The sequence below is a fragment of the Manacus vitellinus genome, unplaced genomic scaffold (genome assembly GCF_001715985.3).
Source record: "Manacus vitellinus isolate BGI_N305 unplaced genomic scaffold, ASM171598v3 scaffold_11_pilon, whole genome shotgun sequence".
Lineage (NCBI taxonomy): Eukaryota > Metazoa > Chordata > Aves > Passeriformes > Pipridae > Manacus > Manacus vitellinus.
Window position 1 is genome coordinate 1,275,736 of NW_021938895.1, and position 107,451 is coordinate 1,383,186.

The 107,451-nt window shown below is 39.8% G+C and overlaps 4 protein-coding genes across 4 annotated transcripts in view; 3 read left to right on the forward strand and 1 right to left on the reverse strand.

Moving 5' to 3' along the window:
• The first annotated feature begins 27,791 nt into the window (after window positions 1–27,791).
• Window positions 27,792–62,817, forward strand: CRISP2 (cysteine rich secretory protein 2). The gene is made up of 8 exons (XM_029965812.1): window positions 27,792–27,851; window positions 28,219–28,277; window positions 29,201–29,312; window positions 29,783–29,870; window positions 30,955–31,100; window positions 31,821–31,915; window positions 33,512–33,600; window positions 62,565–62,817. The coding sequence occupies exons 1-8, from the start codon at window positions 27,792–27,794 to the stop codon at window positions 62,690–62,692; spliced, it is 777 nt and encodes a 258-aa protein (XP_029821672.1). The 3' UTR covers window positions 62,693–62,817.
• A 12,422-nt stretch (window positions 62,818–75,239) lies between these two features.
• Window positions 75,240–93,402, forward strand: RHAG (Rh associated glycoprotein). Its single transcript, XM_008921518.4, has 10 exons — window positions 75,240–75,448; window positions 80,322–80,505; window positions 82,207–82,357; window positions 82,554–82,701; window positions 83,458–83,621; window positions 85,312–85,449; window positions 85,710–85,831; window positions 86,534–86,619; window positions 87,477–87,550; window positions 88,745–93,402. The coding sequence occupies exons 1-10, from the start codon at window positions 75,313–75,315 to the stop codon at window positions 88,820–88,822; spliced, it is 1,281 nt and encodes a 426-aa protein (XP_008919766.1). The 5' UTR covers window positions 75,240–75,312; the 3' UTR covers window positions 88,823–93,402.
• Window positions 93,403–93,535: 133 nt separating this feature from the next.
• LOC103755563 (cytochrome P450 2K6) lies at window positions 93,536–101,732 on the forward strand. The gene is made up of 9 exons (XM_008921516.3): window positions 93,536–93,950; window positions 95,532–95,694; window positions 96,745–96,894; window positions 97,358–97,518; window positions 98,164–98,337; window positions 98,949–99,090; window positions 99,803–99,987; window positions 100,070–100,211; window positions 101,420–101,732. Exons 1-9 carry the CDS (start codon window positions 93,765–93,767, stop codon window positions 101,605–101,607), a joined length of 1,491 nt encoding a protein of 496 aa, XP_008919764.1. The 5' UTR covers window positions 93,536–93,764; the 3' UTR covers window positions 101,608–101,732.
• A 2,736-nt stretch (window positions 101,733–104,468) lies between these two features.
• Window positions 104,469–107,451, reverse strand: part of GLYATL3 (glycine-N-acyltransferase like 3) — a 6,206-nt gene continuing 3,223 nt past the window's right edge. The window contains exons 4-6 of the mRNA XM_008921539.4: window positions 106,712–106,838; window positions 106,158–106,284; window positions 104,469–105,407 (exon numbers count right to left, since the gene is read on the reverse strand). Of these exons, the coding sequence (XP_008919787.4) occupies window positions 104,981–105,407; window positions 106,158–106,284; window positions 106,712–106,838 (681 nt within the window). The 3' untranslated portion in view covers window positions 104,469–104,980. The remainder of the gene's footprint in view (window positions 105,408–106,157; window positions 106,285–106,711; window positions 106,839–107,451) is intronic.

Here is a 107,451-nt window from a genome sequence, read left to right on the forward strand (position 1 = left end):
CTTGCACAGTAGCCCATTGAAATAAGTCCTGAAGGTGCAGTACCTGCAGTTCTGGCAAACAACAAAGGGAAAATCCCTTTGGAAGCCCAGTAGTCTCCCTGTTGTTGTCAAGAGGGAAAATGGGCATTTCCAGATTTCAGTTCAACTCATCCTGCATGAAATACTAATATTTTCAATAGGAATCACATCATTAAACATCATCTTTTCCCCAATCACTTCCAAGAGAAATCAAGCAGCTGCTTGATACAGAACATCTATATTTACAGGAATGCTGTAATAATACTTCAATAACAAGTTCTGTTGCTTTGTCCTGCTCCACTCCAAGTGGTTTTATCCTGCTACTTTTATTTGTGGTGATGTTGATGCTTTTCATGAGCTCTACATTATTTGCCCAGATAAATCTGAAGCCAGACAAGGCCCAGAAAGCAAGTAGAATCAAAATATAGGTATAGAATATAAGTATAGGTCAAAATATAGGTATAAACAAAAGCACGAAGAACCTTGCCAATACTTAGCTAGGATGCACTGCCAGAACTTAGAGATAGAGATTAAGTGGTACCGTACACTAGAAAAATGCACACACACCCAACCTAAGTAAGATAAGGGGGCAAAGTGGGGCCTGAGTCCAAGAATCTTGCAAAATTCACCATGAAGTCTGCCAAAATCAAGAAAGTTGAAAAGTTCATGAAGATGATGGAGCCTGGGCCAGGGGCTGATAAGGATGAAGAACAGGAATGACCCTCCTAGATTCTCCCCAAATTGAAGACCATGCCCCTGACTCTGCCTAGACTCCGCCTATTATGAATGTTATAATCAGATGTTGCAATCATATGAATATTTATGTAAACATGTTGCAATCACCTGTAGAAATGGTATAAAAACCTGTAAATTCACTGGAGAGACAGAGCAGTTTTGTCCAGCGCGAGCTGGCTGCTCTCCAACGTTGCTCAATAAATATACCTCACTGCTTAAAGACTAAAAATTGTCTCTGAGTGGTTTTCTGTGCCTTCTTGTGGGCATTTATTGGCATCAAATCACAGAATTGCAGAATGAGCAGGTTGGAAGGGACCATGGGATGTCACCTGGCCCAACCTCCCTGCTCAGGCAGGTCCTCAGACTAGGCTGCTCAGCATGGTGTCCAGACAACTTTTTAATATCTCCAGAGTAGAAGATTCCACAGTCTCTCTGGGCACCTTTTCCAGTGCTCAGTCACCCTCATGATAACAAAGTTCTTCCTCATAAAACAGGACTGTTTTTTGATCTGAGTCTGTAGTATCAAAATCAACCCCAAAAACATATATAGTCAGAGCTGAGTCCACAAAAAAAATTGTGGAGGTCATGTCTATTTAAGTCTATTGTATATAAGTGTATATATTTTTAATATTTATATATATTGATATATGTATATCTATTAATAGATATACATATTAAGTATATCACATCTATTTAAGTAACATTTTTGACAAGAGAAAATTTTAAGGTGATTTAATATTCTTTTCATGGTGATATTGTAAAGTAAAGGACTATTATTTCTGGATGGCAAACCTGAGACTGTTTATATGATAAGTAATAGGATAAAAGAAAAGCAAAGTATGATTAGGACACATAAAAAATAGACTGTCTTGCAAGTAAATTAAATTGAAAACTTTCATTGATTTTTCTCTTCATCACCATCAGCATATTGAAAAGTAAAAATTACTCTTCCTGAGTATAAAGCACCTTAGTAGTTAATTTTCTCTATAAATCTTCTTTGTATAACATTTCTGAAGGAAAATAAAAATTGAAAGACATTTTTATTATAATAATAGTTCTTTGAAAGTCTCTTGATTTGAAAGATAATAATTGACTGACAAGCTTCTCCTGCTTCTTGATTTTTGTGAAAGTATAAGGTGTTTATTACCTTAGTTACCATAACAAGAAATACAACTTCCCAATAATTTAAATTTATTTTATCCAAATAAATCTAATTTTAAATTTAAGCACTGAGAGAAGATGGATTTGTTGTTGAGTGAGACCAGAGTTCACAGCAGAACAAACACATTACAGTAATTTTTATTCATCTAATGGCCAGTTAGTATTTCTCCTCTACACATACATCAACATTTTTAGAAGTTAAGGAGAGATCATTACCATCTGACCGAAGGTCTAGTTCCTGTTTACAAACTTAATAAAATCTTTTTAAAATTATTTGAAGCTTTCCATAAATCTGATAATTTACAATCCAGTCATTTAATGTAATTCTCTTAGATCATACCCAGAAATCATTTGGGAGAGCACAAACTGTTCCAGGCCACCAGCAGGCCATGCAAACACAGGTGCCAGTGCTCAGGATTATTTCCTAATGTTGCTTTACTTCGTGGCATCAAATTCTCTTTAGGTTCTATAGAAAGGCTGAGAGAGTTGGGACTGTTCAGCCTGGAGAACAGAAGGCTCCAGAGAGACCTTAGGGCACCTTCCGCTACCTAAAGGGGATACAAGAGAGCTGGAGAAGGAATTTTGACGTAGGCATGCAGTGACAGGACAAGGAGGAATGGCTTTATACTAAAGCAGGAAGGTTTAGATTGGATATCAGGAAGAAATTCTTCCCTGTGAGGTGGTGAGAACACCACCTCTGGAACAGGTTGCTCAGAAAAGCTCTGGATTCCCCACCCCTGGAAATGTTCAAGGCCAGGTTGGATGGGTCTTGGAGTAACCTGGTCTAGTGAAAGATGTCTGTGATCATTGTTGGGGGCTTGGACTAGATGAACTTTCAAGGTTGCTTCCAACTCAAACTCTTCTGTGATTGAGTGTATGATTCTAAATGACAATCTAAATTCTATTCTAAAATGACATGAAAATTAATGACTCAATAGAGAACAGAAATGGAAATCTGTGTCCCTAACAGCAGAGAGCTGATGATAACCTTGGAGCTATTCAGACACTTGGTCAGCTGAACCACCGTAGGTTTCCCTGAGCTCTGTTGGCTGCATAGTGATTTGAACACCTATTGATAGTGATTTGAACACCTATTGCACACCTCCTGTAGCCACCTAAATGTTGATGTCTTAATCTGCCAGCTAAATCCCATCTGCAGCTTCAGTAGTTCCAATGCTCCCAAAATTATTGTTTAGTAGTGAAAGTGCTAAAAGATAAAGTTGTGAACTAGCACAATATCACTCTCACTTTTCAGAGATATTACAAAGGTGACAAAAAATCTCTTCAGTTGTCAATGATTACAGTGTTTCCCTGTCCAACCACACAGTCTCCATGCCAAACACAAACTACAAAAATCTAGCTGTACTATTACTTCATTCAGCATTAAAGTTGCAATTAATAGGTTTAATTTTATATTTGGGATGCTTTTGCAATATTAATCATAGTAAACTGGGATTATAATTAACACATTCAGTTTTGCAGGATTCAGGAGCTGTTGGTTAATGAAGTTCAATGTGATACTGTTAGTAACAAATATGATATAATTGGTAACAGGGAAAAGGCAATTTCAACAAATGCTCCTCATGCAGGTGGCTGGGAAAAATTACTTTCACTCAGTTATGCCTTCAGTTATTTTGGATGAATGAGACAGGATCCTTTAGCTCATTAGAAGCCTAAATCCACAATAAGTAAGTAAATATTTTGACACAGTGTTGAAACTTCTGTAAAAGCATCTATAATATTTATAAGCATTGGAAAGGTCACATATTGTATTATCATCATTCAGTGCCAACTAAAGGAAACTAATTATTTCCTTAGCCACTCAATATCACTGGAGTAATATTTTAATACTGTGAGTAGTCAGTAGTTTTCTGAAATATTGTCAGAAATGACATGCCTTATAAATACCCATGTCTTGCATTATGTCTAAAAATGAAGTTAAGCAACAGGAAATATATTCCTTGGTTATGGGATAAACTATCTACCAACAAATACTGTATTTGAAAAGGTTTTCTAACAATTTTGCAGTAGAATTTTATAACAATTTACATCAGAGACCAGGCTACATAAATAACAAATTATCTAATATCTGAAGATTCATTTGACATGGCTGAGGTTTAAACTTTCTCATCCTTGCTTCATCTCCTTGTTCATCCAGAAGGTGCAAATAGGATATTACCACCAATATCTTCCAGGAGAACTGGTTGTAAATCATCACTGAGATGTCATGGAAGAGACTTTTTTAGGTGAACAAACTGGCAAATGGCAGTCTGCAGATCATGTATGTAGAGCAATTGCTTTAAAGGTTTAGAGCATCCTGTGAAACATCCAATTATTTTGATTTCAATGAAAGATTTTTCCTCAAATCTTTATTTCCTGGAATCAGGAAATGTGGCGTGAAATCCCATAGGATCTGTTGAGTAAGGAAAGAGACCAGAAATGGGCTCACCTGAATGTCCCAGTCTCTGTGAAAGGAGGTCTCTTGATTTTAAACTGTGGGAATAATCACTGTGTCTCAAAAAATACCCCGAAACAGATCATGTGAATACCAATGGATGTGGTTATTATAAAAACATGTGAAGTCTATGGCAATTTAAGCACATTCTATTTTTAAAGTATAATTCTCCAATGGCAAGTGAAGGATTAAACTAGAATTTTTGACTTCTTTCTAGGGATTTAATTGAAGCAAATGAAATTGAAGCAAATGAAGCAAAACAGGGTATCTCCTTTTTCTCAGTACAGACCAGCTAACGAGTTGCTTTGCAATTATGGTTCATTATGCTTTATATATCACCCCTCTCATCAGGGCCAGGGCAAATAAGCAGACAGAATATCATCCTTCACCATTACTGTTATGAACATACCGGACCATGAACTTAATGCAGAGTTTCTATCTTTATGGTTACTCCAAATATTAAATATTAGTAACTCTTTATGAATGCAATTATTTGCAATATTCCTTTCTTCTCTTAAATTGCAGCATTGAAACTACAAAGCATGTCATTAAAATGCAAGATGTAAATGCTGAATTCTGGTGATTGAACAAACTGACCTTCTGTTTAGACTCTGGACACATGATCTCAGCCTCATAGAATCATAGAAGTTAGAAAAGACCTCAAGGATCATCAAGGCATGATCTCATCATTTCTATAGCATTTGCTGTGAATTATTATTTCCAAGGTGGTACCTTGTGCCCATTCAAGACACGAAGTGTATAAAGGGTGCTGTTCTTTTGAACTGAACAAGCAGAAAAAGTGACCCATCCACAAACCTCCCTGACTAAGCTTTGAAATTATTGATTTTTGGCTAAGATACTGCTGCCTTATCTAACGTGCTTTTCTACTTGTGATCCATGGCACCACAAGCTCTTTGAAATACTTCTACTGGTTAAGAAAAAAAAAAAAAGTGATTAAACATGCAGTGGCTTAAAAGAGAATAATAGACCATGATTTGATCTTTTCTTTATATATATATATTTAAAATTTTTCTATTCTCCTTCGTACTTTCCCTTGTTTCAGGAGCACACTTAGGAGAGGTCTTTCTGTTTTTAGACTCTCAGTGCTCGTATGATGTAAATTGCAGTAAGGAATCCTTGTCTGTACTCAGAGAAAAAGATAATACTGATTTTCTGTGTGAAAGATAATTCGTGGTTGGCAAGAAATATAAGCTGGTTTTAAGAGAACATTTTATGAATTGAAAAGGAGAAACTGTCAAATGTCAGTGGGACCAGACTTAGCAGCTCAGAAAGTCCTTTTTAGTCTTCCTTCTTAGACTAAACTAGGGGAGGTTTAGCTTTGATATTAGGAAAAAGTTCCTCCCCCAGAGGATGGTCGGGCACTGGAACAGGGTCCCTGGGGCAGTGGTCACAGCACCAAGATTGACAGAGTTCAAGATGTGTTTGGACAACGCTCTCAGGTGCATGGTGGGATTCTAGGGGTGTACTGGTAGGGCCAGGATTTGGACTCACTGATCCTTGCAGGTCTCTTCCAACTCAGGATGTTCTGTGACTCTGTGATTCTACGACGACTCCTGATATGGAGCCATAAGAATTTTAGCAAACATCTGTCCTACATTAAGTTTGGAGAACAGGATTTGCTGTCCAGGCTAAAATCTTTAAATGATCTAATTGTTTATTCCCACCATTTGTCTAACCTGCTTTTCAGGTGGTACCTGTGAGTGCTTAAACCTCTGTCAGCTGATATTTGCAAAACTGTATTAGCTGTTACTGAGCCCCAGTATAGCACAAATTGCCTGAAACCCTTGCTGAGACTTAAACTCTGCAGAAAGCAACTGGATTCCTCAAAACTATCTGGAACAACCATATTACAAGGAAGTCCTTAGCTGGTAATCCATCAAGATTGCCAAAAACTGTCTACTCCATAATATCCACATAGTATTAGAAAAAACACAAAGAAAGCTGCTGTGGTTCCCAGCTGGCAGAGCAGCTTTCAGTGTTAAAAGCCATTTTCTACACTTCCATGTATACAAAAGCTGTGCAAATCTGGCATGATTTGAGCCAAGCACCAGCACAGGACACCAGCATCAAGAACTGGACCATTTCTCTTTGTCCTGCAACCCTCATATCAGTACTGTATGGTGGAATTTGTTTCTCAAGGGCAACATAAAACTTCATTTAGTTTTCATCCTATAAAAATAAGGGTAAAGCTACTAAATCCATTTTTGTTTGTTCATTAAAATAGACATCAAATATCAGGAGTCTTCAAATATGGCACTCCCTTGGGAGTTGCTGGGACTCATTCTGTGTTAAGCCATGTTGAAGTGATTGTGAAATGATTGTAAGAATGGATTTGATTTTAAATTATAGATATTGCCTAAGTAAATGTCAGGGATAACTGAAATGTCAACAGGTGTGATACAATTAAATGGTCAAAGGATGCCTATTACAAAGATGCTCAAGAGATCCAGAAACCTGTGTTGCCAGAAGTGCTGTACTAATTTAATGCAAATCAACAGGTAAATTAACCCAGAGACAATTTCCCATTCTGACTGCACTGCTCACATCACATGTTTAATGATGTCTACAGTAACAGACAGGTAAAAAACTAAATTTTCCTTATACGCCTCAGAAACATGAGTGACAAAGACAGAAAAAGCTTCTCAGTTTGGATGTGGAACTGGTTGGATGGTGGCAACCATACGATAGTGGACAGTGACTCAATGTCCTGATGGACATCAGTGACAAGAGGTGCCCCCCAGGGGTCTGCACAAGGACCAGTGCTGTCTAATGTCTTCATCAATGACACAGAGGGTGGGATCAAGTGCACCCTCAGCGAGTTTGCCAATGACACCAAGCTAAGGGACAGTGCTGGCACACCTGAAGGACTGGATGCCACCCAGAGGGACCTGGAGCAGCTCAAGGAGTAGAAACATGGAAACCTCACGAGGCTCGACAAGGCCAAGAGCAAAGTGCTGCACGTTGGTCGGGGCAAACCCCAGCACCAGGAGAGGCTTGGGGATGGAGGGAATTGAGAGCAGCCCTGCTGGGAAGGTCCTGGGGGTACTGGTGGATGGAAAGCAGGACATGAACCAGCAATGTGTGCTTGCTGCCCAACTGTAGCATCTGACCAGATCATTTCAGCATGAATATCCACAGTCAACAATTACTGCCAAGACTGAGGTAATCCCTTCCTGTATTTGCATATGTTTTGTTATTACTCATTCCATAAAGTCACACTCTTTGATGCATTAATTATATGCCTTTGTGACATGGTTTTACGGGAACTTTCCGGGTGATTAAACTTGCAACAGTTTGGGGAATTCAGAAATATTTTTTTCTGTTCAGAGATGAGTTTACCAACTGTGCTCATCTAGCCAATTGCCAGACCTCATCTACGTCACACAGGTATGAACTTGAAATTTGAGGATACCCGCTAGGCAGGTGCATTCTTAGAAATCCTTCTGGAAGACCCAACACATGGCCACCAGACACAATCCTTGCAGCCATGGAAGATTTCAAGTACTGCTGGCAAACATCTCTCCCACACTGGCACCTAAAGTAATGTAGTGAAAGATCCGAAAATGCAAATAAATATGTATTTAAATAAATGTTTTCCCTTAAATCTTAAATTGCATTTTAAGACTGTGCTGCAGTTTATGCTGTGTCTTCTTAACGTTCCAGAGACACAAGATAAGGTCACCGGCCTACTAGGATGAATAATTCCAAAGTCTAGTAGGGTGCTGATGATGCTATTTCTGGAAAAGATGTTAGTCCTGAAAATATTTTTCTTCAATGTGTATTGCACATGCATACAAGGCAGAGGCTCAGTTTGTACTTAGATGCTCATGTAACAAAAGCGAGATCCTTGCAAAAAGACTTGGGAAAACCTGTGCATAAAACCAGTTTCTAAGGTAAATTGTACTTTATCTTGCTAAATGTTATTTCTCTGCCATGAGCTACCTTGAAGCATTGTCTTCATCATGTAGAAAGGAAATCTTATCTGATATTTGTGACCAACTTTGAATTGTCCACAGTCAACCTGACTGCTTCTCCTCCATTCCCAAGGACTATAAACCATCTATCTGGAGCTTCATATTACCTGACTAAATGCTAAGGTGAATCACAGTTTCCCTTACAGCAAATGAAATTGAGCCTTTTTAATAGTTGATTATGGATTGCCTGTGTTTTCCTGAGATTGTCTGTACTTATGGGAGACAAAAAGAAAAGAAAGGATTTGCAGGAACTGCAAGAAGTCAAAAATTAAGAGTTGAGGGATTGCAGCAGATCGATTTATAGTGCTTACAGATTGTGTGCCCAGATAATTTCAAAGCACATGGTATGAAGGGGTCAGATCAGCCTCATGCCAACATTTTTTGCAGCATCAGGCAAGACTGTCACTTAAGACCCAGCCAAGAGATTTACAATGTAAATGGTTAGTGCATATGGGCATGAGATTGCCTAAAGTCCCCAGCTGCCAGCTTAGACAAAGCCTTAATTAGCCAATAATGCTGGAAATTTGTGCTACTATGGAAGTTTTCTTTATTCAATAAGCAGTTCCTCAAATAGTACTGCACTGAAAACAACAACCAGTTTGACAAGAAACCAAGGAATGTGGCTTTAGGTCAGTATATATTAACTAAAAATTCAATCAGTTAGCTGAAGGTAAAAGTTTATCACTCTATCTCATGAGACATTTGGTACACTACGCGAATGAGAACATGTTTCTTTTTAAAGATTAGATATCTATATTTGGGGATCTCATTCCTTAGGGAGAAACTTGATTACGTGACCCGTTTTTATAGATCCAGAGAAATACAGTTTCCATGAGAGACACAAGAAATTTTAAGCCCCTGTTCTGCAGATAGATGAACTGCCTGTGCACACGGGGCTACGAAATTCAAGTTCAAGGCATTTGGACTCAGTTCTCAGTAAGGTATTGAAATAAGCTTCTACACTCAACCTTAGGTATAGCCATCAACTGAGACAAAATCCCTTCAGTGCTTTCTTCTATTGCTTGAATTAATAGTGTTTGTTACCCCTTATTTACTTAATGTGTGAAATGATGCTGCAGAAAAGAATGCTAAACCTTAGACAGAGAAGTGCAATTTATTTTATAATTTTAAATATGTAAGATGATACAAAAGTAAATTTGTCTGTTTGTTTGTTTTCCTCAATATTCCCTTGACTGGCCTCAGCTTCTTGGCATTCTTTTGTATATAAGGAAAAGAGGAGCAGAAGTATAGGAACATTATTTCCAAAAGCATAACTATTCTGAATTATCAACTATACTGCAGCAGAGAATGTAAAACAGCACATAGCTCACTGAGCTGGTAATATCTACACTGGGAGAGTGGAAATCTGAACTTGATGGTTCTGGCCAGTTCTGTAGGATAATAGTCTATATAAACTGCCAGCAATGATTTTTACTCTCTTCAGCTAAGACAGAAAAGGGCCAGCGAGGCAAAACAAGAATCAGAAAAGTCTGAAGAGAAAGCCTCTCTGCAAGGATGAAGTCAACCCAATGAGACTCTGGGCATTGATAAGGAGACTCAGGAAGGGTCAAGGTTTAAACTTTTTCATACTAAAAAAATGAAAGATGAATCAGATAGAAGCATAAGGTCATACACTCATATACACAAAGTGTTTATGTGTATGAGTGTTATTTTGGCACAGTAAATAGGCAAGAGAGGATAGCAGCAATACATCTGCTCTTATTTGGAGTTCCCTTTGGGCTGTCAGAGCAGAACAAAGAAACATTGGCATAAATGAAAATGAGGTCAAAGTGTGTAAGGGACATATAGGCATGCCAGAATGATCAGCTTAAGGCTGACAAGAATAATTGAGGTGTGTCCAAAGGGGTACTTTTAAACACTTACTCTGTCTTATTTGTGTGCCATGCTCTTTAATTCTGGAGGTGTTTGAACAGTTTAATAAATTTTCCTTGACAAAAGCAATCAAACTCTCATATTGTGCGTCATCTACAATTTTCCTGTGGTTAAAAATCCCCACGTGCAAGCTGACACATGTCATGATCATCTTCAATCCAGGACTAGTTTGGTGAAACCCAACCTTTGTGTTGACATCCAGGACAGTCATGGGAAATCAATCTCATGGGAAATCAATCCCAGGTATTCTTTGAACTACAAAAATTATCCTGCACTGGAGGAAAAAACCTTTTGCTGTGCCAGACTTTCATTACTTTGCAATAGCTACATACTGCTAAGTGCTACAAATAGTATGTACACTCAGTTTCAGAACCCAGTGAGTTGTGCTATGGTTAAGTTCTCCCTACAACAGAAAAGGCTATGGAAATGAGTGAGACCAGCATTTTTCTGCCAGTCCTAGCACCTTATGGAAGTTGGAATTCAGCTGTCTGGAAATCAGATAGAAAACAGATATTAGTTTCTTCCTTTGGGTAGCAGCTGCTGCTACCCAAAGGTAGGAAGGTTCTTTTTTTTCTTTGGAACAGACATGAAGAAAAGATCTTGTTCCATTCTACATCACTTCAAAATTTCAGAGGGTATCTCATGAACTCTACTTACACACTTTACCCCCGAAAGAACTCCCGGTAGAAACTGTCCTCATGTTTGCAACTACAGACTAAGCAGTAGGTGAAGAGGTGACAGTGATCCTTGTGGAGATTTGATGTGGTTTTAGTAATGTTAAGTTGGCTGATCCATTCCAGGTCCAGTCATGGGGGTTTGACTTGCCTGTTTGCCTTAAACAGCACATGTTTGTATTACCAAATGTGCTCGTATCCAGTACATAAAGAACTACCTGACATGTCAACCAAGACGGGATTAACTGTTATGGCCTTTTAAATTAAGAAAACATATGAGTTTATATCTCTTTAAAGAATAAAAGTGGTAAGTGGTAAACAACATGCCTGGGAGTGCAATGGCTTCCCAATGCCCAAATGTGATGGCTCCTGTGGACTCACACGCCTGTCACAAAAGGGTGGCAAATGAGTTGATATCAGTGGAGTGGGTGCAGCCATTTGACTTGTTATCTTCATAGATCAGAACTTTGTGAATTAAATGAGCAGTTAGTAAAGCCTGAAGAAGGAAGAGGGGGGAAACCAGGCCCTTGGATGGTTGATGTGGTTTAATCAGAGCTGGAAATGAAAAATTGCTTCTTTGCCTTTTTCCTTTGGTGTTCTCTTATACTGCCCTTTTTTCCATCCTACACAGAAGCACCATCTCAAGTCAACTTGTTGTTAGCAAGCTGAATGCCATCTATTTACAATTCCCCCACTAAATGAGACACGTTGGAACAGTAGTCATGTTCCTCAAGGACCTGTTCCCCTAACATAGACATAACCCCAAACCCTGAGATGCTAAATTAATACTCTTTCTGTTTTGCACATCAAAACAGTTGAAGCTGACTATGAAACACTTATCCTACTGATCTAGAGCAGCTGAGTTCAGAGAACACTCTCTAGTCTCACCAAGTCAAACTAAAGAGGAAAATCACCCCAGGTGTTCCTGCCCAGTCTGTCACCACAGCTCTTGGTTTCGGGAAAGACACAGCTCTAGAGACTCAAAGAACACACTTATGAGTGTGATGAGGTCTTGGCACATGTTGCCAAGAGAAGCTGTGACTGCCCCATCCCTGGAAGTGTTCAAGGCCAGGCTGGAAAGGGCTTGGAGGAACTGGATAGTGGAAGGTGTCCCTGGCCGTGACAGGGGGTTTGGAATGAGATGATCTTTGAAGTCACTTCCAATCCAAACCTTTCTATGATTCTATGATTCTAGGAACACAGCTAAGACTAATTGCAGAATAATCCATATTATCTCCATGTCCCCTTTCCTTTCAGCTATTTTTTTGCAAGTAGGAAGATACTTGGTCACGAAAGAAACCATGTGTATGTCTGAGAACACTCTACTGGGTCCTATGAATGTATCACTGAGACAGAAAAACACTTGATTTAAGAATGTTATGTAATTTACATAGAAAAGATTAGTTCTTGTGGTACAACACAAACCCTCTGTATTAAGAATACATTTCCAAATTTAAAAGAAACTAACTATGCCTCCTATATTCTATAATTACAGTATGGCTGTATTGATCTTCTAGTTAGCCTTTATTTTTTATTAAGTCTTGCTGCCCATTAACTAGAAATATTGCCCCTTTTAATCTCCTTGTATGCCAATCAAATTCTTTACTAAAATATAGACCTTCATAATCTTATTTTTTCTCACTATTATTTGCTTTGACACCCCTTGAGAGAACTCAGGAAAGATGTTACTGTTACAAAGTTCCTTCCAGCTTTTCATCACAGTGGAATTCCCAGAGAATCTGCAATGTCGTTTTCCATGTATCTAAACTCCTAAAGAAAATTCAAGATATCTTGCCTAACTGCAGATTTCTTAATGTGAAGGATCTGATCCAATGTAGCCTTTTACATTTTCCTTGGATAAAATGAATTTCTTGTAGAGAATGTTTTATCCTACTTTTCAGAGACATCTGCAAAGTGATGTACAGCCCTCTCACAGTTGTCCATCTCTCTTTATCTGCTGCATAGGAAGCTTAAACAACCTTTTAGATTGGAGACTTAATATGAGAAGATTAATTTAGGTCAGATGAATTCTACCTACTGTTGAACTACTACGTAGTTGTATTTCAGTGGAGTAATTATGAATCAGGCGAAAACCAGAACAAAGGAATGAGATCCAATTTCTGCAACTATTTATTTATTTATTTATTTATTATTTATTTATTTATTTAGATAGATAGATAGATAAATAGATAGATAGATAGATAGTATAAAATATCCCCTTTTTAATTCTAGAAGAGTCAAATTAAGGAATTCTCTTGTAGGCACATGTTAGGAACACACTCCTAACTTTTGCTCAGCCTGAAATTCAAGAATTTGAAGAACACAAAAAAAAGGAAGCCTGGCATTTAAGCAAACTGACATCTGTTTCATTAACAGACAACCTGGATAACTTGGTTTTGTGAGTAAGAAGGTTTGATTTGTCGTAACTCTGCAAACGGAAGGAACTGTTTAATCAGCTTCAGCAGAGCACAATCCCTGAGCTTTGATACTTTCCCCTCACAGCACTTAGCAATGCAAACAGTATTATGGATACCCAGAAGCATTGCAGCAGATTCACAATAGCAACCTGTCATAGTCTGCCCAGGTGAAATTGTTCCTGAGAAAACAACAAAAAAGAAGGAAATTACCAAGAGAAAATGAATGTCATTTGGGAAATTCATATTAATTGCCTACAGTCATAGTCAATGTGAACCTACTCAGCAAGGAATATTTAACATCAAGGTTTGAGTAGTCCCCAGAAAATCAACCTCTGTTTTAAGTCAGCTGCACACTTGAACAACTGGCAGAAGAGGATTTTCAGTAAGCCAGTTACTCCATTGATCTGGAAATGACAAGATTTAGGGCACACATTTGTGCAGAACAGAGGTGGGGACAGCTTGAACAGTTAGCAGGGTATGGAAATTTTCAGGAACGTAAACCTGAGGTTCCCATCATGGGCCATATGTGTGCCCCCAAGAGGCACCACCAAATAGGTTATCATGGGTGACTAAAGCTGTTTCAGACTGGCAGTGAGCAAGTCAGAAACATGGAGAGCACAAAGTGTTGACAAATGCAGGAATTATTCAAGCAGATAAAGTTTAAAACAAACAAACAAAAAAACTCAAAGCAAAACAAAAGAAAAAAACCACGAAAGCAGAAGCTCTCATTCATCCTCTGTGAACATCCCTAGACTGCAAGAGAATCAAGATAATCCATCCCTCCTCAAGATAGTTGGGGGAAAGAAGGGGGAAGGAAAAGAGGCAGAATGACAAAAATCATCCATATTAATCCCTGAGATCTCTATGATTGTCATGGTGGTCTGGTTCCTTCAGGACACATGATAATATAGTTCTGTTTATCATCCTTTATCGGTATGGAAACCACTGTCTTCCACAATGTTAGTGCTGATGAAGGTCTCATTTTCCTTTCTCATAGGCTTCACACAATATATAAACCACTATATGGGACCTTTTTTTTTCACCACACCTCTTTCTCCCACCTTGATTTAGCACCCATACCCCTCCCCTTGTGCATTTTTTCTGTATGTCTCTGAGAAGAATCTGTATCTGTGTTCTCTGCAGTCCCTGCTGGAATATAAATTACATATCCCTTGCTGATCTTCTCTTTTCCAAGCTGAACAAATGCAGCTCCCTCACCATCTTTTCTTATGTCATTAACTCCTGCCCCCAGACATCTTCATGGAATATTTGGCAGCATTTAGGTTCATATTTGTGTTCTTACCCTTTACATGTGCTCTGCTTTTCTTCTGGGCTTAGTGTGCAAATTCAAAAGACGAAAACTGCAGTTCATTTTAACATTAGGAAAAATCTATAATTCTAAATCCAAATTAGCTACTTGAGAAGTGAAAAGTACCGCAAATGGAGTTAGCATATAGCTCACAAAAACACCAAATAAATTATTGATGCTTTCTCCAGACTCTTCTTTCCAGGCTCTGTTTGTTGTGCCAGCAGGATCTTCTATGAGGAACCCAGATACCTGCAAGATTCCCAGGTGCTGTTGGAATCAATGCAGAATCAACAGCAATTGCTGAGATTTTGCTGGGTGTTTAAGAAATCAGTCATCTGGAAGAGTTGTAACACCAAATGAATTCCTCTTGACATATCAAAGCTCATGGAGATTTATCTCACTGAAACAATAAACTATTTCTCAGCAGAGCCATTGCTTCCTAAAATGTCACATTGCAGCTGAATGACACAAGGTTGTGCAACTACTAAAGTGCAGAAGAAAGTGTCAAGAAGCTCAGAAGAAAATAGGATATTTATCAGTCCTTCCAGGACTGGCACAGAAATGGGTACAAACAGTGATTAGTAAAATGGTGAAAGTGTTTCATTCCACCTGTAAATAATTATAAAATAGTTGGTGTGACTATTTAATATGAGGGTGAGATGATTTATTTCTTTGTTTACAGATTCTTACATAACCTTGTTTAAAAGCTTTAATTAATTACTCAGGATTTTTTTTTTAAGTAGCAAAGTTACTTCTGTCTTTACCAAAACAAAAACAAACAAACAAACAAAAACAAAAAACAAACAAAAATAAAACAAGCAAACAATCAAACAAACAAAAACTTAAGTAGAAAGAAAAATCTTCATTCAGAAGTCCAAATTTTGAGTGTTTAGAAGAAAGTAAGATCTTTTATTTCAGTGATTTGTAAGACAGACATCTGTGCCCAATATCTCTGCAATCAAGGGAGCAGTGCAAGCATTTCCAGAATGTAATGGTCTTTAGTTATCCAAGTGGGTTAAATCCTGCTCCTGCTGTCTTTTTCAGTCCAATCACTACAGGACATCTATATGATTATCTTAGATCAGACATCAGACTTTAACATATGAAGATTTTGTTGAAAAATTGCCTCACCATTCATACCTGAATATGGTTATGTTATTCTTTGATATAAAAAAAGAAAAATACCAGTTTTGCATAACTCTGATCAATAATAAGCCCTTGTTCTTTTATAAATTGAGTGAAAACTAATTTCTTCTATGAAGAAACATTTTCAATGCATCTGTAGCTTATTTAGATTAATGCAATTTTGGGCTGCGTGTGCAGATCCGGCGAATACAAAGAAGCTACTGAATGGTGAGACAATGGCAACTGCTTGAGATTACAAAAAATTAATAGAGAAAGAGCCCACCTTTGTCTATAATTTAATTCCCAGATATACTGTTATATAGCAACATTAGGGCATAATGAATGTGCTCTGTTATTTGCTGCACGGTGGGCTTGGAGCCAGGGCGTCATTCTGCCCGAGAGACAAAAGACGCTCTGTCTCTGCAGAGATCCCTGAATCTTCCCAACACATTTCCTCATGCATTTTGTGAACTGTCTTTCCCCTCCCCTCTCCCTCTGTTATGTGAGCTGTGAACTGCAGTGAAAATCTGTCTGTGGCAGACACTTTCGGTACTTGGTCAGCTGTCAGACAAGCACGAGGTGAAAGACTTCAAATATGGCATTGTGCTCACAAACACACACACACACACACACATACAGAGAGAAACAGCATCACTGGCTACTGCTCATGTCCAAGCATGAAAACAACAACAAAACACCAAAAAAAACCCAACGCCCCCCACCCAAAAAAAAAAACCACCACAAGGGAGAAAGTGCTTCTATATAAGTCTGAGATCTTGCAAACAAAGAAGGAATATTTTACAGTTTTCACAGGATCACAGAATCATAGAATGGGTCAAGTTGAAAAGGACCACAATGGGTCATCTGGTCCAACCTACCTGCTCAAGCAGGGTCATCCCAGAGCACATTTTTTTGTTTGTTTTATTAAAATCAAACACATAAGACCTAAACTGCAAGAGCATCTTCATTCTGTAATCAGAACTCATCCGTGACAGTATTTTCTGGAGGAGATTTTCACTTTGAAAGTTGTTTCCGTGAATCATTGAATATAGAATGGTTTGGGTTGGAAGGGACCTTAAAGCTTATTAGTTCCAAGCCTTTGCCATGGCCAAAGACACCTTCCACTAGACCAGGTTGCCCCAAGACCCATCCAGCCTTGTTCATGCTCTCAGGATGGTGTAATCACACCACATAAGTCTAAGGTTCATTGCATTGAAGTCAGTGTTTATCCAACGTGCTCCAAGTGAAATATCCTCTCTGGATCCTGTGCCATAGCAAAAGACTGTTGTCTCCTCCTACAGCATCAGCTAAATTCTGCCTATAAACACAATTCATTATTCAGGGAAAGCAAAGGAAGCATTCCAGCTGGATCCAGTTTGAGATCAGGTCCTGAAAAGCCTTCTTTGTTCAAGATCTCACCAAACTGTGCACCTGGGCTGGAGTACTCAAATGACACAAGAAACATCTTGATTTATTTTTGGTTCTGAGAGGGATATTTTAGATCCACTAGGCTGCAGATGTCTTTTAGTGTAACTTTTAAATCTAAACAAACCACGTGGCCCACATGAGTATCTCTAATATTCAAAGGTATTCCTAAAGTCTCTGGATGCCTGTAGATAACTCAGTTTTACTGCCAGAGTTTACAAGAGTCAGGACATCCTGGTCAAGCACAGACACCTACAGTTAGGTGTGTGAACTTGAATCTTGTCATAAGCTCATTCCTAGTCACTGGAGAAATATAGGCACCCAAAGTGGATGGTTCACCCTTTTCTAAGGTCGGATAAAGACATGTCAAGTATAAATTTGACAGAAGTGTCTGAAATTTCTCTTCATTGAGTCCTCAGCTGGACTAAATGGCTACCCTTTAGAGAGCTGAGTGTCCATTTCTCTCCCTGAGCTATTTTTGGCTGCCTAAAATGCCCTGACATACCTGAGACATCCCCCCAGGCTGTCAGACATGACAAAACATCAATGGGAAGCTCAAACTTCCTGAAGCAGTAGCTAATATTAAGGCATAACATTTTACAGAATCTCAAGATGGTCCCAGGCTCTGAAGCTGAGTAAATTAAATTATCGTTTGAAGGAAAGTGGCTGAATCAGAGAGAGGACTCTACTCATCTGCCCAGACTTTGGGATTTAGCATCCTGTATCCCAACAAAGAGGAAGTCAGGCAAAAACACCAGAACAGGTTGTTACTGGACATACTCAAACACAGAAAGGAAGCAGCTGACAGATAATTTCTGGTAAATCCTCAGAGTTTGGAAGCATAGCTAGGGCCAGGCAAGTTGACTCATTATGTGTGAAGCAATAAGGATGTGATTCATTTGCCTAAATATAGACATTTAGTGCTATTTTAAGTGCTGCAGGATGTCCTACCTAGGCTCCATCTGACACTCCAGAAGGGGAGTCTCTGACAAGGGCTGTGTGATACCTGTTAGTCCCGTGCATATGTCTCAAATATGCTGCAGCAAAATTGGCATCAGACGTCCCTGTTTCAGCAACAAAATCCTCCCCTACATGTCTGCACTTCCAACTTCCCTGAGCATTTGGAAAACCCACCTTGCAAGTTGTCACCCAAATATCACAGAGCAGCAAGTGTCAGCCAGTGATGGCACAGAGCAGCACAGTGCAGTCTGGTGTGTGATCCAAGGCACATAACCCTCATTCCCAGGCAGTGCACATGGCTCTGGGAATGGAGACATTTGTTCCTTCCTTTCCAGCCAGCTGGGAGTTGGTCTCTTAACCCAAGCAACAAGCAACAGGACAAAACCACATGGTCTCAACATGTGCCAGGGGAGGTTTATATTGGATATTAGGAAAAAACTTCTTCAGTGAAAGGGTGGTCAGGCATTGGAACTGGCTTTTGTAGGGATTTAAAAGATGTGTAGATGTGTCACCTGGGGACATGGTTTAGTGGTGGGCTTGGCAGTGCTGGGATAATGGTTGGACTCGATGATCTTTATCATCAGGTCTTTTTCAACCTTAACAAATCTGTGATTCTATAATTTTGGCAAATAATCTAAGCTTGTTCAGCTTTCCCTGCACTTAATATTGATGGCATACCCAGAGAAGATGCTCAGACCCTTCTGGTGGATGAACAGCACATGGGTTAAGATCTGCATCATAAACATTTCTCTAATGACATTTGTTTTAATAGCAGAAGAAAGGAAGGGCTGGCCTTGTGTACAGAAGTTGAGTTCCGTTTTTGACTGAGCCACAACCTTCCTGCATTTGACAAGCAGGTCTTTTCGTCTTGTATCCTCTTATTTCATCCTCCAATTAACACTACTTCCCATTTTCTGAGATAACTAAGGTGGACACATTCATTGATGGTTATCAAATATGTCCAGAAATATCTTTACCACTGAAACTTTTAAAATCCTTGGGGATTCTCACCACAGGGATAATAATCCGAGTTTCCTCCCGACAGTCCTGAACTTTTTCACTTACCTTCCACTCCTCTTGTCCTTCTTATTTCCTTTCTGATGAGCACCAAAAAGCCCCTGTTAAGCTCCACAAAGTTAGCCTTCATCTAAAAACAGAGTTCACTTTCTTTTCCACAGCTTAGCTGTTGGTATTCTCTTCCATTTGCTCTGACTCTGACTGATTTCTACCTTTTTTTGGTCTATCTTCACAAGTGTGTCATACCCCAACCCTCTGAGAAACCAGAGGAAATTGCACACAAACCAGAGAGAAGCTACAGAGTTTCTCCAGGAAAAGAAGAACAGAAAAGACTAACTTTCCAGGGATGTGCATCAGCTCTGAATAGGCTATTCCCTTCCTTCAACGAATTCCCTCACCTTCTGTTACACATGTTTAGCCTAATAAGGTAAACTTTTACTATCCCTTTCATTAGTTAGTTAAATAAAAATAATGGAAATAAAAAGGTAGAATTAAGAATATACAAAACTTTAATATGGCCATTCAAGAATCATAAAATAAACAGGTACTTCTAGGTCACCACATGATTTTGTTTTGATGTCAAGTTCAGGATGAAATGAAACATGAAAGGTGCCTGTTAATTTCTGAAGTCTGTGAAAGGACTCTTTCTCAAATACAGATGCTTTTGGTTATGTAAATTAATTCCATTTCAGGTACATAAATGACTTGTAGAATGTGGTCTTAATGATCTTCACAGTATTCCTTTCTCCAGAAATTTTTATCATCTTTCTTGGTGAATCTTGTTTTTAAGTGAATTCAAAGGGGATGTGACTACATAGACTACTAATGCAGGAGATAGCCACAGCTATAATGTTGTGTAAACTGCATACACGTAGTTCTTAAAAATAATCAAAATGCACAACTTGGTAGAATTATCTATATTTGTATCTTCTACTGTTTTGACACAGCAGTTCTTCAGATGTGTAGGTTGACAGATAAAGTTTCTTGTATTGTGTATGTCTATTAACATAAAACACCTGACAAAAAAAGATTCAACTTTTATTTTCTTTATACACATAGGGTTTAGTGTGATGATGGAGACAACACTACTTCCGAAGCCATTAGGGATCATGGCCTGGTACTTGATAGCAGGATATGTTTTAAACTATGGAAGAAATGGAAATTACTCCTAAATATTTTGGGGTTTCCCAATAAAACTGGAAATAAATAATTATTAAGCTTTCTGACTCTGGAAAATTTGTGCTTGAACATTTCCTGTGCATGGTATTAAACCAAGGCCTTTTTGTGCGAGCCAGTTCAAAAGAATTTGGGTTTTTTTCCTTTCTGTGGCAGGTCACAAGTTGTAATCCTGCACTACCATGAAAGAGGACCTAAGTGCGTTCATAGACATGTTAAAAAGGTTCACAGGGGCTCTTCTGGTTTTTGGAGGCCTTTCTTTCTCCTATATATTCATGAAGGATATACTAAAGAGTACACAAGATATTGGGATTCATGTTTGATTGGACATCCTGGCTTTGGCCATAAGAGATGTGACATTTCAGCTCTCAGGTCCTTTCACGTGATAACACGTGCACCAAAACAGACAGTGAAATAATGACTGAATGTCCTACCAAATTGTCCTGTGTCAGCCTCACAGACTTGAAGATTTGTTCTGATGTGCAGTGCCTGGGGAACTACAGATGTTGGAACAAAATGAATTTGCACTGTGAACACAACTCTCCTTGACCAGAGGATTTCAGTCTCTATTCTGAGTCACTGAGAGATAAATAAACACATACAGAGACATGGAAAAAAGGGAAATATATTTTGGCAAAAAAATTTTCCTTAACGGAGTAAATTTTTAAATCCAATTCTACTTTCTTTATAAAGTACACTGATAGTCTTAAACACACTGCTGTTTCTGTAAAGGACTCTTGCTTTAGACAACCTCAGAGTCTGATCAGGCTAAAAACCAGGCTGTTCCTTAAAAATCCCATTGGGAAGAAGAGAAACGAATGCTCCACTAGTCCAGTGTGGAAACCAATGATGAAACTGAATTTTGGAACTTTGCCATGGACGTACTCTTTCCTTCAATGATCCATGTGCAACAAAGGGTATGAAATTTATATAAGTTATTTATAAAAACCCACAGAATGCTTGTGCTCTATCATTTTTTTTCCAGGCACAAAATGCTTATCACAAACGTTCCCTTCGATGACATCTAACATTTTCTTCCTGACCTTTTAAAATCAGCATTGATAACAGAAGGCATGCTGGGAATTAACTCTACCAAAGATAAGGCCTTATAGGAAAGCTTGCTATGGAATAAGGATGTTGTTATACAACCTTGCTATACTGCTAAAATAGTGGCAAACAACATCTCACCCTAAACACAAAAACACTTCTTTCAGATAAATTATGCAAATTTAATTTCATTTTTAGCTACATTTCTCTTGTGACTGCCTGGTCAAGTAGATCCTTGAAACAGAATCCTTCTAAATAAACACACTGTTGCTAAATGCATTTGCCATGGCAGAAGTCTGAAATTACAAAAAATTAATCTTCAAGGTCATGCTTGCTTGGAGTTACTGGCTGTGGGAAGAGCTACAGAAGGGCCTGGGTTTTGTGCCCTCAGTAGAAGTTGGGGATGATGGAGAGGGAAGAAAGAGCCATTAACTTCTGAAAGAACCAGCATCATCTTTAAGATGGAAGCACTGTGCTCCAGTGGTTGACTTTGCAATCAGTCTGTTCCTAGTGACACACAGTGGAGGCTCCAGGCTGCTGTTTTCCAAAGGTTTTGCTTAATGTCACAACGTTTCCACCAGTTTACTTGTAAAATTAAAGCCCCTGGGAAACATAAAAGCGAGGTAGAAATAAAAACCAAGGCATTATGTTTCTCTTGGGATTATTAATATAGTTTGGAATCTCTGTAATGGACTCAAAGTACTTACCAAGCATGTTATCTGAGGTTTCACTGTTCACAAAGGAATTACCTCCCTGAGATAAATGCAGATACATTGGAAAGAGCACATTTTTGTTCAGGCTAGTAAAAAAATTGTATGCTCGAATAAATGAGAAAATTTTCATCATATGGAACATGAGAAGAGAATGTGGCTGATTATACCTCAAATACCAGTGGGAAAACTGCCAAGAAGGCCTTTAAGAACAATACATTTATTGACTGTTCCATTTGTGTAACAGTCATGAAACTCCAGATGAGCATTTGGGTTTTCAGTTTGCAGTGGACAGAAAATGAGACAACTCTCCCCATTTATAATGCAGGGCTGATGAACAGAAAAGGATTGTGTGGTTTTGAAGATGAAATATCTCTCTCAAATGTTTTGACATCTCTAATTCAGGTGTCTGCTTTATTCGGTGAACAGCGATGTCACCCAAGGTTGGCATCTAAGTAAGATGAACCTGAAGGTTACCCACCACTGAAAGACTAAACTTGAGAAAAAACTTCTTTACAGTGAGGATGATCAAGCACTGGAACAGTTTACCTGGAGAGATTGTGGAGTCTCCATCTTTGGAGATGTTCAAAACCCAGGCTGTCCTAAGTGACAGTGTTTTGAGCAGGAAGACTAAATTAGGTAATGATCCCATTCCTGTGGAAGGCTGGACCAGGTGATTTTTCGAGGTCCCTTCCAACCTGAGATGTTCTATGATTCTGGGAAAATAAATTATAGGAACAATTTTTGAAGAGTCATGACAGAACCTCAATTCACAGAAATGTTATTACTGGGCAGGATGTTGTTCTGAATCATTCACTTGGGTTTACAAACAGCTCTTACACTTGAATGGGGAGTTGATTCACAAGGTTTCAGTGTATATTAGGCAGAGAGATGAATGACAAACATAATAGGATATAGTCTTTACCTCATTGTTCACTGATCACCTGCATATAATCTTTTCATTAGTAATGGTTATAACAATTATGCTACTAACACTTGTTTTCTCATATAACAATTAGAGCTTCCCATTGTAATTAATTCAACTGTCATATCTGTCAACAAGTAAAATAATACAAATCTCATTTTGTGCCTTTCCAATGTAACCAATATTAAAATCACACAAGCTTAGAATAGTTGTGCAGGATCTCTGAAGCCCATCTGGTCCATGTTCAACCTCGTGTCTGTGTTGTAAAAGAGTCAGTCTCTGCCTTTCCCCTTTCAAACATAGTGGCTGTTTGCTGGCCTTACTCCTGTTTGTTAAAGTCTTTCCTGCACTGGGGACTCCAAAACTCAACACAGTAGTCCCGACACAGTTTCTAAGTTGCTGAAAAAGTGGGTACAATCACTATTTTCAGTACTCGCACTACTTGGTGACTAAAGCAGTGCCCTCACGGTTGCAAGGGAGCACTGATGACTCATATGCAACTTGTCCTGGAGTCATAGAATCATTTACGTTGGAAAAGACCTCTAAGATCATCCTACTCATGGCAGGAGGTTTGGAACTGGATGATCTTGAAGATCCCTCACAAGCTAAACCATCTTATGACCCACAAGTCCAATCCCTCAGTGTTTTTACTACAGCTGCTCCCTAGACACCTGGTCTCTCCCCATTATTTTCAGATCTTTTCCATCAAATCACTTCTTCAGGTTTTTGAGATTCATCTGAATGACAGCCTTGTTATCCAGCATAGAAACTGCTCCCTGCAATTTGGTGTCAACCCCAAACTTGCTGATAGAGTGTTTCTTTCTCTGTAATTACAAATCAACAAATCACACCTTTACCATTTCATCTGACAGATGTTTTCAGGTTTCCCAGGTACTGAAAAGCAAAGGCCTGTTCTGAAATCTTCACAAGGGACTGGGGTAGGAGTTGTGTGACTACAAAGAGGGAAGACCTGAATTTAAATAGAAAAATAACAATATTTGATATAAAAGCAAGCAATGACAACTGATCTGGTTAGCAATTACTTGTGACTGAATGTGGACAGTCAATGTGCACACAAATCCCTTCTGACCTGGTAATATCTCCACCCATGGCAATGTTTCTCACCACATGTACCCAGAAATGCCAAAACAAATATGTGTTTTAATGTTAGTGCACACAGTAATCTTTTAATCTTTATCCAATATTGGGTGAAAGTATAAACTACAGAAATATCCTTGTCTCCTTTTTTGACTTTTACACTATAGGATGGATGTAAAGAAGCCACAGCTTGAACAGGAACTTGGCCCAAGACTTTTTAAATCCCCATGGAAAAATCAACAGGCAAGATTCCATCTTGGTTAGAACAATGTCAGTCTGGAGACAGCTCAGTAGCCACCTGAGGTTATTGGCATTGCTGGAGATTAGGATCAAGTGCTGCTACAACTGGACATGTCAATCATTAGCAGAGAGCTTTGTACCACGTTCCCTCTGACTGCAAATTTCACATATAAGGAGTAATACACCCAAAACTCATTTCAGAGTATTCCATCTCTTCCAGTACAAGAAGAGGAAATTAAAATGGAACAAAAGCAAACAACCTCGTTTTTGGGTGAATTTGCACTTGAAAAATACATTGTTCTCTCTGGTCAGTACTTGAATTTTGTAATACCTGTGACGTTGAGTCACCTTGTCCTATCAGGAAGCAGAGGAACTATAAATCACCCTCCAGGGAAGAAGTCTGGTCACTGCCACAACTACCTGAAGAAATACAGAAGAAATTTCTGATCTTCTTGGAAACAAAAGGTAGGATTTACATTGATTTGTTGGCTTTGAGTACTGTAATTTTTTTCATGTATTAAAGTACAACTTATTGTGAGAAGGCTTCTTGAACAACTTAGGGCAGCCTCAGAAAGAGGATTTTATTTAGCGAAAAATAAGGATTACATAGGCAACCTTGTAACAAAGCTGGGAAAAAAAAGGGGAGAAAATTGATGAACAATCAGAAATGACAGATGAAAAGACACCTGTGTGCAAGAAAGAGCATCTTAGCAGAGAGAAAGGGACAGAGAGACAGTCAAACATATTGAATGGGATATACATTGAGCTCGGTATATTTTATTGGTATATGTTACTATCATCACCTATTTTCAGAGTGATGAAATTACCACCCTGTTTAATTTACTCCTCTTGTGCAAGGTGGCTGCTAAGTAAGACTTTGTGCAATAATGCTGTACAAGTGGAATGCCAGAGACTATATTCCAGGTCTTCTTCAAGAATAATAAAAAAATAATAGGGATGTTCTTTTGTAATGGATATTCAATTCAATGAATAATTTAGGATACACTTTTTTTTTTTTTTAGAAGGAGAGATGGAAAAACATATTCACACAAGTTTGCCAAATTGATACAAACTAGGGATGCTAAAGCACCATCTTTCAGTGGCAGATACTGGTATACAGATGGATTTGCAGGAAAGTCAGTAAGACTTGGCACATGTCCTGATTTATGTTTGATTGAGGGGGAACAGGGGAGGGGGAGAGAGAGACTGATTTTAGGACCAATGCCTAGAAATTAATGCAGAGCAATTAAATTTACATCTCATAAACTGTAAGCATTTGGTTGAAATCAGTGGGATTGCCAAAAGTATGTTAATATCTTGGAGTGGGAAACCCACTGGGTCTTAAAAAGCATTCCAATGGCATTTTGAAACTTGTATCATGTATTAAATTACCAATTATATTTAATTGTAAGTTAATTCATAGAAAATATTACAGTGAATGAATACTTTGCCTATGTCTCTAAGTTAGCTTTACTAAATAGAAAGCTTCAGAATTTCAGCGGAGTTATTTTTCCTTTAAAATGTGTTTTACATGCAAAAAGGATTGTTTGTATTTGCATATCATCATATTTTGCACTCAAAGGACATATTTTTGCTTGTAACTTGAGTACAGCTAAAAATAACCCTCAACTCTACTTAATTTCTAGCTAAAAATTAGGTGAAAAGAATCTTTTTTTCATGATATTGGGAGTATAATCTTTTGTTGCTAAACACCTAGATCAGATACATTGCAAAGTTTTGGAATGGCTCTGGGAAATAAGTGTTCGAAAATTTAATAAGAAAAAAATTCTGTTATCATAAAGCATTTAAAGGAGGCACAGGTGATGGCAGAGCTCAAAGCAAGTGACATAAAGCAGTACCAAGAACAGGAAATCAATTACTTTTACTGTTAAATATCAGTATGTTTTCCCCTGGATCAACCAGATTTTTTTCTCAAGTACAGGTGTTTGGAATAAGTCACTTTATTTTGAAGGCTGTGAGAGATTAATTGGACAGATGTGACCAGTCTGTCCAGTTTTTTAGCCTCTGAGCTGCAGCTGCCCGTAGTCACAGTCCACTTCAAAGGGCTTTGCTGTTTAGCAGAGCTGGAGCAGCATCTCTGCCTACAGGTTGGGAACTGTGGGTCTCTTCCAGTGCCAGGTAATGAAGCTGGTGAGGAGCAGGGACCTTGCTGTATCAGTTGGAAAAGGGTAGTTTTTCTTTTCCACATGTTCTCCACAAATACAAATAGTGTTCTCCAGAGCACCTTGTGTTTTATATAAACTGGTTGCCTCAAGGGAAATGTTCCTTTGCTGAACATGAAAAGATCAGCAAACCCTATTGGCCTTCCCCCAAGAATAACTTAAAACCAAAACCAGCAGCCCCTCAAGACCAAATAAGTTAAGCTAATAATATATCTCTGTGGTAACATGCCCATAAATTCCCTTGGGTGGGAGGCTGGGAAAAATGCCAAAATGAGTAAATTCCACTCTAGTCACCTGCTTGCCTGTCCAACGTAACAGAAACAAGCTGCATGTAATTCGTATGACTAATTGTAGATACCTGAACTTTGCAGTGACCTCCTGGGTCACTGGAGTGGGGTGATGTGGTGCTTTGAGCCTCTAAAGTAAATGGAGACTTAGAGTCCAGATTCTGGTGGATGCTTCTTCAGTTAGAATCATATACATGTAGAATATCCTGAGTTGAAAGGGACCCACAAGGGTCATCAAAGTCCAGCTCCTGGACCTGCAGAGCACATCCCCAAGAATCACACAGTTAGAGAAGGCTCTGGTTTCTGTTGACATTCCACACTACCTGTAATATAATCAAGAGTTGTCTTAGACAAAAACAAATAAAGCTTTCTGAAACGGGTCTTTCCCTGGTCCATTTTTGGCCCAGCCAGTTCTGCCCCAGCTCACATGCAAGGCTTCACAATGCTGCTCATTGACTTTTAGGGTTTGAATCCTGACTCCTGGGTCTGCACAAGGATCAGTGTCTAATTCCCATTTCAAACTATGCACTCCAGTCAAAGTAGGCAAATAGGAGTAGGGAAATTTTCAGGCTAACCTAGACATAGAAACAAGCTAAAAGTAGCATCCTATCCCATTCCAGTTTGGCAATGGGCATAAGGCTTCTTACAGAAAGGGAAGCACAAACACCTCTGAATTCAGGTGGAGATATTCAGCCAGGATGACAGTAGGAAGTATGAGATATACAAAGCAATTCATTCATAGAAATTTGGAAGTGTGGGGGAATTAATTTTATTATTTTACTTGTAAAATGGGGGGAGGTGAGGAGGAAACAAAGAAAAAACCATATTACATTGCTACTTGGGCAAAAGTCAGGAAATGCACTGGAAAAAGATGCATTAATTATCAGAGAAATGAAAGCTATATAAAAAATAAATCAAATCCTCATTCTCCCTTTTCAGAGATGATTCTGCCAGTGGTGTTCCTGTGTCTCACGGCTGCACTGCCTCCATCCAGTGCACAGGTAGGATCCACACTTTGTACTCAGAAAATTTGGGTGGGCCCTGAGGCACTTGTGTTCTGACTGAATATGGCTTTTCCTGTACACACCAACCTCATGCATAAAGAGTCTGATTAGATATCTAGGATCTGGAAAACTTTCATCTTTGACATCTGCTTCCATTTGAAGCAGTCAACTGGATGCACACTTGCACAATAAACCATCTAAAGATTCACTGTTACTTATGAATTGGACCAGAGAGAACTATATTTTCCAGAAGTTTCCATACACAGATCCAGGAATCAGGTTCTCCCAAAGATCCAGCCCTCTTCCCATTAGTTTCCCACAGGTTTACAGACAGCACTTACCTAATTCCTTCCTCATCCTACAGACCCTGAGCTATGTGCCTCTCCCTTTGCTCAAACGTCCATCCTCTCATCGTGTCCCTGATTTCCTTAAAACAGCTAAATTAAGATACTGAATGCACACACATAGTGATTCCTCCCAACCCATACTTAGACTGAAGTCTGTAGTTTGCTACTTCTGCTTCAGAATCATTATGATTCTGAAGCCCTGAATCACTGAAGCCCTGATTACTTTTTTTTAAATTATTTTCCCTCTAACTCTTCAATTTCTGCTCTCCAAGCTGCAGTCTAGAAGACTAGTTGAGAATTAATATACAGAAGAGACTGAGTTCTTCACATGACTCTTTTTTAATTAGAGAACACATGAAAAGTTTGAGAAATGCTATCAGTTATGGCAGAATTGTAACAAAATCTATGGCATGAAAGTATAGGCATTCATTTTCTGCTCAGTGGGATGTGCTGGTGAAGTACCACAAGAGGTCTGTGATGATCCTGTGATTAAACAACAGTTTCCCTCAATTTAAAAAAAAAATGATAGACATGGTATAAGATACAGAAGAAGGGAACTACATTATAACAACATTCATGTCTTCAGCTGATTTTTAGATCCTGTTTCCTCACAACCTCATGTAGGAAATTATAATAATAGTAAACAAGCCTGATTTTGTTGCCTAAATTTAAGAGTCTACAGGCACAAGAGGCATTCCAGAATACCTCAGTCCTCCACAGAGGATTGGAAGATACAATACAGGAATCAGTGTTGTTATTGCTAAGCTCCATGCCATGGAATCACTGTCATGCTGCTCCACATGGAAGTTCTCCTAGAGATACTTGGGAGATAAAACAGTAATCACAGAACCTCCTCCATCCCAAGGATCATCTCTTTGATCAATATAATTGATCAATACAATTATTTTGGTATTTTAGTATTTCTTAGAAAGGATACAGGATTTAGTTACATTCAAATAAAACAGAAATATAACATGTTCTTCCCTTTTAGGAGGCTGGAGGTGTCGATGCTCTGTCAACCAGCAGAGCAGATCAGCAAAAGCTGATTGTTGACAGACATAATGCCCTCAGGAGAGGAGTAAAACCAACTGCCAGCAACATGATGAAGATGGTAAGTTGTGTGCTGTAAATCTACTTTTAATGAGTAATGGACTCTATGAGAGGCACAAGACTGTGTGCAGCTTACATTATTTTGTTTAGCTACAAATTCATTCTTCAGACCTTTCTCAAGGCCAGCACCAAGAGAAACATAAAGCTGGACAGATGAAAAAACTTCTGAAAAATTTTGTGTTGTATGAAAAATAATGCCTCTTTCTTTTGGAGGAAAATGAAAAAGAGAAGAAGGATCCATGGCATTATTAATTTCTTTTTGATACATTCTTCATCATTCTCCACAGTTTCTATTCCCTGGATGCATAGTAACTTTTTGCCTACCCATCCCTTCCCCCCAAAAAGGGGGATGAAAAGGATTTTATATTTTACTTTTTCTGCTTTGGAATGTAATCTCCAAATGTTGTTCCCTTATGAGGGGCTATTCATTGGCATGTGTCTGAATGACTGGTATTTTATTCTTTCATTAAGGAATGGTGTCCTCGGGCTGCAGAGAATGCCCAAAAATGGGCCAATCAATGTACTTTAAGTCACAGTCCTCCTAATCTGAGGAGAACAGGTAAGTGAAGCACAATTGTAACTGAATAATGTCACATATGTTGTTGATGTGACCAGTTTTGAATTTGTTTGTTGGGGTTTTTTGAGATACAATTCATATAACATTTAGATTTTTTTGGGACAAAGGAAAATTTCGTGATATAAATCTGTCCAGCAAGCGAGAAAACTTCAATCCCATTCTCATCCCAGTTGCATCAGTTTTACATAGGAATATCCCACTTTCTACAGTAGATGAAAAAATATCATAGAGATAAAGCATATTCTCCCAAAATACCCATCAGAAAGAAGAGAATCTAAACCAAATCTAAGGTAGGAACCAGTTTGCATGTGCTGGCCCAAAGTATCTGGAAAGAAAGGGGTAAGGGGTGAAGATCCAAAATTGGCTGGTGGTGCTAAGCATAGTTTCTAAGACATGACAAATCCCCAGGCAACTTGCAGTCTTTGAGGTTCAGATTAACACTTCAGTCCTTGGATATTGAAGTTACAGCCATACTATGTTAACAACAGTCAGTGCCCAATGTGGTGCTCACTGACTTCTCTCTAGGTCACATTTAAGATATGGACAGTCCTGTCCATACTTTTTGCCTAAAACCCAAATTGTCTGTTTTTTGTTAAGGTGAATCCCAGATGAGAACTAATGCAGTAAGTCTGGACCTAAATAAAAACAGTAGGTCAAGACAATGTGGACATCTTCTTGTGTACCAGGAGTTAACTTTGGACTATTGGGATTTTCCCAAGATTACTGGGCTGTGACTTGAATAATGATGGGGTTGGTAACTTCTAAATAACAAAATTAGTCATGAACCTGTGCTGCACATGTGCAGGTGTATCTGTAGTCATGCAGAAGGTCTGTCAACAACCAAACTACCAGACAGACTGGCTGGCCACGCTGCAAACTGGTCAAGTGACAACCTCTGTATTAACAAAGAATGATGTCACAGAACTGGAAAAAAACAACATCCTGCTGCTCCATCTGGGATGAGAATTTCTGTGAAAATCATCCCACCTTTTGTTGGGTTTTTTGGGGTTTTTTTTTCCTCACATGTGTATCCTTTATGCCTTTCTCAGGATCTTTCTCTTTTCAGATGTACTATGTGGTGAAAATATCTTCATGTCAACCGCCCCATTCTCATGGTCAGATGTTCTTCAGGCTTGGTACGATGAGGAGAAAAATTTCAAATACGGAACTGGAGCAAAAACAAAAGGTGCTATGATTGGCCATTACACTCAGGTACATGCATTTATATATATATATATATTTCAGGCTGAATAAATAAATATGTACATGTTAGTTAAGCAACTGTTACCCTTTCATTTTTAAAGGAAATAAGTGCAATAGAGAACTAAAGGGTTATTCTGACAAAACAAGATGGAAACTTTCAAACTAACAGAATTAAAATGAAAATAATAGGCTAAGTGTCTTATGGAATAAAGAGTAAAGATAATGGTATTTAAAGACTTCAGGAGGAAGCAACTTGTTTGTTTAACATCTGAAAATTGTCCAGACACTAGAAAAACGAGGTTATTAAAGTATCAACAACAAAATATAAATAGATTTGTTGCAGTCTACAAAGTTCCATTGACTCAGAGAGTTTCCAGTTGGTCAACAGCTTATCATAACCTCCTTCTGTTCACCTGCACAAAACACAGGATACAAAATTTCACATAATGATTCCCACATTAACAATCTGCATTGAATGAAAATATAAGTAATGGAGACATTTTAACTCAGAGATTTTATATATATGTGTGATTAATTATCATCATATCCTCAATATTCTTTGGTTGAATAGGGGTGAAAGGAAGTTTTCAGCAAGGTAGGACTCATATTTTAATATAAAGGGCAAATAAGTGACTTCATTGCAAACATTTCTGTAATGCATATTGCATTTAAATGATTTTCAAATATGTATTTTTCATCCTTCTATGATTTTTATTCTTATACCTACAGATGGTTTGGCACAATTCCTATAAAGTTGCATGTGGTCTCGCTTCCTGTAGCAACAGCAGATTCAAATACTTTTATGTCTGCCAGTACTGCCCCATGTAAGTATTGATTCTGATTTTGGAACTTCTTATTGCATTATCAAAATTACTTGGGAGATGGTGACATTTGTAATAGAGCACATCACTCACTTATAGCTGAGGAAGAGGTTTGAAGAGTGTATTAGGAATATCAAAAGACAGAAAGATACTCATCAAAAGAGTTGTCAAACAAGCAAAATCATAAAACACATAAAAGCAACATCCATTTTCAAATTAAACTTCATTTGCCTAAAAATCCCAATTTTCATAGCAGTAAATCAGAAAAAAAGTGTTTTCAACATTCAACTTGAAATCTCAGTTCAGAAAGTACAGTACAGTGAAGACTATAATTAATACCAAATAAACTTTAGTGGGAATTTTAAGGTAGAGTGATTATTTCATATGCTGCCTAAAATTCATTTCCACATTCACAGCATAATATCTTGTGGTGGGTTGACCCTGACAGACCATCAGCAGTCCACCCCTCTATGATTCTTCTCCTCAATAGGACAGGGGAATTAAAAATACAACAAAAAGTTCATGAGTCAAGATAAGGGCAGAGGAGATCACTCATCACCATCATGGGAAAAACTGACTTGGCTTTGGGAAATTAATTTATTACCAGTCAAATCAGAAGGGGATAAAAAGAAACAAACCCAAACCTAAAAACACCTCCCACCTACCCCTCCCTTCTTCCCAAGCTCAAATCCACTCCTGATTTTTTCCACCTCCTGCCCCTAAGCAGCACAGTGGGATGGGAATGGGGACTCTGATCACTTCATCATACACTGCCTCTGCAGCTCCTTCCTCCTCATGCTCTTCCCCTGCTCCAGTGGGGGATCCATCTCATGGGAGGCAGTCCCTCCATGAACTTCAGTGTGGGTCCTTCCCACAGGCTGCAGTTCTTCAAAAACTGCTCCATGGATTCCTTCCATGGGGTGAAGTACTCCAGGAATGGACTGCTGCAGCGTGGGTCCCCCACAGGGTCACAGGTCCTGCCAGGAACCTGCTCCAGCAGGGCCTTCCCACAGGATCAGCCTCCTTCAGGCATCCTCCTGCTCCAGTGTGGGATGCTCCGTGGGCTGCAGGTGGATCCCTGGTCCCCTGTGGAGCTGCAGGGGCACAGCTGCCTCACCATGGGCTGCACCACGGGCTGCAGGGGAATTTCAGCTCCAGCACCTGGAGCACCTCCTGCCCCTCTTCCTTCACTGACCTGGGTGGCTGCAGAGTTATTTCTCTCTGAGTCTCACTCCTTTCTTCTGCACAGCAGTTTTTACCCTTCCCTAAATGTGTTATCACAGAGGCTCTGCTGTCACTGGTGGGCTCAGACTTGAGCGGCAGCAGGTCCAACCTGGATCTGGCCAGCACTGGCTCTGTCTGAAACAGGGGCAGCTTCTGGTATCTTCTCACAAAAGCCAGTCCTGCAAATTCTCTCCCCTTTGCCCTCTCTGCCCACTGCCAAAACCTTTACAGATAAACCCAATACATATATAAAAATTGACATATAACCAAAGAGTGAGTGCAAATTAGTATACATAAACACCTTTATAATTAAATTTTCTTCTCAGATATTGTATAATGTCTTCATAGCTTATGTTGATAACGTTGGTTTTTCAGGGGGAATCTACTAAGTTCCATGAAGACACCCTACAAGGAAGGAAAGCCCTGTGGGGATTGCCCTAATGCTTGTGAGGATGGATTGTGCAGTAAGTTCTAAGTATTTCAATTGTGTCCCGGGTAAAGTTGATGCTTAAAAAAAAAAAATAATTTATACAAATTGAATTTTTTTGGAATTATTTGCTTAAATACAGGGCCAAAAGCACTATTACAGAATCACATTTTACCATGTTGGTGCTTTACCTGGGTGAGATGAACTGTGAAATGAATTCAAAGAAGCAGGAGCCTGTGATAAGGGTGGGCAAATGTTAGACAGTGGTTGGTGTACACCAGTGTCCCAAATCCCTTAATTAAAGATGACAATGTCTGAATCTCCATGTGGAAACTCTCATGAACACTTTCCATCATAAGAAGAGTCGTGGTCTGCAAGTGAGGTCAAAGATATATTTATACCAGCGATAGCACAGAAGTGTGAGCTCCAGATTTCCAGCAGCTATACATGTGCTTTTCCATGCCCAGGAGAGACAATTCCCATCCTTGCATCTAGGAAATGCCAGGGAAGAAGGCAGCTTCTTTATCTTTCCTTCTTCCTCCTCTGAATGACAGTGGCTGATCAGGTGGTAGTAGCAACACACTTGATGAGGGAAAGTAGCAGACCTGAGTTTTTAGAATTCTAACAGAAAATCAAAACATATGGGCTGAGCATCACAGTGCAAGGTTCAGTCTTCTGTTATGGAATTAACCAAATTCTCACCATGGCCTGTAGCATAAAGGAAGAAAGCTTCAAAACACCTCGCTGGTCCAGTGAGAAATCTCCTTGAGGGAACTAAGAATTTTGGATGTGTGTGTTTGGATGCTCCTGTGAAGTAAATCACAACAACAAAGAAAAAAATTACAGAGAAAATAAAGGTTGATGAAAAACTATTCTGAAAAGAAACGCTGCAGGTCTTCATTTCCCACTCATGATTAATTTTGTGTTTCAATTCATTTTCAGCCAAGCCATGAAAGTTTGAAGATATTTTTTTCCAACTCCCTTGACAAAGTCTCCTGGAAGTACCCAGAGCTTCCTCAAGTTCATCACCCTGGTTCCTGACAATGCAAAACTGAAATAAAGTAACAGGCTCAGCTTTTCCCTTCCTGGACATCCATCCATCTTTCACAAAAGCTGCTTCCATCCAGCCTCTCCCACATATGCAGAAGGACCAACTTCAGTCCAGTGACTCCCACAAGAAAAAAAGCTGTTGGAGGATGTATATATTCTCTTTGTGTAATGGTCTAGAACATAGAGGTCTCAACTGAAATTTGTCATTTGATTGCTAGATACATTTAATATTTAGCTTTTTTCATCTTTCTTTTCCCAAAACACTGCCTAATGAGCATTGTTTAAAGTTCTGTGATTCCATATATTTCATATGTTCTCAACATAGATGGAGAGTGCTTGGTCATGCAACTAGTTTAACTTGATGCACATTTTAAATTAATGTACTATGAACACCAGAAAATAAACAAGATTGTTTGAAACATGTTTTTCTTATAGTATAAGATTGCACTTCGCATAAATACAGGTACCTGAACCTGCCTTCTAATGGAAAAGGACTGTCTGAGAAAAGGGCTTTATTCACATTAACAGACAGTCAAGGGGGAAAGGTCCCTGTGTTTGGAAACTTTGATTTTACTAACAAGTAGAGGTGCCTTCCAAAACTATTTTTGCAATATCTTCTTTTGCTGTATCAGTTATTAAATTATTCATTCTTCACTGACTAATTCATCACAATTTTCATTCTTTCTTATTACCAGGAAACAAAGTTCACTAAACTTCCACCAACTTTATTAGCGTTAGGTCCTGAGGGGAACCTAAATCTTTAGCAGCATAAGCACAAACAGGTCATGTGAGAAACTGAAGATTTCCTAGGCAAAAACAGAAGTCAGGTAAACAACCTTTCATCAGACTCTCTTTCAGAAAGTAACAATTAGAATAAATAACATGGAATCCCCACTCTGTGACCTTTGGGTGGCAAGATGTTCTTCTGTGCAGTCAGCAGTGGGAATAAATATTATTTTAGTCTCACCTTCCAGTGGCTTCCCATTCCAGTCCTCTTTTAGTGAGAAAGCTGCTTGAAGATTTCAAGTCCCAGAGCCTTTGGCACGGAATAATTTCAGCATACATTTCTGACTCATTCATTTCAGTGGCATTTCTTCTAGTGTGAAAATGATTATTAAGTAAAAACCCCAATTTCACAACTCAAAGTGCTTGATGTTTCAGCTGTTTTTTTTCTCATTCATCTCCACCACTTTTCCCCTCCATGACATCCTGCCCTACCAGCTGGGGACATGCCTACTAGTAAATTGGGCAATGCCAGGGCACAGGTGTGAGTGCTGGAACATGACTTACTGCACCCTTGAATAATTAACACAGATCCAAGTAAGAATGAGGATACAGCAATAGCTAATCCAATGTTATTACCATTAAGGAAATAGGCAGAACCATCACCCTCATTCCTAAGAGAGTCCTTTACTATGAAGAAAGAAATCATAGAATCATAGAATCATTAAGGTTGGAAAAGACCTCTAAGATCATCGAGTCCAACCATTTACCTAACACAGCCAGGTCGACCAGTAAACCATATCCCTAAGCACCATAGTTACACATTTTTTTAACACTTCCAGGAGTAGTGATTCCACCACTTCCCTGAACAGCCCGTTCCAGTGCTTGACAACCCTTTCTGTGAAGAAGTTTTCACTAATGTACAATCTAAACCTCCCCTTGCACAATTTGAGGACATTTCTTCTTGTCCCATCTCTTGTTACCTGGGAGAAGAACCTGACCCCTACCTGGCTACAACCTCCTTTCAGGGAGTTGTAGAGAGCAATAATGTTGTCCCTTTCTCCAGGCTGAGCCCTCCTAGCTCCCTCAGCAGCTTCTCATCAGATTTGTGCTCCAGACCCTTCCCCAGCTTCACTGCCCTTCTCTGGACTCACTCCAACCCCTCAATGTCTTTCTTGTAGTGATTTCTATTCCCTTCCACTGTAACTTATACTATAAGAACTGATTTTTCTGTCACTCGTAAGAGCAAAGTAGTGTAATGACGTAAAAATCAATCCTCATACATCTCACCCCTGAAGACACGGGGAATAAAGGTCAATAAGCCTAATTTAGATCTCCAGGGAGATAATGAAGCTAATTTTTTACCTGTCATTCTGTAATCAGTAGAGCATAAAATATCAGCATGGATCCTTCATGAACTCTTCTTGCCAAAACAAATTCTCTTCAGTGAGTCACTCAGATGAGTGGATGCTGTTTTGGCTTTGGTAACATGTTTGACAAAGCCACAAAAGTAATTTCCAAATTAGGGAGATATGGTTCAAATGAAAGTAATAAGACCTAGCACATACATACTGTTGAACACACACATCCATGATCCTCCTGTGCAGAGGGCAGAGATGGAGACTTCTGGCACTGCAGGGAGTAGCTGCACAGATGGACAGTACCCACAGCCAGAGTTAATTGCACAGTTCTTCCATGTGATGTCCATAACCTTCCTCTGGGGGCTGACCTGGTGGAAAGCAGCTCTGCAGAGAAGGACCTGGGGGTCCCGGTGGATAATAAGCTTCTCTGTGAGCCAGAAGGGTACCCTGGGGGCCAAGAAAGCCAGTGGTATCCTGGGGTGCATTAGGAAGAGCACTGTCAGTAGGTCTAGGGAGGTGATTCTGCCCCTCTGCTCAGCCCTGGTGAGGCACATCTGCAGTGCTATGTCCAGTTCTGGGCTCCTCATCACAAGAGAGATATGGACCTCCTGGAGCAGGTCGAGTGGAGGGTGACAAAGATGATGAAGGGATTGGAGCATCTCTGATGAGGAAAGGCTGAGGGAGCTGGGGCTGTTCAGCCTCGAGAGGAGGCTGAGAGGGGACTTCATCCATTTCTGTCAGTGTCTGCAGGGAAGGGGCAGATGATGGACCAGGCTCTGCTCAGGGATGCCCAGCAATGGGACAAAATGCTACGGGCAGGAACTGATGCCCAGGAAGTTCCACCTGAACAGGAGGAAGAAGTTCTTTCCTGTGCAGTGACTGGAACAGACTGTCCAGAAGGGTTGTGGAGTTTTCCTCACTGGAGATATTCCAGAACCATCTGGACACAATCCTACGCCATGTGCTCTATGACCACTGCTTTATGTGTGGTCCAGCTACCGATGTTTCTAGGGCATGAGGGTAGTTCAGTGACTGACTGTGGTATCAAAGGGTCATGTTGCAATAAGACAGTGATGGTAAAAGACTTAAAAACCATTATAATACATTCTTCATAATTGCAAGGCAGCATGCCTTGTCCCTGATAGGTCCCTATGGTCACTGGGATCCCCACATCAGACCATACACTCCTCCTCTCGCATACTGTTCCCACTTTATTTCACCTTTCGAGGTGAAACCCTTGATACCTTAAGAACAGGACCTTAAGCAACAGGATGTGCTTGACTTGCCTGTACCCTGTACCTGCCCTAAGTTGCTGCAAATTAAATTCCCACATTCTCTCAGAGATGGAGCCATTCCTGAGGTGTGGGGAATGGCTAAACAAGAATATGTTTCTAGTTTAAATGTGCCTTAAGATCTTCAGCTGCAACGCTCGAACAAAATAGAAAACAGGTCAAACGAAGCACTCGTTAGTTGAAACCCCTCTACAGTGTTACTGCTAAGAATTTAGTGCCAGGGGAATACATTGCAGAGTCTGTTATGTATTTATCTCTCAGCTTATCAGAGGATGGTGTCAAAGAAAATGATAAGTAAAAGATAAGCTCATTCCAGACTGACAAGACCATGTTGTCTAGGTGGCTTGAACAGCGACGCAGCAATGTGTTAACCAGCATCGTTAGCAGAATCAGGAGCAGGAATTGCATGCCTGATGGCACTTGTGAGGAGCAGCCACTATCTAATGAGTGCCACGGGTCCATGGTTAGTGCCGTGTACTGCCAGCTACATCTGTGAAACAAGGTGAAGATAAAAGATAAGGAATAATAAAGCAGGATGTCATTAATCAGCTCCTACAGAAGTAGCGTATCAGTAGATAGCATTTAATAATACATTGCCCCAAGCAGCTCAGTGTCTGAGCCTGATCTCATCTTCTGCACAAAGCATCTCCCCTGAGCCCCAGCTGTCTTTGTTCACTTTGTGAACTGCAGCATCGGACCTGCTCTGCCGTCAGTGGGTGGCAGCAGGAGGCCCATCCTGCCAGGAAGGGATACACAATACACATGTTATCTTCTGCTGCATTTAAGGAAATAACACCAAACAACAAGGCCATTTAGGCTGACCCCTCACCTAATGAGCCATAGTTGCAGGCCAGTCCACACATTACCAGTTAATATAAAACAAGATTATACAGGTCGAGCACTGGTTGGCCAAGAGGGACCACACAGCTCCTGAGTAAACCAAAGCAAAGTTTACCCATTAAAACATCAGGAAAATTAACATAGGAGGTAGGATCCATAGAATCATAGAATCGTGGAATGGTTTGGGTTAGAAGGGATGTTAAAGATCATCTAGTTCCAACCCCCTGCCATGGATAAGGATACCTTCCACTAGAACAGGTCACTCAAAGACCCTTCCAACTTGGGCCTTGAACACTTCCAGGGATGGGGCAGCCACAGCTTCTCTGGGTAACCTGTTCCTCACCACCCTCACAGGGAAGAATTCCTTCCCAATTTCTAACATAAATCTGCCCTCCTTCAGCTTAAAGCCTTGTCCTATCATTGCATGCCCATCTTGAATTACTCTAGCCATCTACATCCAGTTTAGTCCTACTGACAGTCTTTAAAGGGGATAAGGGAGAGAAACTGGTGAATTTGTGGAACAATTCATAAGAAACTCAATTTATCTCAAACAGAGACATTATGTCATAATCTGCGTTGGCAAACATCTACACACAGGGCTGGTGCTGCACTGCAGGATCTATAGAAAAATGAGGGGATCATTTCAGACTGCTAAAAGCAATTGCTATTGGTCTTCATCTTTGTAGTCAGTGAAACTGTTTGCCACTATATTGACTTTGACTGGACTAGAATTAATTTTCTTCATGGTAACAATGTTTTGGATTTGTGACCAAAACAGTGTTGATTGCACACTGGTGTTTTAGCCACTGCTGAGCAGGGCTTACACAGAGTCAAGGTTTTCTCTGCCTCTCATGCTGCCCCACAAGTGAGGGACCTTTGGGTGCAGAAGAAACTGAAAGGGAACACAAATGGAAGAGCTGACCAACTGACCAAAGGGATATTCTGTAACATATCATGCTCAGCAACAAAAGCTGTGGGAAAGAAGGAGGAGGGGAGGGACTTCTGGAGTAATGGCATTTGTCTTTCCAAGTCACCATTACATGGGATGGATCCCTACTTTCCTGGGGATGGCTGAACACCTGCCTGCCCATGGGAAACAGTGAATGAACTCCATATTTTGCTTTGTACATGTGTGCAGCTTTTGTTTCACCTATTAAAGTGTCTTTACCTCAACCCACAAGCTTTTGCACTTCTACCCTTCTGATTCTCTCCCCCATCCTACAAAGGTGGAGTGAACGAGCAGCTGTGGGGCTCAGCTCCCCCTTAGGGCTAAACCACAGCAGCCATAAAAGCTTTGCCTTCTCTCACTGTCTCTGTCCATTTTAGGAGGGCTGGAAGTAGATGATCTTTCAATGTCCCCTCCAACCATTCTATGACTCTATGATAAAGGAGCTTATAGTCAGGTGGGGGTCGGTCTCTTCTCCCAGGCAACCAGTAGTAGGACAAGAGGGCATAGTCTTAATCTGTGCCAGGGGAGATTTATGTTGGGCATTAGGAAGAAATTCTTTACAGGGAGAGTGATCAGACATTGGAATGGGCTGCCCTGGGAGGTGTTGGATTCACCATCCCTGGAGGTGTTTAAGAAGACATTGGATGTGGCACTTTGTGCCATAGTCTGGTTGACATGGTGGTGTTGAGTCATAGGTTGCACTTGATAATCTCAGAGGTCTTTTCCAACTTAGTTGATCCTGTTATTCTGTGATTCTGTGAGATGTGTGTTATGTTAAGCACACCATGTGGGTGTATGAGCTCAGTTCTGGGGAAGCAGCAGGCAGGTTTCAAAGACAAAGTAGCAGTTGTGCAGCATGCCTGAATATTCCATATATATGGAATACATGTGCTGTGTGTAATGTTGTCACTTCCCATGAGGTATGTTGCATGTTCTGTGACTATGCAACTGGGAAGCATGCCAGCAAATGCACACTCTAAAAATAGCCCTGGGATCTAGGGCAGGAGTGGGTGATGTGTGTACACATCACTGTGTGTTCACACATAGTGGGAACGATGTAGTTGTGAGCAGCTAAGCAGCTGAAGAAGGGAAGAGGTATGATTTTGCACTGATTCTCACAGAGGAAACAGCACAATTTGATCATTCCTAGAGACCATATAGAGACACCATCAAGCAGGCTCCAAAGGTAACACGCTGATGAGAAGATGAATCCATTGGGAGTAGGTTTTCCTTCTGGTGACCTTGCAGTTCTGTTTCAAATAAACACGAACTCACTCACATGGGTCTTCCTCACATGTGTCCACTGTAGAATAAAACACATTCCCTGTGTATTTTAGTGGATACATACACACTGTTGTCCATCACTAATTGATTTCTACAGTAGGAAGAGTAAATGCTGTCTCCATGGCATGACCTGAATCTCTTCTTAGCTTTAGGCCTTTCTTTTCTAGGTCTTCCTCTGAAACCTTTCCATCCATTCTTTTTTCCAAGTCCCTTTGTACTGACACATTACAGAGGCAGAACATAGGCTTGAGCACTAACATGGTTTTCTGTACCTTAATAATCTTAGTCCTTGACATTAGTTTGGCTTAGACCAACCATCATGAACTTCCAAAAAAGTCTTGGTATGGTTGAAAGGTTAATAATGCCAAAGACCTTTCATTATCAGCAGCTTGGAAGACATGGTTCAAGAGGTAGAATGTCCAGACCCAAACCAGCTGGCCTTGAGACCCAAAAGTTATCCTAGACACATAGTACTATAGGCATAGCATTCATGTCCTTGCAGCTCTCCCTTACTTCTGTTCTCAAAACAATTATCTTCCTCAACCTTACCCTGAAAGAGATATAGAATAGTGAATGGCTTGACCTATATGATACTTTTTTAAAAATCTTGGTGATGTCTGAGCAGTCATTTACTTTATCTGCTTATCCAGCCTGTCTCAGGCACCTGCTGTAAGAAGAGGAGGTGAAATGCAGACCTGAAGTGCCTCCATTATGTCCAAAGGCAGCAGAAGGAGAATGGCTCAGAAGGAGAACCCTGGTTTCTAGAGCTGGCTGAGACGAATCCCACTCCAGCAGTCCAGATCATGCTCTTGCAGGGACAGGTCTTCCTCATCATCTGCAAATCCAAGTGACCTGTATCTATAGAGAGGTTAATTTTAATGACAACAGGCTTGGCTGGGGTGGAGCTGGGAGGTGAGGGATGTGCAGGGCAAAAGGGTGGTGGTTGAAAAGCCAGAAACTGAACAGTGGAGATACTGGCAGGTGGTTAAACACTGAGAGATTTTCTGCACTTGGTCAAGAGAAGAAGTTTAAGAAACACATTAAGACAAGTAGTTGTGAAACACTGCAGAGAAGTGAAGTGACTAATCCCACCAGATGAACTAGTTATTTTCCCCTTTTCAAATCCTGAAAGCACAGAGATCATCTACAACATGACACGTTCACAGGAGACCCCAAATTCTTGATCTCCCTTCAATTATATTACAGATGATGAGTCTGGTCAAAGCAGACAGTGACTGAGGCACAGGAGGCAGCAAGAGGGAGAGGTGTCACCACAGAACCATGCAGCCAAACAAATCATCTCTGTAGAATCATAGAATGGCTTGGGTTGGAAGGGACCTTGAAGACCTTATTACAAAGAGCATTTGTAACTAAAAGCTGCCTGGTTTTTCTCTGTTATTTTCTCTGATTCTGACTAGACCAGCGGGTCACAGCTGTGTGACATCTGTAGGGCCAGTGAAGAGCAGTGATTCTGTAAGCACCTCTCGCAGAGCTATAACCAGCTGGGAAAAAAATTTGTGAAAGAAAAAAATGTACTAAAAGTGTCCACAGGAAAAACACAACTGAGAAGAAAGGACTGAAAAAAGGGCACGTGGTCACCCCTGTGTTAGCTAAGCCTGGCTCTCCCTTGTGTTGTCTCACCTGAATGCAGGTTAACAGAGATGTTTCACTGGAGCAGAGTTGAGTGTGACAGTCTGATTTCAGGCTGTTCCTTCTCACTGACTTTAGAAGAAGGGTAAAGTATTCACCTGTTCAGTTTACGACTTGCTGTGAGAATCTGTCACTTTTGACATGGTGCCAGAACATGTAAATTGTTTGGTTTGCCATAATTCCAATCTCTGCTGACTCTGTTCATATATATTTTGATCAAATTACCAGAAGAGCTTATATCCTCCTTAAACTGCCTTTGCCAAATCTTCCAGTAACTAAAGAATTAATCTAACTTTAATAAATCCCTAGGAAGTAATTCAGCCTTGACAGAGCCTGTTAAGAAATGTGGTTTAATTTTGTGTGCCTAATAAAACAAACTTCTAATTTTCTAAAGCATTTTTCATCAGAAAGCCTTGGCTTTTTTTTTCCCCAAAAAAACTATGCTTTCTCTTCTGTCATCAATATACAAACTGCCTGGATTTTCTTCCTCCAAGTGTTTACCTTAACTACTGAAATATCATTCTAAAACCAAATAAAAGCTAAAATAGGGTCAAAAAAGCACTATAATATATGATAAGGATATATATACACATATATATGATATACATATATACATATATACATATATACATATATACATATATGTCCCTGACAGGGACAGAGTCCAGCTAAACTGACAGATGCTTCAGTTTCTACAGATCTGACTGCAGATAGTTGGTTTTTTATTATATATTGATATAAATTATTGGGTATCAAAACTACACAATCAACCCAAGCTGCATCAACTGTGGAAGTGATTTAATTTTTGTAACAGTGTGTATTTTCATGAACAAAGGTAAAATCACAGGACAGTGCAAGGGATACTGTATTTCCTAAAAAATGCTGAAATCTGGTACCAACACTGGTGAGACAGGAGGCCTTTTTCCTCCTCAGGAGGAAGATCCATATCCCTTGAATCCTGCATTAATCTGATCCTGGCCATATCAGACACTGTGCGTATGAACTGATTATTTATTTCACATGCATCAGCCTGACACAGGTGCAATCCTGAAGCCTTGCTGTGCCCCATCAGATGTCAGGAGGTTGCCCAGTGATACCCAGTGCTGGCAGATGTGTGACCAGGTGATTCTGCTCCCGCATTTTTCCCCTTACCGTGTTGCAGCTGGAATTGCAACACACTCACCAAGCTACGAAAAACTGCTCAGTCTTGTTCAGAAACTTGACTTCATTGAAAATATAGGAGTGCCCTCTGGTGGAAAACTGAACAGCTGAAGTTTCAGTGTCACTAAAAGTTTCCATTTTTCCTCAAATGCAAATAAGAATTTGTTGCTAGTAAACCAGAAGGTCAAGTCAATTCTTAGTTACGTTACTGGATATTTCAAGGTCAGGTTGGTCCTGAGTTTTGCCAACCTGCAAGGAAGCCTTCAGAGCCCTGAGGTTCCAGATTGTTATCCCAGGGGCAATGGTTAGATGAAAATGTCATAGAATCATAGAATGTTAAGGGTTGGAAGGGACTTTATACATCATCTAGTCCCAACCCCCCTTCCATGGGCAGGGACACCTTCCACTGGTTGCTCAAGGCCTTATCCAAGCCTGGTCTTGAGCACTGCCAGGGTTGGGACATCCACAACCTCCCTGGACAACCTGTTCCATCATTTCACCATCCTCACAGTAAAGAATTTCTTCCTAATATCTAACCTAAATTTCCCCTCTTTCAAGTTGCACCCATAAAAAGCATCTTCCATAAGGAAACCACACTGGGCAGGGTACTTCACATTAAAGTGAAAATTTCCGGGGACTCCTAAAAACACTGTCATCAACCCAAGGACAACTAAAGCAGCACAAGCCAAGACTGTAATTTCAGTTGCTCTGACATGAAAATGTCTGCTGGTGATACAACTGTCCCTGCTGGGAGTGGGTCTGTGTTAATATAATAACTCTGTGTCAGTATAAAGCCCTTCTGTCTGTATGTCAGTGTGTGTAGGTTTCAAACTTCAATCAGATACCACTGCCTGAGCAAATCTATCAAAATCATACAAAAATGTGGAAAAATAGAGCTTGCAAAGAGATAAGAAAGCCTCTGTCATGACACCCATGCAGTTGTATCCCCAGATTGTCTATCCAACAAGTTGCTGTGTGTGAAAGAGTGTGTCCTTAGCCATCTTGCCCTGCCCAGGAAGGGGATAGATATATGGTCTCCATCAGAAAGCAAAGGGACACCACTCTCACAGGACAATTGCTGTCTGGAGCTGCTTATTAGTGAGAATATTCAGCAGTACATGGGGTTACATTCACTTTCTCCATGTTCAAAGGCTGAGCCTACATTTTAACTTGTGTGCTTGGTCATTCCTGGAGGCTGGAGGTGCAAAACCTCCACATAGATTGGAAGTGGTCCCCTAAGGCATCCTGGGAAAACCCCTGCACAGAAGTGGAGCATATAGAATCATAAAGTCATAGAGTCATAGAATCCTAGAATGGCTGGGACAGTAAAGGACCTTAAAGATTCTCTATTTCCAACCCCTTGCCATGGGCAGGGACAACTTCCACTAGACCAGGCTGCTCCAAGCTCCATCCAGCTTGGCCTTGAACACTTCCAGGGATGGGCAGCCACAGCTTCACTGGGCAACCTCTGCCACCACCCTCACACCAAAGAATTTCTTCCCAATATCTAATCTAAATCTCTCATCCTTTAGTTTAAAGCCTCTCTCCCTTGACCTATCCCTACCTGCCCATGTAAAATGTTGCTCTCCTTCCTTTTTTTTAAGCCCCCTTTGAGTCCTGGAAAGTCACAATAAGGTGTCCCTGGAGCCTTCTCTTCTCCAGGTTGAAGTTGTGATGCACAACTTCGACAGCCAGCTGAGCAATCTCATCCTCATCAATGCTAGAAAGAAAAGAAAGAAAAGAAAGAAAAGAAAAAAAGAAAGAAAGGAAAGGAAGAAAGGAAGAAAGGAAGAAAGGAAGGAAAGGAAGGAAGAAAGGAAGAAAGAAAGAAAGGAAGGAAGAAAGGAAGAAAGAAAGAAAAAAGTATTTAGGGAGGAAAATCAAGGAAAGGAGTAGTAATTTGTTCTTAAACTCACACCCTCAGATGATGACGTTCTTTTAAAGTAAATATATATTAACTTGTATAAGTTATTATTTGATAACCTCAACAGAGTTTGTGATTTGGTGCTTGGCACTAAAAGTGTTCTTGTAGCAGATGAAAAAAATCCCTGCTTGTACAATATGGAATATTAGAGAAAAATTACTTTGACAAACAGCAAATTTCCTGGTAAACACTCTCTGGCTCTGTGGGAGTGGTACCTCACTGACTCAAAGTGTTTGCTTTCCACAGAGCAAAGGACAAGCAAGACAAAAGTCTGTGGGACTGCAACCTGCAGATCTGTCATATGAGAATGTCATGATGTAAAAGCTTTTTTCTGTCTCTCTCCTAATACTGCACAGGTATGGGGATAATCCAGGCAGTGACATTTAAACCCCTGGCCATACACAGGGGAAATGCAATAAATCTCCATGTAAATGGTACTCATGCAATGGAACACAGGACAGATCCACCTGCAAGATTACAGAGAGCAGTGAAATGGCAGAGGTGGAGTCAAGGCTGATGGAATTCACCTCCGATACTTAAAAGAACTAATTGAACAAACCTTTGAACCACGAACAAGTTTCGAGGCCAGGTTGGACAGGGCTCTGAGCATCATGTCATCCCTGCCCATTGGCATGAGGTGATCTTTAAGGTCCTTTCCAACCCAAACCATTCAGTCATTCTATGATTCCAACACCCGACTACATGAAGGCATTCATCACACAGAAGAAGTATTTAGAGCTTTGCAAAGATAGATATGGAACTTCCACTGAAAAAAATTCCTAAAGGAGCATTTGAATCATTGACCTCATTTGATCTGAATCAAACTACTGAAAAAGCAATGCAAAAATCCATGGAAGCTATGTTGTAGCAAAACACATCTAATATTTCAAACTTCCATCAAGCAAGCCTGTGAGATGAAGAGGCCTTGTGGTAGCAAAGTCCTTAAAAGGGAACTTTTACATTTTCCTTTACATACCCAAAGCAGAAATGTGAAACAAGTTACTCTGCTGCTCTGGTATGCAAACTGCTGGCACATGAGATAAGAACCTGCTTGTGTTCAAGTGGGAGAATCAAGGCTCAAATGGAATAATTATGTCAAGTGGCTGGATATGGTAAATTAAATACAGACAATATGAACAGAAAAATGGTAGGGCTGGTTTGGTTTGCAATGGCACTCACACTTACTGTGCCAGTAATACCATACACAGTCAAGATCGCAGAGGGAATGCTCAGAAATGTGGTTTGGATACATTAGAAGTAAAACTAGGTTTTAGGGGGAAAATGGGATTAGGAAAGGATTGTTTATTTGAGAGGGGTTGAAGAGGAGGTAATGGGGCATGAGGTCAGGGAAAATCTGGAGTCAAACTCAGAAAAAATGGAAAATGAAGAATAGAATCAAAGGGCACTAGAAAGTGAATCTTCTGGCAGCAAGAGTGTGGACACCTGCAGACATCAGTGATACCAGCCTGTAGACATGAGTCCCCCAGAACAGCAGAGGGGCACCCACTGAACAACCCAATGTACTTTTTATCAGGTCAACATCTTGGCAGGGGGAAGAGGATTGGGTCACATTATTTATAAAATTGTAATCTGGATCTGTATCTTAAATTAGATTTAAGAGCTATAATTAATAATTTCATAGTTGCACACAATGCCTGCATTGCTATAGAGCAGTCAATTAATATTCATAGAATGACTTGTGTAGGAAGGGACCTTAAATATCATCAAGTTCCAAACCTCCCCACCATGGGCAGGGATGCCACACACTAGACCAGGTTGCTCCAAGCACCATCCAACCTGGCCTTGAACACTTCCAGGGATGGAGTAGCCACAACTTATCTGGGCAACCTGTACCAGGGTCTCACCACTCTCTGAGTAAAGAATTTCTTCCTAATATCTAATCTAACCCTGCCCTCTGTCAGTTTGAAGTCATCACCCTTGTCCACAGTCCCTCTTGAGCTCTCTTGGAGCCCCTTTACGTACTGAAAGGTGCTCTAAGGTCTCCCTGGAGCCTTCTTTTCTCCAGGCTGAACAATTCCAGTTCCCTCAGCCTTTCACATTCATCTAAGCATTTAGTTCAGTTGAGTCCACAACTTCCTGAGGTGTCCTAGGGTATCCTGCCAGGGCTCCAGCTACAATCTGGAAAGGTCTTCCACATGTACTTTGCAATATCTTTAGCACTTCAAGGGTGTCTTGGACATCTTGTTTTATCTGAAATGGTGCCAAGTGCCTCCATACGGGTGCTGCATTTGGACTTGGGTCTCCACTAACCTAGAAGACCTCCTTCCCTCTGTCAGATTTAGAAATCTACATTTTAGATACCGTCTTTTAGTCAGACACAACTGTATTTTATGACTTCTCTCAAAAGAGTCTATTCATCGATTTATGAAGAATTGTATGTATTTGCTTTTCCCTGCCTTTTCCACAGAAAAGCACTGACATAAGCACGTGTACCAAGATATCATTGATACTGCTGTGAATAACTGGATATTCTCCAGCAGCAAAAAGCTGTAAAAGATGAGTATCAGTTTCAATTAGGAAATATTATTTCCTTACCAGTAATTTTTCTGCAGTCCATTACAGAACAGAGTGTTCTAGGTTCCTCTCTCTGGAATGAGTGCACATTTCCTATCAGATCATGTCTCTCTAAAGGGGAAAACATTGCAGGATGCAGAAACCAGAAATCTATGCCTCTCTTTACAGCACTTTTTCTCAGGGCCTTTTTCAGGAAATTACATACTCCTTGCCTTTTTTCCCACCCCATGTTTCCTGCATGTCAGTCTATGGAATGGCTCAGTTTTAGTGAGGGGTGTGGAAAGCCCTCTCAGGTAAGATATTCTGTGCATGTTTATATAAAAGACCATCTGATTATGTAGGTTAGATCCATCTTTTATTAAGTAGTTTCCAAATTCAGTGTTATAAAATCTATGCTATTACAATTAAAAATGGTGAGAAGCCACTCCACAAAGAACCTTGGCTGTGTCTATATGTAGTTAGTTCAGAAATTATTATGAGTCAAACTGCAATTAATCAGCAATATCATTTCCAAATGGCTCTTCGAGCTCGGATTCCATGATTTTAAATGGAGATTCAGTGAATACTTCTTTTCACTGCTCCAAATGTTTATCATTTGCTTACTATAACCAGTCCAATGGAATGCTCCATGTAAGATTTACTGATTTGTAAATTGGATTTTCCTTATATCTTTTACATTTTAACATAACTTTCTGTTGCACCAAGTTCAAGATATTTTTTACCAACTGATCAGTATTACAAGAAGACCAACCTTCTTTCTGTGCCATCTACAATGCCTCTGGTTTACTCTTAAGTCAAATGCAAGACTAAAATGCTCATATATAAACATTTAAGGAATATAAGCATGCAAAAGAATTCATTTAGGGCCCACCTTTTTTTAAAGATTTCACAGTAGAAGATCCTACATTGTTGTCACTATTGCTAAATTAGAGGAAACCTTTTTTCAAGCAAATTCATGAAGCAAACAAAAAGGAATTAACAAAAATCTTCAATTTGTGTAGCTTGTTTTTCACAGACACCCATGTCTGAAGTCATTAACAGTGTAAACTGAAGTTGAGCCTGTAAAACCATTTTTATCCATGAGTACAAAGCAAATATCTCCAGATCATCATTAAATTTGAGATGTCAATGACAATTTGAGTCTGCATTTTTTTGTGTCTTCCACTATCAACCGGAGGAAAACAGATGTATTTTCCACTTTCTTTGAAAAAAAAAAAAAAAGAAATAAATAACTCACTTATTAATAACTATATCAAAGGTCAGTTTGCATTCTAAGAAATGTTACTTTGGTTTGTTTTCTCTGTTTCCTGTTCACCAGATTTATTTGAAATAACAGATTTGGTCTAAAAGATCCACTGTGCATGAATATGTTTTGTTTGGTTACACCTGACTATTGCAGACAAAGACATGTCTGAAAAAAATAGTGCTGTTCTACGTGAGGTTTCCGTGCTGAATTCCTTTGTGTTTACTTTCCTTGTATCCTTCCATATTATTAACATTCACTCATGACAACCATTCGTTTATTTGTTTTATGGGAGAGATGTGATTGAAGGGATGTAGCTTATCTCTGTCATTGACCTGTATCTGATAGTTTCACTTATTCTAATCTAATATTTTAAATAAATTAGATAAGCTGCTTCCTAAAGGCAACTTTAGAAGTGTGTTTTATCTATTTACTATAAAGGAGACGAAAATGTCTAACTCAAATACAAGATTTTCACTTTTGAGTTGTCCCAGGAGTTGGAATGAGTTTTACCCCAGATTTCTTTTCTGGAGGTAGATTCTTGATGTCTCATAGAGTTAGAAAATGTTTCTAATTAATTACTACATCCAAAGTGTAGCTGAAGTGCCAATCTGTACATGCTTAAAAAAGACTATTATGCATTTTTACCCTGCTCAGCTTTGCCACATTTCAACAGAGAAGATTGAAAAGAGCATGAACACACACACATATTGAGCTTTGATATGAAAAGTGTATCATTTTAGTGATTGAATCATTTACTAATTCATTTTGGACCTCATGAAAATGACTTTTACACACACACACAGAGCTTCCTTCTGCAATTCCATATGTTAGACTTTAAAAGCAGTTATAGAGCAGTAAGACTAGGAAAGAACAAGGTTTATTATCCAGGGAAACCATGAACTCTCCTTGCTGCAAATTTTTTAGAACCATGTAGAAAAACAACTCTAAGGCACAGCCTACTTTTCACAGATCATTTTATGGGGGCAGGAGGGATAACAATTTTTTTTTAATTATTCCATAATACCGTGTTTATGTACAGTTACTGTTGGTTCATTTAGGTTTTTTGTTTATTTTCCTTGGTGATGAATAGTCACCAAGGCAATGGTTCAAGTTTCACAGTGTCATGAAAGGACTTACTGTAACCACAGAACCCCAGAATGGTTTGGGTTGGAAGGAACCTTAAAATCATCAGGTTCCAAACCCTGCCACAGGCAGGGACATCTTCCATTAGACCAGGTTACTCAGAGCCCCATCCAACTTGGCCCTGAACATTTCCAGGGATGGGGCAGCCACAACACAGTGCCAACCTGCAGGTCTTCCTCCAAAAGCACACCTGAGAGGTCACCTGGAGTCAATGGTCCCTAAAATGTCTTCTTTTAAAGAAAATTTCAATCCCTAAAGGCTGCAGATGTGCCACAGAGGGCTCCAAGCTGACCAGAACATCTGTTTGGACTGAAAGGTGCTGGAGAAGTGCCATGATGAGTAGCTTGGCTCTCTGAAGACCAAAGGTAGACATGGAATGCTGTGTTTTTCTGAGAAGCGTGGATTTTATCTACCTGCTTTTCATCCTGGCTGAACACACACCTCCTCCAGTTCAACACTGATGGTGGAGAATTAGAGTGCTGCTGCAGTCACAGTCTCCAATTTGCAGGTCATCTGTGCCCAGCACCTCAGCCCTGGTAGTCCAACAGCCTTCAAAGACACTTTTGGCATTTTCGTACCTTGCCTTTGCCTGGGAGAGATCTTTTGGTGAGGCGTCCACCTCTCTGACAGTAACTGATTGATTTATTAATTGACTGATTGATTACTCTGTTGGTTGTCTCCTCAATAATAATAATATGGAGAGGAAGGTGAGTTGGGTCACTTGGAAAAAATCAATAATGTTCCTTTTTGTCAAACAAGGTTAAGCCTGCAAGGTGTTCTGCATAGCTAAGAAAAAGATTTATACAAACTCTGAACCACACAGAACTGCCTGAATTTTAATGTAAAGCATTACTTGAGCTGTCATTAACTTCATTGGAAATAAAGAATTGAAGAAACTGGATTTTTGTCTTCCTTGCTCAAGATTAAATCACATTTTTGCAGCTCAGGTTTGCGCAAGTGTTGGAAGAACTTACAGTCAAATGTCTCAAGCTGAAATTTTTTAAGAACTTTCCATAGGTTTATGTTTAAAAATATACATATATTTGCAGAACTCTCTGGAATTAATTCTTAATTTATTTTTTTAATTAAATTGTTCCATCCCTTCAGGTAATCCACATGAGGAACTGGAAATTGCTATGCTACATTGTTCTTTGTACCATGGTTTTGGATGTCAGTTTTGTTAATCTTTTTTTTACTTTCCAAGTATTTTAGTCATGGACCACTAATTGTAGCATATCTGACAATAATTCTTTATGGAACAAATGGGTTTAAGTATTTAAACAGGTGTGGTATGTTTCAAAGAAATACTTTGAGTAGTACAATTTCATTTGAACTGTACAAATAAAGCTCAGGTGACTGTAGAGAATCAATGAAAATTTCTAGGTACAATGGATGGAGTAAAATAATGGAAGTGTCTCCCAGGACACTGAGAAACTGGAGATCCTAGACTGTCTCCCCTCACAGTCAAGAAAAATCCAATCTTAATAATCATGGTAGGTGGCTTATTAGGCTTTCTCGTGGTGATAACCTTGGTCTCATCAAAATTGTCCCAAGCACTTCAGATAAAAAAGCACCTTTTCCCTTATCTCAAAACATGGAAGGATGTGGGAGACCTTATCACAAGTGACTTCCCGTCAGTGCTGCCCGCTATACAAACAAAGAACAAGGGCAGCTGTGTTTTCCAACACAGGGGTTATAATTCAAGATTAAAAAGCTGGCAACAGCACATAGTTGCAGAAATTCTGCAGAAATCTGGAGACAACGAAACAATATTGTATTGTGGGCAGCAACCTCAACCCAGCATGGTGAAAAGGGTGCTCAGTGCAACACACCACAGCAAAGGCAAGGACGAGGAAGGGAACTCAAGAAAGGACAGGGGAGATGTGCTGATGCTTTATGCTTTCTGAAAGCCAACAGACACCACAGAAAGAAGCAAGACAGGTTGTGTTTGAGCAACAAGGACCTGTCAAAGCTGCCTTTGTGATATTACCTTATAAGCGAGTGAAAGCAAAGAGTCTGCAAAAAGGAAAGGTGAGTTGAGTGATGCCAAGTTGGACAGGGCTCTGAACAATCTGGTCTAGTGGAAGGTGTTCCTGCTCATGGTAAGGGGTTGAAACTAGAAGATCTTTAGGTTCCTTTCCAACCCAAATCATTCTATGCCTCATTAGAGCAAAACACATGTTCCTCATCCCTCCAAAGAAGGAAAATGGAACACTTGTAGCCATTCTGCAAGTAGCTTACTCTTAAACAACACATGGAGTGAGTTCTGTGTACAATAACCACAAAATCACAGAATCACAGAATCACAGAATGGTTTGGCTTGGAAGGAACCTTTAACACCATCCAGTTCCAACCACCCTTCCATGGGCAGGGCACCTTCCACTATCCCAGGTTGCTCCAAGCCTCATCCAACCTGGCTTTGAACACTTCCAGGGATGGGGCAGCTACAGCTTCTCTGGGCAACTTGTTCCAGGGTCTCACCATGCACTTATTAAGAATTTCTTCTTAGCATCTGGTATAAACCTGCCTTCTTTCAGTTTAAAGTCATTCCTATTTGTCCTATCACTGCATGCCCTTGTAAAAAGTGATACCTAGTGCCACATCCTTAGTGAGCTAATGGAATACAAACTTTATTCAGCAAATGGAAGTTCAGGAACCACTTGGAAGAAAATACCACTGTGTTGCCCACTGTGCAACATTGGGCATTCTGCACGTGGCAAAGTTGCTGACTTACGTCTCTCCCTCAAAATATTTATCCCACTCTTTTGCCAGGGTCAGAAAAGACAATTGCAAAGCAACCAGTCCTAACCTCAAGCTTTTACTTTGTGAGCACATAAGCACTGTAGCTTGCTAAGCAAACTAGAAGCATTTTGGCCCAGTCAAAGTCAAAATTCTGCAAAAGGACAGGTCTTTTATCTTCTCTTTTTCCTTACCCTGGAGACAAGCAAAAGGAATCCAGAACAATGGAGCTGTATTGGTTAACTTTCAGGCACCTGTTTCTTGAGAAAATTCCTTCTTCCAAAATGGGCAGCCCCAAAGCTGATGTCATTTATCAGCAATAAATATTGACAAGGAAAAAGAAGGGAACATGTATATATAAAGAGAGCACTGGGTTGAGGAGAGCCTCTCCCTCTCCTGCCACTTCCTTAGACGCAGAAGGACTCTGGCTGGCTGAAGGTAAAGTATGCAAAATTTAACTTCAGGTTTAGGATTTTATCCAAAGAGTCACTTGGGCAGTATTGATTGGGCACTGTGCTATGGAGGTTAATGGAGTTAGTATCCAAGCACTGTCAAATGTGATAATTAAAAGAAAATGCTTATATTATCTCAGAGGAAGAATGTAAAATAAATAGTATCTTCTGCTCTGAAAGCACATCCTCCACCAGTGGGGGTGAGAAATGGCATCAGTGGAGTCTAATTCCCATATTTCTTTAGATCAAAATGTACCACTTGGACCCACTTGCTTCATTCTTCAACTGTGAACATAAATAAATTCCTTTTACAGAGCATGGTCCACAATGGGAAGTGTTTTTCTAATTTCTTTTGGATTATTTTTATGTTGAATTTATTTCACCTGAATATTGGGATATACCAGTACAGCTGAACTCAGAATTGTGTCATCTCTAAATGTTAACTATCTGTCCGAGTTTTCACTATTTAGGCTACTAAAATATCTAATACATATTATGTATGCAATAAGCTGATTGTCTTTTCTTGATACAGAGTGAATTTTTTTTTAAATGAAAATAGTGTAAAATCAGAGAAGAAAAAAGCTATCAAAGTTTCTGAAAAGACAAATATTCCCCCTTTTCCAAACTTTCAAACCTGGTTTGCCCTGAAAGCTGATTTAGCTGGCAGGAGAAAGGTTCTGCTGAGGAGTGAAACACCAGGCTAACCATGACTGTATTTTTAAAACAGAACATGGTTTCTAGCTTTGTAGCTATCAATTTTTATTTTTTTTACACTTAATCAAATTAGCATGAAACCTCAGGTTTTCATGTAGAGCTACCTAAAAGTACATTGCTGGCATTTGTCTTTTCAGAAGGATAGAAATAATTTAGTGGATTGAACACTATTGACAGTGAAGGATAATTGTATCTGGGAATCACCATCTTTTGACTTTGCAAGTAAAACCCAACACTTTTAGTCCAAGGGACAGATTTGACGGTACAGTCGAAGATGTGCAGAAGTATTTTAACTGTTTAACTCTGGATCTGGAAATGTTTTATGTTTCCAGCTGCAGCACTTATCTGGGGAGTCCCAGAGAGATTTCGTTTCTGCATGTAAAGGCAAGATAACTACTCAGTGGCCAAAGATACCCCTTCAGTTTATGAATTTATTCATCAATATCAGTGAGATCCCTGCCTCTACCTCACGCAAGTGATTTCCCTATGAACTTATGGGAAAACAAGCTAAAGACCAAATATCTGAATGACATGATAGGACAAGGGGTAATGGTTCTAAAGTAAAGGAGGGTCAATTTAGAGCAGATGTAAGAAGGAATTTTACAGTGTTAGTTTCCCTATCAGGCAGGATTTCCTAGATCTCTACCACTGACTTGTACTGCTCACATTGTGGATTTTTCTCAGAGGCCAGATCTAAGGTTTATTATGTTTAATGGTTTTTGTCTATTTTCCTCTTACTTCAATCTGTTTTAAGGTAGCCTCTTGAGTTCAGCTAGTCTTTCTCAGGGTTTTGCCACATCTTTGCATTAACTCTTATATATCCTCATCAGTACAAAGACATGTATTTTTTGCTTCTTCTCATTTGTAGAAAAAACATCCTATATACACAAGTGGGTTTCAGACTGTCTGTGTATCTCTGTGGTATTTGCTTCTATAAGGTGTCTTAGGAGTCAGAGGGCAATAGCCAACATTATTTGGTAAAATTATCATATATGAAAGTTTTCTTTATGTCTCAGTGTCAGGTGTAACATGAGGGTGATCACCACCATTAAATCAGCCCTTATGAGGTTGATTTAATGAGGAAACAGGGAGCAGGGACAGAAAGGGAGACAACTGTTGGTGTGTTTAGTGCTCCACACAAAAAAAACAGTTCTCACTATGGGTGATGCTTGAGCAGGACACTGATGTGACAGCACTGAACACATTAATGTTTTTTTTTTTAATACAAGGAAGTAAAGATGAAAGAAATGCTGCAAATTCAAGTTATCTTGAATAAAGGAGTTCAAAGGGGGACTGATCCAAGGAACACATACCTTTATGCTACTTACAGTCCCTGCTTCAATGCAAGGTGGAATCTTCTGTCTGTAGGAGACAGTGGTGCCCATGCACCATCATACACTCACTTGCACAGTTTCAGCACATCCAACTTATATTCAGGATCCACTAAAATAAACTTCTTTGTGCAGGTTTGACTTTGTAACAGTTTTGCATCTCTCTCACATACCACGTTATGCCATGAACTATATGGAACAGAGATTAATGGACTTTGGGGTTTTGTGGTTTTTTTCCCTCTGTAGAAATGAATCTACTAACTGCAATCATTTTCCTGGCTGCTCTGCTACACCAGTGTGATGGACAGGTAGGAATATTCATCTATGCAAAACAGCCATATCTGAGCACATTGTGCAGGTACCTGACCTGGCGCAGTCTGGTCTAGTGATCTCCAGATATTTACAGTTCAGGGGTGAAATTATTGTTAACATATTAATATAGAACATCAAAGATGAACACTTATATTTCATGAGGTTTGTATTATTATTGTTATTATTATTTTTATTATTATTATTATTTGTATATTGGTTGAGCAACCTGATCTAGTGGAAGGTGTCCCTGTCCATGACAGGGGGTTTGGAGCTACTGAATCTTTAAGGCACCTTCCAACCCAAACCATTCTGTGATTCTGCCTATCAAAATATTCTTCCCTTTGTGAGATTAATTTTAAAAACACATTTTCCACAGATAAATAAACAGTTTAGCTAAGAACCAGAAATATGATTTTTAAATCTCTTAGAGAGGATTAACCTTGTAAGATGTAGAGATCTATTATGTGAGCTGTTTATCAAGATCTTATTAATTAATGAAAATAAATAAGTACTTTAGGGAACAAAATAGTCTCTTTCTTCTATAAATCTCAGGGGAAATATGTCTTAAGTTGCTTCTTTCCTTTACCTGAGTATAGCAGTAGCCTAAAATAAGTGGCTGAGTTGTTATTTCTACCACTGCAAATGTCTTAATTTAAACAAGATGTACTACACTTCTTCTTGGGGTAGGTTCAGTTGCCCAAACATGTCTCAGTGCAGCTTGAGACTCTCCAGGGTCCCTGAGCCACTCACAAGTGGCTGTACAATGAGCTACACATATCTAGGGCTCTCTGGACACCTCAAATGGCATTGATGCCATTTTAAACCTCTAACTACATTCCTTAAAACCTAGAGTTGAGCTGTGAAGGCAAAGCAGTGGGATTCATTCATAACATTTAGACATTTCAAAATTTAGTCTCATTTTATGTTTTTTTCATTGACCGTAAAGGTAAACTGAGATGACTTTTGGATATTTACATTTATTCTATTGATATCTAGAACTAAATAAGATGAACCAGTACCTAGAAAAGAGACCTTTCCACCAGTGGTAGAACCCATCTCACTGACTTCAGCATCAAAGTATTAGTTGTTCAGATCTCTGTCAGTCTCACTACTAATGGGGGAGGAAGTACTTAAGAAAATGCTTCTTCCAGTTCTAAAATGAAGTGCAGATGTCATGGACTGAGCTTCCTGTGCCCTCTCCAGTAATGACAAGGACAATGAAGGTGTCTATCTTAGACTGAGATGCCTCAGGTTTAGATATTAAGTAGAAAGAATCTTTTCCTGAGGGATGTTTTAGCCTGAAAACTCCAGTGTAAGCATTGCAGCTCCTTTTCTGTGCAAGGATTGATGCCCTCAAAACATTGTTTAAGAGACAATCCAAGTCATTCATTGCTTTCTTGACCTGAGGTACTTCAGAAGGTCTGCAAACAGTCCTAAATTCTAATGCAGCTTCACATACTTCCAGAGCTTACAACACACAAGAGCTAGAAGAGGCTTTCTCCAGTGCACACAAGAGGTCTAAGCCAGCCTTGAGATTTGGTTCCAGAGCTAAGCTTTCTCAAAATTTGATGTGGAGAAATCTGAGGGCACTATTCCTACCTACAAATCTCATTTAAGGTCACATCTCCTAATGAAAAGTGCACTTTAAACCAAGGAGGGAAGGAAAAAAATATTGTAATAATAGAACAAATAAAAGATTGTTGAGAATTTCCAAGAAACTTTGTATTGAGGAGAAGCTCATAATTTATCTTGTTTATTAAACTTCTGTTAACTGGGACCTTCACTGTTGTTGTTTTCCAGGGTTTTCCAGATAAAATAGCAAAAACTTTGTCCTTTCCTCATTCTAAGTCTAAAAACCAAAAAGAGATCCTTGATCAACACAATGAAATACGCAGATCTGTACTTCCCACGGCCAGGAACATGTTGAAGATGGTAAGCTATGCATTACAACTTGCCTGCTTTTCCCTTAAAAGAGAGGATAGAGAAACCCCAGTATCAAAGCAGTCTGAGGGATGAAGAGGTTGAGAGCAGCCCTGAAAAGAAGGACTTGGGGCTGTTGGTGGATGAGAAACTCAACATGAGCCAGCAATGCCCACGTGCAGCCCAGAAAGCAAACTGTGTCCTGGGCTCCTCCCCAGCAGTGTGGGCAGAAGGGAAAGGGAGGGAATTCTGCCCCCTCAGGTGAGACCCCACCTGCAGAGCTGCCTCCAGCTCTGGGGTCCCCAACATCAGAAGGACATGGAACTGGTGGAGTGAGTCCAGGGGAGACCACAAAATCAATCATAGGGCTGGAGCAGCTCTGCTGTGCAGACAGACTGAGAAAATTGGGGCTGTTCAGCCTGGAGAAGAGAATGCTCTAAGGAGATCTTAGAGCCCCTTCCAGTACCTAAAGTGGGTCTATAAGAAAGATGGGGGAAAACATTTTATCAGGCCCTCTTGCAATAAAAGAAGGGTTAATGGTGTTCATTTAAAAGAGGGCTGATTTACATTAGATATAGGAAGATGATTTTTAATGATAAGGGTGGTGAAATACTGGCAGAGATTTCCAAGAGAAGCTGTGGCTGCCCCATCCCTGGAACTGTTCAAGGACAGGTTGAATGGAGCTCTGAGCAGCCTGGTCTAGTTGAAGGTGTCCCTGCTCATTGCAGAGGGTTTGGACTAGATGACCCTTCGAGGTCCATTCCAACTCAAACTACCTATGATTCCATAATTCCTAAAAGCAAAACACAATGCCCTGGATGAAGCAAAGAGCACATGAAGCAAAGGAGGAGCAGAAGTCCAAGCAGCAGCTTCTGAATCACACACTGTCGGGGGGAGATAAAAGACCTAGATCTGCATAACCATTTGTCCTCACCTGAATTTGCTTTGCACATCATTTCTCCCATCCCTTTCACTCCTGATATTCCTTGTTATCCCTATCCCATGAGCAGATGAGCTGGTTGGTGCTTTGTGGTTAAGCCTGCACAGTGAGACTTGGAAACATTCCCCAGGTTCAAAGCCCAGCTGGTGCTTCTTGGTCCATCTCAGCTGTACCTGGGGCGAAAATCAGTTCTATACTATTTAGTGCACTGCTCCCTGCAGTGTTCACTCAGACACAAGTCTGACAGAAAGCAACAATATGTTATAAAAATCCTAATAATGGACAGCATCTGGAAATCAAGATTGTCTGATAAAACTGTGCAGAGTTACCTGCTCTGGAATCTTCAAGAGCAGAAAAATGTGGTTCCTGTGCCCCAGGAGTGTAAACTGGCATGACTCCTTTTCTTTCTGTTGAGGACCATGGGAACATTCAGTACACAAGACCCAAGCCATTCCCCATTTTTTTTTTATTTCTCATGAACAGCACTAACCTATTTATGACCTGTATACTTCTTCCTTTCTGTCTTTCAGGTGTGGAGTGATAAAGCTGCCAAAAATGCTCAGAAGTGGGCAAATACGTGTCAGATGAGAGTCAGTCCAAGGGAGCAGAGAACCCTTAATGGTAGTGACAAGGATGGAACCTGAGCTGATGGGTTAATGTTTGCAGATGACCCCTGGGAATGTGAAATAGAAATAAAGATAACTTTTAATCTGTTGTAGAACTGCTTTTTAGGATTATTAGAATAGTTATTATTATTAGAATACCTTTTTAGGACCTGGTCTAGCAAAAGGTGTCCCCATATGTGGCAGAGGGACTGGAACTACAACCCAAACCATTCTATGATTCTATGATTATTAAACACAAACCCATCATCTTTGTCAGATAAATACCCCAAAGGACAATTTGTTTGAACTGGAGAGTATGTACTTGCCCTATATTTGTACCTTTCAAGTGTCCACTTTTGTCTCCCACTGGAAACAAGACAGTGCCATAGATGACTGTTGGTGTGACTAAATACAGACATTTTTGTGTAAAGTTTTGTGGTCTAAGTATCTGTGCCTGAAAGCTCATAAAATCAGAGTAACATTTCCTGCAGCTTTCAGAGGATGAGGTGGACTGTCCTCCTCTTAAAATCACAGGACAAAGAGATTGGCATCCCAGACTTTTTTTTTTAAAACTCCAACCCTTCTGTCCCACCTCCCACCCCACAGCTTGCTTCTCTCCTAAGGAATAAACCAAACTTATTTCTGCTGCAGGAGTCACCTGTGGTGAGAATGTGCTGCTATCATCTTACCCAAGAACATGGCCTGAAACAATCCAAACATGGTACAGCCAGTCCTCCAATTTCAAATATGGGTATGGAGCAACCTCCAAAAATGTCAACATCGAGAGCTACACTCAGGTAAGGAAAACTGAAACACAGTGCAGTGATACACTAAAATTACAGCAGTACAGTTAAGGCAGCTGGGAGTTATTTATAATTATTAAAAAAAAATATGTGTCATCAAACTATTATCTATCATGTACATTCTGATGCGAAGATGAATGATAAATTAAAATTCTTTTCTATCTAATTATGCAGCAATAGAACCAGTATTTTTTAAGAGCTGTCCATAAAAGAAACACTATTCTGTAGAAATAATTTAGAAATACCTTTAATTTAAAAATACCTTTAATTTAAAAATATCTTTAAATAAATACGTTTAATTTAGAAATAAATATTTTCTATATATGGATTAAATTCCTGATAAGAATTGTCAAAACAAAATACCCAAGATGAAAGTATTTGACCTTAAACTTAAGTCTCCTCCCAGAAAATATGTTCAAAAACATTTGGAGATGATAAACTCGTATTTCTACATATTCTTTCTGACTACTAAACTGTAAACTTAAAAGCTAAATAGAAAAAAAATGAAAGAAAAAATACCTTCTGTTATTTTGTGAGCTTTTTGTTGAGAATTCAATAAAGATGATTGAAATAATGTGCTTATTTTTTATTCTACAGCTAGTCTGGTACAACAGTTACCAGGTTGGATGTGCAGTTTCCTACTGCCCTACCAACTCCTACAAGTACTTTTACGTTTGCCAATACTGCCCTGCGTACGTACTGCCTGCTTACTCATTATGGATATGGATAATTGTGGATTATGGATATGTTTCCCAACCCCCCTGTGCCCCACTGGCCGTGTGTAGGATAAAATGACTGCAGTCTACTTTAACCTTTTATAGTTTTAAAAATACTGATGTGAATTGTGAGCTTAACAGCAGGTTTAAATAGCAATATTTATTTTATTTCACATTGAAACAGTTATTAGGGAAATTTCAGCAGATGAACAAAGGTGTATCTCTGGCAGAATCAGGCATAAACCATGCTATAACTTGGACCACAAAGCAGAAAGTCAGATGCAAAGTGAAAGCCAACAGCCAATGAATATTTAGAGGTAAATAGCCCATCTCAAGCAGCTGGTGTCAGAAAGGGTCTGCTGAGGTTATTAAGCAACCTGGTCTATTGGAAGGTGTCCCAGCCCATGGCAGGGGATTGGAACAAGGTGATCTTTAAGGTGTCTCCCAACCCAAATAATTTTATGATTCTGTGATTTTATGATTGCCTTATAAGCCCCAAACACTTGCAAACCATTAGAAAAGTAGAGCTAGAAAGCACATAATTTTTTTTGTAGATAATGCTATACAAGTATTCAATTAATTTTGTTTCTCTAAACCTTATTGTCCCTCTTATTTAAAATCAAATTTATTGTTTTCTATGAATATCTGAAATTAAAACATGACTGCCTATGAAAATACTTTTATCCAAAAACTTCTGGATGCCTTTCATTGCGATAACTCCTCTTAATGGCCCAGATCTTCATGTTAATCTTGTCATGCCTTGTATTTCTCTCAAATTTCAGAGGAAATAATGCAATGCAAATAGCTACACCTTACAGAAGTGGACCAAAATGTGCAGACTGTCCTGGCCACTGTGACAAAGGGCTTTGCAGTAAGTGACTCTGTTCTCCTCCTGAAAACAAACATTGCATTACCTCAGATAGTGATGTTGATCCTGTGTAGCATTTTGCTTTTGCATAGTTATTTCTTGCTAATCTGGATGAAAGATCCTAGAGCTGCCCCTTTCATTACCTACCCCTTGCAATAACAGTGGTTAAATATCCCACCAGAACAGGCACAACCCTGAGCAAGGGTGTGTTGGACCAGATGACCTCCAGAGGTGCCTTCCAATCTCAACCAGGTGGTTGATGCCCACCTTTCCACCTGCATTCCCTTCCTATAATATTCAAGCAATGTTAACAGCAGAGAAAAAGTACAAAGGTTATACAGACAAGAAAAACTCAAATCTTTTTGGAAAATGCAGAAGTATCAAACCAAAACTTGGTTTTCAATTAATATTTCACGTCTTTGTTTCTCTCTCTTTTATTCTAGCCAATCCTTGCAAGTATCAAGACTTCCTTGGAAACTGCAAGAACCTGAAAGCTTTGTTTGGCTGTAGCCACTCACTGGTGAAGCAGAAGTGTCCTGCAACCTGCAAATGCACCACTCAAATCATATAAAGTCCTGGTGGATGTCATTACAGCTGCTGTGAGACTCATAGAAGAAGCATAGAACTCACTGTGAAGTGTATTCACCCTCAGTGCATCTGCTCAGATTGACCTATAGATAACAATTTTATCTGGAATCTGACCATTACTTTAGTCCTAAATTAGACTAGTACCCCAAAATAAGTTCTGATGTTATTTTAGACTTTGTAAAAATTATGCTTAAGCTACTAAGGTGTTATTTTGTGGCTTTCCTTACAGTGGATCTGCCACTGATTAATTTCTTTTTAATGGGAAAAACACTTTTAAGACACTTCAGGGGGTTTTTGCATAATATATTAAATGCCACTAAACTTTCTTCTGTTACCTTTTTGCTGATTGTCAGTGGAACATATTCCTGCTAAATAAACACATGATTTACCACTGGTTCACAAACAGAGCTTTTAATCAAAGTTATTTGTAAATCAAGGGTTTGGTTTTTTTAATTTGGAAAATTCTTGCTGGATATTTTGAGGCTCTTTTACACTTCATGTGACTGTGGATGAGACAGGAAGAGAAATACAAAGCAAAGAGAGATGTAAGTTTTGTACAGGCGAAATAGGACGCACACATTGAATCTGACAACTTGTACTTTGTGATCTAAACACAAAGATTCTGATAAATCTGTTTGTGCAGGTGATAAACGGTGCCTTCCTACTAATCTTTTTCCTTATGCTTTCCCAAAATGATACATCCTGGTGCCATTCAGGATGCACTAGGATGCCCCAGAGGCACTCCAAGTGCTCCTCAAGATTGTTGCTGGTCTCCCATAGCTCTCCAGTCACATATACCAGCCCTGAGCAGGGCAGATCCTACTTGTCACCTTCCCTTCCTATTTTAGACCAGTAAAAATAATTTTCTCCTTAGGACTGCAATTCTGGTTCAAGACACAGGAGGGTGAGCCATACCCAGACATTGATCTGCTTCGCTTTTTCATTTTGCTACCCGTATAAAGGACTTCTCCTTCCTTTAGATATTAAATTTCTGGGCCTACCATGGCCTGATTTTAACACTTGCTTGCACAGAATTTCTTAGTTAATACTGGCTGAATAAATAATCACTATATATAGAAGCTGTTTGGGAGTGGTTTCTTCCCCTCTATTGTCTCATCCTGTCTCTGTTGGTCAGATTACTATCATATTAAAGCAATTGATAGCACCAAATTAAGGTTTCCAGGATATTCATGACTAATTCTGGTAGGCTTGATTTTCTCCCTGCCTGAAGCTCAGTTTCACCATCAAGACTGTGCCACAATGCAGGGCCCTGAGAAAGCTGGAGAGGGACTTTTTACAAAGACATGGAGTGACAGGACAAGGGGGAATGGTTTCACACTGACAGAGGGCAGGGTTATACTAGATAACAGGAAAATATCCTGGACAGTGAGGGTGCTGAGGCCCTGGAACAGTTTTCCCCAGAGAAGCTGAGGATGCCCCATCCCTGGAAGTGTTCAAGGCCAGGTTGAGTGGAGCTTGCAGCAACCTGGTCTTGGAACAACAAGATCTTTAAGGTCCTTTCGAACCCAAACCATTCTGTCATTTGTGGAAAGTGTAATTCAAACCAAAGTTGTGTGGAAATTTCCTAAGAAACTTATGGTTTCCTCGGAAAACACTATTCTATGAAACCTCAACTCTCTTACAGGAATATACATGATTTTGGAAAAACTTTCAGGTGTTTTCTGGGTTATTTTTCAAGATTTATTTTTTGCTTTAAACCAAAGAGATGGATGTTAAAACTCCTTCCACACACACACACATTTCCTCTTTCCTCCTTCTCTCTCTGGGCTGATGAATATTTAACAAGGAATTATTTTATTATTAGAGATTTCTGAGAGAGTTGCCTCCCCAAAGATCCAGCTTTTGTGCTCTGGATATCTGGCTATGGTGTTTGAGCATGGAAGCAGCAGGAACTGGAAGGGATCTTCTGCAACCTGAAGTGCCTCCCTGGAGCACCAGGCACCCAACTTGGTTACTGCTGGGTATCCAGGCACAACTTTTATACTTCTATAGGGGATTTCATAAGATTTTGCTTCCCTACCAGTGTGGAATAGAACAAATAGCAGGTGAGATTAAATGCTACCTGGATGTTCCTTTTTCTTAGCACAGGCACCAAGGAGTGCTTGGATCACTTAGTTGTTCATGTCCCTGGAAAGACTGAGATGCTGCTGAACGTGGGCTTATCAAACACAGATGAGGTAAAAGCAATATGGTAAAAGCAATATGACATTCACTGAGATCCAGTATTTCAAGTGAAATTTTTCTTCGTTCTTTGACTGTATTTTCACAAATTTATTTTTCATATTGATGTCTTGACAGTTGTTTCCTTTATGGTACTAGCAGATGCTTTTGGAATGTGCTGCATTGTGCTACGTTTTAGGTGTTAGTCCAGGCATGAAACAAATAACACCAGGAATTTCTTACAATTTCTGTTCTGGTTCCAGATATACTCACAAGAAGCACATATGCTGAGAGATGATAAGAGCAACTACTATGGTACAAGTCTAAGTCTTATCTGTGGGGAGTGGTGTAAGAGCTCTTCAGCAGACAATTTACATGACAAGGGTTTTAAACATAGTTTTGAACAAATGTTATGAAGTAACTTAACAGTCTGACAGCTTCTGAAGAAAGAACATTTTTTGATATTTAAAATGCACCAACTGCAATAGTACCATTATCTAATTTGGCTACCTGAGAATCAGCCTCTGGGCTAAGCCCAGTGGAGGTCTTTCACTTCCAGTATCTCAAAGCCTTGCTGAGAGGTATGGGCCTGTATCTTACCTGTTTTTCTCCAGCTGTTGGTATGTTAGAACAAATCTTCCATCAAACTTGCCTCACTCATGTCTTTAACATATCTCACCTGCAGTAACAACAGGTTAAGCAGCAAATTACAGAATCATTAAGGTTGGAAAAGACCTCTAAGATCATCTAGTCCAACCCTTAACCCAGCACCACCACGCTCACCACTAAACCACGTCCTCAAAGTGCCCCATCCACATACCTTTTAAACACCTACTGGGATGGTGACATCACTATTTTCCTGGGCAGCCTGTCCCAGTGTTTGACAACCCTGTCCACGAGGAAATTTTTCCTAATACCCAACCTAAACCTCCCCTGGAGAAACTTGAGGCCACTTCCTCAGGACCTTATACTAAATGGAAAGCAAGGGCTGAAAACCTTCACGTGCCATTAGAAATTTGTGCTGTCAGAATGCCTCCAAAAAACCAAAAGTCTGGCAAGATGGTTGAGCAAGACCAAGCAGCAAAGGTCCATCAGAGCAGGAACAGGACAAGGATGTTTCCCACCGCTGGGCTGCTCCTGGTTTTCTAGGCCAGGCTGCCAAAAATTGCATTCCTCTAAATGTAAGGGCCACAGCTAAACTGTGGAAAAACAGAAGATGAATTTTCTCATTAAGAAGTTTCTTGACAGCTACTATCTCTGCTCTGGGCTGAGAGCAAGACATTTAACCTTGAGCTTCAGACCCACCGACTGCAGCACAGAGATAATCCAAGACATTCAGGGTAAGGAAGATTAATTAGTGAACGCTGAGAAAGAACCTATGAAGCACTGAGACCTGTTAAATATAGTATCACATTTGATAGCCACACCTCCAGTGTAATTGTATCTCAGTTTGACCACGAGTCAAGGGGACAGGGGGCACCAGGAGATACAAGGAAGGAGGTGACACTCCCTCCCACGCCGACTGGCTGGTGACACCTGAAGGTTCATGGGCTGGTCACTGGGCTCAGTCTTCTGCTCTGGGGTCTGTGCAGTGCCACAACTGGGCTGTTCCCTAGGACTAACAGAGGTACTCTGTCACCAGCATCAATAACAAGTCCTGCAGAAAGGCAGTTTTTAGGAAAAGTTAGGGCAGCAGATCGACATGGAAATGCTCTCCCCCCACATTGAAGAAACGGCCCATATTAACTATTCAGTCTGTTATTGATGGGCAACCCGAGGCTCAGCAGGTGAGTAACTGAAAGTGACTCTTTAAAATGGTTATCATCACATTCCTGGGGATTTTTTTCCACAGTGATGGAAATGACCATTTCAAAACAAATGACATTTGTCACTTTCTGTTTTGTGTCAATAACACTCCTCTGCTTTCTGCTCTACCTCCCACTTCTGCATAAATTGGTGGAAGTAAAGGAGGAAAGCCAAGCTGCCACACTAAAATCAAATTAAGGCTTTTGTTCATTTTGTTGACAAATTTTGAATGAAGCACAAAATTTTTTATTTCATTGATTGACTTTAAAACACGAATTTTTATTTTAGGGCAGGAAAAACCATTCACCTATCTTCTTTTAAAAGTCTTTTCCCAATGGAAACAAATTCCAGAAATGTATACTGAAGATAATAAGGAAATATATGTTAAACCATGTTATTTTTATTTAGCGATACACAGCACTCTTTGTACAGACACATATGATAACTCAAGTTTCCCACCAAGTGATTTCTAAAAGGACAAAAGATGTTTATTTCAGCAAAAAAAATGTAGCCCTTGTGATTTTTGCATAGAACTGAAACACTGAGGAGTAGGGGAGAGTTTCTAAGAACTACTAAGACACAGAAATTACATTATTTCTGTAAATTCAAAGCAAGAATGGATTCACCTCTTATGCAAATGTGACTGTGCAGCTCTGGCCATACAGCAGAGGAGATTTTCCACCCTCACCCAATAATGTATCAGAAAACATATAAAATATCTCCTGTTTTTTTGAAACAGACTCTTAAGTTGATGGGTTTTTTAGAAGTGGTTCCTGTGCAGCTGTCACTATTTCTTATGGTAGGAGATGTTTCTCAACATCTTGGTCTTCATTCTTAATTTTTAGCACAAAATCAAGGGTATATATACTGTGTTACCAAATTTGGTGAAAAAAAAAGTTCTAAAAATTAAAACTGGAAAAGTCAGCAGCAGCCTTCTATTGGAATTAATCACAGAATCAATCACAGAATCATAGAGTCAACTGGGTTGGAAAAGACCTCCGAGATCATCAAGTCCAACCCTTGATGAAGAGGGACATAAAAACTTCACAAATAGAGGGGAAAACATTTATCTAAGGTGGTATGTACTAGCCTACCTACAATTGCAGGAAAAGTCCTCAATGACTTAAAAATTCCATGTTCCTAAGCAGACAAATGCTGGGTGATTGAAGAGGTAAAAAAAATCGGCCACAATAAATAAGGTGTTGGAAGCAGCAATCTTGTTTCTTCCACAGATTGGAGCACATCAGTGTTCCTGAAGAAATCAGTTTATAAATCGGAAAGGAGAGAAGAGGCAATGGAAATGAAGTGTATAAAGGACCAGGAGGGAAAAGTGAAATGAAAGCAAACTGTAGAGTGTAAAGATTGGGAGAAAAAACTTGTGATAAGGCAGAAGCCATCAAAAAATTTAGAAAGCTTGCTGGACAGACAAAAATCACCAGAAATATCAATAGTCATCCAAACTTAGTATTTAATAATGAGCATTGAGGAGTTTTTAGTGTACTCAGGGCACTCATGTTAATGTCCCTGACCAACTCCCCTTGAAGGTTCTCCCACCACCTGCCCATGGCCCCAGGAGCCCCATTTTGGCTCAGCCTGTCTCATCTGTGCCTGTCTCTAGTCTTGGTTTTGGCCCTGTCTCCTGGATTAGCCTTGGACCATCCTTTCTATAATCAATAAACATAAGGATGGATGCATTTGAAACCCAAAACCAATCCAGATGACTTTGACATAATATTGACCACACTAAGTCATAAACCAAGCTTTAACCCTTGGAGCTTAGATTATTCCAGCAGGTTCACACTGGGAGTCATTGCAGATCTAGACAGATCTGTTGAACAAACCAGTGTAAAAGATTTTTATCCAGTCCTATAGGAGTTATTTATTGCTTCTATGCATGTTTTAGAGGTAAATGGGAAGTATCTAAGGACTATATGGCATCTAATGAGCTATGGCATGAAAACTTGTGTCTTTCACAGGTTGGCATGAATGTTTCAGAGACTGGATTTTTCCACTGAGGTTATTTTTCTTTATATACCCATTTATTTGCTCCCAATTCACAGTAGTACCTCCAGTGTTGGCTTGTCCAGGAAGGGGTGTTGTGTTTCAGATAGTAAGTTGGGTTGCAGTTGTTCATTGAATTTGTCCTTGGCCCATTGTGAGGAAATAATAAATTCATCTTGTCAGTTCAATAGCACAGGGCTACCTCTGGTTACTCAGTGATTTAGTATCCACTTCCTGATAACTAAAAAACCAGCAATGTAAATTAATTATAAAAGTCACAAATCGTGGCTTTCATCTGGTCAGTTCTCAAGCTGCAAACAAAGTCCCTACTCTCTCAATATTCAGGCAACTGCAGGAGATGTTAGTTGTACACAGGAAAAACAAACAATAGGGGAGTTTCTTGTAGGAATTTGTTATGTACTAATTGTTCTACCCACATTTGCAGCTCGTGCCAAGGTCAAAATGATCAGAACCTGTGGATCAGTGTTAACACAAGTACAAACCACACGGTTTATGTTGGAGTTTAACTTGTGGTGTGGCTCAGAGATTACTGCTTTCTGCAGTCTCAATCTACCAAACACCCCCTCCAGTCTGGCTGCTGTGGATGGATCGTTGTGCAAAGGAACCCAGGAGCTCCCTTAGCTAGGGAAATTGAAGCTAACAGACCTTTCCATTGAGGAACATTCCCTGATTTTGACTCTTTGAACCCTCTTTGGCCCTTCATGCATGAATTGCAATTATTGTGGCAAACTTAGCATCATGTATCTCACTTCAGATTTCGGTACCATTTGTGCATTCTGCAAGATTTGGAGGAGAGAGAAGTATTTAACCTTCTCAACAGGAGGGCAAAATGAAGGGGAAGGCATGGGAACAGGCTCTCTTGCTGAAACAGAAAACATGCTAGTTTTCCTGGAATCATCACTTAGGTGATGTGGCCTTTCCTTACAACAAAGAGAGCACACAGGACTTTTGCAGGAACAGCACAGCCTTTTACTGAGTAATGTTGTAACTGTGAATCATCATCTGTGGCAAAAAAAATAAAGAGGATTCATGAAGTTGAAAGGGATATATCCAGTTTTCAGAAAATGGGGAAATGGAAACCACCAAAATTACCATTCACAAATAGTGGAAGAGACACCTTAAAATTCAGTAACACAGAAAAGTGGTAAAAATTTGATACAAGGAAAAAAAGATCCTGGGCCACAAGGCAGGGATTATAATTCAGCTTGTTACAGACAAGGCAAAGAGATGAATACACTTAACACTGCAGTTACATCAACTAATGTCATAGTTGTCTAGAGTCACTATTTCTCAAGGCATGTACTGACAGGACATGGGGTAAGGGCTTTAAACTGGCAGAGGGCAGGTTTAGATTGGATATTAGGTAGAATTTCTTTGCTGTGAAGGTCATGAGGCCCTGGCACAAAGAAGCTGTGGCTGCCCCATCCCTGGAAGCGTTCAAGGCCATGATGGATAGGGCTTGGAGCAACCTGGGATAGTGGAAGATGTCCCTGCCCATGGAAGGGGGGTTGGAATGAGGTGATCTTTAAAGGTTCCTACTTGTGCCAGTGCCCCAAGACCCTCACAGTAAAGAATTCCTTCCTAATACCCAAGACTCCACTCAATTCTCTTCAACTTTCTTTAGAAGTGCCCTTTCCTAATGCTCTTCTGGCACTATGCAAAGAGTGAACACAAATACAGGTGTACTCGCAGCTACAGCCTGGATTTTGAAATCTAGAAGGAATCCTCTGTGAGGAAAGACAACTGAAATGACACACTGCCATGTCTGCAGTCATCTTCTTGGGCTTTTTCAGAAGCTTAACACCTACTTACCCTCAGAGCAAGATTTGGTAAAGGACTTTATGCTGGCAGGAGCAGCCACCTCAAGTGCCCAATTGTGAGTAAGCACAGAGAACTGCTGGGGAGCAAGAAAAACACAATAACATAAGAAAAGTCAATAAACATACATGACTTATCACTAACAATTTTTGTAAGCGCCATCTGAGACTTAAAAACAGACATGTAATTGTTGCTATTTTACTCTTTCTTATTGCTCTCACAGGATAATAGGTAGAGCTTTTAGGTGTATGCAAATCATCCATCTTAGCAAAAGTAAGCCCTTTTTATCACCAGAGCAGTACAAACAAGCTCACTGGTCCTTGTAGAAGGGAGAAGAGCCCTGTTATCTCTTGTAAACAGCTTTTCTGCAACTTTGGGATACACCTCAACCAAAAGCTTCTGCCTCTGCATTTTATTCCTGCTTTGCAATGCTCATGCAATAAAAGCAGAATAGGAAAGAGTCAAGTTTTTAAGCCAACCATGCTCCTCTTTAAGTCCCACTTTAGCCAAAGACAGTTTAACTGCATGTAATTCTCTGGAATTCCTTCTAGTGTTTACCCCTATGAGTTCTTTGCGCACTGGAAAGAATAAAAGTATTGTATAGTAATCAAGTAAAGTCTTAGAGAACAAAGTCTGTAAGCTTTCAAATGGAAAAACAAAATGCAATTACTTCAGCAAGAGACACTGTAATATTGACCTAAACTAAACCATCATCTACCTATAATCTGTGACTGGTTTTTGTCCATTTCCACCTGCTCTTCTGGTGGACATCTTAGTGTTTCCTGTAATAGATTTTAAGTGGTGCCTTAGTGACTTTATTTTCCCCACATTTGTCAGAAATCAGGTAAGAGGCTGGTGGGGGTGATATGGACCCACTGAAGACAATCTCATCACTGCTGTCCAAGGAGTTGCAAAACCCACCTGCTGTTAGTTCCCTCTTTAAGGTGAAGGCTATTTAAGGACTGCATGGACAAACTGCATTTACTTGGCTGAGCTTTCAACTTGAGGAGAGGTAGGGGATCTGCTGACTTAAAGAATTAAAGTTAGTGTTTAATGAAAAAACACTTCTACTGTGACACCACAGAAATGGGATAAATGTCAATGTTCTGAAAAAAACTTACTCAGCTCAAAGGCCAGGAGATCTAAGAAATGTTTTTGCTACAGTGTGCTCATGGGCTGCACCTTATCCTACCTCCCTGCTCTCTGTAGCTGTGTTCACAGCAAGAGCACACACCAAGAAGTAGCTTGAAGATTGGTGTGCACCCAGGTCATGCTCTGTAAATCCACATCACTGACTGGGGGATATTCATATCTCAAACTTCAATGAACTGAGCTCAGAGTCTCAAATAACATCAGCTTCTTCTAGGAGACATCCTGAACTTGATTTGAGCATTTGTCAGCCAACAAACATGTCCAAAGGGGATTTTATCGTCCTGGAATCTTGAAACTCTGCCATAACTGTTCTCATTTATTTACATAGAGGTTGTGCTAAGCCACCAACACCCTCTTTTTTCATCATTTGGAAAAACAGGATAAAAGCCCCAACAGCCATTTAAAAGACAAATACCTAAAGTTACTTAGTAGATCCAGGTGTGCAACAATATTTATAAAAGAACAATCTCACTTCTTCCATTGCATTTATAGCCATCGGGATTGGGATGAAGCTAATCAGGAGACACAAGGGAATTTCCTGAAGACCAGCAGGTCCAGTTGTGTACATTTTGATTGCCCTATGCAGCATCTGGATGGACACAGAAAGACTTTGAAATGAGATGTTGCAGGTGGCTGTTGCCCATCACCTGAAAAACCTGTGTCAGAAACAAGACAATCAGGAAAAAAAAATGGGAATGACCAACAGCCATTGATATGGAAGTTGCTTCAGCTGGGAAATATATCAGACCAAAATGCAGAACCTACTAATTTTCTTCTGTGAACAAAGGTTTCAACTGTGCTCTAGAGCTGCAGGATCCAGCCCTTGTTTTCATGATTTAACAGGATAAACATGCCATATTCTCCACAGATGGCATGATCTAGGGCCCATGACCATCTGTAGAAGTTTAGCAATTTAGTAGGGAACTTCATTCATACACAAAACACTTAAAAAAAGTGGGAATAATCTCCTTTCCTTTAGATAATTTCCCCCAGAGAATTTCCACTAGAGAAATGAAGCTATTTTTGTTAAGAGCTGTATATACAGGGGACAGTGGTTACAGATCCTTGTCAGTGCCAAATGCTCCTCGTGATTTGATTTTCCCTTTTTTCTTGGAGAAATCAGATTTGGCAGAGAGGGGAGTCTACGTGCTGTGAACATGCCTTTTTGCTGTCCTGTGAAATTCTTATCAGGTTGGGATGAGCTACAAAGAGTCTAAAACTGTCATTTTCAGTGCTCTGGTTAGAGCAGCATCTTGTCACAGTCGCAGAGAACAACAATCCAAGGTTTAGCTGAGGAAAGCCAGGACTGTTTTCCTTGCCACCACTAGTGACTCAGGGTATGGATATTCATCCTTGGAGAGGCTTGAAGAGAATATCCAAAAGACCTACCATTTCCTTAAGTTAATTGGTGACAGATTCTACCTTGTTCATGGTGAGAGAGAAATGTTTCATTTATTTAGAAGAAAAAAATACTGGAGTATAAAAATATTGAAATATAATTTCTCCAGAGTGCCTATTTGCATGCAAATCATCTGTACATATCTATGACCCAATGATCTGTGGCTGCTTGACATTGGTCCACCTCAGCAGGATAACAGCTTAGTTACTATTTCTGGCCCCCAAAAAAAAAAAAAAAAAGAAAAAGGCATGAATACTCTTTCGATATAAGTGGTGTGTCTGTGTGTTTATGTATCTGAATGCGATTTAAGATATAAAGTAATAACCACAGAGAAAGTCCTGATTGAATGGAGCTGACCCATTTCAAATTTTAAACACTATTAAAAGGCACTTTCCCCAGTAAGATTTCAACAAGGAAACTTTTCCGTACCCCTGAGAGGACTTCAAATAAGAATTGCACATATGTCATGTGAGATCTTCACCAGGGAAAGCATTATGTAACTGAAAAGCACAAGATATTTATGGCCGAGCTCTGGGTAAAAATCAATGAACTTTGCTCATGAGTTTGTTCTTTTTTAATCACTTCCCGTGCTAATGTAAGAGCTCACAGGTCCTCACAGTCAAACCTGGCTGTCTGTCTTATCCTGTGGCACAGCAAGGATGAGCAACAGTATTTTAACAAAGCCCTGTTTCCTCTCTTTGAGCTGTTTGAATGAAATACAGTCTCTACAAGGAAAAAAAACCACGTATGTTCTTATTTTAGCTTTACCACTTGTTTGATTCTGTGATAGACTGGTGTGTTCTTGCTGAATAATTTGATTTCCCTTCCAAATGCACAGATTCATTTGCGAGGAGAAAAAGCTGAGATAATTTTAAACTTAGTTTGGATTAGTGCCTAATTCTACCATCATATTAGAAAACTGTGAATTGGACTTAGGAACAGAGAAAAAGCCATGGCACTGCCCTGTGCACCAGTACAGAGCTACCTTAAAAATAACTGAGTTCTTTAAATCTCATGTGAGCAGTTTTCCAACAGTATCTCTCCAGGACAGCAGCCCAGTGGAACATCATCTCCAAGAATCTATATATTAAGCTGATTTTTATACCCAAGGACTGATACAGTGTTTTACTGCTGTACCCTGGCTCTACTGCTTCATCACCAGTTAGTCTACTACTGCAATATCATCCCTTTTTTTATTAGGTACAATTTTCTATTAAATAAAGGCTCCTACTATACAATTTTGACCTGTCTTCTGACGAATGAAATAAGAGAGACCAAGTTACTCACCATCACATCAATATGACTTTTTATCCTTGAAACTTTGAGGAGCCAAAACAAATTTTGACAAGTGATGTGACTCTCAAGAGCAAAAGATCCTGCAACAACAATCTAGGTGAAATTTGGGGTTCTCCTTCATTTTTTGAGAAAGCTTATAATCTGAGCTTTTTAAAACCGTGTAACAGATTTGGTCTCTGACCTATTTGCATTGTCTGAGTTAAGGGAAATGCAAAAAAAAAGGCAATAATTCAAATTGAAAAATTGAGTTGTTTTCTTCAAATTCCTTTTTAATAATGTAAAGCTTTCTTTTTTAAGAACTAGGAATAACCTTTCTACTTATAAAGAAATACAATCATTTTCTTTCTAAATAAAAGTTTACAATTACATTTTGTGCTCTGAGAATGAGAACTTCACAGTGAAATAAAATCAAGTATGTCTTCAGGATGCTGAAAGAGATTCTCTTTGCTTTATCACATCCTATATGAGAAGGCAGGAGATTTTCCATGCTTTATTTGAGATGAGAAATTATTTACCTTTTCAAAGAAGAGCTACAACTTGAAAATATTATTGACTACAGGAAACACAGTTGAGAGTTGCTGTGTTCCTTACTACTTGCAGCAAACCAGGGTCTGTGAGATTTTCTTGAAGGCTATTTCCTTTTTAAAGGGAGGCAGCGAGAAGCACAACTGTAGCTGAATGAGCTGGTTTGCAATACACATTGGTGGGGATAAAGGCATGTAAGCAGGATTTCACACGCAGAAATAGCCTGGGAAATAGAAATCGCCGTGTTGATCCAAAATATTTCCCTCCCATGGTGGGTGTGACGGTGTGTTCGTTCCCCTGTATCTCTTTTTTTTTTGCTATATCACCCAGACCCACTGAATTAGGCAGCTCTGCTGGAGGCAAACGCCCATTATCAAGCTCTCCCAGCCCCCTGCTCTGCAGCAATGCCTTCAGCCTCGGACACCAACATGAGGTTCAAGTTCTCCATCCTAGCGCTCCTTCTGGAAGTGATCACCATTGTTTTGTTTGGGATATTTGTGGAATATAAAATCGGTAGTGACTCTGACGCCTTATACCCACGTAAGTGTTGCTGTCTAAGAATTATTGAAGTTAGAATTTCTTTAAGCTAATCCTAGGCAAGATTTCTGAATAACTTAAGAGACCTGCTGATACAGACAGAAAATAAAGTCGTGCTTTGGGGCAAACAAATTTTTCTGAGGTGTGAAAGCAGCAGGCTTCAAAGATAAATTCAAGTTGAGCACATATAAAATTCTGTAAGTACTTAACTGCTGAGAATTTCACTGTTCTGGGAGAGAAGAGTCCTGAAAATAGTTCTAGTGTTTGCACAACAGGTCAAAACTTGGAGAACTATGTATTGCTTTGAAAGATTCTAGCATTTTCCAGAGATGGATGGGAGCGTTTCTTGCCAGAACTTCTATCCTGATAACTGTATTAAATAGTTAAAATTATTAGAACATTAATCATCCAGGTTTTGAAAGGTTGTCTTATGAGAACATGGAAACTGGGCAGCATGTGCATCATCATTACAAAATGTTTGCAGAATACAGACTCCATGAAGGGCCATAGTTTTTGTGAGAAGGTGGATAACCCCCTGCTCTCTTCCAAAGCAGTGGCTCCCTTAGGCAATGATAGTTTAGCCTTCAAATGTTTCTGTTGATTTGTTGCTCTGTAAATGCTTGATGAAATGAAGGAGAAAGCTTTTTGGCCTGAGAAGTAGTTGTTGACTTCTCTCACTCTCCTCTTCCTCATGCAAAGATAAGATTGTTGTGAATAAACAGAAAACAAAGTTTGCAGAGCTGCAGACTGTGTTTTCCCAGCAGTACTGAAGGTTTCTCATTCTTTTCCTTGGCTCTGATGTCTCAATGACTTGCAGCCCTGATTTCAGTCCTCTTAATGAGGATCACAGAAGTACAAATAGTACCCTTGTAATTTTGAATGCATCCCTCATTTTGTCTCATTCTAACTGTCCTTTCAGTGATTATTACAGGGGAATGTGATCTCAGGGTCTAGTCTTGTGTCATGTATTCTCACAGAGAGCATTGTCTGGCTGAAAGAACAGTGAATGCACAGCATTATTCAGCTCCAGATGCAAGTCAGCTGATGAACATCAGGAGCTAATCACTCACATTTGGGTTAACTCCACTGAAATGCAGCAGTATCCCTGAGATACAGGGACTTAGGCTATGCCAGAGCCCATTCCATTTCTGAGATACAGCTTGGCCACATCAATGATAATCACAGAGTCAGGGAATGGTTTGGGTTGGAAGGGATTTTAAAGATTATCTCATTCCAACCCCCCTTCCATGGGCAGGGACACCTTCCACTATCCCATGTGGCTCCAAGCCCCATCCCACCTGGCCTTGAAGACTTCCACGGATGGGGCAGCCACAGCTTCTCTGGGCAACCTCTGCCAGGATCTCACCACTCTCAGAATAGAGAATTTCCTCCTTTATTATCTGCCTGTTTAGAAAGTCATTCTCCCTCTTTTTCATAGCCCCTTTAAGTAGTGGAAGGTGCTCTAAGGTGCCCCCAGAGCTTTCTATTCTCCGGGCTGAACAACCCCAGCTCTCTTAGCTGAGGTCATATCAAACTATCCCAATTGTATTGAACTACCCAAGTTCCTAAATTAGGTGGCCTTAGCTAGACAGTATATTGGGAATGACTCTTGGTCCACTGTCACCCAGGAGGTGACACCTAGGCAAAAGCTATGCCAGAAACCACAGTAATAATTTGACAGCACAGATAATTGTACTATTTCCTTTTTTTTTAAAGTAGCTGTTGCCTAAAACACCTCTCCACCTACCCCTTCCCTGACTCTATCCCAAAAGAACATGACAACAACAGATACAACCACAGAACAAAATTGTTTGGGGCATCTTTGTATAATTTGGTAAGCCAGAAGGATGATGTTTAGGACACAGGACCTTTAGATTCAGTTTACTGATTTTTCACCCCTCAAGAACAGAGAAAATGACTCCTCCATTCTCGATATCACACCTCTGGCTCTGGTACTAAACTGATTGCATTTTCTTGGAGTCCCCTTTATACAAGGGAAAATGAAGGAAAGTGCATTGGATTCTTCTGCTTAATGCCAGCAATTTAATAGTTTTACAGTACTGTGGTGCATTTCTGAGTAAACCTGTTCTGCATGGAGGTTGCCTGTACCACACACATCACCATGGGCACTGTGTTCCCTGGGGAGCTCCTGGGGTAGGCTGCTTTAATTTGATATCTCCATTTTAAAAAGGCATCAGAGAGAGGGCAGAAACCTCACCAACATCACAAAGAAGAGGTCTTTAAATGTAACCTATCCAGTTAGGGACCACCTATAGTTATTTCTTCCATAATACCAGTGTCTAAGAGGTGTGGGAGGAATTTCCTGCTGTCTCCCATGGCTCCCTGCACAGTCAGTGTATGACTGTGCTGCTCCTGTGTGCTGTCCCTCAGCTGCCCACACTGTTAACCTGGGAGCAACATTCTGGAGCGGGTTTGGCTCATACAAACCAGCTCCTTTACCTGCTCCTAGGTATGACTTCAAGCATAGCATGGATAAGGGACTGCTTTTAATAAGTAGTACAGGTGGGAAAAGTTGGGAGTGAAGAACAGGTAGCTGTACAGGTTCAACCTGTGAATCAACCTGTGCCATGTGCCTTTTGGCCAGGCTGCTCACTTTACCAGTAGAGACATAAACTAAGCAGACACCAGGGATGTCATGCTGGACTTGTCGATGTTGACCTGACAGAGCTCATGGCCAATAAAGAACTAGAATAAAAAGCAGGATTTCCTAATACCTGTATTTTCGCTTCTAAGACCCCTTCCTCTAAAATTTAGCTGTCTACAAAGTGCACACAAAAGCACAGTTTGCCTGAGGACCTGACAGAAAATTAATGCTGTGGTTGTATAGGTTTATTAGGATATACTTTGAGCCAGGACTTCCCCTGAGTCCCCAAAATGATGTGTTCAAATGGCTTCCCATGCCATCCCCAAGGATGTTAACACATCTGTACTTCAGAGATTTAATTGTTCCTTCCAGGGGTAAATTTATATTCTCAGAACTGCAGTGCAGGGCCTGATTTTATATGTCTTAAACACTTCAGCACAAGAAACTCGAGCTGTTTCCATCGTTTTGAACAGAGGAAAAAATGAAAATAATAATGGAGGATCACCACAGCTTTTCACTCAGGGAAGGAACGCTGAGCTGAGATCATTCCCAACATATAGCTTTGCATTATACTATTTCTACTGGATGCAAGTACAGGCATGGCAAACTGGATGGACAACTTCAGGTGCCCTGTGCTGCTGGAATGGGAGAACAAGGGGGTGTGATGGTTCTTCAAGCACTCCAGCAGGATTTCTTTAGTACTGGTATCCTTTATGCATTGTCTGTGATTGATCCATGACTCAAGGCTTAGGAAAACCAGTGCACCCCTCTTCAGGGTTCTGTGGTATACTACTGTAGGCAAAACAGTTTTAGTATAAACTTAGATACCACAAGCATCTCTGTGTTAAGACTGACCACCTTGCATTGGAATTATGATGTTGGCCTTGGGCAGCCTTGGAGAATCCTGTGCAATGGTTTTGCTCAGGATCTGCTGGAGCATTTTTCCAATCTTTGTTTTCCTGCCTCACAGAATAGAACTACTATGCTTTCCTAAACACAACTAATTACTGAAACAGTTCAGTTCAAATCAGGCTGTTTTCTTCATCATTTAAAATCATTGCAGACCTACTCTTCTCTATAACAAAGCATGAAGGTAGTTAAAGCTCAAGGTATAGGCTAGGCTAGACTCAATAGAATTTGTCCTCAGCATCCATGAATTAACCTAGTTCTAACCAGGACTTCTAATTTACACTTATTTGTGTAAATAAGTCCAGACAGCTTTAAAATATCGAGCCTGAGGAGGAGGCAAAAGGATTGGGGATATTTATGAACCACCTGCATTTCTATAGAATTATAGAATGGCCTGGCTTTGAAAGGACCTTAAAGATCATCTAATTCCAAGCCAACTAACAATGCCATTTCTTAGGTGCAACATAAAGGCTGTTACTACACACCTGTAAGTGTTTCAGTGCTAGGTCAGGGCTGGAATATGACACTGCAAATACAGAAATTTATCAGGAATCTCCAGTAACTTATACTTCTGGGCCCTCTTTTGGCTGAATCTGGTAACACATATAGCAAAACTAAGGATTGCTTAAAGTAATTGGAATTGTAACTTCAAGCCAAATATTATACTAACCAGCTCAATGTCTCAAGTTTTTCATGCATATTGGTACGTAAGAGCAATGAAATAGAAATTAAAAGAAAAGATTTCTCTATACTAGAGGTTCTTACTAACAATAAATCAGAAAAAAACTGTTATTATAGCACTCAAACCTGTTTGGTTTAGAGTTGATTAAATCACATAAAACTTAAGAGTAAGGAAATATTTTAAAATATAAAATATTCATGTTGTGGTCATAGACTCAGTTGGTATTAAAAGCCTAAAAATAAAGAAAATTAAACATAATAACTTTAAAAAGTAGAAGAAGAACTAGCCATATTTTAACAAAATTCATATTTAGAAAAAAGCCCAAACATTTGAAGAAAGACTAAGTGTGTGTTGACTAATGATATTAATTTTTTAATTTAAACTTTACCTTAAAATGACTTTTTCTTTTATCCATGTAAATAAATCAATGTCTTGTACAGTAGTTTTTAGGGATGCCAAGCATAATGTTCTTTCTATAATGATATTAGGAGGAATATTATCAATAATATTTCCCAGACACTCAGTCTTCAGCTAGTAGACTGGTCACGAAGTGGGGAAGAATGTGTCATATCCATGAGAGAACTTTGGAATTCTTTTCTATTAAATCCTCCTTTATCCCTAGCTTTCTGCACTTCCCAGTCACTTTTCATTGTCACTACACAGACATGTTTTCCCTTCAGATTTTCAGGATGTCCACGTGATGATATTTGTTGGATTTGGTTTCCTGATGACCTTCCTGAAGAAATATGGATTCAGCAGTGTTGGCATCAACATGCTCATTGCTGCATTCGGTCTCCAGTGGGGAACCCTGATGCAAGGATTTTGGCACATGCATGGAGGGAAAATCCAAACTGATGTCAGAAGGTATATGTGAATTTACAAAAATTGATATTTCTATCCCTTAGGATATCAGGAGAAGCCATAAACTACACTATCTTTGGGATCAGACTTTAGGTTCACCTAAATTTCATTAAGCCTTACTGTCCACCTCTCCAAATCCATCTCTTCACCTCTAAGGGGGCCACACCTGGGCCAAAGGAGCCAAAGGGTGGAATGAAATTTGAGGTGCTACATTATGTGTGGGCCATAAGTCCTGCAGAGAGATTGCTTTGAGTCTCTGGACTTGTAGAAGCTGGAAGATTTCAGCAGTAGCACAGCATATTCTGCATCCAGCAGGCATGGAAGGATCTGTCTTTCCATGACTCACAGGGTCACAGAAGAAAGTCTGGAACAGCATCTCTATCCACTCACAAGGTTTTCTTCTACTTCCTGAGGAGTGACTTCCATGAACATCACACTGCAGTAGGGTCTGAACACCGATCACAGAATAAGAAACCTCATGAGCAATGTCTCCAGCAACTTTTAATCCCTCTCCCATTCATCTATCCTGCTTCTACCGAGATCTCAGAGTGTTTTTCACATCTGAAGTTCTATTTTCTGAGGCAACTTGTAGACAATTTTGAAAGCAACAGCATCCAAACATTACTGTGGGACAAGCAGGAATACTCTAAGTAGCTCCTTAATGCTCACAGGCAGGCATTTGTAGACGGATCCATAATTTAGTGCCTCTCTGTGCTCCAAGTTCTTGACAAATTTGTAGTTTTATTTACCTTTGCCATTCCCCAAAACATGTTAATGCTGAACCTGCCTGACAGGTCATGCAAACATGATGCACAGTGACAGAAAGTCATGCAAGACTTTCAGAATGATATAAACCATCAGACTGAAGCCGAGACCTCCCTGTCATCTTTGAAATGCAAGTGGCAGTCAGGGCTGGAAATTGAGGTGCTGGAACATGTCCAGAGAAGGGCAACAGAGCTGGGCAAGGGTCTGGAGCACAAGTCTGATGAGGAGCAGCTGAGGGACCTGGGGGGGCTCAGCCTGGAGAAAAGGAATCTTGGGGGGACCTTCTCGTTCTCTACAGCTCCCTGAAAGGAGGTTGTAGCCAGGTGGGGTTTGACCTATTCTCCCAGGTAACAAGCAACAGAACAAGAGGGAATGGCCTCAAGTTGTGCCAGGGAAGGTTTAGATTCGTTATTATGAAAAATCTCTTCAGAGAAAGGGTTATCAAGCAATGAAAGAGGCTGTGCAGGGAACTGGTGGAGTCAAATCCCTGGAAGCTTTCAAAAAAACATGCAGATGTGGTGCTTAGGGACATGGTTTGGTGGTGGACTTGGCAGTGTTGTGTTAACAGTTGGACTTAATGGTCTTAGGGGTTCTTTTCCAACCTAAATGATTCTATGCAATCCCTGCACATCTGCAATGTACATCTCATCTGTTTTTTCATTATAATTTCAACCAGTTAAGCACATTTATGGTATAAGCAGGAGGAAACCATCCCACACTTATTCCTCAGCAGTTGGTAAGATCCCTACAAAATCCATCTGGAAAAATTTCATTTAATTTTTACCCCCAAAGATGATCTTGATAATTTTATACTTGAAAAGTTAAAGCTCTATCATATTAATATGCCATGTTGGATATTACAGCCTTTAAACTGCTTTTCTCTTTTTCATGGTTTTTTGCTTTACCTTGTTTTGTTTTTATCTATTTTCTTACTATCAGCATGATAAATGCAGACTTCAGTACAGCAACTGCTTTGATTTCATTTGGAGCAGTTCTGGGGAAAACAACTCCCATTCAGATGCTGATCATGACAATTCTGGAGATCACCATCTTTGCATGCAATGAACATCTAGTTGCCGAAGTACTTCAGGTACAACTATCTAGCAATAATTGTTTTCTCTTTATAACAAATGCTTTCACTTTGCAATACTTCCTGTTTGCATATTCTAGGTTTTAGTTTCTACCATAGAAATTAAACCATTAAAGTCATCCAGACTTCTCTTTCATCAAATCTTCATCTTTATGTTGTATAAAATCTGAAGTCTTATTTTGGGTCCCTATTACAGGCCACAGATGTTGGAGCTTCAATGACTATCCATGCTTTTGGAGCTTATTTTGGTTTGGCTGTAACCATGGTGCTGTATCGTCCTGGTCTGAAAAACAAACATGAAAATGATGAATCCACATATCACTCGGACATGTTTGCCATGATTGGTAAGTGAAGTAAGAGACTGAGTGCTGAGAAGTTAGTTGTTTATTCCTCTTCTATCTCTATTTTTAGCTATTTTATCTCTATTTTACCTATTATTGCACTACATTCATTTTCCTAAGTATACTCCTAGAGGTAAATTCTTTATAGTCTGATGCATGGACCATATTTTCAGTGATACACATATATTTATACAGCTTTTCCTTGGTTAAAAGAAAGGAAAGATCAAAGTAAAGATGCGTTTTCACTGTGCATTCATGGTGACTTCTTTTTTGTTGAATCTTCTGCTTTTAAGACGTATTTCCATAGAAAATCATCATAATTAAAAGGATTGAGTTGTGCCTGTCATGGTAATGACTGTGCACCATATACCTGTGTGTCCCTGAGATCTATTCACAGACCAATTAAACAGCTAAAACTATTAGTTATATCTATAGGTGATAAAACATTTGCATATGAACTGTCTTGCTAATGCCTCTTATTCTGATTGGGGTTTCACATTGCTCTGGCAATAAGTGGCCGGTGACAAGGGGTCACAGCATGTTAGCAAGATTTGACAGAGATCACCTGTCAAAATCCCAGCTGCCAGTGTCAAAAGCTGTGTATTCTATTATTTCTTCCAGTATTTTGGCTAGTCCATGTTTCTTATTAATCATCTCCCTCATTTCTTGTAGCTACCTGTGTTGTGTTGGGTCTTTCACATTAAAATACTCTTTGTGACTGAATAGCCTTTGCTTTGTTTTGACTTGTATTTCACCCAGGTACCCTGTTCCTTTGGCTGTTTTGGCCCAGTTTTAACTCTGCCATTGCAAGTAGGGGAAACATGACAACAGCAATTATCAACACTTACTATTCCTTGGCTGCAAGTACCATTGTAACATTTGCCCTCTCCAGCTTGGTGGACAAAAGAGGCAAATTCAGTATGGTAAGAATCACATCATAACCTCTGTTAAATCGAGTCAACCCTCTACAATAAGAGTGTCATGTGAAAGGTGGGAGTTCAGATATTTGCTCATAAATCCCCCAGGAAAGTTGAGACCCTGGTGTCCAACAGTCTGTCAGTGTTTCATAAGGAGACCCTTCACCACCAGATCTATCGAGCGTACCTCGACCTCCCTTGTTAGGGGCAACTCAACAGAGCCTGGACCCCTCAGCGGGTCCTGCCAAGGTGTTATCCACCACCAGCAACTGCAAGGACTCACTTTAGCAATTTACAGAATAATATTTTTTATTAATACAAATTCTGACAGATTAATAAGGTTTGAAAGTTGTCGGCCATAGCGTCTACTGCAAAAATATATTTTAAAGCAATCTACTGATACAAATATTAAGCAAGCACAAGCTCTGATACGAAGCAATCTAATTAATATACTATGGGGTAAGCACAAGCAAAAGCTCTAGTCCTAAAAGCAGCATTTAACGTGTATAGAGCATATTTCTCATCCCAGGCATCCCTCTCAGGGAGGGGGGGAGAGAATGGACTCAGCCAATCAACTGATCCCAGCAGTTTCAGTGCAGGTCTTCTTCCACTTTCCTCTTATCCCCAACTTACTTTTATACTATTTTCTTTATGTTTGCGTGGAGTTTAGTCTTTCTTCAAATGTTTGGGGTTTTTTTCCGAATATGAATTTTGTAAAAATATGGCTAGTTCTTCTTCTACTTTTTAAAGTTATTGTGTTTAATTTTCTTTTTTTTTTTTAGGCTTTTAATACTGAGTCTATGACCACAACACAGATATTTTATATTTTAAAATATTTCCTTACTCTTAAGTTTTATGTGATTTAATCAGCTCTAAACCAAACAGGTTTGAGTGCTGTAATAGCTTTTTCTCTGATTTTATTGTTAGTAAGAACCTCTAGTACAGAGAAATTATTTCTTTTCATTTCTCACAGAAAGGGTTGGAAAGCACTGGAGCAGACTGTCCAGGTGGTGATGCAGGGTTGATGGTTGGGCTTGATAACATTAAAGGTCTTTTCCAACCTTAATGATTCTATGAATCTATGATGATTTTCTCTTGTCCACAGGACCTGCTGGATCATAGTGACATTAGTCCAGTGTTCAGGTGGACTTCTGGGTCTTATTCCAAAGACAGACCTATTTGAGTTATCTTATTACAAGAGCCAAAACAGGTCTCCCAAGGCAAGGACCTATTCCCTGACAATCTCACAGTGCACCTGCACAACAGGGAAAACCAAACTAACTTGAGGCTGCCAGGCTGACAACCTTTCATCTCCTGGCCCTAAAATCCAGCCCTATATTTTCACCCACTCCTTTCCCCCAGATGCAGTTTTGTCTGAGCATGATCAGGATCAGGATTTGCTGCTGTTGTAGGAGGCAGCTCTCACTCGCTCAGCCTGGATTCTCAAGAGATCATATGAGTTTTGGTGACTTTGCAAAAGCTGGACTTCATTAAAGTGGCTTAGAGCAACTTTGAACAGACAGCAAGAATATGTAACAGGGAACTTTGCTTTAAGTCCCTGTTCCTTCTTCATTGGAAAAATCTCACCTGAAGAAAAGGAAAAGTTCTGTGTGCAAGAGAGCCTTCAGAGGTACTCAGCCCTAAAAGGAAACTCTGTTCCTCATATATCACCTCCCCCTCTGTGTCCCCTCTGCAGGTACTCATTCAAAATGCCACCCTGGCAGGAGGAGTAGCAGTGGGTACCTGTGCTGACCTACACATTTACCCTTTTGGTGCCATGTGCATTGGGATCCTTGCTGGAATTGTCTCTGTCCTTGGGTTCCGCTTCCTGTCTGTAAGTATTGGGGACCCACCTCTGCTCTCATTTACTTATTGCCCTTTGGATTTCCTGGAGCTCTGTGCATTTGCTAGAAAGGGAGGATAGAAACTGGCTGATGCAGCAAACTCTAGACAATGGTGACTTTTAATAATTTGATTATTTTAATAATAATGATTTGATTTTTGTACTTCTGCACTACTTTCTTTTGCACATCATTCTAGAGATCATGGAATTCTATAAACTCACTATAAACTTCCGATTTCCCCTCATTTCAGCCTCTGTTGGAGTCCAAGCTGAACATTCAAGACACTTGTGGAGTTCATAATTTGCATGGTTTGCCTGGAATTCTGGGAGGTATCGCTGGCATCATAGTAACTGCAGTAACAGATCAGACAATGTGAGTTATAGAGAGATGAGAGAAAGGTTTCTTTTAATTTTTGAACATCTATCTTAATTTTCTACCTTCTTTGGATCTAATTATGATTTTTTTTTCAGAAATACACCTTTGATTTAATGACAGGCATCATATTCTGGTTTGAATGGGATTCTTCTTAATCTCCTGCCTTTAACACACTGTTTAAATGCCAAGTTTGTTCCAGATTAAAAATGCAAATAAAAACAAATAAATTAAAATCATCATTAAAAAACTCAGTGCACAGAACCATTCAAACATAGAAAAATATTTATTATGATTCTACAATTGCACTGCTGGTAACTGTAATATTTCAAAACAAATTGGCAAAATGGGCCTTTTCCACTATCTTATAAGACTCCAAGAAGATGAAACGATGATCTTTTTGACAACAGGGAGCATTCTCTAAAAGCTTACAGGATACTAATAATCTTTTCAAAGAACTTGTTTTCATTTGAAGTCTAAACCAAGTCAAATTAAAGTCATGATTTGTCTTGTACACAACAATGGTAAGATTTGTTGGACCTAATGTTCTTGGAAATCTTTTCCAACTTTGATGATTCTAGGATATTTTCCTATGAGCCACCTAGTCCAGCAGGCAGCAAGTACAATGTTGTAAGACCAACCATCAGTCTCAAAGTGTACCAGTTTTTCAATAGTCAATGGTTTGTTTTCTACCCCTTTCAGGCATGGTGTCCAGCTAACTCCTGCCAAGCAGGTCGCTGCCCTGGGAAGTACACTTGGAATTGCACTGGTGGGAGGAGCATTGACAGGTCAGTCTGATGCATGTAGCAACTGAACTGTGTGTGAACTTAGAGACTTTTCCATGGAGAATGTCAATGTATCAACAATTTCATGTGAATAACACAAAATAGAAGTAATGCATGATGACACACTGGCAGAAACTTAAACGTAGAAATGCAGTTTTTCCAATATTTTTTTCTTCAAATAAAGTCCAGATTGGACATAAGAAGAATTTCTCCACTAAAAGGGTTGTCAGACATTGGAAGGGGCTGCCCAGGTGGTGGCCTCCCCATCCCTGGAGGTGTTCAAGAAACGACTGGACGTGGCACTCAGTGCTCTGGTCTGATTGGCAAGGTGATGTTTGGACAGGGTTGGACTTGATGATCTTGGAGGTCTTTTCCAACCTTCATGTCTCTATGATTCCATGATTCTAGATATCCTACTGAATACATGCTTCAAAGATACTGAGTTTTATATATATGTATATATATATATACATAGGAATAGTAAGATGTTGTTCTGGATGGAATTCTTCTCCAGATTTAAAATTCTGAACACTAACTAGTTTGAGACTAATACATATTCAATGAGGTGTCACATGTTTCCATGTGTTATTGAATACTTCCAAACAAAAAAAACCCAGGAAATTTCGGTCTGAAGTCTGGGAAAGGTTTGAGCAATTAAAAACAAGCTCTTATTCATGTTTATATGAAGAAATCTGCATCACCCCTCAGAATAAGTGACCTGATGTTCCAAAATGGTTGGATATTTCTGTAGATAAGGAAATGAGTCAGAAATCTTAGCTGGCTCCCCAGGGCACATCTTAGGGACATTTATTTGGTGATTTTCTCATTTTTTTTAACCTCTGATGCTGTTTTTCCTGCAGGTGCTATTCTAAAGCTGCCCTTCTTGGGAGAAGTCTCTGACCAGAACTGCTTTGATGACTCTGTTTTTTGGGAGGTAAGATACAACCTCCTTTATTTTTGTGATATTGGGGAATGTACATCACACTGCAGCCCTGCTCTCCTGAGTTGGTGGTTTGCACACTTGAGTCAACTTTCAAAAATGATGCTCTGCCTCGGGCTGTGGATTTATCAAGGCCATCTTCAGGACCTTTTCTGGACTTCTTAGCTAGTCATGGCCTTTTGAACAAAAAGTAGAAATGCAGCCTACAGATTGATATGTCAGTGGAGCTCTTTATCTCTCTTTTAAGTGCTCACTGTATCAAGTATCCTCTTCCTTATTAGAGACTGATGACATACTCCTAATTTAGACAACCTGAATTTTATCCTTTAGGCCAGGACAAACCCAAAAAGGCAAGGCAAGAATTAATACATGACATACATTCATTGTAAATAAAATGTACTGAAGCAAAAAGGAGTCCTTGTTAAGTGTTTTAATGAATTAAATTCCAATATGGACCAACCACACAATTTGGCTTTTGATGAGAGAAGGTTTGCAGTCTAAGAGAAAGTTTTGAGCCAAAAGATCAGCTGCAGCAACGACAATCAGAAAAACAAAAACACAAAAAACCCCAAACAAAACCACAAACAAACAAAAACCAACCAACCAACCAGCCAAAAAAAACCCCTAAAATATTTTAATGACAACTCTGCAAGATATGTGCTGGTTGACCTTGGGAAAGTCAAAGACCTAAAATGTGTTGTCACATGTAAATGTTAAAAAATGTCAGGAAAAGTTTTACAATGGCTGAAGAATTTACAGCCTGAGTTGACCCGTGATAATAACAGCCCCTGCTCTACTGAAGGTCCTGTAGTATCACTAACACTGATCAAAAATACTCAATTCCATATGAGCTTTATCAGATAATGGGAAGGAACATTGATATCTGGCATACAACATCATCTATATTTCTTTAGAGAAGTCTCTTTGTTTCTTTAGAGCTCCTTGAAAATCCCAGATATATATTCTGTACTCTCATGGCTGACATCAGCGTTAGGGAATTCTTCTATGAACAAAACCCTAAATTCACCCCTCAGAATCCAGAACTGGTGGTTCATGTCAGGCTGTGCCAATGCTGATAAGCAGACACATAACATACACAAATAGAATTACATTCTCAGCACGTTTTAGTCATCTTTCATGGTAAAAGTCTATATCTCATTAACTGAACTCTTCTGTTTTTTATGGCAGGTTCCAGAAGAGGAGAAAGGACATGAAATTCACTCCAGCAACCGTGATGAGAACAGCAGATTTGAAGCTGCCATGTAGAAAAATAATTAGTCTGTAATATTTGTGCTAATGAAGCTCTTTTACATTTCTAATGCTAAGAAACAACATCCAAGTATTTTCCTTACCACCAGGGAGTTTTAAGAAGTAGCTGTAAATAACTATATTTTTGTGATATAAAACAAGCTTGATTTTAAAGTATGTAGTCATTATGCCAAGCCCAGACCAATTAATTAGGTCTTTCTAATATATTTTTTCATCATCAAAATTATCTATATTTTATCTTTGGTTGCCACTGAGTCAATATAGCTATTGTAACAACTTTTGGGATTCAAGATTCCTCCAGGATAATATATTTAACTGCAAGATTTCTGTGTTACAACCACATCCTTCAGCTGTGTAGAGGTAATCAAGAAGAAATTAATTGATAGTTTTTATTCAGATTCTAACAAGCTTTTCACCAGAGCATCCCATATTAACTTTTTAGGAAAGTTTGTTGTCCTATTTTTGGATGGGGGTGGGAGGGGAATGGGCTGTGTTTTGAAGATTGATTACAACAGGAAACAAAATATTGAAGTCATTCTTATGGCAAAGCACAGAATACAGCGATTGATGAGCTACTCTAAGTGGCAATATGAGTATCAAGATTCATTGTTAATATGTTTATTGAAAGGGAGAAGAAAGTGAAATTGTGAAAAATTTCATTACAGTCACAGATTTCTTTAGACTGTTTCAGGGACACAATAAGGGAATTGAGTAGGAGCTATGAGAATCAGGTAGTTGCATAATATGTCTTATTACATTCAGCAGTAATAAGTGGGTTGTGGCACTGGTAAGGTTAATAAATATGAACTGAACTAATGCTAGCTCCAAAAAAGCAGGAGTTGTTAGGAACTGATTGGAAAGAAACCATGTCCAACCTACAGAAGACTCAGAGAGGACTTCCATGTGGTGAGTCACTGACTTTGAAGTCACTGTCTCCTAAAACAAGAGAAAGCAGAAAGAAGAAAATTGAAGCTAAATTAATGTAAATTAACTCCACCTGAGAAGTGATGACAGTGGCTGCTCAGCTAAGAGAGAGAAAAATTGAGGAAGGAACTCTACAAGATGAGAGTAGCCGGGAGCAGAGTCACACCCCACATCTGTGCCCATGTGTATGGAGTAATCCAGGGAGAAGCAATGGATGGGAAATCTAGCAGAAGGAACACTTCAGTGCATTATTTGGACATGGAAAGCTACCACTGATGTCTCAGAAGAGCAAGCTAAAGTGGGTGAACTTTAAAGACTTTATATTAGCATCTTATTTCAAGTCTGACTCATCAGACTAAAGAGAAAAACTCCTCTCATATAAAATAGCACATATGTTTTCAGTTCTGCTGATGTATTTTTCCTTCAAAAACTTTAGAAGGATACTAGTCAGGGTTGTCTCATGTTATATCAGCTGTATACTGCTATATATGCCACATTTCTACCTATAGATGAAAACACATTTGTTGTAATACACTTCAGTTCAGATATGCTCTTTTGCAGATGTACAGCAATTGACTCTGTTCTACCTTGTTGGCTATAAAATATGCTTTATCCTTTCAAAGCTTTCACACAATCATATTTGTAAAAATGGAGAAGGTATTTAACAATGTAAATATTGCATATGTAGATATTTTAGAAGAGATTTTGTATAATTTGCAAAGTATTGAAGTACTTCAAAAATATTCCATATGTAGACAGCCTTTAAAAATCTTATATTCAATACAGGAATGTCACCCCTCAAAATCTTGTTTTGGGATTCAGAGGGTCTTTCTTTCACCTTACAGAGGTGAGGTAATTTCACTGATTCTGAGTGTTGACCACCCAGGAATGCCTGAGTGAAGAGGTACCACTCACTGTCAGTAAATCTTTCAGAATTATAGAATCATTAAGGTTGGAAAGGACCTCCAAGATCATCAAGTCCAACCTGGAATGGAATATCACCTTTCCCACTAAACCATATTGTGAAGTGCCGTGTCTACTTGTTTTTAGAACCCTTCCAGGGATGGTGAGTCCACCACTTCCCTGGGGAGCCTGTTCCAGTGTTTAACCCCTCTTTCAGTGAAGAATTTTTTCCTAATATTCAGGCTGAGCCTTCCATGGCGAATGATGCCCTCAACAGTTATCTTTAGCTTTTAAAACAAAAAGGGAAAAAATGAACTATGCAGTTTGGTTCTCCAGTTCTCCTTATAATCTCTCCATAGTAATCCAGACCCTCATCCTTCAAGAACTCATTATTGTCCTCTGCCTTTTTTTCTCAGAAGTTTTCTGTCCCAGAGAAATCAGTCATTCAGGTTCTCTCAAAAAACCAGAGGAGGGAGATAGATTGTTTTGTTTAATCAGAGCTTCAAATGTTACTTTCTTTCCCATGTCACTGTGCCCTTGAAGTGTATGATTTGTTCTTCTGAAGGGTCATTTCCCTAATTGTTCACCTCCATACTTCAGCTGCCAGTGGCATTTGGTTCTCTGTCTTAGGATATTTTCTTTGGTTGGTTATTTCCCAGTTAATCAAAACTTTAAACACCCTGAGTCAGTAGAGTTTCTTTAATAACTAGTTACAACTTCTGTGTAATATGTTAATGGACATAAAATATTTTACCAAGAACTTTGCTCTTCCATGAGGGAGCCTTACACTGGCAGGAAAGGAAAGTAAGGAGGAAAACAAGAGATGGGGTGGAAGACAAGCTTAGAGGTTGGGACTGAAAAGTAAAGCAAACTGCTCTAAATTCAAGGTTTATGATCATCAGTGTTTCTTTTCTTTCTTATAAAAGACTGACAATTTTTTATTCCTTCCAATAACCATTAAACATTCTGTCTTACCTTTGTTCTCACCTTGACATGTTAGTTTTTACGTTAAAAAAGCTTAAAAAAGGTTTATTTTTTTTAGCAAATAAAAACTTTAATTATATCTTATTTAAACTAACCAAAGGTCAAGCTTATTGTCAAAACACCAGTGGATGATCATAATTTGAAGATTGGTTTAGTTCTTCAGCTCTGTCAGAGTAGTATCTTTGTATTTCATTATTGAAAGGTAAATTTATTTTAAAGCCATTGGCTGAATATTTGCTTATAAAATTTCTTTTCATATTTGTATTCAAATCCATTGCTGATTAAATGAATGAATTTAATGATCAGATGGCCAACTGTATTTGTTTGACATTTCTTGAGGATGTACAGTCTTCTTTCTCTCTCAGTGGGATCAACCTGTTAAAAAGTATGTGCACTGTGAGAGTCTTGCCAAAAGAGAGCTCTTCCTCTTCTTCACAAGCCTTCCTGCAGAAGTTCACCTTTCAGTCACCCCTCAGCTCCTTGTTGTTAATTAAATTCCGGATATATGTGGAAAGACTGACATTCTCTGTGCCTTTTTACCCCATCTGGGAAGGTGGAGTAGAATCAGGCCAAGTGGCACTCAGCTGGACACATGCCCTGGACTTTTTCCAGGATGCATTCCAGGTAGGTGAAATGTCTTGGTCTGTTTTTCAGAGACCCTGGGACAGTAGCAGACTCAAGGTAAGGCAGTACAAGAGCAGGCTTGTTGGAGCTCCTTTTCCAGGCTCCCAGCCATGTGCCAGGGCACTTTTCCTCTAGGTCTCTGCGCCTGCATCCCCAGGGGCTGACTCCTCTCCTCTGCCTCTGGTCATATCTCTGCAGGGATCCTGATGCTTTTAGGAGATAAGAGCCTGGGCACCTCCCTTCACACAGCCTTCACCTTCTTGCCTCAAGGCCATGTACAATTTAGGGCTCTAGACTTCTACTAGAAACTCTTCCAAACACTGTTCTTCAGGCTGTGGCTCAGCTTCTCTGGCCAGTCTCAGTGAAAGACCTGGATGGTTTCTTCTCCACTGTTGCTTCTTCTAACAACTCCCTCTCTGCTGCTCAACTCTCTTAAAGTCTAAGACATGAGTCAGACTGTACCTCAGCCCTCTTTCCTCACCCAACAGAGGACATCTTTTCTCAATGAGGTGTCCAGTTCTGGGATCCCCAATACGAAAGAGGTATGGACAGACTGAAGAGAGTCCAGCAAAGGGCCACAAGGATGCTGAAGGAACTGCAGCATCTCTTGTACAAGGAAACACAGAGAGATTGGACTGTTTAGCCTCGAGAAGACTCGGGGGGATCTTATCAGTTTGTATAAACACCTGGAGGAAGGTTCAAATAAGTCAGAACCAGACTCTTCTCAATGTGTGCCCAGTGACAGGACCAGAGGCCATGGGCACACACAGGGGAGGTTCCTCTGAACATCAGGAAATACTTTTTTGCTGTGAGAGTGACTGAGCACTCCAGGTTGCCCAGAAGGTTGTGGAGTCTCTCTCCTTAGAATCCTAGAATTGTTTAGGACCTTGGAGATATTCAAAATCTGTCTGGACGTAGTCTAGGACAACTGGCTCTCGATGGCCCTGCTTGAGGAATGGGCTTGGACCAGACAAATTCAAAAGTCCCTTCCAATCTCAATCATTCCATGATTCTGTGACTTGAAATTCTCAGTGAATTCAATGGAAGCAAAGTTATGCCAATTCCTAGGTATTTTAAAAAAATAAGTCTGTGCACTACTCCCTTGGGCAGTGGCATTTTGATTTCAGTTCTCAGGGTATCAAGGTTGTATCTGTACTAATGACAAAAACTTAATCAGTAACCAGGACAGTGTACAGAGTTTATGACTTTTATACCAAAAACCAGGTCAACGACCATGTTCTTGGACTTTCATACTCCAACACTGAGCTACACTCTCACCCAGTCACACACTTGGCTAGCAAACATTTACCTGCCTCTGAACCCTGCTGAGGTATAGCACAGAGGGAGAGAACTAAACCAGTCACAAATTGCAAGAAAAGTATCTGGGAAAGAGGTTTAGGGACTAACACAGAAGTCTCCAAAGGGAAATTTTTGCAGGAGGACAGAGATCCAGAGTCCACATTTTCTCTTTTCTCTTCTGTGGCAAACACTTTGTTGAACAGAGATGGACTGGAGCAGCAACACTTCCATCGGTTTAGTGTTCATCCTGGCTTTTCTATACATTTTGAAAATAGCAGGTTTCTGGGACAACAACCAGAGAAAGAATTTTCCTCCAGGACCAAGAGCATTACCTATAATTGGAAACCTTCATTTATTTGATTTGAAGAGACCCTACAGGACTTATGCACAGGTAATAATTTTCTTTTCTATTGGTCCCATAACTACACATATCACTGAGCCCATAGTCCAAGATGGCAGAGAGTTTCTCCTACTGTCCCTGACATGTTGTCTCCATGGATGATCCTTTAGCAAGGGACAGGAGATGGTTATTTGAGTAGAAAACTTTGAATGCAGAAAGATTTGTTCTTTACTGTAATATTTACTCCATGCAGCTTCATGCATCCAGGTTTCAGCCTTAAACAACTCTCAAATTAACAACAAGGGGCCACCTTATTTTTGTGATAATTTTGAGGAAAAGGAGTGATTTTGATATGTGGTCTAACTCCCTCTGCTTTCCACTGATTGATGTGTCTGGACCTTACTGGAGCTTCTTGCCTCCACTGATTCAGAAAACTTTCTCATCTCTCTTTCCTCGTTCCTTCCCCAAAAGCTGAAGATAACTATATACACTTAATATTCAGGGCCAACAGTTGCCAGAATAATAAACTTTTTGTTTTACTTCTAGTACTTTCTCCACCCAGTTTATTGCAGGGCTTTCCTGACTTTGAGTCGGAAGACTTCAATGAACCTGCTCCTTTCTTAGAGTTTTTTCCACTCAGACATTGCAATTACACATCCTCCTTGCTGATGATTTCAAAAGGGATATTCGCACCTACAAATCTGGATGTTGCATCCACAAATCAAAAGATTGCTTAGATGCACAATCTAGAATATCACTGTAGCTATCCAGTACAGCCTAATCATGTTGACAAAAGCAAATTCCATGTGTTTTCAGGCCAACAGAACCAACATGTCTCTGCTGTAATCCAGTGATTCCACACTAATGCAGGAGGTTGTTTCTCTCACAAGTATAATTCAGATATGTGTCACTGCTCCTCTTATTTCATATATAGTTGGCTCTACTCGCTTACCAGTTGCTGAACATTTTCCACATTGTTGCTAAATAGCTGTTTTCTGTTTCTCTCTGCAAACACAGAAGAAAATAAGGACAGTCAGGAAAACCCCCTCAAATTGTCAGGAGAGTTAGGAACAATGAGTTATATAAAAATAAATCTACCTGTACCAGCTAAAAAGGTGTCTCCAAAACAGATTTGTGGAAGATATAGTCATGTATAAAAACTGTGAATTTACCTAATGCTAAATCCTGGCCCAGAAAACCAAAGGGTTTTTTTTAGGGGGGGGAGGGGGGGGGTTATACAATAATGGTAGCAAAGGTTTGAACAGGTTTAGCCCGTGAACAAAAGAAACACAGTAGCATAGAAATAAGTATGAAAACATGAGTAAAAAATAAATTTAGAGGGGTTTCTGAGGGAAAACAGAGCTGTCAGCATAATCCTTTGCTGATCTAGGGTTGACACTTCTGCTTACTTTAGCACAGTGGGGCTCCACTCCCAACTGTGCCATTTAGTCATTAACCATCACAATGTCTGGCACATTCACATTATTGAAATCAATTCTCTTTCCCTGGACTTGGGAAAATATTTAACATGGCAGAAATTCAGAAGCAGGACAGGGAAATAAGCAGAGCTGAAAGGGTGAATTTCTTCATAAACTGCAAAGTCTGTAAATCCCTGTTCTCTTCTCCTGACAGCTGTCAAAGGAATATGGCCCAGTCTTCAGTGTTCAGATGGGGCACAGGAAAGTAGTTGTGATTTCTGGGTATGAGACAGTGAAGGAAGCTCTTGTAAACCAGGCAGATGCATTTGCAGAGAGACCTAAAATCCCAGTCTTTGAAGATTTGACCAAAGGAAATGGTAAGTTGGTTTTATTTTTCCTTTGTCAGCTTGACTTGTTCAACTTTTTTTCCTTCCTGTAGACAAAGCAGGAGCTGGGATATCACTTTGGATCAGAGGCCACACAAGGCATTGGAAGTAGGGAGCAATCTCATTGACTTCAGTGAATTTATTCAAAGTTGAAACTACTGACAGTGACAACAAACCAGCCACAACTCTAAAAATAACCACAGCAACAGACAGTGGATATTGTGACAATTTCAGGATCTAGAACAGGGCATCCAGGCCACAGAAGCATTTCTAGCTCTCATGACATGGCTCTGGACTTGTGGTTTTTCTGAATATGGTAATAGAACGGAACACAAACAGAATTGGGGATCTATTTTAAAAGGGGACATACTGCATACTGAGCTGGGTTTCAAAATGGGAATTTCATACTGAAGCTTCATTCTAATTTAGCATGAGAGTTTCATATTTACATCTCCAAAAATTACACCCTTGGGCAAAGTCAAGAATAATTCTGTGCACATTTTAACAGCTGTATTTTTTGAACATATTGTGCACTTAAGCTTTCTTTTCACTTTATTTTTTTCTTTGGAGAAAAAATATAGCTGAAGTCATTAGTTATATTGGTGTAAAAATTTCAGTGGAAAGAAAAACCTGATTGTGGAGGTTTTAAAATACTACCTGAATTTTAAAGACATTTGTGCCTTGTCAGTTTTGTCCAGAAATCATCAGACACATGAGATCTCAGTTCAATTCCACTTCCAAACTATGATGATCAGTGGTTTGAACTTGAATTTCCAATGCCATCTTTCTTTCAGTGACAAGTGTCTCTTAGGATATATACTCTTCTTAAGATTTGATTAGCTACATCTTAAATAGTTATCTTTTTTTTAATGCAACAAAACTATTGTTGAGGACTGACAATACTTAAGACAAAGCTGTTTTGACTCAGCCAGAAGTAAGTTAGGTTTTAAAAGTGACTACTACTAAACAGCTCCATTCCGTGTCTAGAAAAATCAGTTATTTCTAATCTTCTGCCACCTTGAAATGTTCTCTTCGTGTCAGGGGTTGTTTTTGCCCATGGTGAAAACTGGAAGGTGATGCGAAGATTTACTCTCACAACCTTACGAGACTTTGGGATGGGGAAAAGGGCCATTGAGGATCGAATTGTGGAGGAATACGGGTACCTGGGAGACACCATCGCCTCACAACAAGGTGGGTGGGTGATTCATTCTTCAAACCTGCAGAAACATGGAATCATGGAATGGTTTGGGTTGAAAGGGACCTTAAGGATCATCTCATTTACCTTCCTGCCATGGGCAGGGACACCTCCCACTGTCCCAGGCTGCTCCAACCCAGCCTTGAACACTTCCAGGGGTGGGGCAGCCACAGCTTCTCTGGGAAATCTCTTTCAGTGCCACCTCTAAGGTTTTGCTCAAGGACCCAGAGGCCTTCTGAACCTTCTCAAGTTCAGACCTTTTTAAGAAATAGGCTGAATGAATTTGATGGATTTGGCTCCTCTGGCATTTTTGTGTCATTGCATGGTATTCTGGCATTGAATGATGATCAATAACGGCAATCAATCATAGGAAATAAATAGCAATAATTCGTATTAAATTTACATTTACAAATTACATCTCTTGCCACAACATAACACATTCTTTTGTTCACTGTATAGGAAAGCCCTTTGACGCCAGTAAAATAATTAATGCAGCAGTTGCCAACATAATTGTGTCAATATTACTTGGAAAACGATTTGACTACAAAGACTCCAGATTTGTGAGACTTCTAAATCTGACCAATGAAAGCGTGAGGCTTGCTGGGAAACCTTTGGTGACGGTAATGATAAACATACTAACGTTGCTTTTCCACTGGATTCCATGGGAAAGTAACAATACTGGTAGTGAGTGTCTTCTGTTAAACAGGCAAATCTAAGACTTTGGGAGATAATAGGTTTACAGAGCAATTTCTTGTGCAAAACAAAGCTTGGGAGACAGTCTGGAAATCTTGAAGCCAAAAATCAAACTCCCAGTCTCTCAAAAACAAACTTAAACTATAGTTTGAAGAGTGCTAAGGAGTAATAAATATTCTCTGATACTTGCATGCAATGCTGCCTCACACCAGATTAATTTCTGTTCCTTTAGGCTTTGAAAAATAAAAGAGAGTTAGTGGTAAAGCTAGTTAAAACAGGAAAAAAAGTTGCTGGACAATATTTCCCTCTCCATGGTGGTAACTTGCAGCTGTTTGAGTCTGACATCAACACTACTCCTGCAAAATAATAATTTGGGGCTGAGAATTTTCCTCGTATTCGGTGGTCCCTGATGGATTATCTACCATGAATTAGTTTTTCATATTCTAAAGAACAAAATATTAATGTTAAGGTTTTGTCTTTGTATCTGCAAAATGGGTACAATATCACTAATTTGTTTCTGTAGTGTTTTCAGACCTCTGGATGGTAAATTCTAACAACTTCCACTCTTGCAGATGTACAACATCTTCCCATACCTTGGATTCCTGCTAAGGGCTAACAAGTCTCTTCTCCAAAACAGAGATGAATTCCATGATTATGTAAAAGTTACTTTTGTAGAACATCTCAAAAACCTGGACAAAAATGACCAAAGAAGCCTTATTGATGCTTTTCTGGTTAAGCAGCAGGAGGTAACTGAAATTTTTCTCATTCATTCCAACTTTTATGGTTCTATGAAGACACAACTTCCTTCCAGTCCTTATAATTACAGCTAAATTTCTTTAGGAAATCTATCTTCGACAAAACACATACAACAAAGTGATAGAGTTGAACAGATACTTCACTCTGTTGCAGTTCCAAGCCCTTTTATTCAGCAAACATTTCTTCTTATTTATTTCCTTCAGACTGTATCCATATATTTACAGAGGCTGCATCTCTTTTTTAATCTGCTTTCTCTGTTGTCCCAGACTTTCTGGCTCTTTCAAGAACATAACTCACCACAGAATAAAATCACTACCTGGGCTTTACTGGGACTCTTATTTGGGGTCTCTAATATATCTGGGTTACCTTCTCCATAGAGAAAGCAGCTCCCTTTGCTGGCCCCAGTAAATACAGAGATCATGCAGAATATAAAACCTAGGTCAGCATTATTCTCCAGGTACAAGCCCAAAGCTCTTCTTTGCCTTTCATACTCATTTTAAAATACAGTATTTACTTCTTAGTAAATGTTTTTCTACATAAATTGCATTCTCACATGGAAAGCTTTAAGTTTTCACCCTTTTATCTCAACCACTTTTTTCAGGAGAAATCCACTACCAATGGTTACTTCCATAATGGCAACTTGTTAAGCTTGATGAGCAATTTGTTTACTGCTGGTGTTGAGACAATTTCTACTACACTATACTGGGGCTTTCTGCTGATGCTAAAATACCCTGAAATTCAGAGTAAGTGGTTTTATGACAGATACTGTTACACTCAGGGCATTAGGAACCAAATGTGAAGCTGGAGGGTCAACACATCTGTTAATACACAGTTACAAAAAGCCAAGATTTCCCATCAATTATAGTCTAGGTAATGCTGTGCCCTGTGGTCCAGGCCCAGTGAGGGGCACACTGGCCAACCTACCACAGATTAGAAACAGAGTTCATACAGACCAGGCCCTTTGCTCAGGAAAATCTCATTAATTAATAAGACATGAGCTGTCCTGTGTAGGGTAATGAAATTGTTCCAGGTTTCCCTCAGAAATGGGCTGTTGATAAACCAAAGGCCTGTGCAGATGTTAAATGGACCGTACTGAGGCATCAGATACCTGAGAAGATGCAGGGAATTGCCCTTTGTCTGACATCTCCATTCCATTTGATGGTATAGGGTTGTTTGGAGTCAAAATGGATTTCTGAGACTCCAGTTGGGCAGAGTAAGAACTTTAGACAGAAGAGAGGGCACAAAAAAATGTCTTTAGGTTTCTTGTTCGTAAAGAAACAATCAAATACTCAAATCAAATTCTGTTCACCTTCCATTATTTCCAAACGGAAAAAAAAAAGACTTTTGGAGAATTTATGATTTTCATTTCTTTTTCCACTTTACATCAGTAAAGCACAGGATGTCTCAGGGATGAATGAGACCTTGTTTCTTTCTCATATTTGATTCTTTCCTCAGGAAAGGTCCAAGAAGAGATAGATCAAGTGATAGGGTCAAACCCCCCACGGATCGAGCACCGAACTCAGATGCCATATACAGATGCTGTCGTCCATGAAATCCAGAGGTTTGCCAATATCCTGCCATTGGATCTGCCTCATGAGACTGCTGCAGATGTCACCCTCAAAGGCTATTTCATTCCCAAGGTGAGATGCCTACAGGATTGTTTTTCAACATTTCTTCTTCCTGAATTTGTCCAGGGATTAATTCCACTGTCCTGTTTTGCAGGGAACCTACATCATCCCCTTGCTGACCTCAGTCCTGCGCGACGAGTCGCAGTGGGAGAAACCAGACGTGTTCTACCCTGAGCACTTCCTCGATGCCAATGGGAAATTTGTGAAGAAAGATGCTTTCATGCCCTTTTCAGCAGGTGCTTCCTCTTTTCCATTTACTGTCATTGCAAGTAACTACTTTTTGCAAGGGCTACTTGCACTTTTTGCTACTGAAGCCTGGCCTCCATATGATCTTTTTAATGGGGCCATTTCACACCCCATGTTTCACAGATTTCTGAGGGGACACCTCTGATAAGAGCAAGTACTCCCAAATGGCTGCTAATTCCTCCAGCCTCTGGATGTTATTGGTGTCTCAGTTAGCACTGAACAAATATAAATGAGTCTTTGTGGTGCTTTTTTAAACATGAGGAAAGTTTTCAGCAAATTCCAGGATGGTTTAGGTAACATATATCTGCATTATAATCTGTATATGTTCCTCTACGTTTTGGGTTTGAGTCTTACCACACCCAGTTGCATTGTCTATGACCACAAAAAGCACACAGCAAAGGTGGCTTCTATGTCTTTCCTGTTTCATTTTTCCATGTCCCCTTTAAAAAAGTCATGAATAACATCAGCTGGCTCAAGATTTCAAATACTGTGACAACAGGGAGGAGCTATCATATAAAAACCCAAATTCTGTGTAAAATCAAAGAACAGAAAGGGGTTGCATTTTGAGTTTTTTTGAGGCTTTCCCAGAGTGTGACATACACCTGAGTTTAAAAGGCAGTTTAAAAGCTGCTGCAGTTCAACAGGACTGAGAAAAATTTATATTTACAGCACTTTTGAATATCCATAGAATATACCCCCCACCTTCCCTCTCAGTCCCACTCTGGCCAGCATTTGTGAGTTTCCAAGGAATTTTCTGACAAATTTTAATATAAAAAATTGCCTATATATAGACTAATAGAGCCAAAGTCTAGACTCAACAAGTTGGTCGGGGATTCAAAAATTGGGCCAAGTAGACAAAAAAAATCTGAAAATGAAGAAAAAAATTCAGATTTTATTGAAAACTAGAATTAAGGAATTCAGATTGCATTTCCATACATTTCTCCCCAAAATGCAAGCATTTAGACAAAGGGAAACTAAAAAAAACAACACCAGTTGGCTTTGTTATCATACCTCTGAAGATCACTTGTTTACTCAACAGACTTTTAAAAGCTGCTAAGTTCTTCATTCATAGCTGGGATAGGACATTTCAGGTGTTCTGGACTCCCAATGACCTTTCTCCTAATAAGAGATACTTAAGGTTTTTCTTTTCTTCTAACTATTGAAGAAGCAGCTCCCACTGACTCTTATTTTATTCCAGGGAGGAGGATCTGTGCTGGGGAGACTTTGGCCAAAATGGAGCTCTTCCTCTTCTTCACCAGCCTCCTGCAGAGGTTCAACTTCCTGCCTCCACCTGGAGTTTCCACCTCAGACCTGGACCTCAGCCCTGCTATTTCATTTAATATCATTCCCAAACCCTATGAAATGTGTGCTGTGACACGTTCCTAGAGCTCTAAGCAGCATTTATTTGTTTCAAAAATGTTCAAATTACTTTTCCATGACATCTGCCTTCCTAATCCTTTGACCAAAATAATTCACAACTTAATGAAGGTTTTCAGTACTTCTAAACCAAAGTGGTGTTCTTTTATTTTTTATTTATTGGGGAAGGGCAGAAATGGACCAGAAATATGAACTAATGTATGGCTCATGTTAGATCACCTAATCTGAGCTAAATACAGACCCTCAGCTTTCTTATTCTTATTTCAGTTTTCACTTGGTAATGAGTGTTTGTTGAAAGTATATCCCAAAAAACCCTCCCAAGTGCAGGTTTCTCCAAAGAGACATATGGACCATGAAGCTGTGCCTGGCTTGTACTATTGCACTTAAAGATAAGCACTGCAGAGCCTCTGGGTGAATGTGGGATGTTCAGAGCTTCAGGTCTTTAGAACAGAAGGGCTTGTTCAGTCAGATGGGTTTGAAGCTGGGTTGGGTATCCTGTTCCCCAATGCCTCATTGCAGTTTCTTCCCTTGGCTCTTCTCCCTCCTCCTTCCACTGCCACGTGCAAAGAAATCAGAGTTCTGTACCTGTTATAGCAAATCACTTCTCAGAAAAAACCTTAAGCCAAGTTGACCTGAGTCCAGAGGGTCTTTAAGACTTTTCCTGAATCTCCTGTAAATGGATAAGCTCAGGAGAATAAAGTGTACACCTGCAGAAAATGGCTGGTGATTTTGTAATGAACCCTCTAAGGGGTTGTTAAACATTGCATAAACATTGTGAGCAAATTCTAGCTGACAGAGGGCTCCCACCTCCTGGCAACTGTAAAAGGAAGTTAAAACTGACTGAGAGCCAAAGCAGCCTTGGGCTGATTCTGCTTCAAGCCTGTGCAACTGCTCTGCCCCTGAGGGCAGCGTGGGAGTTGGGTGGTGCTCTTGGTTCAGGTCCAGCATCCTCAGGTGCCACCCAGACACATCAGGGCTCATGGCCCAAGTGCTGGGGACATGAACAGCGTTGTTTACTGAGTGATCCCTATGGAGTGCATAGGGGACCCTTCCCTCACCAACCACAACAAGGTCACCTCTTTCCTGACTCTTCTATTGACTGAGAAAAATGGAAAGTTTCTGGAATAGTTCAAAGCCTTTACACATCAGTGGAAACGTGTCCATCACAGCTCAGAAGTGACTCTCCCAGACATGACAGTGTAAACCTTATTTTCCTTCCTCCTGTCCCACCATACAGTCAAGTATTTCTGGTGGTGCTCTGCCTAAACCTCAACCCAGATGTAGAATGACAGGTATTAAACAAAACTCCACCTAAAAGGAGGAAAACTTCAAGTATTACATAACTCGTTCTCCTTACTGTAGATGCCCTTTTATCACATCACCACAGAATTTCTGATTTATCTCAAAAATACTTTTGACAATTAAAAGAGATCATCTCAGTTATGAATAATCCCTATTGTTTGGGATTAATATACAAAGCATGAAAATAAGCGGTTATGGAGTGGCACAAGATCATGAATGACTCTGTAAGGATCCATAGCAAGGACATCAAAATGTCTCTGCTAGGGCCACAGCCTGCTCCAGCACTCAGTCTGCAGATCCCAAAAATCAAAAAGTTGACAGCCTTGTCTGAACTGACCCTGCTCTTTCCTCCAGAACCTCTATTTGCTGAGGCAGTCTGAAATTCTGCTTTTCACATGGCAGGGCTCTGCATTGCATGATCACCTCAGGTTCTTCGCTGAGGTGTCTCTGTTTATCAGGTGGTTAATTTCTGTCTCCAAACCAAACAGCCACCAGATTTAGTTACCTGGAAATTATTCTCCTTCTCATTAAATGTAGGATCTCCACAGCTTCTGTAAAAATGGTCTAATTAGGCTGAATAAGAATCTACAAGTAGACATCTGGCCCTATTGAAGGCAATAGCAGAATTACCAAATCCAATTACCTGGATTTGAAAAACACAGTGATGTTGATAAATTCAGTTTTCCTAAAATACTAGGCTGCCTTAAATCCAAACTGGCCTTTGATCCATTTCCCAAAATTCTCGCTTTTCTATGGGCTTGCAAAAAATCTCCATTGTGTGCCAATAGCTCCCTCCTGCTGGGATTCCCTGCTTTACTTAAAAAAAAAAAATCAGTTTTTAAAAATTTATAAAGTAGAATCATGGCTTGGTTTTCCAAAAACGAATCTTCCAGCCCTGTATGAGTGACTCAGGTGCACACACTGTCTTTCAGATGGCACTGCACATACAAATGCCATTCTTATATTTAACGTACTATAAACCTTAGAAATCTAAAATATTAATGGAATATTTGACTATTAGGGAAATTAAATGTGTCAATCCATCTTTCTGCCCTCCTTCAGAGCCTTTCTGCAGGCTCTGTTCTCTGAAGTCCTTTCCCTGAATTTCATGATTTGTTGTCTCAGGTACAGAGACAAGGCTCTCTTCTTTCCCTTTCCCCCCATGGTTTGTCTCTCTGTTTCCATCTTTGTTTCACAGACAAATCCAGGAATATACCTGCAGAGCTTCACAGGTTGCCTTTCCACCACCTGGACTCTTTGTTCTTTGTCCATCCTCCACCCTCTGCTCTCCTTCCTTTGCCAGGCAGGACTGGTAAAACTGGTTCCCACTTAGGCTTTAGATAATCTCCTTTTCAAAAAGAGATTCCTTTTATTCTGAACAGAATTTCTGTGAGGTGCCCTTTCAGTTCAGAATATAAACACAAGCTTTAGGCCAAATCTTAATAGCTCCCATTAAGTATTTAATTTAGGACTGTGAGGAACCTTACCAGCAGTGCTGCAAGATTTTATCCAGCGTTGGCATGTTTAGCTCTACCACAAGTAGCAGATGGACAGATAGATTTGTCTTGAGTATAAAGGAGACTTGTTAAATAAGCATAAACAGACTTGTTGTTGTATTAGACATTAAAAGATTTCCTTATAAAGCTTTTTTTTTTAGTTCAGACAGCTCCTTGCAGATTTCTCTGCTTAATTTCACAGATTAATCTCTTTTAGACCACTTTAGGGAGAGGTTTGAGGACTTATTCTAAGACAGGTAAATGGGGTTAGAGATGTCCAAGGATCCTGCTGCAGATATTCTAGAAAATGGTTATACAGAAGAAATAATTCTTCAGTCAGAAGCAGCACAATTTCAACTGAATTACAGCAAAACTATTACACTTAGAACTATCGCCCAGTCATTTGGAATTGCCATGAGCACGGATTTCCTCAAGCACAGAAGTCATGAGCACTTACTGCCTTTGATTCTAGGATTACACAAGAAACTCTCCTATGATTTCTGATCTCACCCAAGTTATTAAATTCCACCAAAGTTCTCCAGTAGTGCAAAAAGCTAATCTGAATGTAGGTTCGTGAGGTTTGCCTACAAGTGAGATTTGGCTAAAAAATGAAAAGGTGTATGAATCACTCTGAAAAATGAGCAGGGAAGGAACTGGGCATGCATGCTTTTCAGTAATGTTATTGATGGGATATTTGTCTCCAGGACATTACCCTGAGCTGGAAAGCCACACCTGTGCAATGTCTTAGCTAGAGTAGTAGCCACAAGCCTGCTGTAACCCTTCCTTCGATGCTCTGGCAGGGTGTAATTATGAATCATGGTGGCAAACTGGTCTGTCAGGCTCCAGGAGAGGGGATTCCCATGTTCATCCAAGACACAGGCACTGGGGAAGCAGCAAATGAGGCCAGCAAGATACTTCTGGCACCTTGGGTTGCCTCCCCGTGACCAGGTTTTGCTGAGCAGGCCAGCATGGGAGACATCCAGGTGAGCCAAGGTCAATTTGGGGTCCATCCTAAGGGATAGCACAGAAACACTGTTAGGCACAAAGCTGTGCCCCTCATTCTCCAAGCAACTGCACTACATTTAAAGCTGCCTTCTCCAGCCAAATAGATTTCCAGGTCTGTATCAGAAAGGGGAATCAAAGCAAGCTGAGTTCATTAGGTTGGAGATTTAGAAATAATTGTAGAGGGCAGCACCTTTCCAGTTTGGGGGTTTGTTTTCTATAAGCTCCTGAATCCACTCAGCACACTCCAGAAGTGCCTTATTCCTTACAGAAAGACTGGAAAATATCTTAAGGAAGGCAAGGAGACATTAGGTGGCACAAAGGAGTGGAAAGGATTTCATTTCCAGTCTTTCATCCTCCAAGACTGATAGATTCTTTCTGGATTTCAAATACACAGCAGAGAAATTTTTTATAGGAATAGTGAGGCCTCCAAGATCCACCTATCAAATCTAAGAAGCTTTGACACAGGAAAGTCAAAGGACATAGAGAGCAGATCTGTGGATCCCATGCATACATGAGGAGGAGGGGATGGGGAGTATCCTGAAATGTAAAAATGCAAGAGTGATTGACTAATTAAAGAAAAATCTTGATAAGTATTTAATAGTTCCTTCCTTACCAAGTAATTCCTCAGTCAGGTTTTTGAGACAGTCACAGAGAAAGCCTAACAGTCTTCCTGGTATTTTGGATGTCAATGTACTTTTAGGAAATACATCACTACAGTAATGACTTCAGTAAATGACATGGAGTGCTCACACATACTGAAGTTTGACATCTGGTAGCATGTCTGGGTCTGGATGGATAACCATCTGGAAAGAGGAAGTCTTCACATCTACTTGCTTGGATAAAGCCACAGTCCTGGATATTTCACATATTCCATCCTGGAGCCCTGTGTATACAAAGATAAATATTAAGGCACTTGACAAATAAAGCAGTTTTTTTTAAAAAAATTCTTTTTTTTAGGTCTTGTCTGAGTTCAGCTTTCACTAAACCTCTAATGACACATTATTTACTGCTCAGCTCAGTCTGTATGTTGTCTACAGAATCCTATGGCCAGTAGCAAAATTAAACATCAATAAGCATCCCTTCCTGACAAGGAAATAAGTTCATCTATGTGAAAGCAGAACTTGAAATGGTAGGAATGAATATGATATGGATGAAATTCAGAAAGCTAAAAAAATTCGATATCCTAGATCTTGATTTTTACTTAAGTACAAAAAAACCCACCCTTTCTGTAGAGCAGAATGGCAAAGTTACTATAGTCCATGAACACTACCCATTCTGTTTACTCTGAACCAAGTAAAACTGGACTGCACCTTGAATCTGAAAAATTTGTCCCCAGTTGATGGCATTTGTGTTTTCCAGTAGTTCCCAGTAAGTCTCCAGCTCCTTGTAGAAAACAGCATAAGCATTGGTGTAATGGTCAAGGTCATCCATCTCAATCTGGGGAGAAAAAAAATGGAACTATTATAAATGCTGCCCCTTCCCACACACAAATTTTTCACATTGAAATCAAAACTCACTAAAGGCCAACTCCAGAGACGTAAAAAATGTTATTTGGTTGCCAAGGTCTTCAGACCACACCCCTTCTGGAAAACAAAATATGTTCCCTGCCCCTGAAAGAGCTGAAATAGCACAGCCTGGCCTTATCAATACTATTGCACCCTCTTACTCTCCAAAACAGGCTGGAAAGACTCAAACTGCCAGCTGGGAATTGTTCACATCCTGTGCTGACTCCTTCATTGCTGGTTGTCCCAGAGACCTCAACAAGGATTTAGTTGTACCTCATATGAGCCTACAAGAACAAGGGATTGTTATCTGAGCCTAGAGCTGGGGAAGCATCCACGAATTTGTGCAGCTCAGAGATTGCTTTATCACAGTGGATAGAGGGAGTTATGGTAATGCCTCCTGTGAAACCCTCTGTAGCACAGCCTGTAATGAACTACAGGAATGCAGAAGGACCCTTCTTTCACCTTGTAGCAGCATCTGCCCCACCATAAGGTCACTAAGGTTCTTTTTTTGTGTGTCTATCTGCACAAAGGCTGGAAAGACCAAA

Bases quoted from the DNA above. Each gene is read 5' to 3' on its own strand.
- CRISP2 (XM_029965812.1), top strand. From the start codon at position 27,792: ATGATTCTGCCAGTGGTGTTCCTGTGTCTCACGGCTGCACTGCCTCCA. The intron at 31,101-31,820 runs GTACATGCATTT...TTATACCTACAG, and splicing joins TGATTGGCCATTACACTCAG to ATGGTTTGGCACAATTCCTA. The intron at 33,601-62,564 runs GTAAGTTCTAAG...CTTTTATTCTAG, and splicing joins TTGTGAGGATGGATTGTGCA to CCAATCCTTGCAAGTATCAA.
- RHAG (XM_008921518.4), top strand. From the start codon at position 75,313: ATGCCTTCAGCCTCGGACACCAACATGAGGTTCAAGTTCTCCATCCTA. The intron at 83,622-85,311 runs GTAAGAATCACA...TCCCCTCTGCAG, and splicing joins AAAGAGGCAAATTCAGTATG to GTACTCATTCAAAATGCCAC. The intron at 86,620-87,476 runs GTCAGTCTGATG...TTTTTCCTGCAG, and splicing joins GGTGGGAGGAGCATTGACAG to GTGCTATTCTAAAGCTGCCC.
- LOC103755563 (XM_008921516.3), top strand. From the start codon at position 93,765: ATGGACTGGAGCAGCAACACTTCCATCGGTTTAGTGTTCATCCTGGCT. The intron at 97,519-98,163 runs GTAATGATAAAC...CCACTCTTGCAG, and splicing joins CTGGGAAACCTTTGGTGACG to ATGTACAACATCTTCCCATA. The intron at 98,338-98,948 runs GTAACTGAAATT...CACTTTTTTCAG, and splicing joins TTCTGGTTAAGCAGCAGGAG to GAGAAATCCACTACCAATGG.